The sequence below is a fragment of the Anopheles moucheti genome, chromosome 3 (assembly GCF_943734755.1).
Source record: "Anopheles moucheti chromosome 3, idAnoMoucSN_F20_07, whole genome shotgun sequence".
Classification (NCBI taxonomy): Eukaryota; Metazoa; Arthropoda; class Insecta; order Diptera; family Culicidae; genus Anopheles; species Anopheles moucheti.
In genome coordinates this window covers 33,831,843-33,976,021 of record NC_069141.1, presented here as the reverse complement: position 1 = coordinate 33,976,021, position 144,179 = coordinate 33,831,843, and the positions used below count along the sequence as shown (strand labels likewise).

At 42.5% G+C, this 144,179-nt stretch overlaps 2 protein-coding genes across 2 annotated transcripts; both read right to left on the bottom strand.

The window, feature by feature from the left end:
- Window positions 1-35,349: 35,349 nt before the first annotated feature.
- Window positions 35,350-45,377, bottom strand: LOC128303224 (cytochrome P450 4C1-like). Its single transcript, XM_053040102.1, has 9 exons — window positions 45,353-45,377; window positions 38,059-38,202; window positions 37,761-37,958; window positions 37,460-37,648; window positions 37,108-37,180; window positions 36,900-37,026; window positions 36,645-36,833; window positions 35,827-36,134; window positions 35,350-35,743 (listed from the first exon to the last, which is right to left on the bottom strand). Exons 1-9 carry the CDS (start codon window positions 45,375-45,377, stop codon window positions 35,464-35,466), a joined length of 1,533 nt encoding a protein of 510 aa, XP_052896062.1. The 3' UTR covers window positions 35,350-35,463.
- Window positions 45,378-79,656: 34,279 nt separating this feature from the next.
- Window positions 79,657-122,954, bottom strand: LOC128303284 (zwei Ig domain protein zig-8-like). Its single transcript, XM_053040185.1, has 8 exons — window positions 122,003-122,954; window positions 92,406-92,474; window positions 83,069-83,394; window positions 82,666-82,782; window positions 82,277-82,370; window positions 81,948-82,075; window positions 80,853-81,021; window positions 79,657-80,753 (listed from the first exon to the last, which is right to left on the bottom strand). Exons 2-8 carry the CDS (start codon window positions 92,470-92,472, stop codon window positions 80,650-80,652), a joined length of 1,005 nt encoding a protein of 334 aa, XP_052896145.1. The 5' UTR covers window positions 92,473-92,474; window positions 122,003-122,954; the 3' UTR covers window positions 79,657-80,649.
- Window positions 122,955-144,179: the final 21,225 nt, after the last annotated feature.

The following is a 144,179-nucleotide window of genomic DNA, read 5'->3' as shown; positions in this document are numbered from 1 at the left end:
CTAGATCAACACGGAAAAAGCATCCTCCTGCGTTGGATGCTCTCCTTGTATCAAGCTTGACAAACAGGTCATTTTTGGTGAGTTCTCTGTCTTAATCAACACGGAAAAAGCATCCTCCTGCGTTGGATGCTCTCCTGGTATCAGAGCTTGACAAACTGGTCATTTTTGGTGAGTTCTCTGTCTCGATCAACGCGGAAAAAGCATCCTCCCGCAATGGATGCTCTCCTGGTATCAGAGCTTGAAAAACTGGTCATTTTTGGAAAGTTTCCTGCCTTGAAAAACACGGAAAAAGCATCCTCCCGCGTTGGATACTCTCATGGTAACAGAGCTTGACAAATTGGTCATTTTTGGTGAGTTCTCTGTCTCGACCAACACGGAAAAAGCATCCTCCTGCGTTGGATGCTCTCCTGGTATTAGAGCTTGACAAACTGGTCATTTTTGGTGAGTTCTCTGTGCTCTCCTGGTATCAGAGTTTGACAAAGTGATCATTTTTGGTGAGTTCTCTGTCTCGATCAACACGGAAAAAGCATCCTCCTGCGTTGGATGCTCTCCTGGTATCAGAGCTTGAAAAACTGGTCATTTTTGGTGAGTTCTCTGTCTCGATCAACACGGAAAAAGCATCCTCTTGCGTTGGATGCTCTCCTGGTATCAGAGCTTGACAAACTGGTAATTTTTGGTGAGTTCTCTGTCTCGATCAACACGGAAAAAGCATCCTCCTGCGTTGGATGCTCTCCTGGTATCAGAGCTTGACAAATTGGTCATTTTTGGTGAGTTCTCTGTCTCGATCAACACGGAAAAAGCATCCTCCTGCGTTGGATGCTCTCCTGGCATCAAAGCTTGACAAATTGGTCATTTTTGGTGAGTTCTCTGTCTCGATCAACACGGAAAAAGCATCCTCCTGCGTTGAATACTCTCCTGGTATCAGAGCTTGACAAACTGGTCATTTTTGGTGAGTTCTCTGTCTCGACCAACACGGAAAAAGCATCCTCCTGCGTTGGATGCTCTCCTGGTATCAGATCTTGACAAACTGGTCATTTTTGGTGAGTTCTCTGTCTCGATCAACACGGAAAAAGCATCCTCCTGCGTTGGATGCTCTCCTGGTATCAGAACTTGACAAATTGGTCATTTTTGGTGAGTTCTCTGTCTCGGTCAACACGGAAAAAGCATTCTCCTGCGTTGGATGCTCTCCTGGTAGCAGAGCTTGAGAAATTGGTCATTTTTGGCGAGTTCTCTGTCTCGGTCAACACGGAATGCTCTCCTGGTATCAGAGCTTGAAAAACTGGTCATTTTTGGCGAGTTTTCTGCCTCGAAAAACACGGAAAAAGCATCCTCCTGCGTTGGATGCTCTCCTGGTATCAGAGCTTGACAAACTGGTCATTTTTGGCGAGTTTTCTGCCTTGAAAAACACGGAAAAAGCATGTTCCTGCGTTGGATGCTCTCCTGGCATCAAAGCTTGACAAATTGGTCATTTTTGGTGAGTTCTCTGTCTCAATCAACACGGAAAAAGCATCCTCCCGCGTTGGATGCTCTCCTGGTATCAGAGCTTGACAAACTGGTCATTTTTGGCGAGTTTTCTGCCTTGAAAAACACGGAAAAAGCATGTTCCTGCGTTGGATGCTCTCCTGGCATCAAAGCTTGACAAATTGGTCATTTTTGGTGAGTTCTCTGTCTCGATCAACACGGAAAAAGCATCCTCCTGCGTTGAATACTCTCCTGGTATCAGAGCTTGACAAACTGGTCATTTTTGGTGAGTTCTCTGTCTCGACCAACACGGAAAAAGCATCCTCCTGCGTTGGATGCTCTCCTGGTATCAGATCTTGACAAACTGGTCATTTTTGGTGAGTTCTCTGTCTCGATCAACACGGAAAAAGCATCCTCCTGCGTTGGATGCTCTCCTGGTATCAGAACTTGACAAATTGGTCATTTTTGGTGAGTTCTCTGTCTCGGTCAACACGGAAAAAGCATTCTCCTGCGTTGGATGCTCTCCTGGTAGCAGAGCTTGACAAACTGGTCATTTTTGGTGAGTTCTCTGTCTCGGTCAACACGGAATGCTCTCCTGGTATCAGAGCTTGAAAAACTGGTCATTTTTGGCGAGTTTTCTGCCTCGAAAAACACGGAAAAAGCATCCTCCTGCGTTGGATGCTCTCCTGGTATCAGAGCTTGACAAACTGGTCATTTTTGGTGAGTTCTCTGTCTCGATCAACACGGAAAAAGCATCCTCCTGCGTTGGATGCTCTCCTGGCATCAAAGCTTGACAAATTGGTCATTTTTGGTGAGTTCTCTGTCTCGATCAACACGGAAAAAGCATCCTCCCGCGTTGGATGCTCTCCTGGTATCAGAGTTTGACAAATTGGTCATTTTTGGTGAGTTCTCTGTCTCAATCAACGCGGAAAAAAGCATCCTCCTGCGTTGGATGCTCTCCTGGCATCAAAGCTTGACAAATTGGTCATTTTTGGTGAGTTATCTGTCTCAATCAACACGGAAAAAGCATCCTCCTGCGTTGGATGCTCTCCTGGTATTAGAGCTTGACAAACTGGTCATTTTTGGTGAGTTCTCTGTGCTCTCCTGGTATCAGAGTTTGACAAAGTGATCATTTTTGGTGAGTTCTCTGTCTCGATCAACACGGAAAAAGCATCCTCCTGCGTTGGAAGCTCTCCTGGTATCAGAGCTTGACAAACTGGTCATTTTTGGCGAGTTCTCTGTTTCGAAAACACGGAAAAAAGCATCCTCCTACGTTAGATGTTCTCCTGGTATCAGAGCTTGACAAATTGGTCTCTTTTGGTGAGTTCTCTGTCTCGATCAACACGGAAAAAGCATCCTCCCGCGTTGGATGCTCTCCTGGTATCAAAGCTTGACAAACTGGTCATTTTTGGTGAGTTCTCTGTCTCGATCAACACGGAAAAAGCATCCTCCTGCGTTGGATGCTCTCCTGGCATCAAAGCTTGACAAATTGGTCATTTTTGGTGAGTTCTCTGTCTCGATCAACACGGAAAAAGCATCCTCCCGCGTTGGATGCTCACCTTGTATCAGAGCTTGAAAAACTGGTCATTTTTGGTGAGTTATCTGTCTCAATCAACACGGAAAAAGCATCCTCCTGCGTTGGATGCTCTCCTGGTATTAGAGCTTGACAAATTGGTCATGTTTGGCGAGTTCTCTGTCTCGATCAACACGGAAAAAGCATCCTCCCGCGTTAGATGCTCTCCTGGTATCAGAGTTTGACAAATTGGTCATTTTTGGTGAGTTCTCTGTCTCGACCAACACGGAAAAAGCATCCTCCTGCGTTGGATGCTCACCTTGTATCAGAGCTTGACAAACTGGTCATTTTTGGTGAGTTCTCTGTCTCGGTCAACGCGGAAAAAGCATCCTCCTGCGTTGGATGCTCTCCTGGCATCAAAGCTTGACAAATTGGTCATTTTTGGTGAGTTCTCTGTCTCGATCAACACGGAAAAAGCATCCTCCCGCGTTGGATGCCTTCCTGGTATCAGAGTTTGACAAATTGGTCATTTTTGGTGAGTTCTCTGTCTCGATCAACACGGAAAAAGCATCCTCCTGCGTTGGATGCTCACCTTGTATCAGAGCTTGACAAACTGGTCATTTTTGGTGAGTTCTCTGTCTCGGTCAACGCGGAAAAAGCATCCTCCTGCGTTGGATGCTCTCCTGGCATCAGAGCTTGACAAACTGGTCATTTTTGGTGAGTTCTCTGTCTCGATCAACGCGGAAAAAGCATCCTCCTGCGTTGGATGCTCTCCTGGTATCAGAGCTTGACAAACTGGTCATTTTTGGTGAGTTCTCTGTCTCGGTCAACGCGGAAAAAGCATCCTCCTGCGTTGGATGCTCTCCTGGCATCAAAGCTTGACAAATTGGTCATTTTTGGTGAGTTATCTGTCTCAATCAACACGGAAAAAGCATCCTCCTGCGTTGGATGCTCTCCTGGTATTAGAGCTTGACAAATTGGTCATGTTTGGCGAGTTCTCTGTCTCGATCAACACGGAAAAAGCATCCTCCCGCGTTAGATGCTCTCCTGGTATCAGAGTTTGACAAATTGGTCATTTTTGGTGAGTTCTCTGTCTCGACCAACACGGAAAAAGCATCCTCCTGCGTTGGATGCTCTCCTGGTATCAGAGCTTGACAAACTGGTCATTTTTGGTGAGTTCTCTGTCTCGGTCAACGCGGAAAAAGCATCCTCCTGCGTTGGATGCTCTCCTGGCATCAAAGCTTGACCAATTGGTCATTTTTGGTGAGTTATCTGTCTCAATCAACACGGAAAAAGCATCCTCCTGCGTTGGATGCTCTCCTGGTATTAGAGCTTGACAAATTGGACATGTTTGGCGAGTTCTCTGTCTCGATCAACACGGAAAAAGCATCCTCCCGCGTTGGATGCTCTCCTGGTATCAGAGCTTTACAAATTGGTCATTTTTGGTGAGTTCTCTGTCTCGACCAACACGGATAAAGCATCCTCCTGCGTTGGATGCTCACCTTGTATAAGAGCTTGACAAACTTGTCATTTCTGGTGAGTTCTCTGTCTCGATCAACACGGAAAAAGCATCCTCCTGCGATGGATGCTCTCCTGGTATCAGAGCTTGACAAATTGGTCATTTTTGGTGAGTTCTCTGTCTCAATCAACACGGAAAAAGCATCCTCCTGCGTTGGATGCTCTCCTGGTATCAGAGCTTGAAAAATTGGTCATTTTTGGTGAGTTCTCTGCCTCAATCAACACGGAAAAAAGCATCCTCCCGCGTTGGATGCTCTCCTGGTAACAGAGCTTGACAAATTGGTCAGTTTTGGCGAGTTCTCGCTCTCGATCAACACGGAAAAAGCATCCTCCTGCGTTGGATGCTCTCCTTGTATCAGAGCTTGACAAACTGGTCAGTTTTGGTGAGTTCTCTGTCTCAATCAACACGGAAAAAGCATCCTCCCGCGTTGGATGCTTTCATTGTATCAGAGCTTGACAAATTGGTCATTTTTGGTGAGTTCTCTGTCTCGACCAACACGGAAAAAGCATCCTCCTGCGTTGGATGCTCACCTTGTATAAGAGCTTGACAAACTGGTCATTTCTGGTGTGTTCTCTGTCTCGGTCAACACGGAAAAAGCATCCTTCTGCGTTGGATGCTCTCCTGGCATCAAAGCTTGACAAATTGGTCATTTTTGGTGAGTTCTCTGTCTCGATCAACACGGAAAAAGCATCCTCCTGCGTTGGATGCTCTCCTGGTATCAGAGCTTGACAAACTAGTCATTTTTGGTGAGTTCTCTGCCTCAATCAACACGGAAAAAGCATCCTCCTGCGTTGGATGCTCTCCTGGTATCAGAGCTTGACAAATTGGTCATTTTTGGTGAGTTCTCTGCCTCAATCAACACGGAAAAAAGCATCCTCCCGCGTTGGATGCTCTCCTGGTATCCGAGCTTGACAAACTGGTCATTTTTGGTGAGTTCTCTGTTTCAATCAACGAGGAAAAAGCATCCTCCTGCGTTGGATGCTCTCCTGGTATCAGAGCTTGACAAACTGGTCAGTTTTGGTGAGTTCTCTGTCTCAATCAACACGGAAAAAGCATCCTCCCGCGTTGGATGCTCTCCTGGTATCAGAGCTTGACAAATTAGTCATTTTTGGTGAGTTATCTGTCTCGGTCAACGCGGAAAAAGCATCCTCCTGCGTTGGATGCTCACCTTGTATCAGAGCTTGACAAACTGGTCATTTCTGGTGAGTTCTCTGTCTCGGTCAACGCGGAAAAAGCATCCTTCTGCGTTGGATGCTCTCCTGGCATCAAAGCTTGACAAATTGGTCATTTTTGGTGAGTTCTCTGTCTCGACCAACACGGAAAAAGCATCCTCCTGCGTTGGATGCTCACCTTGTATAAGAGCTTGACAAACTGGTCATTTCTGGTGAGTTCTCTGTCTCGATCAACACGGAAAAAGCTTCCTCCTGCGTTGGATGCTCTCCTGGTATCAGAGCTTGACAAACTGGTCATTTTTGGTGAGTTCTCTGTCTCAATCAACACGGAAAAAAGCATCCTCCCGCGTTGGATGCTCTCCTGGTAACAGAGCTTGACAAATTGGTCATTTTTGGCGAGTTCTCTGTCTCGATCAACACGGAAAAAGCATCCTCCCGCGTTGGATGCTCACCTTGTATAAGAGCTTGACAAAATGGTCATTTTTGGTGAGTTCTCGGTCTCGATCAACACGGAAAAAGCATCCTCCCGCGTTGGATGCTCTCCTGGTATCAGAGCTTGACAAACTGGTCATTTTTGGTGAGTTCTCTGTCTCGATCAACACGGAAAAAACATCCTCCTGCGTTGGATGCTCTCCTGGTATCAGAGCTTGACAAACTGTCCATTTTGGTGAGTTCTCTGTCTCAATCAACGAGGAAAAAGCATCCTCCCGCGTTGGATGCTCTCCTGGTATCAGAGCTTGACAAACTAGTCATTTTTGGCGAGTTCTCTGTCTCGGTCAACGCGGAAAAAAGCATCCTCCTGCGTTGGATGCTCTCCTGGCATCAAAGCTTGACAAACTGCTCAGTTTTGGTGAGTTCTCTGTCTCGATTGACACGGAAAAAGCATCCTCCTGCGTTGGATGCTCTCCTGGTAACAAAGCTTGACAAACTGGTCATTTTTGGTGAGTTCTCTGTCTCGATCAACAGGGAAAAAACATCCTCCTGCGTTGGATGCTCTCCTGGTATCAGAGCTTGACAAACTGGTCATTTTTGGTGAGTTCTCTGTCTCGGTCAACGCGGAAAAAAGCATCCTCCTGCGTTGGATGCTCTCCTGGTATCAGAGCTTGACAAACCGGTCAGTTTTGGTGAGTTCTCTGTCTCGATTGACACGGAAAAAAGCATCCTCCCGCGTTGGATGCTCACCTTGTATAAGAGCTTGACAAAATGGTCATTTTTGGTGAGTTCTCGGTCTCGATCAACACGGAAAAAGCATCCTCCCGCGTTGGATGCTCTCCTGGTATCAGAGCTTGACAAACTGGTCATTTTTGGTGAGTTCTCTGTCTCGATCAACACGGAAAAAACATCCTCCTGCGTTGGATGCTCTCCTGGTATCAGAGCTTGAAAAACTGGTCATTTTTGGTGAGTTCTCTGTCTAGATCAACACGGAAAAAGCATCCTCCTGCGTTGGATGCTCTCCTTGTATCAAGCTTGACAAACAGGTCATTTTTGGTGAGTTCTCTGTCTTAATCAACACGGAAAAAGCATCCTCCTGCGTTGGATGCTCTCCTGGTATCAGAGCTTGACAAACTGGTCATTTTTGGTGAGTTCTCTGTCTCGATCAACGCGGAAAAAGCATCCTCCCGCAATGGATGCTCTCCTGGTATCAGAGCTTGAAAAACTGGTCATTTTTGGAAAGTTTCCTGCCTTGAAAAACACGGAAAAAGCATCCTCCCGCGTTGGATACTCTCATGGTAACAGAGCTTGACAAATTGGTCATTTTTGGTGAGTTCTCTGTCTCGACCAACACGGAAAAAGCATCCTCCTGCGTTGGATGCTCTCCTGGTATTAGAGCTTGACAAACTGGTCATTTTTGGTGAGTTCTCTGTGCTCTCCTGGTATCAGAGTTTGACAAAGTGATCATTTTTGGTGAGTTCTCTGTCTCGATCAACACGGAAAAAGCATCCTCCTGCGTTGGATGCTCTCCTGGTATCAGAGCTTGAAAAACTGGTCATTTTTGGTGAGTTCTCTGTCTCGATCAACACGGAAAAAGCATCCTCTTGCGTTGGATGCTCTCCTGGTATCAGAGCTTGACAAACTGGTAATTTTTGGTGAGTTCTCTGTCTCGATCAACACGGAAAAAGCATCCTCCTGCGTTGGATGCTCTCCTGGTATCAGAGCTTGACAAATTGGTCATTTTTGGTGAGTTCTCGGTCTCGATCAACACGGAAAAAGCATCCTCCTGCGTTGGATGCTCTCCTGGCATCAAAGCTTGACAAATTGGTCATTTTTGGTGAGTTCTCTGTCTCGATCAACACGGAAAAAGCATCCTCCTGCGTTGAATACTCTCCTGGTATCAGAGCTTGACAAACTGGTCATTTTTGGTGAGTTCTCTGTCTCGACCAACACGGAAAAAGCATCCTCCTGCGTTGGATGCTCTCCTGGTATCAGATCTTGACAAACTGGTCATTTTTGGTGAGTTCTCTGTCTCGATCAACACGGAAAAAGCATCCTCCTGCGTTGGATGCTCTCCTGGTATCAGAACTTGACAAATTGGTCATTTTTGGTGAGTTCTCTGTCTCGGTCAACACGGAAAAAGCATTCTCCTGCGTTGGATGCTCTCCTGGTAGCAGAGCTTGAGAAATTGGTCATTTTTGGCGAGTTCTCTGTCTCGGTCAACACGGAATGCTCTCCTGGTATCAGAGCTTGAAAAACTGGTCATTTTTGGCGAGTTTTCTGCCTCGAAAAACACGGAAAAAGCATCCTCCTGCGTTGGATGCTCTCCTGGTATCAGAGCTTGACAAACTGGTCATTTTTGGCGAGTTTTCTGCCTTGAAAAACACGGAAAAAGCATGTTCCTGCGTTGGATGCTCTCCTGGCATCAAAGCTTGACAAATTGGTCATTTTTGGTGAGTTCTCTGTCTCAATCAACACGGAAAAAGCATCCTTCCGCGTTGGATGCTCTCCTGGTATCAGAGCTTGACAAACTGGTCATTTTTGGCGAGTTTTCTGCCTTGAAAAACACGGAAAAAGCATGTTCCTGCGTTGGATGCTCTCCTGGCATCAAAGCTTGACAAATTGGTCATTTTTGGTGAGTTCTCTGTCTCGATCAACACGGAAAAAGCATCCTCCTGCGTTGAATACTCTCCTGGTATCAGAGCTTGACAAACTGGTCATTTTTGGTGAGTTCTCTCTCTCGACCAACACGGAAAAAGCATCCTCCTGCGTTGGATGCTCTCCTGGTATCAGATCTTGACAAACTGGTCATTTTTGGTGAGTTCTCTGTCTCGATCAACACGGAAAAAGCATCCTCCTGCGTTGGATGCTCTCCTGGTATTAGAACTTGACAAATTGGTCATTTTTGGTGAGTTCTCTGTCTCGGTCAACACGGAAAAAGCATTCTCCTGCGTTGGATGCTCTCCTGGTAGCAGAGCTTGACAAACTGGTCATTTTTGGTGAGTTCTCTGTCTCGGTCAACACGGAATGCTCTCCTGGTATCAGAGCTTGAAAAACTGGTCATTTTTGGCGAGTTTTCTGCCTCGAAAAACACGGAAAAAGCATCCTCCTGCGTTGGATGCTCTCCTGGTATCAAAGCTTGACAAACTGGTCATTTTTGGTGAGTTCTCTGTCTCGATCAACACGGAAAAAGCATCCTCCTGCGTTGGATGCTCTCCTGGCATCAAAGCTTGACAAATTGGTCATTTTTGGTGAGTTCTCTGTCTCGATCAACACGGAAAAAGCATCCTCCCGCGTTGGATGCTCTCCTGGTATCAGAGTTTGACAAATTGGTCATTTTTGGTGAGTTCTCTGTCTCAATCAACGCGGAAAAAAGCATCCTCCTGCGTTGGATGCTCTCCTGGCATCAAAGCTTGACAAATTGGTCATTTTTGGTGAGTTATCTGTCTCAATCAACACGGAAAAAGCATCCTCCTGCGTTGGATGCTCTCCTGGTATTAGAGCTTGACAAACTGGTCATTTTTGGTGAGTTCTCTGTGCTCTCCTGGTATCAGAGCTTGAAAAACTGGTCATTTTTGGTGAGTTCTCTGTCTCGATCAACACGGAAAAAGCATCCTCCTGCGTTGGAAGCTCTCCTGGTATCAGAGCTTGACAAACTGGTCATTTTTGGCGAGTTCTCTGTTTCGAAAACACGGAAAAAAGCATCCTCCTACGTTAGATGTTCTCCTGGTATCAGAGCTTGACAAATTGGTCTCTTTTGGTGAGTTCTCTGTCTCGATCAACACGGAAAAAGCATCCTCCCGCGTTGGATGCTCTCCTGGTATCAAAGCTTGACAAACTGGTCATTTTTGGTGAGTTCTCTGTCTCGATCAACACGGAAAAAGCATCCTCCTGCGTTGGATGCTCTCCTGGCATCAAAGCTTGACAAACTGGTCAATTTTGGTGAGTTCTCTGTCTCGATCAACACGGAAAAAGCATCCTCCCGCGTTGGATGCTCACCTTGTATCAGAGCTTGACAAACTGGTCATTTTTGGTGAGTTCTCTGTCTCGGTCAACGCGGAAAAAGCATCCTCCTGCGTTGGATGCTCTCCTGGCATCAAAGCTTGACAAATTGGTCATTTTTGGTGAGTTATCTGTCTCAATCAACACGGAAAAAGCATCCTCCTGCGTTGGATGCTCTCCTGGTATTAGAGCTTGACAAACTGGTCATTTTTGGTGAGTTCTCTGTGCTCTCCTGGTATCAGAGTTTGACAAAGTGATCATTTTTGGTGAGTTCTCTGTCTCGATCAACACGGAAAAAGCATCCTCCTGCGTTGGAAGCTCTCCTGGTATCAGAGCTTGACAAACTGGTCATTTTTGGCGAGTTCTCTGTTTCGAAGACACGGAAAAAAGCATCCTCCTACGTTAGATGTTCTCCTGGTATCAGAGCTTGACAAATTGGTCTCTTTTGGTGAGTTCTCTGTCTCGATCAACACGGAAAAAGCATCCTCCCGCGTTGGATGCTCTCCTGGTATCAGAGTTTGACAAAGTGATCATTTTTGGCGAGTTCTCTGTCTCGATCAACACGGAAAAAGCATCCTCCTGCGTTGGAAGCTCTCCTGGTATCAGAGCTTTACAAACTGGTCATTTTTGGCGAGTTCTCTGTCTCGATGGACACGGAAAAAAGCATCCTCCTACGTTAGATGTTCTCCTGGTATCAGAGCTTGACAAACTGGTCATTGTGGTGAGGGCAACTCTCGTGGCTCGCAAATATTAATGTGAATTCCAATCGTTTGCTTGATTTTCGCGTATTAAGTTTGATGCTTCAAGTGGAGATCGGTTGTCCGTGCGTCAAGAAATCCAAGAATTTCTTGGCCGATCCCTTCGGTCATTGTGAAGACACTTGCGTACATTTCGTCACATTTACATCAGTATCAAATACACTACGTGCTCCTCATGCACATTTTGATAGTCAGTAGCAAATTATAGGTTTACAACACCACAAAGCACTCACTAATTTTTCTCAAATAATCTGAGTTTTCAATGCAAAAAATCGAGATCGCTTTCAGCACGCACGATATCGCCAACAATGTTTTAGCAAGACTGCTATGATACTGAATACATTGCTTTTATATCAATGCATACTTGATTTCTTTAAGTATCTTTTTTCGTGTTTTTTTATATAGATTAACGATTTCGCGAAGATGATCTTCAACCATATGGATTTAGAATTGGAAATTTTAGAACAATTCCAGTCTAACAACGATGCAAGTGTTACCGAGATTACAACATTGTAGTTTGAACAGTATTCTACACGTGGATATGATGAAGTGCTTGGACAGTTTGGGATGGGTAAAAAAAAAGAAATGGTATTCCAAGAACCATGAGGTATGAATAATCAAACGGAAAAGAGAGTTCTAATGATTGCAATATGATTTTATTCATATTCTATGACAATGGTAGCTATGTCGTAGTACACTGACAGATTGTGTCGGATATAACATCATTACCGGCTTGCAAACTTGCAGAAATTGTGACAATCGAAATACTAAACACAATACTCCACCACAATACTGTTCAGAAACACGTAGGCTGGACATTTTTACGGTTCAATCGGTGAGAGAAAACAATACCACACCACCAGTATCGCAATGGCAATAGCTGACGAAAACTGCACAAATCAATCGGCACAAACTGTTTGGGGCCCCCAATACGGCGAGGTCCTAGGCAACTGCCAACTGCTCGATCCGCCGCTGCTTGTCTCATTTCAAGTCCCTCAATGTCCCTCTTGCATCGTTTTTAAAATTAGAGGCCTCAACTATAATTCCGCCCTGGGCCTCCAAGGGGTTTGATCCTCCACTGCTCGAACAAGACAACAAAGACCACACGACAAGAACAAACCCGTGTAATTATATGGAGGTGCGCTGTCAACTTGTATCGAACATCCCTCACAAACAAGCCACAAAACAAGCCCGCTTGGTTTTGTCTAGGATGTTTTTGTCATATCCAGAGACTATCTATAACTTGGCAATCCGCATGAAATAGGCACAGTGGGCAAAGCCTTTACAAATATTTAAAAAACAGGTAAAAATTAGATGCCCTTAAACTTTAATGGGATCGTTCGTAAAATGGTTTTAAATCATATAAAAACTAATATAAACGTTTAATTACTATTTTTCGTGTCGATCGAGACAGAAAACTCGCCAAAAATGACCAGTTTGTCAAGTTCTGATACCAGGAGAGCATCCAACGCAGGAGGATGCTTTTTCCGTGTTGATCGAGACAGAGAACTCACCAAAAATGACCAGGTTTTCAAGCTCTGATACCAGGAGAACATCTAACGCAGGAGGATGCTTTTTCCGTGTTTTTCGAAGCAGAAAACTCGCCAAAAATGATAAATTTTTCAAGCTCCGATACCAGGATAGCATCCAACACAGGAGGATGCTTTTTCCGTGTTGATCGAGGCAGAAAACGCACCAAAAATGACCAGTTTGTCAAGCTCTGATACCAGGAGAGCATCCAACGCAGGAGGATGCTTTTTCCGAGTTTATCAAGGCAGAAAACTCGCCAAAAATGACCAGTTTGTCAAGCTCTGATACCAGGAGAGCATCCAACGCAGGAGGATGCTTTTTCCGTGTTTTTCGAGGCAGAAAACTCGCTAAAAATGACCAGTTTTTCAAGCTCTGATACCAGGAGAGCATCCAACGCAGAAGGATGCTTTTCCGTGTTGTTCGAGGCAGAAAACTCGCCAAAAATGACCAATTTGTCAAGCTCTGATACCAGGAGAGCATCCAACGCAGGAACATGCTTTTTCCGTGTTTTTCGAGGCAGAAAACTCGCCAAAAATGACCAGTTTGTCAAGCTCTGATACCAGGAGAGCATCCAACGCAGGAGGATGCTTTTTCCGTGTTTTTCGAGGCAGAAAACTCGCCAAAAATGACCAGTTTTTCAAGCTCTGATACCAGGAGAGCATCCAACGCAGGAGGATGCTTTTTCCTCGTTGATCGAGGCAGAAAACTCACCAAAAATGACCAGTTTGTCATGCTCTGATACCAGGAGAACATTCAGTGCAGGAGGATGCTTTTTCCGTGTTGATCGAGGCAGAAAACTCGCTAAAAATGGCCAGATTGTCAAGCTCTGATACCAGGAGAGCATCCAACGCAAGAGGATGCTTTTTCGTGTCGATCGAGAAAGAAACGCACCAAAAATGACCAGTTTGTCAAGCTCTGATACCAGGAGAGCATCCAACGCAGAAGGATGCTTTTTCCGTTGTGTTCGAGGCAGAAAACTCGCCAAAAATGACCAGTTTGTCAAACTCTGATACCAGGAGAGCATCCAACGCAGGAGGATGCTTTTTCCGTGTTGATCGAGGCAGAAAACTCACCAAAAATGACCAGTTTGTCAAGCTCTGATACCAGGAGAACATTCAGTGCAGGAGGATGCTTTTTCCGTGTTGATCGAGGCAGAAAACTCGCTAAAAATGGCCAGATTGTCAAGCTCTGATACCAGGAGAGCATCCAACGCAAGAGGATGCTTTTTCCGTGTCGATCGAGACAGAGAACTCGCCAAAAATGACCAGTTTGTCAAACTCTGATACCAGGAGAGCATCCAACGCAGGAACATGCTTTTTCCGTGTTTTTCGAGGCAGAGAACTCACCAGAAATGACCAGTTTGTCAAGCTCTGATACCAGGAGAGCATCCAACGCCGGAGGATGCTTTTTCCGTGTTGATCGAGGCAGAAAACTCACCAAAAATGACCAGTTTGTCAAGCTCTGATACCAGGAGAACATTCAGTGCAGGAGGATGCTTTTTCCGTGTTGATCGAGGCAGAAAACTCGCTAAAAATGGCCAGATTGTCAAGCTCTGAGACCAGGAGAGCATCCAACGCAAGAGGATGCTTTTTCCGTGTCGATCGAGACAGAGAACTCTCAAAAAATGACCAGTTTGTCAAGCTCTGATACCAGGAGAGCATCCAACGCAGAAGGATGCTTTTTCCGTTGTGTTCGAGGCAGAAAACTCGCCAAAAATGACCAGTTTGTCAAACTCTGATACCAGGAGAGCATCCAACGCAAGAGGATGCTTTTTCCGTGTCGATCGAGACAGAGAACTCTCCAAAAATGACCAGTTTGTCAAGCTCTGATACCAGGAGAGCATCCAACGCAGAAGGATGCTTTTTCCGTTGTGTTCGAGGCAGAAAACTCGCCAAAAATGACCAGTTTGTCAAACTCTGATACCAGGAGAGCATCCAACGCAGGAGGATGCTTTTTCCGTGTTGATCGAGGCAGAAAACTCACCAAAAATGACCAGTTTGTCAAGCTCTGATACCAGGAGAGCATCCAACGCAAGAGGATGCTTTTTCCGTGTCGATCGAGACAGAGAACTCTCCAAAAATGACCAGTTTTTCAAGCTCTGATACCAGGAGAGCATCCAACGCAGAAGGATGTTTTTTCGTGTTTTTCGAGGCGGAAAACTCGCCGAAAATTACCAGTTTTTCAAGCTCTGATACCAGGAGAGCATCCAACGCAGAAGGATGCTTTTTCCGTGTTGTTCGAGGCAGAAAACTCGCCAAAAATGACCAATTTGTCAAGCTCTAATACCAGGCGAGCATCCAACGCAGAAAGATGCTTTTTCCGTGTTTTTCGAGGCAGAAAACTCGCCAAAAATGACCAGTTTTTCAAGCTCTGATACCAGGAGAGCATTCAACGCAAGAAGATGCTTTTTCCGTTTCGATCGAGGCAGAAAACTCGCCAAAAATGACCAGTTTGTCAAGCTCTGATACCAGGAGAGCATCCAACGCAGGAGGATGCTTTTTCCGTGTTGATCGAGACAGAGAACTCACCAGAAATGACCAGTTTGTCAAGCTCTGATACCAGGAGAGCATCCAACGCAAGAGGATGCTTTTTCTGTGTTTTTCGAGGCAGAAAACTCGCCAAAAATGACCAGGTTTTCAAGCTCTGATACCAGGAGAGCATCCAACGCAGGAGGATGCTTTTTCCGTGTCGATCGAGAAAGAAACGCACCAAAAATGACCAGTTTTTCAAGCTCTGATACCAGGAGAGCATCCAACGCAGAAGGATGTTTTTTCGTGTTTTTCGAGGCGGAAAACTCGCCGAAAATTACCAGTTTTTCAAGCTCTGATACCAGGAGAGCATCCAACGCAAAAGGATGCTTTTTCCGTGTTGATCGAGGCAGAAAACTCACCAAAAATGACCAGTTTGTCAAGCTCTGATACCAGGAGAACATTCAGTGCAGGAGGATGCTTTTTCCGTGTTGATCGAGGCAGAAAACTCGCTAAAAATGACCAGATTGTCAAGCTCTGATACCAGGAGAGCATCCAACGCAAGAAGATGCTTTTTCCGTGTCGATCGAGACAGAGAACTCGAAAAAAAATGACCAGTTTGTCAAACTCTGATACCAGGAGAGCATCCAACGCAGGAACATGCTTTTTCCGTGTTTTTCGAGGCAGAAAACTCGCCAAAAATGACCAGTTTGTCAAGCTCTGATACCAGGAGAGCATCCAACGCAGGAGGATGCTTTTTCCGTGTTGATCGAGGCAGAAAACTCACCAAAAATGACCAGTTTGTCAAGCTCTGATACCAGGAGAACATTCAGTGCAGGAGGATGCTTTTTCCGTGTTGATCGAGGCAGAAAACTCGCTAAAAATGGCCAGATTGTCAAGCTCTGATACCAGGAGAGCATCCAACGCAAGAGGATGCTTTTTCCGTGTCGATCGAGACAGAGAACTCACCAAAAATGACCAGTTTGTCAAGCTCTGATACCAGGAGAGCATCCAACGCAGAAGGATGCTTTTTCCGTGTTTATCAAGGCAGAAAACTCGCCAAAAATGACCAGTTTGTCAAACTCTGATACCAGGAGAGCATCCAACACAGGAGGATGCTTTTTCCATGTTTAACGAGCCAGAAAACTCGCCAAAAATGACCAGTTTGTCAAGCTCTGATACTAGGAGAACATCCTGTGCAGGAGGATGCTTTTTCCGTGTTTTTCGAAGCAGAAAACTTGCTAAAAATGGCCAGATTGTCAAGCTCTGATACCAGGAGAGCATCCAACGCAAGAAGATGCTTTTTCCGTGTCGATCGAGCCGGAAACACACCAAAAATGACCAGTTTTTCAAGCTCTGGTACCAGGAGAGCATCCAACGCAAGAGGATGCTTTTTTCGTGTTTTTCGAGGCAGGAAACCCGACAAAAATGACCAGTTTTTCAAGCTCTGATACCAGGAGAGCATCCAACGCGGGAGGATGCTTTTTCCATGCTCTACGAGCCAGAAAACTCGCCAAAAATGACCAGTTTGTCAAGCTCTGATACCAGGCGAGCATCCAACGCAGGAGGATGCTTTTTCCGTGTCGATCGAGCCAGAAACGCACCAAAAATGACCAGTTTTTCAAGCTCTGATACCAGGAGAGCATCCAACGCAGAAGGATGTTTTTTCGTGTTTTTCGAGGCGGAAAACTCGCCGAAAATTACCAGTTTTTCAAGCTCTGATACCAGGAGAGCATCCAACGCAGAAGGATGCTTTTTCCGTGTTGTTCGAGGCAGAAAACTCGCCAAAAATGACCAATTTGTCAAGCTCTGATACCAGGCGAGCATCCAACGCAGAAAGATGCTTTTTCCGTGTTTTTCGAGGCAGAAAACTCGCCAAAAATGACCAGTTTTTCAAGCTCTGATACCAGGAGAGCATCCAACGCAAGAAGATGCTTTTTCCGTGTCGATTGAGGCAGAAAACTCGCCAAAAATGACCAGTTTGTCAAGCTCTGATACCAGGAGAGCATCCAACGCAGGAGGATGCTTTTTCCGTGTTGATCGAGACAGAGAACTCACCAGAAATGACCAGTTTGTCAAGCTCTGATACCAGGAGAGCATCCAACGCAAGAGGATGCTTTTTCCGTGTTTTTCGAGGCAGAAAACTCGCCAAAAATGACCAGGTTTTCAAGCTCTGATACCAGGAGAGCATCCAACGCAGGAGGATGCTTTTTCCGTGTTTTTTGAGACAGAAAACTCGCCAAAAATGACCAGTTTGTCAAGCTCTGATACCAGGAGAGCATCCAACGCAAGAGGATGCTTTTTCCGTGTCGATCGAGACAGAGAACTCACCAAAAATGACCAGTTTGTCAAGCTCTGATACCAGGAGAGCATCCAACGCAGAAGGATGCTTTTTCCGTTGTGTTCGAGGCAGAAAACTCGCCAAAAATGACCAGTTTGTCAAACTCTGATACCAGGAGAGCATCCAACGCAGGAGGATGCTTTTTCCGTGTTGATCGAGGCAGAAAACTCACCAAAAATGACCAGTTTGTCAAGCTCTGATACCAGGAGAGCATCCAACGCAAGAGGATGCTATTTCCGTGTCGATCGAGACAGAGAACTCTCCAAAAATGACCAGTTTTTCAAGCTCTGATACCAGGAGAGCATCCAACGCAGAAGGATGTTTTTTCGTGTTTTTCGAGGCGGAAAACTCGCCGAAAATTACCAGTTTTTCAAGCTCTGATACCAGGAGAGCATCCAACGCAGAAGGATGCTTTTTCCGAGTTGTTCGAGGCAGAAAACTCGCCAAAAATGACCAATTTGTCAAGCTCTGATACCAGGCGAGCATCCAACGCAGAAAGATGCTTTTTCCGTGTTTTTCGAGGCAGAAAACTCGCCAAAAATGACCAGTTTTTCAAGCTCTGATACCACGAGAGCATTCAACGCAAGAAGATGCTTTTTCCGTTTCGATCGAGGCAGAAAACTCGCCAAAAATGACCAGTTTGTCAAGCTCTGATACCAGGAGAGCATCCAACGCAGGAGGATGCTTTTTCCGTGTTGATCGAGACAGAGAACTCACCAGAAATGACCAGTTTGTCAAGCTCTGATACCAGGAGAGCATCCAACGCAAGAGGATGCTTTTTCTGTGTTTTTCGAGGCAGAAAACTCGCCAAAAATGACCAGGTTTTCAAGCTCTGATACCAGGAGAGCATCCAACGCAGGAGGATGCTTTTTCCGTGTCGATCGAGAAAGAAACGCACCAAAAATGACCAGTTTTTCAAGCTCTGATACCAGGAGAGCATCCAACGCAGAAGGATGTTTTTTCGTGTTTTTCGAGGCGGAAAACTCGCCAAAAATTACCAGTTTTTCAAGCTCTGATACCAGGAGAGCATCCAACGCAAAAGGATGCTTTTTCCGTGTTGATCGAGGCAGAAAACGCACCAAAAATGACCAGTTTGTCAAGCTCTGATACCAGGAGAACATTCAGTGCAGGAGGATGCTTTTTCCGTGTTGATCGAGGCAGAAAACTCGCTAAAAATGACCAGATTGTCAAGCTCTGATACCAGGAGAGCATCCAACGCAAGAAGATGCTTTTTCCGTGTCGATCGAGACAGAGAACTCGAAAAAAAATGACCAGTTTGTCAAACTCTGATACCAGGAGAGCATCCAACGCAGGAACATGCTTTTTCCGTGTTTTTCGAGGCAGAAAACTCGCCAAAAATGACCAGTTTGTCAAGCTCTGATACCAGGAGAGCATCCAACGCAGGAGGATGCTTTTTCCGTGTTGATCGAGGCAGAAAACTCACCAAAACTGACCAGGTTTTCAAGCTCTGATACCAGGAGAACATTCAGTGCAGGAGGATGCTTTTTCCGTGTTGATCGAGGCAGAAAACTCGCTAAAAATGGCCAGATTGTCAAGCTCTGATACCAGGAGAGCATCCAACGCAAGAGGATGCTTTTTCCGTGTCGATCGAGAGAGAGAACTCTCCAAAAATGACCAGTTTGTCAAGCTCTGATACCAGGAGAGCATCCAACGCAGAAAGATGCTTTTTCCGTTGTGTTCGAGGCAGAAAACTCGCCAAAAATGACCAGTTTGTCAAACTCTGATACCAGGAGAGCATCCAACGCAAGAGGATGCTTTTTCCGTGTCGATCGAGACAGAGAACTCTCCAAAAATGACCAGTTTGTCAAGCTCTGATACCAGGAGAGCATCCAACGCAGAAGGATGCTTTTTTCGTTGTGTTCGAGGCAGAAAACTCGCCAAAAATGACCAGTTTGTCAAACTCTGATACCAGGAGAGCATCCAACGCAGGAGGATGCTTTTTCCGTGTTGATCAAGGCAGAAAACTCACCAAAAATGACCAGTTTGTCAAGCTCTGATACCAGGAGAGCATCCAACGCAAGAGGATGCTTTTTCCGTGTTTTTTGAGGCAGAAAACTCGCCAAAAATGACCAGTTTGTCAAGCTCTGATACCAGGAGAGCATCCAACGCAGAAGGATGCTTTTTCCGTGTTGTTCGAGGCAGAAAACTCGCCAAAAATGACCAGTTTGTCAAACTCTGATACCAGGAGAGCATCCAACGCAGGAACATGCTTTTTCCGTGTTTTTCGAGGCAGAAAACTCGCCAAAAATGACCAGTTTTTCAAGCTCTGATACCAAGAGAGCATCCAACGCCGGAGGATGCTTTTTCCGTGTTTTTCGAGGCAGAAAACTCGCCAAAAATGACCAGGTTTTCAAGCTCTGATACCAGGAGAGCATCCAACGCAGGAGGATGCTTTTTCCGTTTTGGTAGTGACAGAGAACTCGCCAAAAATGACCAGTTTGTCAAGCTCTGATACCAGGAGAGCATCCAACGCAGGAGGATGCTTTTTCCGTGTTTTTCGAGGCAGAAAACTCGCCAAAACTGACCAGTTTGTCAAGCTCTGATACCAGGAGAGCATCCAACGCAGGAGGATGCTTTTTCCGAGTTTATAAAGGCAGAAAACTCGCCAAAAATGACCAGTTTGTCAAGCTCTGATACCAGGAGAGCATCCAACGCAGGAGGATGCTTTTTCCGTGTTGTTCGAGGCAGAAAACTCGCCAAAAATGACCAGTTTGTCAAGCTCTGATACCAGGAGAGCATCCAACGCAAGAGGATGCTTTCTCCGTGTCGATCGAGACAGAGAACTCTCCAAAAATGACCAGTTTGTCAAGCTCTGATACCAGGAGAGCATCCAACGCAGAAGGATGCTTTTTTCGTTGTGTTTGAGGCAGAAAACTCGCCAAAAATGACCAGTTTGTCAAACTCTGATACCAGGAGAGCATCCAACGCAGAAGGATGCTTTTTCCGTGTTGGTCGAGACAGAGAACTCACCAAAAATGACCAATTTGTCAAGCTCTGATACCAGGCGAGCATCCAACGCAGAAAGATGCTTTTTCCGTGTTTTTCGAGGCAGAAAACTCGCCAAAAATGACCAGTTTTTCAAGCTCTGATACCAGGAGAGCATCCAACGCAAGAAGATGCTTTTTCCGTGTCGATTGAGGCAGAAAACTCGCCAAAAATGACCAGTTTGTCAAGCTCTGATACCAGGAGAGCATCCAACGCAGGAGGATGCTTTTTCCGTGTTGATCGAGACAGAGAACTCACCAGAAATGACCAGTTTGTCAAGCTCTGATACCAGGAGAGCATCCAACGCAAGAGGATGCTTTTTCCGTGTTTTTCGAGGCAGAAAACTCGCCAAAAATGACCAGGTTTTCAAGCTCTGATACCAGGAGAGCATCCAACGCAGGAGGATGCTTTTTCCGTTTTGGTAGTGACAGAGAACTCGCCAAAAATGACCAGTTTGTCAAGCTCTGATACCAGGAGAGCATCCAACGCAGGAGGATGCTTTTTCCGTGTTTTTCGAGGCAGAAAACTCGCCAAAACTGACCAGTTTGTCAAGCTCTGATACCAGGAGAGCATCCAACGCAGGAGGATGCTTTTTCCGAGTTTATAAAGGCAGAAAACTCGCCAAAAATGACCAGTTTGTCAAGCTCTGATACCAGGAGAGCATCCAACGCAGGAGGATGCTTTTTCCGTGATTTACGAGGCAGAAAACTCGCCAAAAATGACCAGGTTTTCAAGTTCTGATACCAGGAGAGCATCCAACGCAGGAGGATGCTTTTTCCGTGTTTTTCTAGGCAGAAAACTCGCCAAAAATGACCAGTTTGTCAAGCTCTGATACCAGGAGAGCATCCAACGCAGGAGGATGCTTTTTCCGTGTTTTTCGAGGCAGAAAACTCGCCAAAAATGACCAGTTTGTCAAGCTCTGATACCAGGAGAGCATCAAACGCAGGAGGATGCTTTTTCCGTGTTTTTCGAGGCAGAAAACTCTCCAAAAATGACCAGTTTGTCAAGCTCTGATACCAGGAGAGCATCCAACGCAGGAGGATGCTTTTTCCGTTTTGGTAGTGACAGAGAACTCGCCAAAAATGACCAGTTTGTCAAGCTCTGATACCAGGAGAGCATAAAACGCAGGAGGATGCTTTTTCCGTGATGATCGAGGCAGAAAACTCGCTCAAAATGGCCAGATTGTCAAGCTCTGATACCAGGAGAGCATCCAACGCAGGAGGATGCTTTTTCAGAGTTTATCAAGGCAGAAAACTCGCCAAAAATGACCAGTTTGTCAAGCTCTGATACCAGGAGAGCATCCAACGCAGGAGGATGCTTTTTCCGTGTTTTTTGAGGCAGAAAACTCGCCAAAAATGACCAGTTTGTCAAGCTCTGATACCAGGAGAGCATCCAACGCAGGAGGATGCTTTTTCCGTTTTAATAGTAACAGAGAACTCGCCAAAAATGACCAATTTGTCAAGCTCTGATACCAGGAGAGCATCAAACGCAGGAGGATGCTTTTTCCGTGTTTTTCGAGGCAGAAAACTCGCCAAAACTGGCTAGGTTTTCAATCTCTGATACCAGGAGAGCATCCAACGCAGGAGGATGCTTTTTCCGAGTTTATCAAGGCAGAAAACTCGCCAAAAATGACCAGTTTGTCAAGCTCTGATACCAGGAGGGCATCCAACGCAAGAGGATGCTTTCTCCGTGTTTTTCGAGGCAGAAAACTCGCCAAAACTGACCAGGTTTTCAAGCTCTGATACCAGGAGAGCATCCAACGCAGGAGGATGCTTTTTCCGTGTTTATCAAGGCAGAAAACTCGCCAAAAATGACCAGTTTGTCAAACTCTGATACCAGGAGAGCATCCAACGCAAGAGGATGCTTTTTCCGTGTTTTTCGAGGCAGAAAACTCGCCAAAACTGGCTAGGTTTTCAATCTCTGATACCAGGAGAGCATCCAACGCAGGAGGATGCTTTTTCCGAGTTTATCAAGGCAGAAAACTCGACAAAAATGACCAGTTTGTCAAGCTCTGATACCAGGAGAGCATCCAACGCGGGAGGATGCTTTTTCCGTGTTTTTTGAGGCAGAAAACTCGCCAAAAATGACCAGGTTTTCAAGCTCTGATACCAGGAGAGCATCCAACGCAGGAGGATGCTTTTTCCGAGTTTATCAAGGCAGAAAACTCGCCAAAAATGATAAGTTTGTCAAACTCTGATACCAGGAGAGCATCCAACGCAAGAGGATGCTTTCTCCGTGTTTTTCGAGGCAGAAAACTCGCCAAAAATGACCAGTTTGTCAAGCTCTGATACCAGGAGAGCATCCAACGCAAGAGGATGCTTTCTCCGTGTCGATCGAGACAGAGAACTCTCCAAAAATGACCAGTTTGTCAAGCTCTGATACCAGGAGAGCATCCAACGCAGAAGGATGCTTTTTTCGTTGTGTTTGAGGCAGAAAACTCGCCAAAAATGACCAGTTTGTCAAACTCTGATACCAGGAGAGCATCCAACGCAGGAACATGCTTTTTCCGTGTTGTTCGAGGCAGAAAACTCGCCAAAAATGACCAATTTGTCAAGCTCTGATACCAGGCGAGCATCCAACGCAGAAAGATGCTTTTTCCGTGTTTTTCGAGGCAGAAAACTCGCCAAAAATGACCAGTTTTTCAAGCTCTGATACCAGGAGAGCATCCAACGCAAGAAGATGCTTTTTCCGTGTCGATTGAGGCAGAAAACTCGCCAAAAATGACCAGTTTGTCAAGCTCTGATACCAGGAGAGCATCCAACGCAGGAGGATGCTTTTTCCGTGTTGATCGAGACAGAGAACTCACCAGAAATGACCAGTTTGTCAAGCTCTGATACCAGGAGAGCATCCAACGCAAGAGGATGCTTTTTCCGTGTTTTTCGAGGCAGAAAACTCGCCAAAAATGACCAGGTTTTCAAGCTCTGATACCAGGAGAGCATCCAACGCAGGAGGATGCTTTTTCCGAGTTTATCAAGGCAGAAAACTCGCCAAAAATGACCAGTTTGTCAAGCTCTGATACCAGGAGAGCATCCAACGCAGGAGGATGCTTTTTCCGTGTTTTTCGAGGCAGAAAACTCGCCAAAACTGGCTAGGTTTTCAATCTCTGATACCAGGAGAGCATCCAACGCAGGAGGATGCTTTTTCCGAGTTTATAAAGGCAGAAAACTCGCCAAAAATGACCAGTTTGTCAAGCTCTGATACCAGGAGAGCATCCAACGCAGGAGGATGCTTTTTCCGTGTTGATCGAGGCAGAAAACTCGCCAAAAATGACCAGGTTTTCAAGTTCTGATACCAGGAGAGCATCCAACGCAGGAGGATGCTTTTTCCGTGTTTTTCTAGGCAGAAAACTCGCCAAAAATGACCAGTTTGTCAAGCTCTGATACCAGGAGAGCATCCAACGCAGGAGGATGCTTTTTCCGTGTTTTTCGAGGCAGAAAACTCGCCAAAAATGACCAGTTTGTCAAGCTCTGATACCAGGAGAGCATCAAACGCAGGAGGATGCTTTTTCCGTGTTTTTCGAGGCAGAAAACTCGCCAAAAATGACCAGTTTGTCAAGCTCTGATACCAGGAGAGCATCCAGCGCAGGAGGATGCTTTTTCCGTTTTGGTAGTGACAGAGAACTCGCCAAAAATGACCAGTTTGTCAAGCTCTGATACCAGGAGAGCATAAAACGCAGGAGGATGCTTTTTCCGTGTTGATCGAGGCAGAAAACTCGCTCAAAATGGCCAGATTGTCAAGCTCTGATACCAGGAGAGCATCCAACGCAGGAGGATGCTTTTTCAGAGTTTATCAAGGCAGAAAACTCGCCAAAAATGACCAGTTTGTCAAGCTCTGATATTAGGAGAGCATCCAACGCAGGAGGATGCTTTTTCCGTGTTTTTTGAGGCAGAAAACTCGCCAAAAATGACCAGTTTGTCAAGCTCTGATACCAGGAGAGCATCCAACGCAGGAGGATGCTTTTTCCGTTTTAATAGTAACAGAGAACTCGCCAAAAATGACCAATTTGTCAAGCTCTGATACCAGGAGAGCATCAAACGCAGGAGGATGCTTTTTCCGTGTTTTTCGAGGCAGAAAACTCGCCAAAACTGGCTAGGTTTTCAATCTCTGATACCAGGAGAGCATCCAACGCAGGAGGATGCTTTTTCCGAGTTTATCAAGGCAGAAAACTCGCCAAAAATGACCAGTTTGTCAAGCTCTGATACCAGGAGGGCATCCAACGCAAGAGGATGCTTTCTCCGTGTTTTTCGAGGCAGAAAACTCGCCAAAACTGACCAGGTTTTCAAGCTCTGATACCAGGAGAGCATCCAACGCAGGAGGATGCTTTTTCCGTGTTTATCAAGGCAGAAAACTCGCCAAAAATGACCAGTTTGTCAAACTCTGATACCAGGAGAGCATCCAACGCAAGAGGATGCTTTTTCCGTGTTTTTCGAGGCAGAAAACTCGCCAAAACTGGCTAGGTTTTCAATCTCTGATACCAGGAGAGCATCCAACGCAGGAGGATGCTTTTTCCGAGTTTATCAAGGCAGAAAACTCGACAAAAATGACCAGTTTGTCAAGCTCTGATACCAGGAGAGCATCCAACGCGGGAGGATGCTTTTTCCGTGTTTTTTGAGGCAGAAAACTCGCCAAAAATGACCAGGTTTTCAAGCTCTGATACCAGGAGAGCATCTAACGCAGGAGGATGCTTTTTCCGTGTTTATCAAGGCAGAAAACTCGCTAAAAATGATAAGTTTGTCAAACTCTGATACCAGGAGAGTATCCAACGCAAGAGGATGCTTTCTCCGTGTTTTTCGAGGCAGAAAACTCGCCAAAAATGACCAGTTTTTCAAGCTCTGATACCAGGAGAGCATCCAACGCAGGAGGATGCTTTTTCCGAGTTTATCAAGGCAGAAAACTCGCCAAAAATGATAAGTTTGTCAAACTCTGATACCAGGAGAGCATCCAACGCAAGAGGATGCTTTCTCCGTGTTTTTCGAGGCAGAAAACTCGCCAAAACTGACCAGGTTTTCAAGCTCTGATACCAGGAGAGCATCCAACGCAGGAGGATGCTTTTTCCGTGTTTATCAAGGCAGAAAACTCGCCAAAAATGATAAGTTTGTCAAACTCTGATACCAGGAGAGCATCCAACGCAAGAGGATGCTTTTTCCGTGTTTTTCGAGGCAGAAAACTCGCCAAAACTGACCAGGTTTTCAAGCTCTGGTACCAGGAGAGCATCCAACGCAGGAGGATGCTTTTTCCGAGTTTATCAAGGCAGAAAACTCGCCAAAAATGACCAGTTTGTCAAGCTCTGATACCAGGAGAGCATCCAACGCAAGAGGATGCTTTTTCCGTGTTTTTTGAGGCAGAAAACTCGCCAAAAATGACCAGGTTTTCAAGCTCTGATACCAGGAGAGCATCCAACGCAGGAGGATGCTTTTTCAGAGTTTATCAAGGCAGAAAACTCGCCAAAAATGACCAGTTTGTCAAGCTCTGATACCAGGAGAGCATCCAACGCAAGAGGATGCTTTTTCCGTGTTTTTCGAGGCAGAAAACTCGCCAAAACTGACCAGTTTGTCAAGCTCTGATACCAGGAAAGCATCCAACGCAGGAGGATGCTTTTTCCGTGTTTTTTGAGGCAGAAAACTCGCCAAAAATGACCAGTTTGTCAAGCTCTGATACCAGGAGAGCATCCAACGCAGGAGGATGCTTTTTCCGTGTTTTTTGAGGCAGAAAACTCGCCAAAAATGACCAGTTTTTCAAGCTCTGATACCAGGAGAGCATGCAACGCAGGAGGATGCTTTTTCCGAGTTTATCAAGGCAGAAAACTCGCCAAAACTGACCAGGTTTTCAATCTCTGATACCAGGAGAGCATCCAACGCAGGAGGATGTTTTTTCCGTGTCAATCGAGACAGAGAACTCGCCAAAAATGATCAGGTTTTCAAGCTCTGATACCAGGAGAGCATCTAACGCAGGAGGATGCTTTTTCCGAGTTTATTAAGGCAGAAAACTCACCAAAAATGACCAGTTTGTCAAGCTCTGATACCAGGAGAGCATCCAACGCAGGAGGATGCTTTTTCCGTGTTTTTTGAGGCAGAAAACTCGCCAAAAATGACCAGGTTTTCAAGCTCTGATACCAGGAGAACATCCAACGCAGGAGGATGCTTTTTCAGAGTTTATCAAGGCAGAAAACTCGCCAAAAATGACCAGTTTGTCAAGCTCTGATACCAGGAGAGCATCCAACGCAAGAAGATGCTTTTTCCGTGTTTTTCGAGGCAGAAAACTCACCAAAACTGACCAATTTGTCAAGCTCTGATACCAGGAGAGCATCCAACGCAGGAGGATGCTTTTTCCGTAATTGTCGAGGCAGAGAACTCACCAAAAATGACCAGTTTGTCAAGCTCTAATACCAGGAGAGCATCAAACACAGGAGGATGCTTTTTCCGTGTTTTACGAGGCAGAAAACTCGCCAAAACTGACAAGGTTTTTAAGCTCTGATACCAGGAGAGCATCCAACGCAGGAGGATGTTTTTTCCGTGTCAATCGAGACAGAGAACTCGCCAAAAATGACCAGTTTGTCAAGCTCTGATACCAGGAGAGCATCTAACGCAGGAGGATGCTTTTTCCGAGTTTATCAAGGCAGAAAACTCGCCAAAAATGACCAGTTTGTCAAGCTCTGATACCAGGAGAGCATCCAACGCAAGAGGATGCTTTTTCCGTGTTTTTCGAGGCAGAAAACTCGCTAAAACTGACCAGGTTTTCAAGCTCTGATACCAGGAGAGCATCTAACGCAGGAGGATGCTTTTTCCGAGTTTATCAAGGCAGAAAACTCGCCAAAAATGACCAGTTTGTCAAGCTCTGATACCAGGAGAGCATCCAACGCAGGAGGATGCTTTTTCCGTGTTTTTCGAGACAGAGAACTCACCAAAAATGACCAGTTTGTCAAGCTCTGATACCAGGAGAGCATCCAACGCAGGAGGATGCTTTTTCCGTGTTTTTCGAGGCAGAAAACTCGCCAAAAATGATCAGGTTTTCAAGCTCTGATACCAGGAGAGCATCTAACGCAGGAGGATGCTTTTTCCGAGTTTATCAAGGCAGAAAACTCGCCAAAAATGACCAGTTTGTCAAGCTCTGATACCAGGAGAGCATCCAACGCAAGAGGATGCTTTTTCCGTGTTTTTCGAGGCAGAAAACTCGCCAAAACTGACCAGGTTTTCAAGCTCTGATACCAGGAGAGCATCTAACGCAGGAGGATGCTTTTTCCGAGTTTATCAAGGCAGAAAACTCGCCAAAAATGACCAGTTTGTCAAGCTCTGATACCAGGAGAGCATCCAACGCAGGAGGATGCTTTTTCCGTGTTGGTCGAGACAGAGAACTCGCCAAAAATGACCAATTTGTCAAACTCTGATACCAGGAGAGCATCCAACGCGGGAGGATGCTTTTTCCGCGTTGATCGAGACAGAGAACTCACCGGTGATAAACATGATGAAGTTGGTTTGAAAAATTATAGTGATGGACAAAGCATTACAAGCTTGCATGTACAAGCATCCTCTTTGACATAAACATACTGAGAGTATCGATATCTAAAAAATAGAAAACTTAACCCGGTTTTCGTCCACTGTGGTCTGTTTGGTAGAGTGACAGTTCGGCAGGACTGATGAGAGTGCACCTGTCGAACAGTGTCGCGTTTGTTGTGTTTGTTTGGCTCTTTGCAGCGCGCTGCCTTAGGCAATTGAGCCTGAAAGTATGCAATATGCATTTCATGAGTTCATAAAATTTGGTTTGAAGCATCTTGTAATGTTTTAACAACAAAATCAATTATTTCAGTTGTTTTTCTACTAGAACTTATCAAAACTCATGTTTTAAATTTCAATAAATTCCGTCGTTGGGAACCGTGCGTAGTTTTGCTACTTCGCGCTGGCCGTGTATGAAAATTCCGTTCTTTTCTACCCAACTAGCTCCATTAACAGTCGCTTAGTATGCATAGGCCAATGCATAGAAAACACAAAACCTGCTTATCGCAAATATGATGGAAATGGATATGCTTTCGACGGTCTTCATTGTTGGTATTTGTTCTCTCTCGCTTTACGTTTGCTTATTTTCATATAAATTGTTTCGGGGAAAAATGCAGCGAATAATGCAAATTGGTACTATTTCCTGGTGGTTCCCGAACCAATCGTGGTTTCATTGACGTCTATGAGTGTGATGCTTAATGCAATTTATGTTACTGAGCAGTGGAAATAATGAAAAAAGAAGCATCTTCTATTGTCTTGCATATCTTTCATTATAATATTTTCCTTACTGTTCGGAAAAAAATGTTAACGGATAATAAACGCCCCACAGCTTAGTTGAAAGAGAACAGCATAAGACGATTAAAAGATTTATTCTTGTTGTATAAAATAGCCCAAAAATAAATCGCAATAAATCACAATCAAGCTTTCTCTATCAATTGTGCTCATGCCTGCGGTCGTCACTCATCTTTCGCTTCATCTTCATTTCAATCTTTATCTGATCTATATCCATCACAAGCCTCGAGGGAAATATATCATCCGATCTGCCCACAATGCTGCTTCACGTGTAAATGCAAAATTACCACAAAATAATTCCTTTATTCACTGATTGCATAAGAATAGGAGCGATTGGGATCAATGATACAGGAACCGAATTGATTCACAATGGAAGCTTTTTTTTCGCCACTCGGATGATGAATGTCTTCGTGCATCCCTGCGGGAATGAAGGCAGATATTTTGTTATTCATATTACAAATTATGTAATGCTGTTGATTGCTTAGACTCTCGGAAACCCACACCAAACAAGCTTGATGAAGGCAATCACGTGTTTAAGGTTTCATTCTTAATTGTGTTGGGGTCTGTTGGGGTATGAAGTGGGACTTATCATCTTCAATTGCAATTGCTGAATGTTAGTGAACCGGGGTTTAATATTAGGAAAAACCTCAAATTCAACATTCTGGAGCATTACATTACATGCACGAAAAAAAATGGACAAACACATCGTACGAAAAAAACCATACATTTCAAAGTAAAATATAAACGCACAATGAAATAATTTCTTCGACAAGTTTTCCCATGACACTGGAAATCGGAACCGTGCAATGCTTCATCCTATCGCATTAGCACAAACTAACTTAAGCATAGGCCCCTCGAAAAGTTTTCCACCAAGACCGGCAAGAAGGAAGGAAAGCCAAAACATCATCATTCGCACTGACTCGTACGGATGCACTTGTAAAACCGAACGATGCTCACTCCAACCTGCAGAGCTAGCTGCTTCCGAAAGATTTTCACAAGATTCCCTAGAATTTTTCACCTCTAAAACTACCGCCCATTCCGTGCAGCTCTTGGACATTGTCGTGTGCGAAAAACACCGAGCAACCTCTGCGTCTTGCGCTCTCTTTAAGCTTTTGTTTTCTACCCCGTTTCAATTGCAGCATCGGTCACACCGGACAAAAAACCACTACCATGACGATGTCCCGGCAAGTACAAAAGCATTATCTTCTACCCTTAGAAATGGAATCTTACTGTAAAGGGGGAGGAATTGTCCCAAACATACGATTCCATTCGCAGCAGGGTTTGCTGTTACGGGCGAGACTGCCGTAGTCATGCTGCTCGGGAAGAGGTGTGAAACTTTGTTCGAGTACAATGGGACAAATCACACACTCGCACACATTTCCTAGATTCCAGCGAACTGGCGGTTTCGGTCGTTTTCTGCAACCGAGGCAGCTGCTTGAAAATGGCAAAGAAAGTTAGCGCTTCCCGTGTCCCTTGACGCCGGAAGGTGGACTTTGAAGAAGAATTTTTTCTTTGTACTTGGAAGGAATTATCAGCTGGATACGTATACGAACGCTGTACGGTTTCATGAGTGGTATAGTCATTTTTTGTTCTAACTGTGCAGGTGATAAGACCGATTGTTGTGGTGCTGCTAGAGAGCACACTTGGAGAAAGGTTAGCCGGTGGCTTAGATGAGTGGAAAACAGTTTTGATAGCAGCTGGAAAAGTCATTGAATAATTTTATGCTTTTAGTAAAACATATAGAACGACAAGAAAATGTTCAACGCTTTACCACGATTAATTTTTTAACATTAAATGATTGCTTCAACAAAAACTTTAATAGCATGAAGCAATACTTCTCTGTCCTAAGAAAAACAATTACAATATTAAAAGTACCTCATTAGTGCAAAGAGCCACACTTTTCGAAGTTGAGATTTAAATTTACAAATCCTAAAAGTAGGCCGTGAAAGTGGCATTTGATGGTTTTGTTTTTCTTTTACTGCAAATCTTGCATTAGCATACCTTCAGGCGCTTAAAACGTGTTTCTTTCTGGTTTGACATTTACCCTTATTACTCCAAATATTATCATAAAAATAGATGTCAATACCCTTTTTGAAGCTGTACTCCTTCTTTTAATTAACTTTCTTACGTCTATTACACTTCTGAGTAAACCATTTTATTCTGTGAACGGTCACTCACCAAAGACACCCATTATGCTGTGCTGTTCTATCACTGGTCTATCACAGCGACATTTTACGTTGCATCGGTTAACTTCGTATGTATATAATCATTTTTAGCATAAATAAACATCTCAACAACACCAATCGATTTCTTCACAAATTCCCAATTTTCATTCGAACCGTTACCAACTTCGTTCTTGCATCTTCAATACGCAATAAAAGAAGTACAAGCTTGCACATCTATCGCTCCACAAAACCATGCCTTTTTGTAGCAAAACTATACTTGAAGCGGAATTTCACCCTCACAAATGACGAGAAAATGCTTCTCAGTCAGCTGGTGGAAAATTCAAAAGTGACACACCCCACCAGAACCACTCTCGCACGGAGTGGCTCAACGAGTGTCTTTCGAAAGTAGGAAAAAGCTTATATCGTTTGGTGGAAAAAGCACCCACAAATACACCACCTAGAAAACTCGAGCGAGTATTATTTCATGTGTAGTGTTTTGCTATCTGTTTCCATTCGTGTTTCCAATGGAGGAAAAACTAACCCACCCTCGCTTCTCGCCTAGCCCCTTCTTTCCCCGTTTCATTCATCACAATGGACACTGATGATCCCTGGCGATGGTTTATCTCGAGCGTGTTGTGTTTTTCGGTTCCGTTCCTTTTGCTCGCACTCGTTGTAAGCGAGAGATGAGGGTGCAATGTTGTGTTTTTGTTATTTATTTACTCGTGCTCGCACCATGCGCCTCCATTGCCACACCGCTGCAATCCATCCGCATCGGTTCAGGGAGTACCCTTTAAATTGAATTTACTCTCAAGCACACAACACACATTTGCCATGGTTTATACTGTACACGCGAAACCAACCCTGTGTCCCAGCGTGATGTTTGTGATCCCGAAGACACCTGTCCCCGGTTTGCGTCCGGAATGCTTTCGGACGCAAGTGCAACATTTGTAATCATTGCAGTTGCTGTGTTGCTTTGTTATGCAGCCATCGTCTGCAGTGCTGCATCGTGCCGCCCAGAAGGTTGCTTTATAGTTCACTTTTTCTTATCAACACAGGCCCCCGGTATGAGATGTCCGTTTGCATAGTTTTCAGGTGCCCTAGGTGCTGGTGGTCACGGATGGTCGGCGCTGCCAGACCGATGAGTTGTTGGTGTTGTGTGTTTGTTTTGGTATGCAGCTGGCCGGGTACAGCTTATTCTTCAAATATTTCTCTAGTAAGCTCTTCATTTTCGGAATGAGCTTCTGTTGGGCGCGAGGTCTTTGGTGGAGCATTATCGCTTAAGCACACCGCACGTGCCGGGCATGATGTTAAACGATAGCTGTGTACTTAATTAAAAGCCTCATTAAATAAAGTGACGGCGAAGTTCTCGGTAATTCTTTACAATATCTGGTGTCCTCAATAAAAAAGCGATGGTTCAATGTTGTCTAAGAACAGTTTATGTTACGATAGTTCGTGTATACAAGAACAGAAACAGTTTTGCTTTGTTAGCAATTGTTTTATCTCATAAAGTGCGTTTAATCCGCTTTTCCGTACTATTAATGAATTTGATCGATTCGACCATAATTTATCAATTTCCATCCAGCATCCAGCAAAGCATTCATGCCTACCATATAACCGTACAATCATCAACCACCAGCGCACGAAATGATAAAAGTTTTGCACAGTCTCATTTGAAATCTATTTGCCTAATGGAACGAAACACCTCACCAAACAGATTTGCGCGAGGAGGTAGTGCGTGGGGTGCAAAAAGTTTTCGAGAAAAATGGGCACAATTTTTCCTTCCCATCGGGAATGGAACGGTTCAATAGGGCACGGGACCCGGGGCGGGCAGAAAAATTGTTTCGAATCTTTTGTAAAATCTGGTGTCAATTGAGTGGAATTGAGCGCACAATGATAAATGGAGTTTGTTTCGTTTGTAAGTGCGCTGGAAGCGGGAAGCCGAACCATTGGTTGATATTCAATCGATGCTGTAATTTAATGTTTCCAAATAAGTTGCAAACATTGCGGCAATGTATTGCCCACAGGGTATTGCTATCAAAGCAAGCACTGCATACATAAACAGCGTAAAGGGAAAAGTAATGTAAACATGTAAATTTTAACAAAACTAATTTAAAGCGTAAGTAACAAAAATAAAAAAAAACGTGGAGTAGATAGTTATTCTAGGTAAATCACGTACATTTTAAGGATTAGAAAAATGTTCATAAAAACCATCTAAACAATTAGACAAAACTGAAACAATAGGAAACTTTGTAAGAGGTAGCATGATTAGATACGTTACTGGTCTCTTATACAGGTGAATGGGTTTGTTTCAATCAAAATGATCTACTGATGTAGAATGAATCATTAAGTAAAACCTTATTAAGTACATTAGATTGCGATACATTTATTAAAAAATAACCTAACAATGAAAATAACAAAATGAAGATTCTCTTTAATTTATACTCTTTAATAGCTGCTGAATGATTATCGTAACCTTCACATACAGCTTATAAAAGCTCCGATATAACAAAAATAAAATATGTATGCTTTATTTCTGCCAAACCGTCCATCCTGTAACGCATGATACACTTGAATGCCCTACAATGTCCAAAACATAACTGTGTCCTGACGTTTGGTCAAGGTTGCACAATGGAAGGGATTTAGTTCGTTCTGAACCTGTGTAGTAGCTGGCTGGTTGCCACCGGTTGGAAAAATCGACTCAATTTCCTGGTGCATTTGTTCCCGAACGTCCGGATGGAAGGATAACATGAAACAACACCCGACTGAAGTAACCTGTCGTTGTGTCGTGTTCCTGTCGAAGGGAACAAATTGAGTACGAAATAACTCTCATGCCGATCGATGGTCTCAGGTAAGGTATGCCAGAACCATGGTTTATGATAGCAGACCCGCTGGGGTGTGGTTTAGATACGGGAGAAAAAGCTCCTAGATTTCGATGAAAACTTGGAAAATAAATGGATTGTGGCTTCATAGTGTGATTGACAAATTTTCAAAATAAACAACAGGCTTTAGAGGTATTTAATTTGTTGCCTGAAACGCTAATATTCAAACACATGATCGAACCTAAAATCTAAGAACGTTTAGCCTAGCGTTCTCAGAAGAAACCCAATATATTGAAACAATCCTTGTGCCTTTCATTTCATCTCAAAGTACGAGTAATTCGCATGATACTACACCAGAGCTAACAAAATTCCTTGGAATTATTTGAAATCCCTTCGCTCGCTATATTTCAAATAAAATTTACAAAGGAACCAAGTGCTGCTCTTCTGTTCATAGAAGCTGATTTGAGACAATTTTTCGATGCTTCCTTCACTTCTGTGCACCATCAGCATTCGTTTCGTGGCAAAGATTCATGTCATCTATTTTGAGCTCGAAATTGTGTTCCAATTCCGCGTAAAAACCCTTGCCAGTGATGATATTGCTGTGGGGCAAGCAATACCCGTCCAGTAGGGCAAGAATTTAGATTCTCTTACTCGTCCCAGCTCTTTATCTATTGCTATGTTTCTGCTTCAATGCTGAGTGCTGCCTTCCTGTTCCGAATGACCTGTATTTTTTTTTTTTTTGCAATCTCCAGAGAAGGTGAGGTACAAAGCGAAAAATAAAATTAGATGTCATAGAAGCTGCACGAAGGATGACACTGTCAATAGAGGCACGGCCAGTGGCGAGTGAGCGAATTGTCAGCAAAGCGGGAGTTATGTACAGGAAGCGAACGAAAAGCTGCGAAAAGTGTAGGGTGTACGGGGGGTGGTTACTACCGCACGGTTGTTGTGACATGGCCATTGTCCGAACAAATCGGCCGGGAGAATCGTGCAGAATCGTTTGCACCGGAAGTGAACAGTGGAACCTACCGGCAATTGCGATTGAAACGGAAGTGAGAAACAGCTCGGTGGGGAGAGAGAGCGAGAGACAAGCTTGCAAGCAGTCCGTAGCAGCACTCTTGAAGGACATCTCTGACCATCCGACGTGCCATTCCCGGGCAACAAAAGACAGCCCGCCAGGAGGGGATGGGTGGGCAGGAAGCTGATTGCAATCTGGTAGCAAGGTGCTTTCGGTAATTGATGGCATTACAGTGATTGCATGCTTCAGAATCGACGACACAGACCGCCAAGCCCGGCTTCTTGTGTCGGAACCGTCGGAACACTCGCGGTAAAGGGCGGCGTACGGTGCTGGCATCCGTTGCAGGATGCTCGGTGCAAGAATGTTGACTGACAATTAATGTGGTTGCACACCAGCTGAGACCCTCGGTGGGCTGTACCGATAAGGACCCGGCTCCCCGGCTCCCCGGCGGCTGTTTCGGTAAAGATGGGACAGGGGATGGATTATTTGCCACCTGCTGCCAGCCAGCGTTCGGTCGGTTCGTGGTTTAGCAGACCGGCACAATTCCAGCAATTAGACGCTACAAAACGGTACCGGACAAAGTCCTTTAATTTCCTCTCTACCGGTCCGGGTGCATCCGGTGGGCCGGGCACCACTAATCGTGGTCCGTCCGTCGATCGATAAGATAACACATCTCGCCAACAGGGCAGGGTGTCAATTATGGCTTGGTTGATTTGAGACACGCCAAAACTGTCATTATTTGACGATCCAGGTTAGTTATAGAGCATCACCGTACAGGGTGCACTTTGACACACAATCCATTGTCGTTTCGATATCGCTCTCTGGAATTCATAAGTTGATAAAGGAACTGCAATTAAGAGTTTAGTACAAAAATGTGATTTATTATTCAATTCCTTCTGTTATTTTCCTAAATTCCCGTGTAATGTTTCCAAACAAAATAAATCAACCAAACATCATTCCCCAACTGAAAAAACCCCTATTTAACCCTGTTTACGAGTCTCCAGATAAAGCAGAATGCCATCCCTTGGACGCGTAATGAGTTCGTGCATGATCGTCTGCTCCTCGCGCGTACGCACAGATCGCAACCGGAAGCGGCGCAGTACGGTCGACACAATGCTTTTCTCCTCCAGCAGTGCAAACTTTTGGCCGATGCAATTTCTTGGCCCAGCACTGAACGGGATGTACGCGTACGGGTGACGGTTTTCGGTGTTTTCCGGCAGAAACCGGTCCGGATCGAACTTCTCCGGGTCGGGGTAGAACCTGTGTGTGCACGAACAAAAAAAAAACCATCAACATGAAGGACGGGTGCGATGCCAATGGCAACGGTTCAATGCTGTACCAACCTTTCATCCCGATGCACATGGTACGCATGAATTCCCACGATGGTTTCGGCCGGCACCTGGTATCCCCCGAGCTGGATGTCCTCGCTGAGCGTTCGACCGAAAAAGGACACGGACGGATACAGCCGCAGTGCCTCCTTGATGCACCGTTCCAGCAGCTTCAGCTCGTTCAGATCCTGCATCGTCGCTGGGCGGTTGTCACCGGGCGGAAAAATCGACTCAATTTCCTCGTACACACGCTGCTGAATGTCCGGATGGAGGGCTAGCAGAAACAGCACCCAGCTGATACCAGCTGTCGTTGTGTCGTGTCCCTGTCGAAAAGGGGAGCAAATTGAGTTCGGTGCATGGTCGTCGAATCGATCAATGGTCAGCGGTAAGGTAACAGAAAATGAAAAAAAAAACACGACCGTGCCCTGCGATATGATCGAGAGCCGCTGAGGTGTAATTTAGCGTACCAGGGTTAACCCCCGTAGCAAAACGAATTCCTTGAATGGGGCATTTGGTTGGAAAATTGAACAACAAATGACGGTATTGGATGATGTGCTTTCCGAACAACAACTGGCCATAATACACAAAATTCCTACCTTTTTGCACCAGATTATACCGCAAGAATCAATATCAAGAATGGTATTATTAATAGTTCATATTTCATTAACTTTTTCCAACTATTTTGCGGAAGCTTCTGAGAAGACTTAATAAAAACAACATTTTGCAATAAATTGCCTGATAATATACAATTTGAGTGACAATTTTTTTTTCTTTAAAGCTATCCACCATCCATTCCACCAAAACATTGTGCCGAAAAGCTTCATTTAACTTACCTCAAACATGAATGTGTCCACCTCTTCACGCACGTCCTCGTCGTTCATGATGTTGTGCGCCTGGTTGGCTTGCAGCAGCAGATCAAGGAACGCCATTCGCTTTCTAGCACCGAACGTTTCACCATCGCGCGTTTCGGGATGGACATTTGGCTGGGCCGATTCTAATGCCGCTTTCCTGTCCCGAATGACCTGTGCATTCATTGTGCCATGATGAATTACTCAATCCATTAGCAAAGTCGTGCCGTGCAACCTTACCTCCCGAGAATAGGTATGCACGGTGTCCAGTGCATTCGTGTAGCGTGCGGCAAAGCGTGATCGTAGCCAAATAAAGTCCAAGTGCAACCAGGGACGCACCATACGCTCAACAAACAGTCTGCTAAGCCTGCAACAGATAACACGAAAACGTACAGTTGCAGTGCGTTTCGAGCACATCACGCAACGACAACCCAGAATCGGTTCTTACTCGCAGACAGCCTTGACGTAGTCGTTCTCTTCTCCTTCGCTCTGAGCATTTACCTTTACACCCATGGCGGTTTCTTCCGTGCATTAAGCAACATGTAGAACCGAAACGGATGGAGAAAGAAAGAGAGAAAGAGAGATAACAAATAGCACAAACAATCCATTAAAGGGCATGCTAACAATGGACGCATCACGCGAAACAATCCCCCGAAAATCCCGCACTCGTACATCAAACCCGGGGGGTTCGGGCCGATCTTGGTGAATTCGCAATTGGAACGCTGCCAAGCCGATTGATCCGTGCTGTAGTCCGCTGTCATCCCCTTTTGCTGCCATAATCACTTACGTGCGACACTTACCGCAAATGATGTCCAGTGCCGCCTTCGTGATAAACGGATACATGTTGACCGGTTTGCCGGTGTCGGCGTGCGGCTGCAAGTGCTCCACCAGCTCCTGGCTGTTCTCCGCGAACACGTCACAGAACCCGTCGAGGATGTTAAAGTGGAAGGTCGGTGTGATGAGCTTACGGTGCTGATGCCAACGCTCACCTGTTGCATACCGGTTTTGTGGGGAATTTGGGAACGTGTTGAAGCCGCAAGACAGTGCGAAAGAAAATGACATTGTCAATCAATGGATATCGTTGACGACGGGTTCGCGTACCTTTGGAGGTGAGCAGTCCATTCCCGAGCCAATCGTGCAGGAAGCGATACATGGTGGCCTTTTCGATGTTTTTGCTGGAACCGATGACCTGCTCAACGTATTCGGCCTTACTGATGCGCACCTCAGGAGTCATGCCCGTCCATACACGATGAATGTTGGGGTAGGTGCGAGTCCTTTCATCCAGCAGATAGAAAATCTCTGCAATAAATCATTCACGAATGTATTTTAATCAAATTATTAAAATTGAAACATGTTTTTATACGCCAAAATAAATAGCAATTAAACCTTAACAGCTTACCATGTCGCTTTTTGCCGAAAAATGAGTACATCGTGCCTATTATCGGGTAAGCTTTCGGGCCCGGTATTTTTTCGAATATCTGGCTCAGCTGCCATCGCTTCATCAACCACTGTAGATACGCGGCAAACAAAACAAACACGAGCACTCCGTGAAAGATCGTGGTGAGTTCCGACATGACGATCAAGACGCAACCACGCAACAGCTCGCACAACGAAACAGGTTCTCGACGCGCAACAATGACCTAATTATCCACTGCTGTGAAGCCGCAGCTTCAACATCACACTATCGTTCGTTGCGATTGAACCGGTGGACACGATGGCTCGTCCGAACTTGTCTAATGAACACGTTTTATGAATTACACCGTATAACTTACGCACTTGAACTGTGAACGTGGGAGTTCTTTTTTATAAGCAAGCGCCCCGAGAAACCGCGGGCCGCAACGCGTATTGCCGATCGAGAAGCGAATGAGCTACTGCTGCCAGATTAAACCGTTGGCTGTACTAAATACAGTTGAATTGAAGCGAACACGCGGGAGATTCGCGTAAGAAAACAAACGCGTTATAGTCACTCACGGTGTCTAGACCCCCATCTAGGCAGGCTGTGGTGGCTGTACGCAGTGAAGCGTGCTTTAACGCTTCACCCCATTTGGCACTATGGGTTAAGCCTCGAAAAAAGAAGGTGAGAAATGAAATTTCCCTCGTTTTACTGGAATCTTTTCTTGCTCACCTGAATTGGAGATATTTTAATTAATTGAAGTTTTAATTAATCAACCATAATGTTTTTAATACTTGTTATTCAATAAATCTTTTTATTATGTACCTCTATCTATAGGCTCTAAATCGATGTAAACTTCCATTTTGAGAAAACTCCATTTTGAGCAAAAATACTTTAATTTTTTTAAAATATTCTTTGCTTTTTTTATATAACGGACATGGTCATTACATCAACACATATAAAGACTAGTTCTATATTATAATCAGAGTTCGATTACAGCGCCACCATCCATCTACTGTAACTCATTCTCCCACAGACTGCGACGTACGTAAGCAGCCTCATTAACTCCCCACCTCAAGCCAGTTGTCGATTCACGCACGCATCCACTGAGCGGCCTTGCTCTACCTGTTGCATTGTTGTTGTTTTGTTTTATATGTTTGTATTAACCGATCGGCAACACACGCATTGGCATTGCAAAAACACAAGATCGTCTTACTTCTAGCATACGCCACGTTCTAGGCATGCATCGCTCGTTTCTAATCGATTGGTGCGATCGGTATCTTTGCTTATGGTGCTAAATTTAGCTTCAACGTCCAAAATAGCAAGTGCAAACAAAACCTTACTCATGTGGAAACGTACAAACAAAAATAGATCACTTATGCAAGCGGCAACCATCGACACCGGAACGTAAATACCTTCCCCGTCATTGCTGTGTGTTTTCACTGACAAATTGTTTCATAGCAATGCACGTTATGGCAGGGGTTTGCTTATCATTGTTGTTGGATGGCCACGATGTATACAATACACATAATTCCAAGAATTTCACTTATCTGCTAGACGGAAGCGTGATCAGAGTAGCTGGTGTGAACAGGTTCTAATCTACGATGCAATTTTGCCGCAACCAGGTATGATCCTGTTCCGTACTAGATTTCTTTTCCTTATCAATACACTCGTGACTAAGATCTAACGGCGTCTAGAGCACTCCAGATTATGTGATTATTGCTAAAGATTCTGAAGCATCATGAATCATAAGGTTGGAATTGTATACGACAATAATTAAAATCGACTCCTAGCATGAATACTTGCATTAAAACCATTTTAGCGAAAGCTCTGCAAGGTATACTATTTGAGCTTTTGCGAAAGCTGATAGTGATCTACGTGGTTTTTATAATTTTTTCATTGAAATTATGCTGAAACACCATTCTGAAACACATCTGACAATGTATAGACCCCCAAGAAGGCACTGAAAACCTGAGGAGGATCTTGGTTTTTGAGTGGAATATGTCGAAAAGATTCCTGGAAAACTAAAATTAAAACTATTTTCAATCAGTAATGCAGCCAAACTGCCATAATTAGAAGCTTTCTTAACTAAATCTTCACTGCGTAACTTCTATTGCTTGTTTTTAAAAATAGAATCGCGTGTATGTACAGGAACTCAAAGTGACCATCGATTAAATCCGCTCCAAATAATCGCCAGCATTTCAGTATCCTTTTCTCGTGGAATAAGAATTAAAACTACTCACATAATGTGATGATATTGAGGTCTAATAATAGTTCGACAAAAAGATCACAAGCAGAAAAACAAACATAAAGTTAATCACGAGCATCCCCGTAGCAAAACTCCAATCCAATGAATCGTTACTATACAAACACTGTGAAAAGTTACATTATACACTCCTCATTAACCAGTCGACGTTTGCAATATCTCTTAGAGTTGGATTTCTACTCAAACCCGTTGTAAAAATCGCCCCAAAAACGTTATCAAATCAGTCAGACATATTTCTGCTTCTTTAAGGGTGCAAGCGGCAACCTGAAGGTTTTGCCAAATGTGACCTAAACCCTTGCACTTCTTCTCAAAGAGAAAATTTATGATTATTTCGCCCGAAAACTTCTCGCTCAATCTTGTTTTGGTGCGGGACACACTATGCGGGTGACAAAAATCACCCATCGCATCGTACTTCATGTTAGTTTGCTGGGTAAAATGTTTTGAAGTTAGGATAAACATGAAAAAAGGATACACGAAAGTCTTTTTTTTATGGTCGAGAACGAGGTGGTGGAATTACAAATGTGTTGGTCAAGGTTTTTTTTTTTCATGCGACAGCTAACCGAGAACTGAAACCGACTTTCCCTTTTTGCGCACGCAAACAGCACGTACATGGCCCGATATTGTACGGTTGAGTGACGAGAAATGGTTTCCTAGTGGCTCAACCGTACGTGAGGAAACCTTTTCATGGTCAATATTTTGCGTTTTTTGGTTTTTCCTGTGGCCGGGGCCCAGTGTGAGATGCTGGAGCAAAAGTCAAAATTCATCCGTCGTTAGGATGGGGGAGATTTTTTTTGTGCCCTGTATTTGTTTGTAACTACGATTTGCTGGGTTCGTGTTCGGATGGGGAGCAGGAAAAACTAACCGTAAACACTACACCTCGCCTCGCCATCACATGTGTTGCGATGACTGATGAAGTTTGTGCTTTCCAACTAAAACATTCCGACAAATAAACGGGTCGGTAAAATCAGAGTTGTTTTAATGAAATCGCTTGAAATGAAATCCTATTACAGCAGGCTATGGTCAGACTCATGCCGTCCCGTCCCGGCTATGGTCTACACCCACAAAGACTACCGTGCCGAAAAAAGGGCGCTGGTAAAACTCACCGTGAAGCAAATGGTTTTGCCGAAGCGCTGGTTTATTAAATTCATACTTCAATGCTTCCGGTTTTCGTTAACATTGGGCTTCATTTATCATGGTGGCCACCCACACCTAGCTGATAGATGAATGATGGAAACCAGTAAGGTGTGTGGACTTGCTCTGACACTCGGGAAGCTACACTACGAACGTTCTCGTGCGTCACGATGCTTGAGGGACCGAAATGGATCGTATGCAGTTCCTGCTACTATTTGCTCCTTTTTATGGTGTCCCGGTTTGAGTAGTCGTATCGTTGATGGATACGAACCGAAACTAACAAGTGTGCTTGCGTGTGTGTGTGTGTGTGTGTGTGTGTGTGTGTGTGTGTGTGTGTGTGTGTGTGTGTGTGTGTGTGTGTGTGTGCGCCTTTACACACCATTCAGTAAATTTCGTTACAAATACCACATTCGTGGTAAACGAACCGCGTGTACTTCGTCAAATCAGCCCCCGTTTTCAGCCGTGCGGTGGATCCACCGTGCGGCAAAAGAAAAGCTCGTGAAGGAGCATCATCAACGGTGACGGCGTAAAATGGTGGCTCATAAAAAAGGTTCCAATTTTCTCGCTTTTCAATGAGGGCAAGAAGACCTCCCCCAACTGCCTTTATGCGGCAGGTGTTGTGAAGCCATACACGGCACACTTCAGCATCATCACGGTCCGCTTTAGCCGCGCAAACGAAGGTGCAAAACGCCAACAACACCACGCGGCTTGGGCGCCCCGAGAATGGTTGATGTACAGCCTGCTCTCGTTAGCTGCAACATTCTGCTCCTGCATGCAATATCGCAGGATGAGGTAGAGCGATAAAACCGAAAGAAAGCGCCCATAATGGTATTTTGCAGTGCGCTTCAATCTACACCGGCACACCTCTTCACTTTAAAGCATCCATTGCGTTCCGCTGCCGCTGCGGAAAATGAACCATTTTACTACCATTCCGTATCGTTATTCTTCTGCCACCCAGCCCACAGCCATTACGCTGCAGCAGCGGAGAGTGGTGGAATGGAACGAACGGAGAAAAAAACACACTTTCCAATCTGAAGAAAATCTCACGTGGCGATTTATCCGCTTTCACCATCCTTCCACCGTAGTTAGTTCGTTGGAGGTCCACCCCGGGGAATTTATGGAGGCCTTTATGGGGCTACAGTTGTGTGAACCTTGGCTGGCTTCATAAATGTACCAATCTAAATGCAGTCTCACGTACAATCAATGTTTAATTAGCGTAAGCTAATTGTCCGCCACTGCATGAAGGTGTCGCAGAAGGATTCCGTCCCGTGTCGTTCGAATGTGTTCGTCGGACTTATCGGATGAATCCGTGCATGTCGCTTCGGCTACTCATCGCTCATCCAAGGAAGGTTCTTTGATTGTGCTTCTTAGCATTCTTAGGTTGTGTGTGTGTGAGAGAGAGAAAGAATTACACTTAAACTCGCACTCGTGAATCTCTGCACTTCCGCTCGTTATAAATAACTAAACGGTGTTGTGATAACGTGTACCAGATCCGTTCAACGATACGGTCATGCCGGATGTAATGTCACGTTCCTTACTGTGCAGAGTTTATGCGGTTTACAATTTTAGATACTTTCAATGCAATAGAAGGCGCGATCCGGTCGTGTATCGTTAGCGATGGCGGTCTTCACATGACAGGACCGAAATAAAATCCCATCCCGACCAAACTTCCGTAGCAATGATTGACAGTGGAGGAACAATCCTCTTGGAGGCCCAGGACGGAATTTTTAAAGGGGTGGCCTATAATTTTGCTACGGCATTATCGGTGTTAGGGAAGTATACTTCAAACATTATTTAACAACACCAGCAAAGTCTCGGAAAGAAAGCTACCTTGCGTACACCTCAGAGTTCTGTTGCGTAGCCCTGTAAACGGGCCGTTAAGCTAGTCTATATATAACCGTTTGTATGCGCAACGGAGAACCATAACGCCACTACTTGGATCACATTTTCTACGATTTACGTACATTTATGATTCCTGATTAGTCCAACGCCTTCTACGATTTTTTCGCCCAAGGTACAGTTTTCAATCGGTTTACTTTACGGTAACAATCAGAGAAATTTCTTAGAAACCTGTTTCGCTCATGTTGATGGTTTAGGCGATGAACAACACAATTGTTTTCAGATTTGCGATACCAGGAAAGCATGTTTTTCAAAAGGTGAATAAATTTGCCCATCACTATTGCATTGCATACTATCAAATCCGTGAGAACGATCGCTAGTGTAAGGAAGATGAATGAAACGAAAGCATTCTTCATCTCGCTCAAACTTCCCGTCGGCTGGTACGAAATTCCATACAAAACCAGCTGTTTTCAGATTGCCGGTACCAAGAAAGCATCCACGGAAGAGGTAGCACCTCTAAAGCAATTTTGCTCGAAAACCGCCGAAAGGTATGCAATGTTTAAACACTAACTTTCCTGTTGGTGGAGAAAAAATTCTTCGAAAACTACCATTTTCCGAATGTACAGTACCAGGAGAGCATCCACGGAAGAGGTAGCTCCTGGTACTGCACCGTAAGGTATGCAATGTTTATACACTAACTTTCCATACAAACCAGCTCTTTTCAGATTTTTCGATACCAGGAGAGCATGTTTTTCAAGAGGTAACACCTGGTACCAGCCGAGCAAGCACAATTCACGCGCTTCCCGGTAGTTGCAATCCCAAGTTGTTGCATGTAAGATGTTGCATGCTAGATGTTGCGCAACATATGTTGCGCGACATATGTTGCATGTCAGGTGTTGTGCAACATATGTTGCGCAACATGTGTAGTGCAACATGTGTTGTGCAACATCCTGGTACTCGGCTGGTACCTCTTATAAAACATGCTCTCCTGGTATCGGAAATCTGAAAACAGCTGGTTTGTATGGAAAGTTAGTGTATAAACATTGCATACCTTACGGCGCATTGCATTGCAAGTTGGTTGCAAAGTTAGTGTATAAACATTGCATACCTTACGGCGCAGTACCAGGAGCTACCTCTTCCGTGGATGCTCTCCTGGTACTATACATTCGAAAACTGGTAGTTTTCGAAGAAATTTTTCACGACCAACGGGAAAGTTAGTGTTTAAACATTGCATACCTTTCGGCGGTTTTCGAGCAAAATTGCTGTTCTAGGTGCTACCTCTTCCGTGGATGCTCTCCTGGTACTATACATTCGAAAATCCTGGTGCAATTTCGTTTATACTTTAAAGTCACAAAGTCGATATTCTTCTTTGCATTTAATTTATCACATAGAAACAAATGTTTTATATAGCCAAGGAAGATATTTTTGATCAAGTTTTTACCTTTTCAATTAATTTCTTCACTATGAATTAACTCTGCTGTTAAATTTCCAAAAATCGCACAAGCGGCACAAATTTTTTGGGGCCTGGCAAGGCCCTAGGCGACCGCCTACTCCGCCTACCGTTTGATCCGCCGCTGAGGATTGACTATCCGGCTTCGTGGTAAAAATAAGTCGATACGACCTGGCCTTTCTAATGAGAACAAAATAAAATTACACAACATTTGTAATTTTATTGGTGTTCTGTGCTAAATAAATGTGTTTTACTTGCACCTAGATAGATGCAAGCTCTTAAACATTTAAGGCTCTTATTTATGCAAGCTCTTAAACAGGTGCTTTTCTCGTTAAGGACAATCGCGTCCTTTAATGCGTATTTGTTATTTCATCATTTGTATCCTTTAAACTCAATTAAGCAAAAAAAAATAAAATCCGGAAAATATTTGATTAATAAGACCTTCAATCACACAAAAAGTTAATTATAAATACAATCACACTTGAACGTTCAGCAGTGCCATTCTTCGCCAGTAAATTTGATTACAATCGTTACATCGTTCCATAGCTAATTTAAATACTCCCAACCCAACAGCAATGCTGTTGCAGCTCGCTGTGGGGAAAGAAAACGGGAACAAATTAAAAACAACATCGTACACATGACTGCATTGCACTCAAGACTCAATTCTCGTCCAAAAACACACCCGGGCCCACAGGGCAAATCGGTTCGGTGCAGTTGTGGACCAACGTTTCGACTGGTGGTGGACGTAATTCAATTTGTTACGACCAATCGAGCACATGCACTTCCATCTCCCGGGTGGCGCTCCGTCTGGATCTCTACCTCCACCATTTCCACGCCAGTTCCCGTCGTCTTCGATCAGCAGTCGATCGGACGGAAGCGGAAGAACATACATTATTCATTTGAGGTCCTTTCGCTTGCTCTTTTTCCCATTTTTCGCTTACGGCTTCATCGAGGCCGTGGGACTGGTGAAAAACAGTACATCGAAGCTTCTGCCGGTTCTGTACACTTTTGTCTGTTTGATCAAAGTTTGTTTCTTTCAACGGTTTCGTACGAATCGGTAATTCATGGAGATCGTCCCAAAACCAAGTTCCAATTGTATCAAGTTGTTGAGGGCAAACGGGGCGGAAACGTGGACTGAGTTTTCCAACTTTTCGCCCCCTGTCCGGATTGCACGTGTGGTAAGGGAAGTAGGATGCTGCAATGATTGTTATTTATTTTATTAACTTCCATTTGATTTTCACATTCATTTCTATTTCCCAACTGAGAACCCGTGGACGTGAAGAGTCAGCTGAGGGGAAAAGTGCAGCTAATGCATTGTCCTACAGCTTTACCTTTCGAGCTTTGTTCGTTTGTGTGTGTGTGTGTGTCCTTCGAAAGGCAGTTGGTTTATCCGTTTCTTCCCATATCCGGTCAAGATAAATAAATAAGCTTCAACATATGGAGGGTAGAAAGGTACTGTCCTAACCGACCAGCTGCCACAGTGAAACTAGATCGTGGCTCCACGTACGGGGCTGAATCCTTCGAGACGGAACCATCCCACCAGTAAGCGTTTCGATGTGAGAAAACACTTTGAATTACGAACACTAAATACAATCGCCTCTTGTTCTCGTTTCCTAACCGGTACGGAGAGGTGGGATAGAGTTTCGATTTCCGAGCTCCCCCGCATACACTCACACGGACTCCTGAGACCACCGCGAAAGCAACAACATCGAAGTAGCTTACGAACGGTGCTTCAGCGTTAGATGGTCGGTTTCAGGAAGCTTTTGAGATTTAATTTTATTACACCACCGCACCGCTACAGCTTCACAAAAAACCTGTAACGCGGGAATGCTCCACACTGACAGTGGTCGTCAGCTTGCGTCAGGAGTTTATTGTGTTTGATTTATTGTTTTTAGTCTTACGATTCTGTTTGGGGGTTTGTAAATATCTTGCTGTTAGATGACTACAAGAATTTTTAATTGAATATTATGCAGCACCCACACTTAAGGTTAAGACAGAATTGTTTATCCAAAATTCATTGGGCACAAGTGATACCTTGTATAGCAGAAGGAAAAACTAACTGATTTGGATCAACTCTACTGATTTGTAATAATATATAATTAGCACATAACTTTATTTACGTATTAAGTAAGCTTAAAAATGAAAAATTTATCTTTTATTTTAAACGTGTTTTTAAAATACAATCCTATTGATAAAATTGTTCATGAGAATTATCATAATACTATTATTACAAAAATCCATTTAATTATTGTTATTTATCCACCAGCAGGAAGTTGCCTTTTTGCTTGCTTTACCAGAATTAATTTTCATTGTGATTACCATCATCCAATTCCTTGAAGGCACGCTTTACCTAACCAGTTGTTCCCGCTAACGATGCCACCAACGGTAGTGATTGATTTCCGGAAGAAAGTTAACCGTTGGCCAACCTTCACTTCCGCTCACTGTTCCGCTGCATATTCGCTCGACTGTAGCGATGATGTGATGACTGTCCGTCGGATCCACTGTGTACCTGTGCCGATCAGACCCCGTTGGACGGCGGATTGTGGTATATCGTCGTTTGCTCGCCGGATGGGTTAAAGAATGCGAGAAATAAATTAAATATTGCTAAAGTTCACATCACTGCATTTGCGATGCGATGCTATGAACATAAATTTTACCGCATTTGGTCTTCCGCTTTCGTGGTTGGGAAAATGGCAGCATATCCGGCATCACACGAGCTGACGCACGGTTTGAACGGCGGTCATAACGTATCTATCCGTGTGTCTGTGTCTGCGTGCTGGTACGTGGTTAACCTTTCCACGATGTTAGAGATACTGCCACCCAGGTGAAGGTAGTTCAAGGTGCATGTCCATGCTCCAATGCTGATGCTGCAGCTCTGACGACCATATGGCGGTACGCAGTGTGGAGAACGCTTGAACTCTGTCGGTGTATGGAAGAGGAGTTTTTTTTCTGATCTACAAATCGCATGAAAGAGCATGCATGATGAAGGTATTACACTGCACAGCTTGAGCATCGTTGAAGCACACATGTTTTATCATATTTTCGATACTGTTGAACAAGTTGGAAAAGAATCAAATAAATCTCCTTACAATAGTTACAATTGTTGTTCGTTAACTTAATAAGCGTGAGGTGCAGCTTTTATTATGTGCGTGACTGTAGATCCAGTACAGGTCCAAGCAGGCCATGCCCAGGAGCTTAGCGTTTGTTCTCACTCCTGCATGTTGCTCACCCTCTTTCCATTCATTAATATTTGAAGGATTAAGCTTTTGCTCTTTTGCTATTTCCTGCCCCGTAAATGGTTCAGGTACGACGTACGATATGATGAGCGCACGACAGAGCATAGCTCGGCAAGGAAACTATCATGGGGAGCAAAGAAAACTGAATTTATATGCAAACTGATTGTTAGAGTCAAGAGATTGTGGGTAATTTTTGTATTGATGCTATAGAAAGCTGCAGTGAAATGATTAAATTGATTAAGTGCGGAGAGAACTATAGGCAAATACAAGGAATTTTGCAAGTTGTCAATAGAAATATGTGATAAATTACTGAAATTTAAATTATTCACCAATAATGCAGTGATAAACAATAATGCTTTTACGAGAATAGACACCCAATTAATGGAATGTGCTCCCACGCTTTTACGATATTTAATTTTTTATAACAAATTTCCAATTATATTAATTATTGATATGCGTTTTTTTATTCTATTTGAAACCATAGGATTGCAATCATATCGATGCAGTGTTTTGCAGATGAAACGGGAACCTTACAATCTATATTTCATGTCATTGTTGGTAATAGATTTAGTTTTACTACACCCAAATCCAATAATAATATAAAAGCATGGAACTATTTGATGTTCTGAATGGTAAAACTGAATAGTCAATGTCGATTGAACATTAAAAAACTGTTGAAAAGGGAAAATAATACAAAAAGCTGTTTCCAACTCATAACGCGCTTTGACACACAACACAATGCAAAAAAAACAAACAAACTAAGTTATCGAAGCAATAGTTCACACAGAGATGCATCACATTTAACGAACTGACGCATTGTACAATGATAGATAAAGTGCATCCCTGCAATGCTTTTCTGTTCTCGCACGATACTCTTTGATGGTATTAAATGGTTTTGTTTTTTTGCTCCTTACACGCTTATAACCGTTGGAAGATTCTATTTTTTTTATTGGTTCGGGCATTCCTGTTACATCGTTCCGGGGATTCGAAAATCCGAAACGGACAGGGATGTAAAATCTGGGATCTGTGTAAAAAGTGCATTTTTTCTGTCCATGCATTGGTGATACCTCCATAAGTTCGTTTGAAACACTACGTCGCAGTTCCGTGCTGTGTGTGTGTGGCACTCCATCTATCAATCATGTCCGAACGGTTATCCCCTTTGGCCAACGCAAGCCTGTAAGTGACGGGTTGCTTGAGTTGTCTGGATGAGCAACACACACGTGTCACACGTGTCAGTGGCAGTGGTGTACGGCTAGCATTGGGTTTAGAATGTATGAAGCTCTGCTTGATCGACCAGCGGAACACCTTCCAGGCTTCCACTTCGCACACACTTTCGATCTTTTGTTCAATAAAGTTTACGCTATAAATAAATCATACAAATATGCTAGCCCTTTGCACAACACAATCTGACTTTCCGAGGGTACTTTATTTTAAAACTGCATCACCACTTCTAAAGCGGTTACTTCCCATCTAGGGCTTGTGACAGCTGCACTTTATTGCATCACTTGCCCGATCGCTTTCCCGTTGGTGTAAGTGTCTCGCAGAAATAAATAAAACCGCATGACTAACGCTTTCTCCACCCTGACAACGCTGAGTTCGAAAAAGAAATTGCGAAAAGCCACACTTTGATGCTCGCATGTAAAGGATCTCGTTCACTTACGTGACGTGTGTTACAGTGCCACTAGCCCGGGATTAAAACCACGAGCTGATCCAGCATCACCCCATTCATTGAACGAGTGCTTCGAGTGCATTGATTTCCTTCCACTATTGTTCTGGTGCGGAATTTTTCGAAAACCCGCCCCGAACAGCCCCGGATTAGATGACGGAGCATTAAAACAAAAAAACAGAACATCCACAACCACGGGCCTGGTTTCCCGTATGCGTGTGTTTCCTCTATTCCTGTGAACGTGTTGTGTGTGACGCTGCTGGCGTTGGATAGCACACGCCTCTTTCGCGCATCGGCAAGGAGAGAAACGTGCCGCTAAAAATGAAACAATAATACACCGATGCCGTTGTGTCAATCATTGCACCGCTTTTCGGAAATGCATTTGTACGGTGGGTTTTATCTTTTGAATGGAATTTACATTTTCCTGTGGTACGTTTTGTCCGGTATGGTGGTTTCGGGGTTTATACTGCAAAATAAAGCAAGAAACGAGAGAAATTCGTTGTGGTATAGCACAGCCCATATTCTAGACGAGATAATAGTAAATTTAAATGTTTCATTTTATTCATTCAAGTAGACATTTGAATTTGTTTCAAATCAATTCCCAAACAAAATCAGCTGAAAAAAATGGAATAAATTTTGTCCAAATTTAAACGAAACGAAGTGAATGTAAAAAATATGATCATTACATATTTGTTCCCCCTTCACCATTAACAATTTCGCAAACATATTTCCATTTTCCATAACTTCTTTAATCAATCCGACAATTACCATTCTTCATTCTATTCTTTCCATTTTCCCATACAGTTCCTTCCCCCGAATGATACGAATCTTTTCTCGCAGTATGAAAATGTTACCGTAAAAGTTAAACGTTGCGGTATTTGCATAAATTTCCACCCCGCTACCCCGTGCTAGTGGATGCGAACTAAAACTACGGAACCCGAAAAGGCAAAACCAGCAAAAACAAAACCAAACCGATAGCATTAACAACAAAATGGACAATAAAAACAAAACAAAAAAAAAACGGGACGGTATAAAACGTGCTTCGTCACTGGAAAAGTTGCACAACATAATAAAAACAAATTCTCACCCTTACCAAGCGGGGGAAGGACAGTTCTTCTTGGTATGCTTTGCGTTGCACTTTCACAAGTGGCAATACATTTTTTTGTGTGTTTGAATTCGTGATGGAACTGTCGAACATAAAATTTTTAACAAAATCACACGCAACGCACATCGACATCGTCATCCGTCCAGGCATCATTGACACCATCGCCATTTTTATCATCATCGTTTTTTTAAGGGAGTGTGCCCCGAAAAGCATCTGGATCCGATGGTCCCCATGTCCTGTCACACTGTCCCAGAAGTGGAATGGTGGTGAAGAGAGAGAGAGAGGGGGAATGATGGGTACGAATAAATTGTGACAAGCGCGAAAAAGATGAAACACGATAAATATTCAAATTAGCCGTGACGAAATTACCGAGCCGAGAAATAATATATGCATTCTACAAGTGAACAAACTGGGGTCGGTTTTTTTTTTGTTTTATATTTTCATACTTCTCCCCTTCTATTCAGTTGTTCACTTATTCGTCAGCGCCGCAGCTAAAAAGGGTGTCACATTTTATCCGCTTACCTTTGCGCAAAATGGTTTAAAACATTGCATCAATCCCCCTCCAATGCGTTTGTCGTTGCTCGTTGCGTACTGCATGTGTTCATTGCTGGAAAATTATTCCGTCCATGTACGAGTGCCCCTTCGTGTGCTCTCCTGCTGTCACCTTTCTCTATCTATTTTTGTCTATCGCGTGCACGAAAGCGGAAGCATTTAAAAAATGTTAATTTTTTCGCGGTCGAATGGCCAGTTCGGTTGATGGATCGATGGTTGATTCGCGTTTGCCTGTGTGCACGAGGTGCAACACATTTATGCGTGATGATTGCGTTACCATCGCAAACACCGCAGTTCGTGACACGTTTTCGGGGGAGTTTGTGTGGCATGTTAACGTTTTTTGTTGTTGTTGTTGAGGCGGAGGTTGATCCATTGAGTGTGATCACGAGCAAGGGGGTTAACGCATGCCAACGATCAATTTTTCAACGTCAACAAATTAAGTATTTCCCGGGGTTGTCAAGGTGGCATGGGTATAATGGAGAATGGAAAATTAATGGTGCTCACGGCGTAGGAAAAAAAGGTACGATGCTGTAACATCAACGATTATATTCAGAATTCATCAGAATAAGGCTCACCTTTGCAGCCCCCCTGCACTACCTTTTTTCTAGCTGCCAATAAACCTATTGACCACGAACTTTCCTCTAAACGCCACACCTTTACCTCGAAACACCATTAAGAGGTCGACTGTTGCTGTTTCACATTAGATAACGCGAATAGTAATCGACTGCAGACACACTGGCACCCGCATCAAAAACACCATCACAACCAAGCTGTAGTTGATTTTTAACCAACAAAGAGCAAAGATCGACCAGCATTGCCCTGCCCTGCAACCGCCGCCAAACTAATGCTCTCCAGACCACTAACAAACCGGGCACATTTTCCAATTTTCCTTCGCCGAGCAAATCGGGCAGACCAATAAAACCAAGCAGCACCATCGTCAACTTTTCCCCGATCGAGAAGCAATCGCGAAAGGTAAAAACCAGTAGACAAGAAAACCATTAAAGGGGGCAAAAAATAAATAAATAAACCGCACACATAATCTTCTTTCCGTCCAGTGTGGCGGAAAATCTTAAGAAGGCATCCGCTTAGCGCGGACCACAAAGCGGGAGAAAAACAAACATTAAAAAAAGGTTACCCCGATGGGAAAAGGATACTACATCGCCTGTTTTGCTCGTGGCTTGCTCGAGCTGCAGTCAACGTTGCAGAAAGAAGTTTCACTTGCGTTTTGCTTTGAACGGTATTGGGGTTGCAATTGGCTTAAAGGTGAAGTCGTTTTCCTTCGAAATGCAGTAAATTATGGGCATTGCTGATAATTGTAAATTTATAGCGCACTGGCGACTGGTAGGATGGGGCTTGATCTTCCAACTTTAGTGTTTTAGTTGGTTGTTTATAGCCATTTAGAAAATTTCATTACGGAAAGATCGGAAATCACTCGGAATTTGTAGCTGATTTAAAATATTTAAAGAAATATAGGAAATATAGAAAAAAACATATCTGACATTATAGAAAAACCAAGGTCTGTGTAGGATAGAGGTCGAATAATATAGGACGATTTGACAAGTAGCCAAAAGTTCGTTACATGTGATTTGACGTTTGGACGCCCTTTTCCATTCAAATGTTTTGTGTGTAGTTGTGTTGATTAAGCGGGCCGGTCATAGCAACAAGATTTTTACTGTTTTAGATTTGGTTGGAAATTTGTGTCGCTGTTTTTCGATTTTAGGCCGGAAAAAGATCTACAGATCTTATCGGCGATTGGTGTTAGGTATGATTGGTGTTCAAGGCAGGTGAAAAGGCAGAGAATCGGATTTTGTAAAGCGATCATTTGGCAACGAGTAGGTGAGGCTCTTCACATATGAGGAAGAGGATGAGGCTCATCATATCGCCCGGTGCACAGTACGGCGTGAAAGTCCGGTACCGTGTGATCAACCCTTGGTTCAGAACACTAATAGGTGATGACACACACCACTTTATAACACCATCAACACTTTCCTGTTTGAACTAAAGGCAATCAAAACGAAAGAAAACTTTAACGATCAAGCTAATTTTGAAGCTTCGCGATATAGTAAACAAGTAGGCTAGGCGCAAAGAAAAAGTGTCACTAATACCACGATAAGAGAGTGTGAGTGAGCATAGTATGCATCTTACACAGGCGACCAAACGTCAAATGAAATCCAAAATGGCGAACCCCTATCTTGGCTATTATTTTACCCCGTTCCTACACAGACCTTGAGAAAAACATATCAAATAGAGCTGTTTTATGAGTTCTCGACAAATACTGTGACAATGCAAATCTAGAAAATCGTCCAGAAAAAACTATTTTTTGTGTATTTTTATTAGTGAGTTGAAAATGCGAGAGTACCCAAAAAAAATGTCATTCACATGTCATGGCTAACTTATCTAGGTTTACAGAATTGAATTGAATGGGATCAAGTACGTGTCTGATATTTGAAGTTCGAGGATCTTTCTTGGATAGTCGACCGAGGTAGCTGCTGATTAGGCGCAACACTACCTCTTTAGTAATTTGTGCATTATGCCAGTGCGACAGTTCCTGAGCCTTTCAGTCTGCTAACCCGGGTTTTATGCCACCCCCCGGTGCCTTATGCATACTTCAACGTTAATAAAAAATAATGTAATGCACCGTGCAGAAGTGATATGGGTTTGTATTTAATAATTCAATAAAGTAATGTTTATGCATCACTCCAACAGAACTTTACCGATACTTGTTCCATAAAATTTCATTCATGATAATTTTCCTTCCAGCTTGTTAGCCATTATTTTTCTCCAGCTCTGTCGGAGCTCAGTTGTAAAAAAATGCTGCTTTCTTTCCAAAATATGCGAGGCAATACGTTTATTTCAGCCATTTAAGATCCCCTCCTTTAGCGCCCCGGTTCAAATTTGACTATTTGCTGAAGCTGTTCCCCATCATTGGCGCTCAGCTTCATCGCTTAAGTTCGTTGGCGCGCAATGCTTTCCTCTCCATAAAAGCACTCGCTTGCTGCACTGCTTTATGTGTCAGGCACATTGCCCAACGCTAGTAAAACGTGGTAGCCCAGAGTGCTTAAATTTCGGTTGATTAACAGCGCAGCCCGATGCCGGCTGCACATTTTCACGACTATTCGGCTCTGTCTGCTGCCGGTTTTTTTTTCTTCTTCTGAAACAACTCTAACGAGAAAGCTCATTGAACTGCTTGGTCGGCAGAGATTGAAGCAAACTGTGTTCACCCCTAAACACGACCCAGCCGGAGGCACTTGCCGAACGGTTTTACTATTATTTTGTGCGCGGCACGATAATCGGCCGTGAAGCCAAACGACGAAAGAGGTTGAGAGTAAGTGTATTCTTCGTTCCAATTACGCGAAAAGTACGATGTTATTATTCTACTTTCCAGGCGAAATCACGACTGCTGCACGGTACGACTCAGCCGGCCGAGGCAAAGCGCTCTTCTTTATTTTGGACATCTGTTTCGGATGCTGTCGAGGCGGAAACTTTGGCAGGCAGTCTGCAGTCAGCGATTCCTGCCGGACGCCTAACTTTGCTCATTATATTCGATGCATTTGCGATGAAAATGGACGATTCCGTTGCCAAAACCAGGCCCCGAATAAAGTGCATCGAACGTAAAGCGAACAATAAAGTGTTTCACTTGAATTGATTTTCGTTTCACGGTTGAAGGGCTTTTACTTCTCGCCTTGTAATGATTTGGAATGAATGCTGTGATGTTATTATTTCTTCATGCGCATCGATAGTGCTTGTGTGTTACCATATCGTTAAACGATTTGAGATACCAAACTAAATAAAATGGCTAATTTAAGCAAAAACGGAAAGCCATCCCAACCCATTTCAACGAATGCAATTTACTGCACTCCGCACACCACCGTGCGATAAGCGATAGCACATCGATATGGTAGCATATTTCTTGTGCTTAAAACCATCCAAGCAACCGTGTCACATTCACCACAGGCCAATGGGTGAGAATCGTACGAGAACAGCAATGCAGAAAGGTAATAAAAATCGTTCGATAAAGCAAGTGAGTCAGACAAGCTCACCGATGGTGTGCTGGCACTGTTTCACGCCCACTGCCACCGGGAAAATGGGTAAAAGATAGCTTTTGCGAACTAGTAAACCACACACACCGATTCATACCGATCCGTTGCTAGCATCCGGTGGTTCCAGTGTGATCGAGTGCAAACCTCGCGTAATGCGACAAACTAATATATCTCACCTTCCTGCCAAAACCTTTCCCAATGTCCTACGAACCTATTCGTCGGGCAATTTTACGATTTTTTTTCCGATTTACTACGAAAAGTGTCGTTTCTCCGAAAAAGTGGGAAAATGACCCAAGCGCTGGGGTAAAACAATTTTAAACCCAAGTGAAAAATAATGGCAAGGGAGCGTAAAGCTAAAATTACACACCTCACAGAGAGCTGCCCACAAAAGTAAGGAGAATGTGTATGTGTGTTTTTTTGTTTCCTTTGTTCGGTGAAAATGATATTGGATTAGAGAACTGCAATCGCTTTGAAATAATAGTTTTTCTTCATCTACAAAAAAGGGTTTGTGTCGTAAGTGGTCAGTCGATGTTGGATGGAATGCCTGCGGGTGGTCCAGCACCGGAATAGATTCAAGTAATGCCAGTGTCCTATTACAAAACATCCTTCCAGTCCGTCTCGGCAAGCAGACATTTCTTTGCCGGCAGCTTGTTTGGGGAAAAAAAACTTTCCAGTAACTACTAACGGAGTGGACTACCGCCCATTCCATGGAATTGATAGGAATTGTTGAACCACAGACTTAGAAGGACGTGGAGCTTGTGAACGATTTCATAACACTACTAGAAAAGAAATAACTGGCATCAGCTCTGGAACGGACACCAGTGCCCGACAGAGATGATCATGCATTTGTCGGGATGGGAGCAAAAACCGAAATATGTCTGTGATATTACCAACTCAGTACCAACACTTCCCCCCAATGGCTGACGGCAAGCAATTGAGAGTTGAGATTTTTCTTTTTTGTAGAACTGAAGAATTGAAAATTAAAATGAGGAAAACTTTCGCAATGATAGACGCTTGCGGTTTTACACACAGTCCTGTAGTAAACAAGGTGCGATCATTGGCAGATCCTTGTCGACAGCGACAACTTCCAGCACCCTGTTACTGAGCACCCACTGGACGCGCAGGACCGTAGGGTGAGAACGGTTTGCAAAAGTTTCGACGAACGGTTTTCTTCTAGCAGCTCTGAAGAAAGTGGAAAATCTGAACACCCGGGTCGGTCGGTCGGGATGCGCCTGGCCGGAAGTGAAAGTTAGTAGTGCAAGTGGGTGAAAAGCGAGCGAATAACTAGCCATTCCCCACAAATGATCAGTTCATTAAACTGTCACACGAACAACGGGGTTGAACATGGGCACTGGAAGCATGTGATGTCGAAGGATGATCGGTTGGGTATAAGGGGGTTGGTTTTTTTTCGTTCGGGTTTTGGAGAAATTACTTTCCAAACAGTGCAGTGCTGAAGAAATAGCTGGAAAAGGAAAATGTTCAGTGTTCATTATAATGCAAATTATAAAGCAAAACTTTCAAGACTCAAAAATCAAGAGACAGATAAAGTTTACGATGAAGTTTCGACCGTACTTGATTGCTTGGATTGCTGAGTGAGCTCAAGTCGAGATGTCGGAAAGGTTTAACATTAGAAATTTAAATTGTAACAACAAAATCATTCGCAAGTTAGAAGAAAATTTAAAATACTACAAACCTCATCGTTTATAACCAATTATATTTTACCTGCAACCCGTCGTACTAGAGTACTGATTTCGCACTAAATTGTCCCAATTACTGCGAGGAATGTCATTCGTGCGTTTCTAGTCACCAATTTTCACCCACTGGTTTAAAAGCCCTCCAAATGACCCTTCACGGCATTCGTTCTTTCACAGGTGCCCATTAGGTAACCGACCGCCCAAAAGCACTTGACCTACCCTCGGGAGAAAAATGTTCACCCAGCCCGCCCAACGGCACAGAAGCTTGTCCACGCAAAATAGGTAACGCGGCCAAAAGGTCACTTGTGCTGCAGTGAAATTCCCCAACGGTACACCCGTTCGGGGCTGGGTTCGAGCGTTTCGAGCTAAATTGATACGAACCATGTCGCAACATTTGCCCACTGGTCGACCTGTACGCTCTACCACGCCGGGGACGCGCCTGTCGTTCCTAGGTCAGAAATTTCATGAACGATCGCTCCCCAACTGCTGCCTTTTCCCTTTGGCCAACGTGCACGTCTAAAGTCATTGAAAATGTAAATTAAATTCACTCGCACTCGAACGGCGACTCGAAGGGCGAGAAAGATCAGGCGGGAACGTTTAAGCGTGCAAATATTTCGATTCTGTCCTTGGCCCGATGGAAACATTTAGATACGTACGGTGCGGTGAGCAAGGCGAATGGAGTCGCACCGAGTGCAACTAGTAGTGCGGGAATTGTGACTCCTGCCCACGGCGTTGTTCTGCTCGTTTTCTCGCCGAATTCGTTACAATTTCATCAAAATTCCACCGAACGAGTTGACAAGTGTTTGATGGATGAAGAAACCGCTTCACGCCTGTTCGGCGGGTGCAAGCGATGAAATGGTGGGCTTGTTTTTGTCCTTGGCAGTAACTGTTCGGTACATTCGACGCATGAGAGTTTCTGACGGGTGCTCGATGACAGAGTTTACAACGTTACACGATCGAGCACATCCCACCAGCGCTTGGCGGTACATTCAGTTAATCAAACGTGGAAGATTAATACACCACTGGTACGAATGGAACGAACCCGGAATATGTGAGTGTGTGTGTGTGGAAGAACTATCAAACAATTATTGCGGCATCCAGGGAAAACACACTGGGAGCGCACGTTGATGGGTCGGCCACATTCTAGCATACTATTCTCGAGCTATGTTTGAAGGATTTGCTTGAGTGCCCATCAAACATTCTCTGTACATATATCCATACACTTGCACGAGTGACGGTGAATTCCGTGACACCGGGTAGCTCGGGCCAAAGGACAAATGTTCAAATATTTGACCAAATAACTCGAGCATTCATCAGCTGATTGGAGATAAGGCAGGGAATTTATAAAGTTTGTGAAGCGGTCATGCATACACCGAGCGTTGTATAGAGGCATTCAACACGGATGAAATTTTCACAACGTGTTAATTGAATTTATGGTCGAGAATAGTTTAGAAGATGAACTGTACTACCGCATATGGGACATTGCCTACAAATGTGCCTCATACCAGTAGTGAATGTGCTCAATTAAACACAAATCCTTTCTAAGCTTTGAAAATGAAAAAATCCTCCCATGCCCTTATATCATAATCTCATACATTTGGAATCGAATTTCAGCAACCAAGGACCCAAACAATTCTATTATTGTACGATCATAACATCATACTTCAAGATGAAGTTTATGATTCCACTCTTCCCGAAATGCTCCAAAAGTTGTCCAATATGGTGAATTCATTACATTGCAAATCACTCAATTACAGCGTCACCGACTGTTTTACCCACCGAGAATAAAAAAAACCCCGAACTCACATCTCACAAGAATTATTCAAAAGCATCAGCAAAATTCATAGCTACTTCTGGCCCCCCCGCTGCGCCAGAAGTTACATCAAACGAAGTTTAATAGTTTCCCAGTCCGATGGATCCATCAATTCTGCTCAAGCATATTCTCGGCCCGTCGCGACGGGAGTGCACTTTTCCTTAGCTTATTCGTGTTTTTTTTTCCATCACTTTTGCTCGGTTGCTTGGATGTGTGCGAAAACTGTTCCAACCACGGGTCCGGTTTTCCACTGGATGCATTTCAATCGCTCCTTCTTTCTCGTTTTGCACAAATGTTCATCCTGCCGACTCGCTCGCACTCGCACGCATTCCTTGGTCAGTGCTGGTGATGAGTGATTACTTCGGCACCACTATTCAGGGCTAAAAGAATGAAGCGGCTGGATCAAAAGTAAAATGAAAAAAGTTTTTCCGTGCGCTTCATCACCACTGAGGGAGCTTTTGTAACAGAACGAGCAAGCAAGCAAAACAAAAAAACACGCTCCGAAATGTCTTTGTCCAGCGTGAGCAAAAGTTTAGCAATTTTTTTTTTGTTGTTGCCGTGCTCCGTTTTGCCCATGTTCTGTTTGCTTTCTGTGTAAAAAAAATGCAAAGTAATACCTAAAACGGTATTCAAAAACTGGGAAAAGAATAGCGATCGCCATTTGTCTGGAAGAAGGAAGCAAGCGGTTGTATGTGTTTGCATGTTTGTGCGCACAGCGCAAGGCTAACGAATTACTTTGCTTATTTTTATTCCGATGAAGCGGTGTCGGATGAGTGAAAGATAAATTTTTATTATGCCACCACTAAGAAGCTGCCGAACCGTTACTAAGTTTAAGATGTTTTATTCTATCATTTTTCCCTCTTGCCTCTTGTGCGCTCATCCGCTTGAAGCTCGACTGTTGGACGGGTGTTAGACAAGGTAGAGAGTAGGAAAAAACTTTTCTGGAAAAAGAATGCAAAGGAATTGCGCTGAAGTAGAATTTTGTAAAGTTGCTTTTTCATTCCTTGTCGTACAATTTGAATGCCGCATTTGAAATAATGTTTCTCCTCACTTATTTTGCCGAATAAAAGCAGTAAGCCATGAAGAAACATTTTGAGAGTAAAAACAAGATCGCCTTTAAAGAACGACCCGCTGGTGATGAAACAATATCATATTATTGTAACGATGACGAACAGAAAATTGTATTGCTTTTCATCTTTCCTGTATTAGAAGTTCGGAATCTCTACTTCTTTCAACACTTCCGGTTTAGAAAAAAATAATTGTATCACCCCGAGAGCAACTGCATCGATGCACGATGTTTGTTGTGTGGTTCACAATCGATCGTCGAAACCAATCAGCAATTTGTCGCCTGTAGTAAGTAACGACCACAAAGGGAGAAAAAACCTTGAAAAGCTATCCAATAATATTGTGCTAGGCTTGATGGTGTTGGGCTGGACAAAAGACGCCCTCTGCCATTCTGCAGTGGCAACTTGCAGGATTAAAAGTGCTTCACCTCACAGGAAACCGACAGAAAGACGTGATACGAATAATAGCACCAGAGGTATATGAGTGAGACGGGAAAACAACCAAACGATAATGTTTTCTCACCATGTCTCTCTCACGCTCTCCCATCGGTTCATCGGCCAAAGGACGTTCGAAAACAAGGAAGCAACCCATGACCCATCGTGCAGAAAGCTTTCCCCGGACACGATAAGCCACATTATGCTGGTATCTGAAACCCAAAGCCCCACCTTGCTTTACGCTTTTCCAATCATTGACCTCTCATAAAGAGAATTTACTTCACCATCGAACACCGACGGCTTCATTTCACCCTCGATGCATCCAACCCAACCTCCAACACGCCCAACAGTGAATCTAATGAAGCAACTTCAACCAGTTCTTTCTTGCCTGCCCATTTAGTTGCAGCCAGTGCCGGGTAAAGGGGGTTGAATGGTGATTGGAAATAAAAGGAATTTGCGGTTTGAAGGAAAGAACACCCCCATTTCGCTCACCCTGAGAACAAAGCTTTTTTTCGTTAGCTTATTTTTTGCTTACTCCGGCCCTCTCACGCTCTTGGGCTTCTGCTCCATTAGCAACGTCCCGTCGGTTATCGTTGCTTGGCGCGTTTCTCATCAGTTCCGATGCCTTTCTAGGTTGATCCTTTTTTTCTCTTGTTTTGTTTTAAGGAATTTTAGGATACGACGGAGGGAAGGTGTGAAATAGCTCACATATTGCAAGGGAAACCGCCTAACCCTCGGATGTGAAACATATAAACGAAACGGGCTGTTTGTTGAAGGTTTTCCATCCCATTGAGCAGATACAAAGCACCACTCATGGGTGAGGTTTTATATTTATGGGGTGAGAAATTTCGTTTTTCTGAATGAAAAACTTCGTCCGCACTGTGACATTGTACGCGACGTTTTCATAAACATAAATGACTAATTATTTGGCGAGCATTAATTTAAAATAAAAAATAGTTTGTTGGGGTAAAAAAGGAAGTACAGTAGTGCAGATTGCATAACCTTAGGCGCTTACTTGCGGACCTTGAACCCGGAAATGGCTTTACCCGAGAGAGTGTCGAGCAACCAAATCGTTCTTCAATTGTACTGCCCGATTCACACTCGTATTATGCGGATTCACCCGCAAGAGGAGTAGAGCGCGATGGTTGATTTGTCGTACTGGTTTAAACCAGTGTATCTATTCCCTTGATTTATGTTATAGGGGTTGTAGTTTTGTAGGGTTATGTGATTATTATCTCGTTATTTTTTATTCACGGATGAACGGCCGGGCCGTATAACTTAATTATAGATACCTTATTCCGTATAGTAGATACCATGTTTTGCTTTTTAGTTTTCTTTAGATTCTGACCGCAGAAAAATCCAAATATTTTTCTGTTAAATAATTGTTGTGATTTAAGGCCAATTTAAAGGCTAAGTTGTATTCTTAAAGTTAAAAATTACAAAATACTATTTTTTATTTTAATCATTGCAAGCATGCAAAGAGTAACTAGCGTACTATTTTCTCATTTGTTCTGAGTTCTCTAGCACATCTCAGTTTTGATGTTTGTTAGCACAAGTTTGATGTTTGTTGACAAACAATTAAAAAATAATTTAGTTATACAATCCATTAAAAACATCATGTTTAATAAAGTACTTCTTCCGGTAGATCAATTAAGGTATTTACGGTAACCGATTCAAATTTCTCAACGCCACTGTTGGATTGACGATGCCGAATTGTAGGTTTAATGGGCGAAAAGTGACTGTTAATGATGACTTTTAGTGAATTTATTATAACCGAATGACTAGGTAAACCCTGTAAATGAGTAACAAATTTAGAAGTGAAAGCTTAAATTTGACACAACGGTCACAGAGTTCAAAAGGGCCAGCTAGATTTAAGATCAATTTTTATGATCAGCTAAAGAGATTAGATTTGATCACAATTTTGGCTTCTTCAAATGAGTATCTTACAGTCATGGACATTAAGCCATTCGTTCTACGGAAAAGGAACAACACTCAAAGTATTGCTATTTGTTTACTATTCCTTTAATAACAATTGTCTACTTGTTCATAAATTGGTGTAATAAAGAACATCATAATCAATCATTCAAACAATGTGAGTCTTATTCATAAAATTAATTTGCCCTCACAGGTCACACCACAAGACTCCTTGAAATGTTTAGACTACACAAAAACACGTACAAACAAGAATAGCTCCGATGTACCTTGGAACTTGAGCTCGAGTGTCTAATAAAAATTACCCAGAAGAGCGTAACAAATGTTATTGTATAAACCTTTTAGCGATTCAACCAGATCTAGCCGACCAGTTGCCAAGTGTTTGCTACGTGAAGTTGCTACAAGTTGGTTAGAGAAGCACCGGAGAAGTGTGGCTTATTAAATATCTTACCTTTTTTTTCTCGAGTGGCAAACACTGGTTCCGGAGGAAAAGAATCCAACCCGGGCGCGCTTACACAAGTTTTAATCCTTTATATATCTCATTAAAAGTTTACAATCTGTTGTTCAATCTTCCGTCAAGATCGTGTTACGCCGATAACGAACATGCGCTCGCCGTAGTTGCGGTTACTGTCCATCCCCGCGACCCCCGTGTCTCGCTTCCTTCCCAGTTGGGTGAAATGTTCCACCAGCCAAACCAGCTGCACTAGATGATCCCATTAGCAATCCATCCGATAACCTCGGGTTAGTGCGGAAATGCCTCAACCGGGACCGGTTGGTTCGGTGGACGGTCGCTTGTGCCTGCAATCGGCTGTAATCCATGCCGGGTCGACCATGTCCTACTGGGCTGAAGGGATATTTCGAACGAGGTGTAGGCTTTCTCTACCGACCTCCCCGAAAAATAGCAAGTTTACGAGTGTCAACCATAATCCACACTATCAGAGCAGATCCAGCATCGACCTCTGGCCTCCGGCGGTTCCTGCCAAATGCTTTCCGATCATCTTCAACCGGTCCTCGTCGTCGTCGTCGTCGGCGTCGTTCAGCGGTTGTCGGTCGCTTTTCGTCGAGTTACACCACCAAGTGCCAGAGCGTACGTACCAGCAATTCCCCATTTACACTGTATCAGCGCTCAAACCGTTCGTTTAGCGTTCGTTTCTTGCGAGGCTTCCGAGGCCCGTGGGTGCTGGGCTGTGAAGTGCCGGACCGGGGAATTTTAAAAGCCAACACCAAAGCCTCCATGGGTCTTCAAATCCAGCGGCTCGCCAGCGACTCGTACCGTAGTGCCGTAGGCAAACACGGCAACAAACATCGGGACCCTCGGCATTGAAACGGCGTGTACGAGTGGAATCCCTCCTGGGACGATCGCATCGAGCGTGTGGAGGTGTGGAGAGTGCCGAGCCCGGAGCCTGTAATCGCACGTATAAATTCGAACCGAATGACACACGCGGCATTCGGATAATACGACAGTTATAAATGTAAACTTTATTTCGTTTTCATCCCTGCGCCGGTTTGTGCCTTACGGTGCTGTTGCGTTCGGTACCGATTGGGATGTTCCGGTCGGGCCGACACGCGGCAGGGAAACGGTACATGAGGCTAAGCGTATGCTGGTTTGAGGAGGGCGTAGCAGGGTTGTGGGTTTTTTTGTGTGTTTGGAAATCGACCGGGTTAAGGGATAAATCCGATGGTATTCTTGGAATTTTATTTAGAGAGGCTGCAGTGCATTTTAGCCAGCCGGTTTTGCAATCCAATAAAATTACGTTGCATAATTCTTCGAATAAGAAATGATATGCATATCGGTGAGAAAAACGGTTTGGAATTTCGTTTGTTGCAAAAGTTAATTATAGAGTACTAGTTAAGTGAACTTTATAAAATACGTGCTAATAGATAATAAAAAGCCGTTGGTATTAGTTGTTGCAAAGTTTCGGATATTCTCTGTAGATCTTTAACAGCCTCATTTTTAATCAGAGACGTTCAAAATTTATTACTGGTCTTTCTCGATTGCAACTGAAATAGGACGCGATCCTCGAAATGCAATCCTTGTTATTGCATTGCTAGTGGCGCCCTCTCCCGTCATTTGTTCCAAGCTCTGATCCTCCAGATGGGCAGGTTGTGTCAAATACTTTGACACTAGGCAGGTTGTGTCAAATACTTTGACACTAGTATTAAAATTAGACATACGGTTACAGTAGATAGAAAGTTGCTAATTATTCACGTTAATATATTCAACCGGGTGGCCCAGTGCCATGATGGTAGCGGCGTAGGTCTTCACAAGAATGGACGGGACCAAAATCCTATTCGGACGAACCTCGCGTACGCAGAACTACTATCCAGCTGCGGGTAAATAAAGTAATAAAAAGCTACAAATTATCGGCCTAGACCGTCTTGAAGTTGTTGTGCCAATAAAGATAAGAAATATATATTCAGGTATGACTCCATTCATGAAAAGCAAACAAAATTGACATCTCATTTCATTAAAAATGGCGATTTACTGTATACCATACAGAAATTTAAGATTTTTAAAAACTTCAAAAACAATACTAAAACGTTTCAACTAAATGTACCATTATTTAACTCAGTAAAAATGCAACAACATTTTTGGTTTTTCAACCACATAAAAGCAGCTTACGTAAATGTGTGTTTTGTAACAGCTTCATACTGCAACATTGCATGGCATTCTTCACCCTGTCCGTTACAAGCAGTGACCATACACGACAAGAACACGATACCATCGATTCGAGCGAACCGTTGCCTGTCACGGTGCGTTAGCAGATAAAAGAACAAATGGAACGTGCAGAAGAAAGCGAACCCGTTCTACAAAATGGAGAAGCGCACGAAAGAAACACAAAAAATTAGCTGACGCAGTGGAGCTCGAGCCAAACTAGTGCATATTCCGCCAATCGGTGCAGAAAGAATGGAAGTGCTACTATCGGTAGACGGTGTGGTGGTCTGCTCGAGCGGAAAACATGTCAAACACAGGCTACCCACACGACAGAACTGTCCAGAAGGGATATTCCACCAGGAACTTTCCACTTTCCATCGTCCAGCTACGCAGAGAGCAAAACTTTTTCCCAGGCCTGTCGTTTTCTCTTTTTTTTTGTTTGGTTCCGGCACTATCCTCTGTCCTTTGACTCAATATTGTTAGTTATCGGGCAGGCGGCGGTACGGCGTAGAGAGGTTTAGTTATGTTAAGCTATTTAAAGCATGGAAGAGGTATTACACATTCTGCTGGTAAGGGAAGTTATTTTCACAATGATAACTCTTGCACAGTAGGCCTTGCCGCTCCGCTTTTGCTCGGTCCACTCTAGAAGCGACTGTGCTGGCTTATGATCTGTAGGGTAATTAAATTTATGGCATCCCACAAACACATTCCAGACGGTTGCTGTATCCGGCAAACTGTCACTCCACAACCGCCCTTTGATGAAGTCAGCCGGATTCTGTGCTTTCCATGACTATTTTTGTTTTTTGCTGATTATTTGTCAAAACCATCGCTTCGTACAATAAACCACTGCACAGCCTCTGGGAATTCATTAATCGAGCGTCACATCTCTCACAGGTCGCATTACCCATTCTTGCAAAAGTACGCACTGCCCTGTATCGATACTGGCACACTCCGAGCCCAACCACTATCATATAAAAAAAGAGACACTACTCCTTCACATTCTGGAATCGTTTCCACGTGGCCGCCTTAATTGCTAGTTATTCGATTCAATTAGCAAGCAACGTACGATGAGTGCCGAGACCAACTTATGGACTGCTGCACATTAAACGTCATCGTATGTCGTTCATGCTTGGGAACTTCTATTCGGACCTGTCAGGCACGGATACGGCTGACTGATTTGCGAGTCGGAGTTGTCTTTTCTCGGTACGGAGAACAATTATGCGATTGGAAAGTATCCGAGTTGGTAAGAAGATTAGATATTTCCGTTGCTAAGAAAACAAATTCCGAAGAAAGGTTTTGGTAGGAGGAGAGCGGTAGGTTGGGGGAAGACGTTTTCATTCCAGGTGATAAGATTGCGGTTAAGAATTGTAATGCAGCTTTAGGATTATTACCAACTATACCAATTGGAATGGCCATGTTGTGCTTAAGGGTTTATGCTTGAAGGACATATGAAATATGCTGACAATATTCCTGTTGCTATGGAAATGCAGTAGCTAAAAACCTCAAAGGTACCCAACCCGGTCCCGACTGGATAAACCTTCGATCCAAGGATGTAATCCAATTCTGTAATGCAAACACAAGGTCGGCTTGGGATGTGAGTATTATCCCACCGGCCAATTTTAATGCACAAGGATTATTGTCTCTTATTTTGCTTGTTAAACCTTCACGATGTTAAAATGCCCTTCATGATTACATTTTTATATTTACCTTCTGAGATCTCGTCCCCTTGTTCAACCTAGTGCCCCAAATCGGGAGCAGAAACGCACACACGTACACCAAGTCCTTGCGAAAGGTCAACGCCAATTGGTTGGGGGAATTAGTTTGATAACTTATCTCATTAAAACACAGGGTCAGCAGGGTTAGCCGAAGGTAAACTTCTGATGTCCACTGATTTCACACCATGCTCAAACCATATCAGCTATTGGCGTTGAAGGGCTTTCACGCTGTGAGCCTTTACACGTGTAAAGGTTGACCTAATTTAAGATTGTTTTTTTTGTGTTCTGCAACATCATGAAAATGGTAGTAGCTTTCCTTACCGAATACGATACGTGAAGATTTTAGTGAAATATTGCTAAAATCATTTTATATTTTATCATTCTGGAAGACAATACATTATGGAGCTGTTTTAAACAATTTCACAACTTGTTTCTTGGACAGATTTTTTCACTTTCTTGAAAGAGTCCTGTGATACCGAATTCTGTGTTATGAAATTTTGAAGAAACATAAGTTTCTTGCTGAATCGATTATAAAATAAAGACATTACCCACCACGCCGCGTCCAACGACACGCTCGTCTCGCGTGACTGATGGTTTTGCGATGGCTCAATAGCGCACCAATAGTGGTCCGATATTAAATGAAGGCTTCAGAACAGCTGGCGGTCCCGAGCGGAACGACTTTATTGAAACACTGGGCTGCTACCCGCGTGTATCAAACAATCTCCATCTAGCTAGCCCACGAGAAAACGCTAGAAACTAGATCAAATCTTCCATTGTGCGTTCGGTACGGTCACGAGAAGATTCATGAAAGTGCGTAGAAAACCTCGAACTATAAAAAAATGGAGGCGTTCTATGCCATTCGTAGGAACAATCAAGTGTGTCATCGTTTCGCTTTATTTTTCTCCATCTCTCTCTCTTTCTCTCTCTCTCTCTCTCTATTTCCCTTCATCCCTTACAAGTCTCAATCAACAACACAATAGCAACGGGCCGATCCGGGGGGTGCCTCCTCATCAGCTCCCAAACGCTTCTTCCTATTCGTTGGGGTAGATTATTTGTCAAAAGCTGGCTATCATCGCTTCGCCCCTTACCAACAGCAGACAGGGGCGGTCCGCGAAATATTCTCTGCTGCTTCCCCTTAACCTCCTGCTCTCCTTCCACCGGCCTACTCCTCCCACTCCCACGACAACGACGTGGACGAAGGAGCGTGAAATGGAAGCGTGCACGGGAGCGTCGAACATCCACCCGCAGCGCGCTCGGACGCCATGCTGGGGCAATAAAATAAAAGAGTGATAAAAATGTGTCCACATCAGAATATCGAATGATCACATCGGTTGATCATCGCGCGGCGTGCGGGAAGAGGGGACCGGGATGGGTCGCGAACGGACCGCATCCCGTGAGATGGAAAATCCCCCAAAAAGTACTCCAAAAACGTTTTCCCATGGCATGCTAAAATGAAAATGAAAATGGTTTGCCTGTTTACTATGGGTTGCTGCTAGGGGTTCGGTGCGATGTGGCTGGGGTGGGGTCGTAAGTTTTGCGATTGAACCACGCCAGCGATCTATTTGTTTCGCCGTACGGAGAATATTTTGCCATGGCCAGCCAGAGATGAACAGTACAGCGCTCGGTTGGTCGGAGCCCCAGTGACCAGTGGGGCTATAAAACGTAACCAGTGAAGCGAAATTGAGTTGAGCCTGATATAAATAAATAAATAAATATACGAAAGTAAACGTCAACCGTGCCGTCGTGCTGTGTACGAGGGTAGGTTGGCCAAAATTGAACAAAGAATGGCCCGATGGTGAAGGAAGGCAAGGATGAGAGGGCTTGAAGGGGGCCTGTACAGTATAAAAATGCCACCTCCACCGAAAGCTACACGGTGCTTTGTAACGCATGCACGTTTCATAAGCTCGTCAAGGATGACAATGCAACCGATTTGTTATGGCGCAACGATGGTTACAGAATGTATCACAATTCCGCGAATGGTGCTGCACAAAATGGGAACGAAAATAATGTTTCACGAGACAAAAACAGAACCCTTCCACACAGGAGCGTCAACAAACGCCCCAACCGTGGAGGGAAAGTGATTGAAGCGGAAGGTTGAACCTTACAAGCAAGTGTCTCACTGCGTCTAAAACACTGAGGCGCACTCTGTGCATTCTGCCTGTGCAACACCATCTCCCTTACCTCGCCCGGAATAGACACGATACTGCATTATGCAAGGGAGCAGTGCAACAAATGCAGCGGATGGTTTGTAGCGAATGGCGTAACAATGTTTGCTGGAACATCGGGATTAAGTTCCCTGCTCACGTCGACTGCTGCACTGGCTAGTGGTTGACATAGCAGGCTTTGGTTGAATTTTTCCTTGGTTTTTTGGGGGCGGTGGGTGGCCAAAGCTCAATCATTTTTTCAAACACAAATCAAACCCCAAAACAAATAGGCTCGTGGTGGTTCAACTGTTCCACAAATTGTGATTGGATCCCAGCGAATTGATCGATGGAGTGGAGGGGAGTTTATTTTTAAAATATATTTGGCTTTATTTTAGTCCAATTCAAAGAATTTTAATAGCAAATTAAAGTTTTATTCGTTAACGTATTTTTCCACCGGTGTTCTTGTTATTGGCGATCAATTATTTTTCTGTTTCGTATTTACATTTCTATCTCAACTAGTAGCGATTTTTCTGTGCAATACATTTTGCAATAAATTAGCATTTGCCAATTTTCCGACATTATGTGGCATTATACATTAACTCTGTACAAGTTTTAATTTTCTATAGTACAACCAATAATCAGTTTTGTGTTAAAAATACCTTCTTCTGTCCGTATATCCTGTAAAAACAACTACAAATCTGTAATGAACTTTAATGTTAATACTAATTCAAAACGAAATAATTTTATGTGCAAGTAATATTTTTATTCAAAACACCATTTTGATAGAATTGGTTATAAGACGATTATAACCTAGTCCGATTGCTAACAGCCTACAAACATAAAAGTTCCGAAGTGCTAACAATTGTTTATAAACCGATGTTTGCTTGCAATAGATTACCGCTATTATCCGCTGCAAACAGCAAAGTTATCAGGCTTAGGATTAGCCTGAAAATGGTTTGCCTTCAGGTAACTATATCAATTAGCAACATGATGCTGATACGATCGGCAATGGATGATGTTTGTAAATCAGGTAAAAAAAAATCAGCAGCAATCTAAATTTAGCCAGTCAGAAATTGATGGTCAGTCAGTCTGTCAACCCTCAAATGAGTGCTTTATGTGATAAACATCGATCATGTTGCTAATTAATCCAATTTATACGATTCAATTCAGTTTCAAATTTGATAAAAAAAAAATCCCAGCACTAGAGCACATGCTCAATATTTACTTTCGACGCAATGTTTGCAATGGTGCTATTTTAGTAGTGATGTGTGAAGAGAGTAGCGTAACACGAATAATTTAAGAGCATTCATTAGTTATAAATTTATTGCTTTTGATGATATCGATTTATCAACAATGAAGCAACATGAACTTGATTTGACATTGAAACCTGAAGTTTATGATTTTTTTTATGATTCTTTTTTCTTTTTCTTTACATGCAGACTTTTATTTGTAAAATGTGTTAATTAATATTTTTAAGGTTAGTTAAATATTTAATATCAATTATTTAAATTGCTACAACACGTAATAATTTGACCGAGTATACCCGCGATAAGGTGACCTATCACGGTTTAGAGAAGGAAATGTCTTCAGACGAATGTGAATTGTATTGCAGACTAAGCTACCCTTAGTTGCAAGCAATACGTCCTGGTAGTTCTTCTTGAATAAAAATCACGTAAAGCTTTCTAAAATACGATGTGAGAAGTATGCGAACAAACAAAAATTCTTACATACCCAAAACAAGCAAATCCTCACAATTCTACCGTGCAAAAATCTTCTCCTCAGCAACTACAACGCCACCTGGCGGAAAGTAGCAAAAGCTTACAATTAAACGTACGACATAAATAAATATGTTTCACCTGTCTGTGTTTCCCCCGGTACTCGCGAAGCGTATCGGCACGGTGTATCTGTGTGGCAGTTCTAGATGTGATAAATGGGTATGTCAGCTGAAGTTATACCAGTAGGGTGGCTTGTGCTGTTGTAAGTAATCGTCGATGAACGTTATCAATAACGCAAAATGAATCAATTTGAGGAAAATTGTATGGTAAACTATTTTAATTACATGATTGAAGCTGAGCTCATTCGCAAACAGTTTTGAGTACTCTTGCTTTTATGGAACTTACCGTTGCGTGCAGATTATCGGGTGCATAAAGTTATTGGTTTCGAAAATTTTCATATAACAGTGAAAATGATAATGATGTGATAAAAAGAATTTTTCTCATATTTGATGGAGACGCCTGGTACTTTGTACTGGAATACACAAATTTCCTTTATGCAGACAATTTTGCGATTACAGCAGCTGTTAAAATCCTAGATATATCAAAAGCTCGCTTAACAGAGCACTAAAAGCGTATGAGAAGTTTTGTCATACTTGGAAACTTTAACAAAACTGCATTAAATCGCAAACAGTATACTTCACGAGATACACCAGCTTTCTCAGCTTTTCGTTTTGAAAATGAAAGTCTCCTTTAAATGAGTTTAGTTCTACGACAGACAAATGCGACGGTTTATTGTTTGTTTGCTACTCGACAAACAGTACAATAAAGGATTTTTTCCCTTTAAACGTTAGCAAGCACCAATAACAACACGCATCCATCCAGACAGCAATTCTGTTCTTAACTAAACCACTTCTGCAATTGTGATTTCAATTGTTTTCTTTTTGCAATTGTATCTATCGTTGGCTGTTTAAATTTTAATTTACCTGCTATCCAATTTAACTTTCCTCAATTTCATTTCGAATTCTATTGCAAACTTTCCCCTTTTTACATGTTCTCTTTCATCCTTACATCAATGTTTGTGGTGCTATCGTTGAATGCAAGAGATGGAGATATGGAAAACTGTTTCCATTATCGAGGTTCACCTGAGAAAAAGCCCTACGGAGCAGTAACTATGATGGTGTCTGTGCGACACTGGACAACTGGAACACGATCTAAACGAATTTAGATGCGTGCTTTTCGTGTAGCGTATGGCGTCGATTGGGAAAAGTGCAGAAAAACACTTTTATTTTTTATCGAAGTTGGGATGCATGAGGCAAGTGAAATAGAAAAGGAAACGGGTTAAGTTGCTTACAAGGATGGGTTTTGCTATAGTCAGATGTTTTACCACGATTTAATCTCAATTCGCTGGAAATTCATCTGAAATGTCTACAAAATATGCTTTACCTCTAGCGGCTAATAAAACCACACACATTCTGCCACATCATAAGCCGGCGCAGGAAATCACGATCGTCAAATCGATGGTTTCTCCTGTTCAACGGAAGGAAGGATTGATGCCGTATCCCGGCGATTCCATTGCCACGGACGTTATGGTCCAATTTCAAACTTCCTCAAGGCTCATTGCTCCATAAAACGCGGTAATAGCCCAACCCATTCCGAGCGGTTCCTCTCGAAACCACAAATTTCGTACCATTTCACCAATCCGGAAGAATTGAACCCGCAACCAGTTGCTTGCCGGGCCGGACGAACAGTACGAACGATCGTACAAAGGGTGTGTGTATGCATGCAGCGGACGGATATACAGCACCTATTCGCGGGCCCCGGATCATTACTCGATGTGCGGTAAAATTTTATCGCCTGAACCATCCTAAAACTTCAACCGTTCCATTTTCACGTGCTGCTACCAATTTAAATCCATGCCTGTGGGATGGCTATGGTATGCAGCGCCCAGCTGCCCGACTGCACCGGAATGGAATGGCGTTTAAATCAGCAACGCTTGTAAAGCAACACGCGAAACGCGACTCTGTTTGCATTCGCCGAGCAAGGGCATAAAATGTAACGCACTGACGAAGGGAACGAGCTATGAACTATGGATTTTATGAGTTAATCAACTTTGCCGAGTGACAAATTTGGAATTTGTTGATCTGTTTTCAAGTGTCACACAAATAGCTCGTTTAAATTGTGCAAATGGTACTTTGAGTAAAGTTATTAACTCGCGCAGGAAGCCGAGAGCTGAGTTTTATGATTGAGAAAACTCACACCGTTGCGCTTAACGATGCTATTTTCATATGCGCATCGAATAAAGTCCAATTTCATTACCTTAATTTCCACATCAATCATAAATTATGCCCCTAAGAAGAAAAAAACATCCTTTGATCCACCACGTCGATGATATTTTACTGTACACGCACCCACTTGTTAATATTAACTATCTTTGTAACTTAATTGCATATTTTTTCCATTCGACTCTCATCACAGCTCAACCTTGCTCTTCCCACACTGCAGCAAGCGTGGTTCCTTCCATGATGGCAAATATTTTATTAGTGCTTGTTTGATTTCATTTTACCAATCCACTCCACACTGAATATCAACACGCAAAAAAACAGCGAGCTGCATATTAAAATGTTTATTCGCATCGAATTAATTTCCGCAAATTGATAATTAACACCAACTCATTACATGTGTGAGGAAAGCGGGATTGCAGCAGAGGGAAAAATATCGCTCGACCAACCATCGGGCGCCGAAAGCCATACACTAAATCAATCCATTATTCGGTTCCTGCGTGGTGGTTCTGTTTGTCCACAAAATGTTTGCCCAACAATCCAAACTTTGGGACATTTTACTGCTTGCTGCAAGCACAACAACAACGAAAAAAAAACCCCGAATAAACAGCAACAAACCATTCGACAAATCGACTCCAGCAAAGGTAGACAGCAATGAGATAAATGAAATATAAAAAAACCCCTACTCACACATAAAGTTCCCATACAACCCTGTATGCCACAGTGGCTGCAAGCGCTGTGCATCGGGAAGAATCCGCGGCAACAACACCAACAATTCACCTGACACTGAGTTCAACGGTTGAACCGCATGGTTGGCGCAAATGATGGCTTCATAAAAATGCGTGCCAGACACCGGTGGCTAGCTGGACGGTTTTGCCGGAGCCAACAATAAAACGGTCAACTTTATGTTTGACCGAAGCATAAAATAAATATGTTTCACCTGTCTGTGTTTCCCCCGGTACTCGCGAAGCGTAACGGCACGGTGTATCTGTGTGGCAGTTCTAGATGTGATAAATGGGTATGTCAGCTGAAGTTATACCAGTAGGGTGGCTTGTGCTGTTGTAAGCATTCGTCGATGAACGTTATCAATTACGCAAAATGAATCAATTTGAGGAAAATTGTATGGTAAACTATTTTAATTAAATAATTGAGGCTGAGCTCATTCGCAAACAGTTTTGAATACTCTTGCTTTTATGGTATTAACCACTGCGTGCAGATTGGTTTCACAAGTCTTCATATGAGAGTGAAAATGACAATGATGTGATTAAAAGAATTTATTTCATATTTGATGGAGACGCCTGGTACTTTGTATGAATTCACAAATTTCCTTTATGCAGACAATTTTGCGATTACAGCAGCTGTGAAAAATCCTAGATATATCAAAAGCTCGCTTAACAGGGCACTGAAAGCGTATAAAAAGTTTTGTCATACTTAAAAAAACTTAACTTAAAAACTTTAAAAAAACTGCACTAAATCGCAAACAGTATACTTCACTAGAAATATCCGCTTTCGCAGATTACATCAAAGTGAGCTATGATTTCGAAAAGAAAATCTCCCATGGAAAGAAAAAAATATCTAAATGTTTATCTTGTAAAACGAATGACTTTTGGCAATCATGTTGAAAATGTATTAACGAAAACGAAGAAATTGTTAAACATACCTCATCCATTTAGTAGTAGTAGTATAAACTGAACTTATAGGTAGTAGTAGTATAAACTGAACCTAACAAACAGTTATAATTGAATATATATACGCAGAAAGTAATAGCATAAGGTTGTTTCATTCCTTCCTTAGTTTTAGTTAGTTTAGTTAGATTAGATAAAATTTTCTGCTTTTTCCCATATTAAGCTCTATCTACCCAATACGGAATTCTAACCCAATGTTCGCTTAATCGGAAAATGTTTACAATTAATGCGGAAAGCAATAAGCGAACCCATTAGGCGAACGTAACTATATGTTAATCTTGGAAATAAATTATATTTCTCTTAAATTATATATGTACTACTACTGTGGTCAATACAACGCGTCACTGTAGTGGAGCGTACGCTGTGACAGCAAAGCATTACTGCAGATTATTGTTAGAGGAAACGTCAAAAGAAATAAGGTCAGGACGGAACAGTGAGCGAATCGACATAGGAGAAAAAGGATGGCCGTTAAGTGAGCGGAAAATCATACAAATAGGGGGTGAAAGGGACACTTTTCCTCTCTTTTACAAATATATACGGCAATAAAAGACCAATTTGTCGAGGCTAACGTTCTAGCACAACCTACAAAACCTTTCGCCGTTTCCTTTTACAAATATATACTACCATACTTGTACTGGAATATTATTTAAAATCAATTAAATACGAGGACACTTTGATTTGACGGTCTTACTCGTTTACTGTCTTTTTTCATTCTGTTCTTTTTTAAATGACAGCTGTCAAAATTGTGGTCATCGCTCTATGCGCGTTTACACGTATATACATCTTTTTTTTTAACTTCTACAATTATAAATTTTTTTTTGCTTTGATCAGTTACACATAGTTATAGTTTCTATGGTTTAAGGTTTATTCAATTGAACGATTTCATTCTAATTCACTATAGTTAGGCACAAGCTTAAGCGCCTTTTTTAGTACGAAAAAGTAATCAATTTTAATGGAGGCGCCTAGTACTTTGTACCACGATTCGTTTCACACGATTATTTTGCAAACAAGAAGTTGCTTAGCGTGCGACTAAACCACCACTGCTACCATAACCAATAGATAGCGCAATGCAAAATATCACAAAATTCAAATCGTATGCATATCTGCATCGAACACATCTCGCCAACCCCACAATGTGTTGTCCCAGTCCCAGCTGTACTGGTGCGGCTTTCGATTATTTCCCTGCGATAATAATCGCCTGTAAGTAATAGTGACAACGGTATACCCCCTTATCCCGGTAAGATCCCATTTTGCGATGGGTGGTGCTAAAATAAACCGTACGGGGAAAATCGTAAGCACTAAGCACCTCGTACAACTGCAGCATAGAACAATGGCTCATATTCTTATGCTGACGTGAGCGTGATCTTATTTCCTCGTGCCGTGTTGTGTTGTTTTCGGTTTCTTCGGTCATTGAGCGCAAACAATCTAACGGAATGGCCGTCAGCGCAAACGACCGAACGACAGGGCGAACCGGGACCGAGAGCGACCGTTTCAACACCCTGCCAGCAAAACGTGTCGTTTCCCGGGAGTTGCCGTTGCCTGCCATGGTCATTTCTATTCCATCGTTCCGCTTTCCGGAATGATCCCGATAACACTTCACAGCCGATAATCTGCAACAGAATGTGGTAAAATCGGAACGAATGTCCTGCCCTGATGCCTGGCCCGATGCAGGGAAGCGTATTTTTTAAGCCGTCCATGCTTTGCTGGTTGTGACGGCTGTGTTTTACAAACAGCGCTCGGTGGTTCTAAAGTTTAGCCGTGCTTGTTTAGAAACGGTACCGTGGCAACAATCCACACGGCTTCTTGAAAGCTGAAAAATACAGCACCACCATTCTGTGCGCCTGTTACCGATTCACGCTAATGCTTCGCACGTGCTGATGACCCGGAAACAAAACGGTGGTACACCTTAAGTGAGAATTCACTGCAATCGGATGTCGTTTTTAAAGCTCACGGTAACAAAAAAAAAGTACAATAATAGTGTAAAAGTCCTTTAATTAATTGAATCCGAAACAAAGACTCAATTAGATTGAGTTGTTGAGAAAGAAATTAAGTAAATATTCCCAGAAAGAATCCTTCATAGCGCATTTAGTACTAAAACGACTGAACGTACAACGTACGTCGTATAAATGAATAGTTTTGTAATAATCTTTCTTTATTAGTTTGAACTTGAAGTCTCAATAAAGTAAAATCTCGTGAAGTCTCAATAAGTCTCAATAAAGTAAAAGCATTCTCTTGAGCAATAGGCGGTTGGCTAGTTACAACAAAACTTACACAACGAAAGAGAGTATTCTTTTGTGAGAGGCACGCTTAGAACAATGTTGAGCATATCGAGCTTTCTTGTATGCATAGGTTTCAGATCAAGGAAAAGCTCTGAAAGCTTTCCACGATGTTGCTTGCGATTTATGCTCTTAAAAGCACGTTTATAGTAAGAGTATGGCTGATTGAATAATAAAGTTCGCACTAAGCTACACAGTTTGGTGGAGCTTTTTTAAACCGTTTGTCGTTTTGAAGCAAGCGACCGACTAAAATTATTCATATATTTTAGCAGCTGTATGTAAAATCTGATGCCGTTTTTACCGCTCAAGTTTTCCATAGTCAAGTATTGAATAAACAAAATAAAACTTGGTTAACGAAACGGCTGTATTCTTATACTGATTAGGGCGAAAATAAGAAATGAAAGAAGATCTCCTGACGCACATGTGTTTCAAGCGAATCGCGTAGTTCAATTTACAGCAAATGTCCTCATTTGAAAGTGTTGGCGAGGTTATTTTAAAACATTGTGACACTAGCAACTGCTCAATCGAATCAGCAAATCTCATCTTGCAGCAGTGAAATTTGCATGTCCAATTTCATCACAAATTTGGCTCTCTTTTGCGTTTCGATGTCAGCATAAATTACTCTCAGCACTGCACGCCAACCGGCGTCAGCCGATTGGAACGCTGTACCAAACGGATCATGAAATTACAAAACTGGCTTGAGCCAGTCATGTCAAAGCTCACAATTTGTCTGTATCGAAGAAATGCTGATGCGTATCTTGGAGCAAGAGATTTCATGCATAGAGAAAAGAATTTCTCCATCCCAGTCCCAGCCCAAACACATTCGATCGATCAATTCCAGCACACAGGTGGCAGTCGCTGTATGTGGACTCTGTGTCATTCATGCTTCTCTACACAAAGTCCTTAGATTTTAAAAATGTAATGAACTGGAAAATTAGTTGCCTCGTTTACTTCAAGCCTCGTGTACTAATGGATCAATAAAACAGACACACACACACTAAAAAAAATGGAAAAAACAGAGGTCGCTGGCAGGCTTGGGAGGATCGAAACCCAAAACAATCCCACTGAAAAGAAAGTTTTCTTTCAATTTCAATAGTATGTGTGTCAAGGAACAGCTGCCACCACCTAGGAAAAGCTCCATCTGTGTTTGTTTGTTTGTTTCTGTGGAATGAAGGCATGGGGATTGGCTAACAACAACAGGTTACCAATTTTCCTCGGAACAATACTGCGGATTTTCGTTCACGAACGGTGGACATGTATACAAATAGCATCCCGTATCGCAATATCGTCTCCCCATCGGAGAGACAATTTTCTACATTTTCGTTATCTTATTTTCGTCGGTTCGGTTCGTTCTTTGGACTGCTTTCCACGACGCTCTGCATCCCCGCGTACCCGATCGATGGTGACAATCTTAATTAAGCCATGTAACCACGATCCACCACAGGAAGGTGACGTCCTCTCCACTACAAACTCACTCGCACAATCGCACACACCCAAAAGGAGGTACTTTCTCCATTTTTCCCTTGTTAGCGCCCACCCTTCCTATGCCTGTCACCTCCGCGACCCAATATCGTTTGCCATCTCATTCCGTTTACGAACAACGAACCGGAACGGACCCCAAAAGCACACACGTCGTCCATAGATCCTTGCGCAAATCCTTCTTATCCTTCGCCCATGCCCGCATTGTACGGATTGCTCATACACATATATATATTTTTCTTTGACACCCTTCACCACGTTACACGCGGCCACAATCGCAAAACCGCTACAGCGACCATGGCGTGGCGGTGAATAAAAGGTGCAGAAATGAAAGCATAACACGATGCGATGCTCAACATCCAACCGCAGTCGGTGGCAGAAGGGTGGGGATGGGGGTATCGTACCGACGGGTAAGGTTAATTTCAACCAACCGGAAAACATCGAAATTACTTCCGAACCATTACAACGGCTAAGTGCTTGTATTGTGTGTATGTGGATGGTCGGGTAGAGTGAATTCGTCTTGCAGGCTAAGGTGCGCTGGATGGTTCGTCAGGGTTGGAATTTCACACGATCGTAAAGTGTTTTCGACACGTCGTTTCTAACCGTTGAAACGAGAAAGGAGTGTCGCTTAATCGTGAAAAATGTGCCTCGATTTCAAGGCTGCTTTTATGCGGTTTGCTAAGAGTCTGTACGAGCTATTTGTTGCTAGAAAAAAAACAGGCTTTAAAGAATTAATGATGTTTTTATTTTTTGTGATCATATACATAAATTATGGCACAAAACAACAGGCCTTGGTTTTGATGTTTTTCCCTTCCAAAAAAGTCATATCAAAAAGATTGCAATTTTATGTTCAAGAATATATTTCATCAATATTTTTTATATGTTATTCCTGGTTTTGAGCTTTAGGAATAATCGTCCCCGTGCAAGAATAGTCCTTTGTCCTTTGGGGAAGTATGTATGCTCTGTCCAAAGTTGTGAGACATTCAAGCGAATTGGACAACAATAATCAACAATAATCTCAAAACTCAGATGACAATCGAATGTAATCGTTCGTGTCTATGCTGGATCTTATGGTAATCCTTCGACTAAATTTGTATCTAAGAAGAACAAGCTGGATTCTGTAGCTCCTCTAGCCTAGTATCTGTCACTGCAATGATAAGTGTCATGGCGAGGATATAGCCATGACAGACAGAGTTGAGTAACTTTCTTTCAATATATGGTTTACTGGTGAAACCATTTAATTCATCTGAATAAAATAAAAGCAAACAGGAATTCTGGGAAAATGTACGCCAAACTGTGTGCAAGTTTTGATTTAATTACATTCGACAATTGATTATGTTTGCATTTACATTGAATTGCATTTCTTTCGATGCGAATAAAATATAGCGAAAGGAAATAAAATTGAAAATATGATACCATTGGTTTTCCTCTTTATTATTCATTTACCTAAAACACGCAAATGCCCATTTTATCGACTGACGTGTCGGTTCGCTTACATTTGATGTTGAAATTTCCGAAAACATTTATCAAACAGCTCTCCTCGGTACTAGCCACATGTGAGCATGTTCACAACTTTCTGTGTATTAAAACCATTTCAAACAAAGGTAATCCGTTTTACAAAACTAAACAAAGGAATTCATACAATTTTATAGCGAATACTGGAACATAGGCTGTGTTGTTGTGTCAATGATTTTTTTTTTATTCAAAAGCTAATGACTTCTAGAACCTATTAACATTTTAGTATTGCATTCATTTAATTTTTCAGCAATTTAAACAATATGACAAAACAAATGCCTTATAATCTGTGTGCTTAACACTTTTCAGTATTATTTTCTTAGCTGATCTAAACATAAAATCAATCAATCACACGAGTATGCAAGTATGCAAATAGAACAACCTTGAGCGGCACAAAACCACACGCGCACCAGTATTTCAAATTAAAAAAAAAAACCCCATTTAACGCTTTGGACTAATTATGATGCTGCCAACCATCGTCGAAATCGATCATTGGCATGATTAGTAACTGCTCATTTCGTCATTTAGCGCCAATCAGTGCACGCGTCTGTGTCCGCGTGTGTGTGTGTGTGTTTACGCGGACAATATTTTCCCGCAATCGTTTGGCCATTTGAAAACCGCAAATTAATTTATCCTACATCCAGTCACATCCCATTGTTTTGTCCTGCACCTGCACCAACATTGGTCAACTGGCACATTTAATCTAATTAGCTCTAATTTGCGTGGCACACTTTGATGTGCCTGCACACTGTGATGCACGGTTGCTTCCTCGCTCTCTCCTTCTCTATCTCTCTGGCTGTATATTTGTGCGTGGGATCCATTTTGTGGCTAAAACACTGGAAGGGTTTTGTTGGAAGGGCTGTGGCCGCGCCGTTCCCGTCCGTGGTTTTTGGCGTTCGGAATTGCACTTTCATCGCCGCCCGAGTAAAAAGCTAATCAGCCAGAGGACGAACACGTGCAGTGGATCTCCTATCCGCAGCTGACCGCCATGCTGCATGGCCGCCGGATGTTCCCCTTTAAGGTGGAAAAGGAAAAAAAAGAAAACACCGAATCATTACAGCACCGTTTCGCAAACAGAGCGACGCCGCGTATTGGAAGTAATGCAGCTGGTACCGTTCAGAATGTGCACGTTGATCGTGGATGGATCGGCATTCGACGGTGAACAGACGTACTTCCCGGTGTCGGTCGTACGGGCGCGCTGTATTAGCAGGTAGGATGTCGTCGTTTCACCCTTCTCCGTTATGACCGACACACCGCCCCGGGGTGAATCGTAGTTGATCTCCTGTGGAAAGAGAACCATCGAGTGGAGGAAAATATTAAACAGAGTAAATAAGAATCAGTGGCGCCGAATCGTTCCATTAGTTCTATTTCTAATTTCATTGATTTTCAACCCACGCTGAAATGGTTCGATAGTGAGATTGAGCTGGAGCGTGACCCGCCGGTGCAATCATTGCACGATGCTTCATTATTCATTATTCCGTGGAGAGACGTGGAGCAAAGCAGAAAGCAAACACAAGCATCACATTTCATTGGAATAATTTGCACAGAAATTCAAGCGTAAGTCCACATTCTTTCGTGCCTTTTTCCGTATCACTGTACCCACCGGGTTCCTTTTTTTTCGTTTCAGTCTCTTTCGTACTTTATCTATTTATTTTATCTGTGGCGCGAACAAAAAAAAGCAACGTAAAGTGATGGAACAACGTGATAGAGCTGAACAAAAAAAATAAAACAAAATATCCAATGAAAATAGCAAAGTAGCTCTTAAGCAAATAATAATGGAGATTTGTTTGCTTGAGCGTTTGAGAAATTTTGAATGGAATTCCATTGTTCGGCAGAGCGATCCTCTCATCACCCTGTCATTGCCTTTCCACATGTTGAAACTGGTTTATTCTTACAGATTCAAACCTTGTGTTTGAAGGTTTAAATTTTAACCAACATTCACACTGCCCGTTCGAATCCAATACAGAGCGGTTGCCCGATAAACCGACCTATTTCTAACAAAGGTATGAAATTTTGACACAAACGCAAATGCCACCATAATGGCACAGCATAAATCACAACGCATTTCGAATAAAATATAAACCCAACAGCACAGAATCGTTGAAGCGAAACATGGCATCATGCGAACCCCATGCCTAAAACATTCCCACCGGCCATTCCGGTATAATCCCGCCGAGTTCCGCACTCCGCTGCTTCCCTTCGCTATACCTGATTGTTGTGTGTCCAAATAATAGTTGAGGGAGGTTCGGGTGAGTTCCGCACTATACAGGTTAAATTTACAGTTGAGCCCGTGTTGATATACAGGTCCGGCACACCAACGATCGTGGTGATTGGTTCTGGTGGAGTAGAGAAATGGGGTGGGTGGAAAGTTTTTTGTTAGTTGAAGTAGAAAGCAAACGAGAGGACACCGAAAGTAGGCGAGAGTGCGTGCTGAATGCATCGTAGACAAGCATTAAACAGATTTGGGCACGGATCTAAAACGCGCGACATAAAAAACGCACCGGCATGTGTCCATTAGAGACACTTGGGATGCTTACCTACTACGGAGAGGAACATCGAATGTCCGACCGGTGGCGTAGTCGAGATCTGGCACTCGTACACGCCCGTGTCTCGCTTCTGTGGGTATCTAATCTGAAAGAACAACGAACGGTACCGCATTAGTTAGTTCCAGGGCACCAAAAGGCAAAAGGTGAAAGAGATACAAAACAAAAAAAAGAAGCCTGGCATGTATCTCCAGTCTCTCTTGACAGTGAAGCTCGTGCCTACGCCCTCCAATGATCGATGGTTTGGGGTAGACCCGGTTATAGTGTCAATATAGCCAGTTCTTTTTTTTTGCCCTCCCCCGAAAGGCATTTCAGCCCATGGGAATGGGACAAAACCAAACAAAAAAAATGAAATAAACCAATGGGGATGGAAAGGAACTTACTTGTAGTGACCAATCGTCTGTTTGGGGATTATGTACAGCTTGGAAACGCTGGTCGGATGTATAGGTGAATCTACCTACGGTTAACAGATGAATGTCACGATGCCGCACCCAGGACACCTACCAGGGACGAACGTTACGCCCGGAGGGTTAACGTGTGTTGATAAATGGACCGCACAGGAAGTCGCACAAAAACAAATGGAACACTGGGTTAGAATTTATCGAACCATACGGTGGCTTATTGGATTGGAACTCTGCGCAACGCAGCGCCGTACGGTACAAACAAACAAACAAAAAAACTAGATGGGAATCATCACTGGAATGAAGCTGGAACCGAAAGGCAATTGGAACCGAAAGAAAAGTCGAAAGGAGTACAGTACAGTGCAGTGCAGTAATTGAAATTTACCGTTTTGTTGCCGATGTTTTTCACCCGGCAGTTGAGATAGGCCGTCTTCCCGACCAGCGCCGTAATGTTCTTCGAGGCGGACAAATCAAAGTGTGGCCCACGGTCGAGCGGCGTCCGGAGCAGATTACTTTCGTCCGAGTCGTAAATTTCGTTCTCACTCGTTTCCGGCGCTGGGTGGTGCGGCTGGTGAAAGCCAAGGTGCAGGTTGCCAAGGTACGGTGGCCGGCTACGTACCGTGGGATGAGTTCCCTGTGAGCTACTCCGATCGTCGCTCAGCTCCAGCAAAAACTGTTCCTCCGAGAAGGTCTGCAGTGACTTTGTGATGCCTGAGTGGGTGGTGTGGGTGCGTTGCAATCGATGGCCGGTGGTAGATCGACAAATGGAACGATTTGGAACGAGAAGCAAAAAAAAAAAAACACGGAAAGATACAAATTACAAATACAAACTGGCAGTTTGAAAGCGTCAAACGGAAATCGGTATGTCGGGTGGGTCGGTTATAAATGAGACACTTTTCCTCATCCAAGTAGTTTGTGAATGGTGTTGCTTGCGCTCGTAAATTGATTTCAGACCCAAGGTCTGTGTAGGCACGAGGTCGAGTAATATAGAGCAATTTGACAAGTAACCAAAAGTTCGTTACACGTGATTTGACGTTTGGACGCCCTTTTCCATTCAAATGTTTTGTGTGTAGTTGTGTTGATTAAACGGGCCGTTTATAGCAACAAGAATTTTATTGTTTTGGATTTATTGTATTTGGAAATTTGTGTCGCCTTTGGCGGTGTTTTATGTTTGAAGTAATATTGTATTTTGTTTGAAAGTAGCACTAAAACATATTTCAGCTCGTATTTAAATCGAACCATCACTGTTTTTCAATTTTAGTCCGGAGTAAGATCTGCAGATCTTATCGGTGATTGGTGTTAGGTATAATTGGTGTTCATCAGCAGCGCCACGAGAAGGCAGAGAATCGAATTTTGTAAAACGATGGCAACGAGTAGGTGAGGTTCTTCACATATGAGGAAGAGAATGAGGCTCATCATATCTCCCGGTTCACAGTACGGCTTGAAAGTTCGGTACCGTGTGATCAACCCTTGGTTTCAGAACACTAATAGGTGATGACCACACACCACTTTATAACACCATCAATACTTTCCTGTTTGAACTAAAGGCAATCAAAACGAAGGAAAACTCTAACGACCAAGCTATCTTCGCGTGAAACTTCGCGATATAGTAAACAAGTAGGCTAGACGCAAGGAAAAAGTGTCACTAATACCACGATAAGCTCACTCACATATTAAGCATCTTACACGGATGGCCAAACGTCAAGTGAAATCCAAAATGGCGAAACCCTATCTTGGCAATTATTGCACCTCGTTCCAACACAGACCTTGTTTCAGACCAATGGTAGAACGATGCGGTGGTTTGAGTGATTGAATGTGGACTTTGGCACGATTATATTTTGCTTGCGTTTTTCAGACATTTATTTGTTTTTTTTTTTATTCATTTGTGTTCTTATAGCTTTTAACTGAGCAATTACCAATCAACGGTCGCTAGAACATCCATCGTACCACTTGTTTCATTTCGAGCTTCTTAGTGTTAACTACCATAATGGACGACTTCTTCCCAGGCAGTATTAAAGAGCTTAACTGTCCAGCTGAACGAATCACTTCATTCACACTGAACTCAGGAAGCTTCTTTTGATTGGGAGTTTCCAGCCACCCACTCCCTTGCCGGTATTGTGGCGTTGCCACCAAGAGCGAGAATTAATTTATCGTTGATATCAATCTTGCCCGCCAGCCAAGTTGCGGTTTTACGAGACTGTATCGGTCGCAGTTAGATAGACGAAAAAGAAAAGTAGAGCAAACACTCCGAACACCAGTGAAAAGTGACATCTCGGCAGTAAGGTGTGAGATGTTATCACGGATAACGAAACATAAATCAACTGTCGCAAGCTAATCGAGAGTGTGTAGCGATAATGCAACCTGATTGTACGGAATTGTAGCTCGGGTACCCAGATGGAAGAGAAGATTAGCGTTAGTTTAAATATTGACGATACATTCCATCCGATGATGTATGGACTTTTGTGTAGCGCTTGATGCACAATCCGCATACACAAATGGAATCAGTGGGAAGAATTGATACAGCTGGAACGAAGGCAATAAACGAACCACCTCGTAAATCACATATTTAAGAATTGAAACAACTCACTCTACGGTTCTTGCATACTTACTACGAAAAGCGTGCCTACGTTTTAATAAAAGTCTTATTTACACTCATCTATAAATTACATTAATCATCATATCGTTATCGTCGCGTTTAGTAGCCTCAAAACTTTTACAGAAGATAACGATGATTTAAGAAGTGCCATAAAGTATGGTACACGATTGTGAAAGAATTCCCTCCTATCACTAGAACCGCACGTTATCGGATCACCTCAGGCCGTTTTCTAATGGAGTAAACATCCTCATCGGCATGGAGTTCCTAATCAGACCCGTAATTTAATTCCAATTGACTGCAAACAGTTAACAAAATTGTGCCGTTAATTGTGTACGATCGTAAAATTGGCACCAAATTGAATCGTTCGTTAAGGGCACGGCCGGGATGGTTTTTGATGCGCTCTAACCCACAGGGAACCCGAACGGCCGAACGTCAAACTCCCAAATTGATTGGTAACGATTATAAGCGTATAATTAAGCTCCCCGTAATTTCGGTTCGGAAAAGCGCCCTCCGGGAAGGTAAACCCCACACACACACACATGCACACTTTCCTATCGATTATCAATTCCGGAAATGGACGATTCCGATCTGGTGTGGTACCATTTGTAGGAAAATCTGGTCGGAAAAAAATCAATCTGATATCGCCATAATACCGGCCTCGGTTGCGAGTGGATTGTTGCAATCTCCACAGTAACCACCGGGGACTGTTGATCTCAAATCTGGAACACATCCCCAGTGGATACGCAGCTGTCGAAGGCCCGTTTGGCAGACGTGTTTGCGATTGCATGGCAACCCTGGAGCCGATTGGAGGGATTGGACAAGCAGGCAACACAGTTAATTAACGGAAAACACTCACCACAGCCAGCCACGGCAAGAGTATCGCAAACAGCTGTGGCCCTTCAATCGATCGAGCGGTAGATTTATTGATGTGGTTTATGTGCTCATTGTGGTGCCAGGCAAGTGGCGTAAATCGTATTGGGATGGATACGATTGGATGTAGTCAAAATTGGCATCAAACAAATTCAATTAAAGGCTCCAATGTTATGCGTCCCCAATTTCGATCGGTGGGATTAGTTGATTGACGAATCAACAAAATGTATTCGTGAGATTCACAACAAACACTTTTCAAAAGTCATTATCTAATTTTTGTATTAACATTATATGAATAGCATTGATTATGTTTTTTTCTGAAACGTAACTTTTAAGATTAGACAACAAAAAGCGAACACAAAATTTCATTAAGTAGCAGCCAAACGAATCAAAACAAAATACTATTAAGCTTATGTTCCATTTTTGTACATGCGAATTGCATACTTTCAGGAAAATAATTAAGCGCTTTACCGTGCTATCGTGCGGTGACAATTGTCTCGGAGAAAAAGTCTCCGTATTTTTTTCCTGCAATTTCGATGAAATGCGATTAAAAGTCAATATATAAAAACTGCTTCCCGTTTTCATCGCGTGTATAAAGTAACTCAATTTTGGCTGTCGTTCTGCCGTCATGTGTTCATAAACACAAGTCATTTTAAGTTGCGTCGAGAAATTATTATTTATTTTATTATCTTATTTATAAAATTTTTTTCTCAGCGGCAGGATACCATCCTGCGGAATGATGAAGATCCCATCGGTGGGAGGATGATGATGACGATGGCTAGTAAATAATATTTTAAAAAAACTTACTTTTATTTTATTTATCACTTACTCTGTTTTAAATTATGAAAAAACACTCACAAACCGGCTTGTAAACAAACAAATGATTTGAAAGCCAAAATGAGCGCAGAAGTATCTCGGAGCAACGTAGCTTTTTTGCAGTATTGAGCTATTTTTATGAAAATTTCGGAGAAATGAACCCGAGACAATTATCACCGTCTGATAGCACGATTATTCGTTACGCAAAATTACATTAAGCAAAAAATGCCTAAACGTTTACACAAGCTGAAGGTTCAAGTGGGTGGATTTATTTTTAAAAAGCGAAAGCTGCTGTCATACAATTAGCAACGAATACTAAAACTGAGCTCCATGTTTCCTGAGTCCCTCGTGGGCTTAGCAGAATAAAAATGTTTTCGTTTCTCGACTGAAACTCGATAAATGGTAAAATGGGTAACGTTAATGGATTCCCATTTATCTTCTTTCGATTGTAATGCCAATTGCTTCGTAGATCATGCATAATTAAGAATAACGTTTATCCCACCTTAAATATTACCCATCTACAGTTCATATAAGGCAATATGTAAATTTACACGCTTACCTAACCAAACTCACGGAAAATTAATTTCCTACGTTTATGTTACCTTCCTCTATGACGTTAAAATACTTATTTATGTGCACAAACTTATGAAAAACGAAGGTAAAATATTCCCGTCAAGCATAACCCATAAAACACGTGCCCATTGTTCGCCACAAACGGGCAAGTGACCCTACACTCTGACGGGTTAAAACCGTAGATTAATATTCATATGTTTTCGCTTCTAGGATGCAAAAACAAAACAAAAAAAAGGTTCCACTTGTTAAGACCATTGTCGAGTAAAAGATTTCATTCTTGCGCGGTTACATCGCTTGCATGTTGTGCCGACATTTAAAAGATGGCTACCTTCGGTGGAATTGCTAAGCTTTTCTTCTGCTGACCCTCGCTGAACATCGCCAGCATTGTATGCCGCTCAGAACGGCGAACGTAAAGCAGATAACAGATAAAAGGATTACATCGGACCCCGTACACCGTGCTGTAGAAACGGCCCGGGTTTGGGCCTTAAATAACCCGCCCGAACCTTTTGTCCCCCGTTAACTGGCAGTGCGGTACGGTTACGGCTAGCGTGTCGGTATTCCATCTCCGGTGATCCTTTTTAAGTTTCTTTCACTTTCCGGAACTTACCGCAATATTTCGACGGGCATGGCCACGGATCCCGAAGGCTCCACAGCGACTCCGAAAGGTCACTGCGAGACAAAATATGTATGCAAGCCTTCTGCTTACACATTGTGGATGGAAACGAACGCAATTCTTAGATTTTGGAGCTCGGGGGGCTCATGAATATTCCCGGTGCCATTGTTCGAGTCTCATTTTTTTTGCTTCACCGAACCTAGATATCTGCACAATGTTCGTTAAAAACAAGACAAATGGTTTTACGATCGTGTGTACCAGTTGTATTCTCAGTTGTTAAAAAAAAAAATAATGTCCGAACGCGGAGTTTCCGATTCGGATTTTGCTTTCTGCTTGCCTTTCCATTAATGCAGGAACTCTTTCGTTTGCGTAATGTGTTTTTGTCTTATTAACTCACGATTTATATACTGCCGGACGATATTTCATGGGCGTGCTACATAACTGCTAGTGAGTCACGTTTCGCCCAGTAATCTTGTTAAGAAGGTTTCTTTGGAAAGTGTACAATAAATTTAAAACAACTTGCAAGCGATGTAGTAATACCCGCACCCGCAAATTTTAAATTGGTTATTTCTGTATTTTTCTCCTTTTTAAATCAACAACTTTTAACATTCCTTCCTTACTCATCCGTTTGAATTTTTTTATACGTATAATTGTAACTCAAACACAGTTCCCACCCACACAAATTGAAAACAAACAGCGATCGTATCAATTACAACTACAAACACGGAACCACCAAATTAATTTCAAATTAATTAGACTTCTCCATCGCATGATCACACACATGAATCTCACGGGAACCGTGAAATTAGTTCCCAGTATCGGATACACACTTCACACGTGTCCTGAAGGGTGTGTTGCCAATGCAAACGTTAGCACGAACGTATCGCTTTACAACACCAACACACGAAAAAAAAATGGTACTGAAAATGGGTGCGACAACAATAAAAAACCCCGGAAGCCCACCATCTTCCTTTAGCCCGAATGCAAAGCAGCTTTGCGTGTACAATGGACGACAAAAGTGAATGTTCATGTGCTTGAACGTTCCTTTCGTTTCGTGCCCGCCAAAGGCAAAACGGAAGCGGAATGAGCCATTATTATTTAAATTACACCCCATTTGTGTGAGTGTGTATATCGTTGCGTGCACGCATGCCGAGTTTTATGGAACTGTGAATTCACGAACCATAACGAGTCAATCGAATGGTGTGAATTACCTCCCTGCCCCAGTTAAATCCCATTCTTGCAGGCGTACGCAAAATGCAAAAGCCATTCACCAAAAAATGCGTCCACTCGTTAGGCACAAATGGCTATTAATAAATCATTCTAGTGACGTTACTGATGAAAGATAACGTAGGCTGCGCTTTGTTTCGGTGTGAATTTTACCCGTTTTCGTTAGCCGTTTGAATAATTTTTAGTACTCTGTTTTCCCATCGGAATCGCCACACGAGATGAGAATAAACACAAACACAAACAAAAACTAATTCCACTCCGAAAATCGTTGCGCCTCAGCGCATCAAGACATTTGATGATGGTTTGACGTGTTTTCAATTTGTTTCCTCGATTCTCAAATGACCATTCCGCGTTGAGCTTTTCGGCAGTTTTTTTTTTCCATTTCATCGCTCGAAAATGTTCACGTTTTGGTTAAATGGAAAAATGATTTCGTATTGTGCGAAACGCAGATTACGGTCCCAGCGTCACACGATCTGAAAATCTCAGCCTGTACGTGTGACACGGAATAACGAAGAAAGCCCACGGTACACACACACACACACACACGGAGTAACAGTAAAGCGCACACAGCGATGCTAACATCAACACGTTGGCTCAGCCTAACGCGGCCAGTAACAGTAAAAACTGATGGTGCACCGTTCTGTTCTGCGATCAAATTCAATTTTGACGCCAGTCGGATGAAAGCCAACCGTATGTTGTGACCGCAGGCAATCCGGGGTTTTTTCTTTCCTTTTCCTGCCATGGATCTAAGCGGCAAAAACGATATTCTAACAGACGCAAACGCATGATAAGTTAGTAGCAAGTTGATGTTTCAGAATTCACACCAACTTTGTTTTATCTTTTCTGGCAGACGTTGTGTAAAAAGACATGCCCACTAGATGGAACGGAATGTGGCATTATTGGGTACAAGTAAACGATAGCTATGGTAACGCTGTGGCGTATTAAATTAGACACTTTATTTTTTCAAGCTTATAAGCTTTCGCTTGCACACCCAAAAGGTGTGTTAGATAGATGTTATAATGCTCAAAAATAGTGCTCACAATAATAAATATCAATCAAACGGAATTAATTCGCACATGCATAGTTTCGAGTAACCCTGCAAAGGGGAGCTAAAACAAACGATACCGTTCTTCTTGACTCAATCACGACAAGGCACAAAAAGCTGTGAGCAGCACCGCAGAAGAAGAAGCAACAACAAAAAAACAATCCATTCTTTTGATGCCGCACCCAGACCATCAAAATCTGATTCCGACTATCTGGCGTTATCACTTCCTGTCATTTCTGTTTGCTACTTGTGGGTTTCGGTGTTCGGGTAACAGGGCGGGAAAAAACTCAGAAAGCTCCATTCCCTCCGAAACACGTTCGCATACCACCAGCTGGAGAGTGGGTTTTTGGATATGTTCTCCCAGTGTTTCCCGAGACTCCCATTCTGTAGCACATATGGAGTGCGTACAAAAAGGGTTGAAATTCCTGGAATCTTTTATTTTCAGCTGTTATTTTTTGTTTCTCGCCCTACAGCGCCAGTAGACATTTCCCATGTTTGGAAGCTGTTTTACTCGCATGTTTCTTGTTGGTACAGAACCGGAAAGAGGTTTAAATGCTGAAATGCATTAGGTAAGTACTTGTTTTGATGATTTTTTTTTGTTTGCCAATTTTAATTTAGATTAAAATAAACGGGTTTCTATAAAAATTATTCTATTGTTTGATTTTTCTCATTCTCTATATGTTTGTTAAAAAAGAAAAAAAGATAAATTTACCCAAAAAGGTTTTTGGTTATTAAATTCTCATCTAACTTAACGAAACATCTTGTGTCTAGTAGCTCTTGCACTTGATGTTCCTCACGACCTGTTTTAATTATACTTAGCAAATCCAGCTGAAAACGAAACAAATACCGATTCCCACCAACCACCAAAGCAAAAGGCTAGAATGATAAAGTACCTACACTTCTCGGCACTCGAATGATGAATAAATTTTCCCTACAGCACCACCAAGCCAAACATACGTACGGAAGAAAAACGAACGCACTACCCTAACCTCACTTAAAACCCATTCTCCCAATGGAGGCACCCGGTCGTTTTGTGCCAAACCGGCACAGTTGACCTTCGCGAATGCTGATGGTTTTTAGCAGATTACAGCAGTATTGCTTCATGCTTCATTTCCAATGCGCTTTCTCTGCAGTGCATCATACTCTCCCTGTTTGTTCGCCTTCACCCCGCACTATCTTCCCGTTTGCCGTTTGCCGCGCGGTCCTCGGCTTCAAACCGACAAACAGCGCGAACAATGCTTCCTGCGTGGTATTTTGTTATTTCGATTTAAAACCACACAAAGATGTAGCCGGGTGGATATAAGGATCGGCAAACATGCCGGTACGTTTATTTGTTTGCTTTCTTTTCATTCTGCTTCATTTCAATAGCTCGAGGGAAAGTGAATGCACCAACCGTGGCAGTACCACCGAACCCGGGTCTTTGGGTACCGAAGGGCAATCGGAGCTAATAAATCAAAATGCGGTACATTTTCGGTAGCGATAGGCTTTGGAGCTCATGTGTCCCCAAGGAGGTGGAAAGTGCCCACTGAAAAGATTGTTCAACATTTCGGCTTTACGCAAATAGTATGGTGACGAATGTCTTTCTGCTTTCGGGACGGTTGCAGTGAGCGTTGTTTTACCAAAATATTGTGTATCATGTGACTAGGGGATATATTTATTTTCGGTATTTTATTTTAGCAGCCCAACAGAGCATTTCGTTCTTGTTAGTAAAAACAACATTTTGTTTCGATATTTGAATTATTACACATTTTAACGCTAAAAACACTTCTATTTCTTAATTATGCGCCTTTAGTAATTGATAGCTAAACAAGGTTTCTGTTATACCAACATTTTATGAGTGAAAAGGTACAAAAACAACTGTGAATTGTAAAGACATTGGTTCACTAATTGCATTTTCAACTATAAAAAAAAAATATTTAAAAATGGTGTTTAACCGAACACCAAACAATCGAAAAAGCTATAAACATTCTTCAATTCCTTACCATGATTCAAATGCACGATAAAAAGAAACAGTATATTTATTCCCTGTTGAGAGCGCCAACCAGCCATAGCTGCAATTAGAAGAAGGGAAACAATTTAGATAATAAATGTACGAAAACACACAGTACCACAGCTACCTCAACGCAGCAACCAATTAAAACACTCAGCTTGTTAGAGCAACACAAAAAAAAACCAACACAACAAAACGTATCATGCAAATTGAATAAGTTAAATAATAAAACCGAACATCTGCTACAAGCCGTCACACAATCACCGTCCGCATTTTTTATTCCTTTTATCGAGCATCCTTCAAGCAACCTGACAATCTATAACACGAATGAAAATTTGTTGAAAACAACACTAGACAACCTGCATCCCTTCCGGCCCCGGTCAACGGCCCCCAGAATTCAATGCAGAACATTTGAATGATTTATTGCATCAGCATGTCCAACGGCTGCCACTCGTGCGACGGCACCGTCAGAATACGGTTTCGCTGATTGTGCAACTGGCTAATGTCACACGCACAGGGATGTCGCCATCAGCGACTGTCGAGAGTGACAACATTCGCCAGCACCGGCACCGTTCGAGTAGCAAATAGAATATCATGCATCATGCATCAAGAGCGCAGACGGAAAATCGGGCAAAAGCGACAAGAAAAACCTAAATCTAGACTAGATGATCATTTTCGAAGCATGCCGGGAGGAACTGACCTCACTCACATGTGTGCCACGCAAACCCAAAATGGCCGGAGGAAGCGGCAGCGTGACAGGCAATACTCAAATACTCCTGTTTCGACGTGCAACGGTTATTATCGTGTTGCGGATGTATTTTTCCCTCTTGCGAATGGAATTTTGCTCATGGTGTAGTGTGACTGTATAGTGGCTCACTGTTATACAACTACTTCCAGCTAGGGATGGTGCCGTACCTTACGTGTGCGGATGCTCACACACTTTGTCAGGTTGGTGGTTCACAGCGTTGCAGAGGTCGTTTTCGATTGAATTTTACATCCACACCGGAAACTCATTAGCGGCTAACGGTTGACCTGCATTCTTTACACACGCTACACAAAACCATTCATAGACGTTTGTCGGTACCTTCCCGAGCTCACGATCGTTCAGCCTAACCGCACATTTCAGGTTTCATAAGAGCGAGCAGGAATTCACCTTCAACCTGGCATGTGGGAAATTGTGTACTCTGCCAGTACATATTTGAGGTTCTGGTTGGTGCCCGTTTCACCTTTTGTGTCGAACAAGTGGATGTATTGTATCGGTAGCGTTTGTCCAACAACTATCCTTACAATTAGGTCATTTACTGAAAGTTATCGTTTGGTTTACCGTTATGGTTATATTTCCGGAATTTATTGAAAGAAAAAAGGTCACTAACAATGCGTGCCACATGACACGCCTTTGCCAACTTGCTGGTTGGAGCGATAGTTGATCACTTAGTATCACTACCCATCCCAAAAAGGCTGGCCAGTTGATACGGAAAGTAAGCCACATCTACTGAAGGAATTCTTTTATTTAACAAAATGCATTCTGATTTCTCGGGTTCAATGAAAAGCGTAGTTCTTTCGTACATATTTTCTCAGTGAATTTCGGTGCTTGCCAAATCAAACCCAACCATTCGGACGAATGAATTCTATGAGGTAAATTGCTATTACCAAGAAGCGTCATACTCCGCACCATAACTCCCCGATTGGTACCCCCATCGATGCAGGTCCGAAAGGGAACACAAATCGAATTAACTTTTGACTGACTTTCAGCATTTCACCATTGTTTTTGTGTCCTTTTTTTTTGTGTGTCCAAGACTCAGTACGGCAAGCTGTATGCAGCTCCATGGACGCAATGGGCAAGTGCACAATGGAAAACAAAGTTACTATTTCGTAGACCTTCTATAAAAGAGTGGTTTTTCGTTTTTTTTTTTTGTTATACCTTTTAACGTTGCACGAATTAAGCAAGCGAGAAGATGAAAGAGTCTTTTGATCAGCTCACGAACATCGACCGAGCTAAAGGTTAATACCGGTTGAGTTGTTATTCCTTCAGAAAAGCCACCTCAAAGTTGCACTTTTTCCCCGTAGCATCAAGAGTGGCCGATCTATGCGCTACGACTGAGCAAGGCTAAAGTGTTTCATTGTTGCTTTACTGATATCGTTTCACTGTTTTTACTATCATCAACCCATTCCCTACGCGCCGAGTGTTTGATGTGTTGCAGAGATCAAATGGAAGGATGATTATCGCACCAGATGCACAGCACATCATGCTCACGATGAATCTGGCTTTCGATAATTCCCCCGCAGGCACTAGGCAGCGTTCCATCGAAGCATCAAAAGGAAAACGTGTGTTCTTACTGGAAGGCGTGCTACTAATTGAATTAAGACAAGCAGAGCATAAGGCTACGGCAGAATTGGAAGCTGAAATTGTACTGCTTAAAATGCTGTCAGCCATCGTGTGAAGTGATGTGTCGGCACGAGCGTTTCTTCTGCATTCGACAGAATAATGTACCTTCCACAACAATATTCTTGACTACAAACAGATTCGGTAAACTATCGAAGCGCGACCAGAAGGGATCCAGCGTGGTAAATGTGGAATATTAATTAGTTGTAGTGTGATTGAGAAACTTACACCAAGCCAGGGGCCGAATTGCTTTCATATCTTCACCAAAGAAAACTCCAGTCGCATGTATTCGATTCGGTGTTGGTCATGAATATTTAACACGGTTAGCAAACACGGGTAAAATCCGTCTGTCAGTCAGTCAGTCAGTCAGTCATCATCATCACAGGCGAGAGCCTTGAGAAATGTGACGCAAACTTTGCTATCGTTTTTTGAGCGTATAACAATACACGTAAAATATGTTAAATTGAAAATTTGGCCCCTCGCAACACATCGGTGTGTTCCTTGGATTAATTGGTAACAAGAGGAATTGAGTTAGAACTTCCACCACTGCAAAATGGGCAAAGAGGTGTAAGAATATTTGAATAACACTACCCTTTTCGGGTAGTAAAATAGAGACATTTTTCTAGACATTTCTTTTTTTACATCGAAAAATATTCTTTACGTCAAGAATTTTACATAAAAAAGATCTTCATCTCCAAAATGTAATCCAGGGTAAGTTGGAAAGTATGAACCGACAAGATAAAAGCGTTTCCATGTTGTCTCTTGAATATTTATCGCTCAAGGGACCGTTTCATCAACTTTCCTTCGTGGGAAGATGATTAGGACGGCGGATTTTTTCTTCTGTTCTATTCAGAATAAATTAACAAATCAGGTGTTTGCGGATCCGTTAATTTTGAAACCCATTCACACGGGTGTCCTTCTCATTCTATATACATTTAATTGCTTTTAAAATATTCTACCTGTAAATGGAGAGCGCCAACAGAAATCACCACAATTGTAACAAGAAATAACAAATCTTTTAGAAAATTTAAAAACAAATTAATTTCATTCATAGCAACTTGTCGAAGCAAATGTAGCTTCCTAGAAAATGCCAAATTCATCCTTCAGGCTATCTGGTTATACTAACAGTTCCAGACAAATCTACTGTTTTGCTGCTCAACTTGAATGCACTTTGTGTAGGAAGGTATAAAAAAGCAAGTTCCTTTAGTGTACTATTTGCAACCAACATCGCACAGTTCCCGAACCCGAACTGTCCATCAGCTTGGATCCTCGCTAGCTACCTCCCGACAACCGTGCTGCCAGCTATCGCCTCAACTGTCACTGAGCACAGGGTGACTCATTCCCTACATTCGCTCATCTTATTTGTTCCCGTCACTGGCAACGAAAGGCTATCCGCGTTGTGTTGGAGAAATACTTCAAATCTTTTATTATTCATTCCATTGGCTCTGACAGTCCATTTCTCGGAGTGCATTCTAGAATGTTTACTGTTTAGAATGTGCAGTACTGCAGCAGCGCAACGGTGCAACGGGAATGGATTGTGATACTGTGCAAATAGTACAGATGCAGCAAACGGTTGCCTTCTCGTTCCTTACGACATTCAACTGCAAACACAAACCCCTTTTTTCACAGGATGTTTGCAAGAACCAAAAAAAAAATAAATGTTTCGACGAACGAGTGAGAAGATTTACCATTCACAACATAAAATACAACTTATTATTTTCGGGCTGAAGTGTACCATAAAGATGAAATGTGTCTAAAAGATTTACAGATGAAGAAAACAATAAAATCCCCTTTCCAGAATGTTCTGTTACTGAACAAGTTCAAACAAAAGAAGCAATAACATCACAAAAGCGAGTCTTAGCTCAGATCTTTCGCACCACACACAATGCTCAACCTCTGCCTCCCATATTTCCGCAATACGTTTTACTGTAATCCGATAAAAATACAGCACCTTAACAGGATCCAGATAAACTCGTCTCAATATTGATTCCAATCGTTTTTCCCATTCCAATCTGCCAGCGTTCACACCGGTACGCAAACCCGGCGACAGGCAAAACCCGTCAGTTCAAACGAAAACGACATATCAAAGAAATACCATTTCAGCGGTAAAATATTGACAATTGAAATGTAGCTTAGATAAATCGATTCACCTTCGTAACGAACCACGCATACGAGCAACCGCTCATAATTCACCACCGGATTTCTTCCACGTGGCGTACCACCGTCAACACGTCCCACAGGTACGATAGGTGTGGGACCAGAGCTCAAATGCTCCGTATGTCTAACGTTTACAGATCGAGGGGCTCCCAGGCAAGGTTGCAGCCAATTTTCTTCGTAAATAAACCGTACTAGTAAGCGTTCTCATATTGCAAAACTGAATCCAACCCATCCACCCTGGTGGATGTCAACGGACGTTATGTTATCTATTTTCCATCATCTACTGCTAGAAGAAAGCTTCCCATGCTGTTTTCCCTGCCGTTGTGAAACTTAATGAAAAGTAACAATCAGGCTCAAACAATCTTTAGGTTGCGCACCTTCCGCCCCTAAAATCCCTGGCGGTAACTTATCGGCGTGCTGGCCTGATGGGTTGAGTTGTTAAGCGACACTCAATCATGCAAATATCGCATATCCACCATCTTACAGCCGTAGAAAACCCCTTCGCCCAAAAACATTCGCTCACTGCGTTGAGTGTTGGAAAAATCATAAATCTAGCTCCCCCCTTCGAGTGTAGCACTTAGATAAATGACCTTCGACAGCCTCCGGGTCCAGTGCGACATAAACCACTCCATCGTTCGCTCCATGTCACTATGTCTGCCCGATAGTGTATCGGCACGAAGGTCGCTGTCAAATCGTTTAGCTTCGCCATCGAAAATGGCCTTCCACGATATATACCCACATGTAAGTACGCATGACCTTCCGAACAATGATTTATGTGCCACCGGAGAAGACAAAGTTGCCGAACCACGGTACCGTATCATCCAACGTAATGGAACGGCTACCGACGGCTAGAGATGATTCGTTGTGACAATGTTGACGGTAAAATCAAGAGAAAGTGAGTAGGAAACGAGAGATAAAGCAAAAAAAGGGGCAAGTTAAAACACACTACTAATGCAACGTATACACTAGAGGAATAACGCGCGGCCAAAACCACCACAGTGTGTGTGTTGTTGGTAAGAACCATCGGAAAGAATAATACGTTTGTGACCGCCTCACTTCACCAACGCAAAAAAAAAGAAATAGGTACCACTCGCGCCAGCATAACGTTTGATTCGTTGGCTTTCTGAAAGACAAACAATGCCAAGGACAAAATACACTTTCTGATAAGTTTTCCGACCGTAAAAAGGGTTGCGTTCAAGCATGGTTTTGTTGACCGAGCTCTTCGTTCCTTCGGTTTTGAGTTGTCTTTGCGAAGGAAGACGATTTTATTTTTGAATCTTCGCAACATTTAATCGGTTAGGGATGGTTTTCCGCATTAGTTGCGGATAGCTATGTTTAGGTGAATTTAACTATTTATTTTACAAATTTTTTAAATCATATTATCCTTATATCAATTTATTTATATATTTATTTATTTATTAACTTAAATTTGTCTGCCACAAGGCTTCACAAATATTAACTGTTGGCATTTCAACAGTTTTGAAAGCAGAGTCAGGTTTGTGAGGAGAAGATTTCGATCCATGTATGTCAACGGATATGGAAAAGATAGGACAAGAAAGATTTTTAATCAAAGCAATCAGGTAGCAATAGAAGAGACAGATAAATCAGTATGTATCTACTGCTCGTGAAGGATAAGTTGTAAGAGATTGACGGCGGCGTTATTGCAATTAAAAACACAGAAGAAATCAACGGAAGGAGTTTGGATTATTTTTTAAAACAAAAGACCTTCCTACCTACCTTAATGGCTAATAATCTAGCAACTAAACTCTATCTTTGGGAAGTAAGCCTAGATCGGATGGAGGCTAATAAGGAATCAAAATCAAAGATGAAACTTAACATTAAAGTAAATAATAGCACCATTTAAAGCGTCGTTACGACCAACCGCGGAGTGCTGAGTCGGAATTGTTAGCGGGGCGCAGGAGCGTCTAGGTGATTGAGGTTAAGGGAAGCTACAAATCCAGAATCCAGACCTGATAACCGACATCTAGAATCATACGGAGATGAAGAACAGAGGCCGATCGACGAACAATTTACGGAAAGCAAACCTGCCGAAAGTCCTCCAAACTTGCTCAATTCGTTTAGTATGGACTATAGCAGTAGGAGTCCAGACCACTGAGCAATACTCCAGCAACAACCTGACCAACGAGCAGAACAAAGCTCTCAGACTTAGAGGATCTGAGAAATCATGAGCCACGCGTTTTAGTACCCCAAGGGTTCTCCAAGCACTGACGAGCATCGCGTCAATGTGATGCGAGAAAGTAAGATCGGAATCGAACCAGACTCCTAGACACGTCCTGAATGACGGAGACTCGATTGACACTAACACCATTCAAAACATAGCAATAGGTGAACGGGAGCGTCTGAACACTTATCAGGTCAACTGGGAAGGGAATTCTTGTAAATTCTAGTAAATCATGGGGAAGAATGCAAACGGACGAGGAAAAACTTGGAATACAAATTTTGAAATTGTCAGCATATCAAAGGAAGCGATTGGGATGCAATACAGAACAAACGTCATTAATAACCAAAACAAACAATAAAGGACTAAGTACACTTCCTTCCGGAACTTCTGATCTGGTTTGGAAACAGAAAGAAAAGATAGAGTTACATTTAACACGGTAGGATCGATCGGATAAAAAATAACGGAGTAAAGAAACGATGTGGACTTTGATACCAAATTTCGACAATTTATCAAGAAGAAGGGAATGAAAAATTGGCGAAATTGTCGGTGTCAATATACACATCGTTTCTTTAATGAGTTCTTTTTTATCCGATCATTCTTACCGCAGTATCTCCGTTAAATTAATATGTTGAATGAAATTAATAATATATTACAAAAATAAATATTCTTATTCATTTAAGGTTATTATTTCAAAATAAAACACCGAAAACAACTTCAAATCGTCATGACCATGACCACCATTGAAAGAACTCCGGACAGCTTGTCTATAAATTTGAAGCTTATAGCTTATAATGCAACACATACTTCATGTTTCATGCTTGCTTGCCTATTGCTTGCCGATAGTCATTCTCCGCAACAGACATACGGACACTCGGTGCGGTCTGGCCAGTCCTTTCCGTGCTGCTTGTCTCGCCATACGTGCAGCAAGGCACCGGAAAAAGAGGCTCAGGAATGAGTTATCTGTTTCCATCGAACAATTAATTTATTTTATGTGGTCATAAACTGCATATAGGGTATACCATTAATACACCAGTAGGTCCTATGCGAACCCGCAATGTGGCCTATCTATCATGATGAAGCACACCACATTCGAGCTGCGGGGAGTGTAGATGTTGATAAGTTTATGTGCGTGTGTCTAATGAGCTTCAAACACGTAATTATTATCAAAAAATACATTAAACTACAAATCGACTGCTAATAGCTAGTAAAGCACTGTAGGTAAAGATCTGTCTAATAAAATTGACGGGACTCCTGGTTACGGTTTTACCGTAAGTGCTGGCAACCCCGTTGGGGCTACTTTCCAATGCAACCATTTTCTTCCACCTTAAGACCGATACTTCATCAAACTCACCTTCATCGTGCACAAGAGCATCTTGAACCACATAAAAATAATACTCCCACCAAGCCACACGCGCCACATTAACGATTCGGGGAAAAACTTATATCCTCCGCTTCGACGTCGTCTCCCCGTTCCACCGTGCCAGGTTGCCGTGTGCAACAGTACGCCAGTGAGTTGCGAATCGCACCAAACGGCAGGAAACGATTCGGCAACAAATCAGCTTTAATGAGCTTTTCCCGACACACGTTGCATAATTTACCTTTACGCAGCACTTGAGCAAACGTTCGGGGATCGGAAGGCAGAAGATGCGATGTGCGAAAAACGATCGAATCCCAGGGTGAACATCGTTACGGTTCCCTGACAGTTTTCGGATGCCGAAGGATGAAGGGACCAGGAAATCAAGCGTGATATATTTGGCGGGCTGGGAAGTGTGGTTCAAGATTCCGCATACACATGAATTATTCCTCGAACGTGAATAATTTACCCAGAAGGAAACTTTGCAGAACAGCAAACATTAAAGATACGGAAGCGGCCGATAGCTAGATGTCGATACAATAATTACTTGGATTTGACGGGAAAGTTGACGTATCGGTGGCGAGTAATCAACGTTCTGTATCGCTAGTTGCAAGGCAAAAAAAAACGAAAGCAATTGCGCCATTTTAGACATCCAAACAAAATGATTACCTACACAAAAACAAATATCTGCTTACATAATGCTGCTCTGTGCCACAGATAATGCATGCAAAACCAGTACACTGCGTATCCAATAAAGTATGATTAGATTCCATTTCAGCCTCCTAGTCTCTTTGTCCATTTCCCCCCCAAAAAAAAAGCATCCTCATGAATGGGATTTCACAAACAGACATTTCCTATTTCCTTTCAAACATGTGTACATTGAATATACGCTCCATGCATGCATTACTTTGCTGACAGTGCCGAACGAAATGAAATCCTGTTAATGCCATTCCAATCATGCTCATACTCGAGCTGACCAAGGGTAGTCACTCCGATGGTCACTCCTTTCAACTATCAAAGCGTGGACAGTGGAGCCGGCTGGTGTTGGTATGTAATATTCTTCTCATGAACTTTCACTGCGAAGGGATCATATTGGGTATTCGTTGAATTGCTGGCCTATTTTTGGTCGGAAAACTTTCACAGTGGGCTGTGACACTCTAGGGACTGTGGAACTAGCACGAAATTATGATTGAATTAAAAAACATCTTTGACCTTGCAAGCGGAGCGACAACTTTGCGTGAAAACTATTCCATTGAACTTTAAATTAAACAAAAGCTTAAATAAAACCACATCAAAAGTGACCACCGTATAAAACGAAATCGGACCAAACGTGCAACGACTTCGCTAGACGACCTAACCAAGTGCGATTATGAATGCATAACACGTTCTTTAGATGTTTCAACGAGCATCGAGTAAAAAAGCATTCGGATTTTCGGAAAGCTTTCAACAAGCTTAAACCTTTAGTTGGTCCAATTTCGTATTCATACATCATTATATCTGTAGTTCTAAAGTAAACTTGGTACAAGAAAGGAAAAACAAACTCATAATCCAGAAGGCCGTACAGGCTGATGTACCGATATAATGGTCGGTACAAATTTCTAAGCACAAAGCAAGCAATGAATTTATTGTTTGTCTTGTGATACAAACATTCATATGCCTGTGTTAACCTTAACACCCACTGCTGTTAAAGAAAATGCGCTACTGAATCATCCTCTGTGGGATGATTGTGTACGTCCACATTTTTCGACGACGGAAAGTTATTCGCGTTCTCATTATTTCGTTTTTAGGCTGATGTGTTTTTTTGCGACAAACATAAATATTGCTCACAGTGGGATAATAAATATTGCGAATTTCATAAAAGTCGCATTACATTTTTTAATTATCTTGGTCGTTTCCATGACTGCTTTGTACCGACGGATCTGATAGCTTCGTTTCGTTAAGTTGAACCATTTGAGGTGATGTTATAAAATAACTTTATCCTGTCTGAATCTTTAAAAGCTTCACAAAAGGCACAAAGGATTCTACCACCAGAAGCTGGAAATATAATTTCACGATTAAACTAAACGATTTGCGAGATACAGAAATTGATGGGAATGTCAACATTTCAATTAAATTGCATCAGTAACTCTCGACGGTTTCATGGGATGTTTCGTAAATTTCGATACGAAATCAGGCTGAATGCGTGTAAAAGCACAGTCACAGTTGATTAAAGATGGCATTTACTATTGAAACCCAAATTGGTTGGCATAATACCAAACAAATACAACAATGCTGTTGATGTACATCACACGCACGGTTATATAGATGAAACCTTTGAATAGGCATAGACAGTAGGATAAACAATCACCATTGAAGCTTTAAACATGAAGATATGAACAATTCAAAATTGATCGTATAATCACTCAAAAGCTGTAAAAGCATCAATCCAATTCGTCTGCTGTAGATGCCAAACATTAAACACGGATGACAACGGCCCATTTATTCCGCCAACTGTCCAGCAATTGCTGCTGTCACATCAACCACAGAACAGTCAACCCTGTCCTCCGACCTGTCCATTCCACTGGTCAGCAATATCAAAATCCACTCAAAGTAAAAATAAATCTAACACGGAAAATAGCACGCCGGAAAGCTCTGTGTAGATTCAACATGTCGCCGGAGGTTTCGTGCCTTCCATTCTCAATACCATCTCCATTTTTCGCCCGTGTGTCTCTATTAAATAACAAATCTTGCTGTCCCAAATCGTGACACTCTCTCTCTCTCTATTCTTCTCTCTTTGTTAAGAAAATCTTTTCTCTCTCCTACAAGGAATGTTTTTTTCCTAAATTCCTTTTCCCATCGCCTCGAATTGGACGACATTTGTGAGGCACACCCCTGTCACCCGAGCACAGCGCCGTCACCAAACTGTGGCTATTCATCTTTCTCGGGCGCATTCGTGTTTGGGACGTAAGCAGAAAACAGCGGCCCAACCGTTGCCTGTGCTGTCATGATTAGCGTCATTTATGGCTGCGAGAGTCTTCAAGGTTTCAAGCCAAGATGCGACGTCTCCTACTCGTGACAGATCATGCACACTGTATGGCGCTTCTGTTTGTGACCGTGAATAAAATTTCCACCAAAATAACTGAAACCTGATACCCATTGGTGGCTTCAATAGCTTCGCCTTTAGACAACGAAACCACATTGTATCAATTACATTGATTTGCTTCTAGTCCATGACAATATTTGTGACAACGTCTTTGCATACATCTCAGCAGCCGGAGAAAAGTTCCGAAACTCTCCAGCAATAACAGTTGGTGCCAGTCAAACCTAGCAAGCCGTGGAAAATCATTATCTTGCACGGAACACCCGGTACGATATTGAGAAATGTTTTCTTGGCGAAAGACATTCCGTCACCATTTCACCGAAGCTACCAAACAGAAGCCTCTCAGCAGTGTCTTCTATTTCGATCAGATCGACATTCTTCTAGCTAAATGTACTCTTCCTCGTGCTTTGTACAGTCGGCGTCAACTGACCTCTTACGTGCGTTTGACCTCGTATTTCAAGTGTTGAAAATCAGAAGCACAAGAAGATTTACGGGGTGCAACACCAGCCCTTCGGACGAATGGGTTCTCCTCGCTCCAATCACACACCTCCCTACGAACGGAGCTTTCTGTTGTAGCACCCAGGAGGACGTACGCTGGAGAAATACTATCAATACCGATGATATTCCCTCCAGCCAAAAGCGTTTAATATCCAACTGCCAGCCAAGGTAGTGAAAGGATTGCGCAGCATGCTGGCTTCTTTCGAATCATTCCTATGGGCCCCTGTAAATCAATACGCCCGGAGGAACACAATAAAATCTCTTACTGGTGCAGTGATTGCTTTGCACTGAAATATGGCCTGAAGCGAGCATCGGTTTAGTCCTTTTTTTCAATTCTTTTTCACCCTTAAATCAGCAGCACAAGGCGCAAATGGGAAAGGGTACAAATCATGTTCCTCAATTCATTGCAGCCCCACCAGTTAGTGTGCTGTCTAGTGTGCTTTTCCCGACGGCTCCAAAACAGACTCACCCGAATTACGCTGTCTAGCAAACTACCATAATAGCTACGTATTGGAAAACTTCTACTCTACCCTTGACGCAAATCAACTCGGAATAATCCTTCGTTTAACGTACGTTTCTAACGATTGCTTGAAATTTGCAGTATAATTTGAGCTGCAGATGCAAGTTGCAGCTGCTAGTTATTGTGCGGTATTTGAGGTTGGCCTGCACAAGGCTACAATTGAATTCTATTTCCGTTCAAATTTCGCTACCAATTTTATTGGAATTATCTACTGGCCGAGAAATGCGGTAGCTCTATGTTTAAATATGTTCAGCGATTGAATAGGAGGATGGTTTCTCGCATATTTGCCCATCAAATTTCATTTATAATCACTATCGAACGCTTTACAGGGCAAACTAAATTCATATTCGATGCGAGAAAGGCACAAAGGTTGTTAATTTAAATTTCTTTTCAACATTTTCATAATCCCTTTGTGCTTCAATCACCCGTTGTTCGCGTCGGAAACGATTTTTCCTTACCCGTCACTGTCACTGTGCGCTTTAATAATATTATGTAGAAAGTTAACAACATTATCCGAGTTCGTCCATTCATCCCCCCTGGAGGAGGCTTGGAACATATTTTCGGAAAGCTGTTCTACTACCGGAAGCGGACCGACAAACGCATTAGCATTACCTGCCATTTTCCATCACGATGACACCGCTGTCCTGACGCAAACCGACAATGCGATGCGGTAGAATCGCCGTGGCCATCGGCTACCCGACTTGGCTGTCAAGGAGGTTGTTTTCGCCTCCATGAGCGCACCGAGATAGCACATTAGTGTAAACAGCATGCTTCCACAGTGCAGCCACAGTTACGCTGCATATTGCACCCGAACTGGACCCATATTGTGCACGGTGATATGCAAATGCACAAAGTGCATCCATTTAAATGGGCATGAATGTGGTTGAAGTGGGCCAGTGGGGTTGCAAGTGTTTTGGGTGCAAGGGGCACGATACTCGGTTGGTTATGTGGAGCTACCGGATGCAGTTGTCGACCGACAGTGCATCTGTTCCGCAACGGTCATTAATAATCTCTTGTACGTTCTGCTTCGTCCCCTTACATCCGGAGCGTTTAGCGTTTGCAATTCGAAAGGGACGCCGCATTTCCGCTCCATTCCTGCTTCTGACCCGTCTCCTCCCTACTTTTGATGGCCAGTAGAAAGGCACATTCTTATACGCTTCGCCGTCGAGTGTAGTGTTACATTTTTTCAATCACTTTCTATGCCTCCATTTTCTTTTTCTTCCTTCCTATTCTCTACTTTCCCTTAATCTTTCTGCCCGTTGTGCTGTGCACAAAAGACCTTCCAGGCACACTAGATCGATAATCTTTTTACAGTAGGAGGAAGCTACGATCAGCGATAGAATAAATTTCAATTTTCAATTCTTTCCCCACTTTTCACCCAACCTGCTGCAACCAAAAGCCCAACCGAGAGCGATTAAGAAAAGGTAGAAAACAGTTGGCCATTTGAATAACATGAGCACTCGGAATGGAATTGAAAAATTCTACAACATTTTTCGCTTTATTTCGCTGAATACAAAAACCCGGATTTGAATTGTAATCATAAATGCAAAACCAAAAAGGAAAAACCAAACCGGATAGAAAAACATACGAACAAAACATGAATTGAAAATAGCCATAAGAGAGGAATGTTACGCACGTTAAGCACCGAACAATAGCGCGGAAAGCGAAAGCGCTTTTGAGGTGCAATAAAATGAATACTAATAATTGTTACCACTTGCCGCCCAAACAGGCAGGGCTGCCCGGGGAAAGCTTGGACCGAGGGGGAAACCTTTTTCGAAATGGGTTTCCGTGTACAGCACCGAACTGGGCGGCTAAAGATAAAAGCTCTTGACCGGGACCGGTTAATGTGCGCCTAAGGGCACATTTTGGGGAAAATTAATTATTCTGCCCCTTTATCCTCACTTGTTACTTCGGCCACTGCTGTTCTGCCCACTTTTGGAACAAATTTAATGAAAATTGCACTGACATACTTAACAGTGTCTGTCGCCGGGTATCGTTTATGTGAAGCTATTACTTTCTTTAGTAATCTCAGACCCGCCAGGAAGAAAAGTGTAATTAAACTGTTATTGCCTGCACACAAACATTTCCTTTGTGCAGGTTGCTTCGTGCACATCGTACCTATCTTAATAAGTAATTTATTTTTCCAGCTGTTTTGAAGACAAAAAATCCTTCTGCGATAAACACGTGGTGCCCCTTCACTCCGAAAAACATACATTGCGCCATCGCTAATGACAACCTAGTAAGCACAGCCGCTCTATTCCAGGATCAAGGTGAATGTCAAACGATTTCCTGCCTCAGAAATGATGTTCTGTTTAGTTTTCATTTCGCGTCGTGCAGTTTTCGTTTGTTTTTGTTACCCCTTTTTAAGGAGATGGTTTAGTTTTCTCGCTTTCATGTATGTCGCCCGGTGGAATTTCCGCGTGTATTTGCTGGAACTACCCCACGGTGTGCCAGAAATAGACACCGGTTTGACGTCATCCGGCTACCGAAATATAGCGTCATCTAGCGTCACTCATTATGTTTCTTCCGTAGAAACTTCACATTCGGCGCCTGCACAACCCACGTGGAACAGCTAAACGGTGGAAAATGTGCTGGTTTAAGGTCAAACGTAGTTACGCTGCTTTGCTCCACCAGCCATTACACGCACGTGCTGTAGATCCCCGGGATAGCAGTGGCCATGCTTAGGGCTCATTCAATTATTACGTAACAAAACGTAACACTGGACGCAACCCCCCTCCATTAATTACGTAACATGTCGCTGACCCCTCCTCCCCCTTTGTGAAAAAAATGAAATTCTTAAGTAAACTATGTAACTCCATCGTATTCCGACTAATGCAAAAAAAACAAACAACAACTAACTAAACCAAGGTTGGATAGGTTCTGGACAGAGATATCAATTTCCGGAAGACGCTTCGCATACAAGTCTTCATCACCACAGATCCCAAACGAAAGATTCATTCGCTATTCGTCCATTTAAAAAGCTTAAGAAGCTCGTTTGAGAGTATACATTACATAGTACCATGACGAATCGATATAATCTATTAAGATAAATAATTCGATCGGGTTTGCTGACGACGTGACGTTCACCCTCGTTGGACGGGACACGCAGGACATCAGCGCCCTTGCTACGAGGAACCTGGAGACGATCGAGCGTTGGATGGGAGGAGTGGGATTGCAGCTGGCCCATCACAAGACCGGCTACATGATCTTCTGCACCCATCACACCCCGCAGATAGGCCAACTACGAGCGGGGACACACACGATCGAATCCACGGAGACGCTCAAGTACCTCGGGGTTGAGCTCTGCCGCAAACAGCACCACGGTCGACATCTAGAGGAGGTTTGCAACAAGGCGACTCGTATCACGAACGTCTTGACCGCCCTGATGCCGAACAAGTGTGGCCCAAAAAGCATTGTCCGCTACGCTGCGCCAGCGTGGGGACGGAAGCTTCTACAGAGGAACACTCACCGCACCACAGTCCAGAGGTCGCATCGCACCGGAGTGCTTCGAGTGGCCAGCGCATTCCAAACGGTTTCATACGACGCCGCCTGCGTGGTTGCAAGCACCATCCCGTTAGTTCTCCTCCTAGAGGAGGACATCCGCTGCCACGACGAAAAGGCAGCGAGGGGAGGTCCAGCACCAGACATACGGAAGCGGCAGCGAGAAGAGACCATGGAGCGCTGGCAACGCCAGTGGACAGCCGGCGCAGAGCAGCAGAGTTCGCCAGGTTTGAAGACAAGGAGGCTGATCCCGAACATCAGTTCATGGGTTGGCCGCAAGCACGGGGAAATAGATTTCTATCTTACCCAAGTCCTAACGGGACACGGGTTCCTGCGGAGCTACTTCGTCAACAAAGGTATCCTGGAGGGCTCGCCTAACTGCGAAGCAGCAGCGGTAGCGACGAGTAACCAGAGCAGCAGCAGGAGCTAGGACCCACCCGAGAGTGGCGGCCACGGACGGGTGGATTCGGAACAACAGCAGCAGCAGCAGACGGAAGACACGAAGCGGCAGCAGCAGCGAGGACAACCAGGAAGGATGACGCAGCAGTGCGCAACAACAAGGGTGCTACGCACACACGACCCCGCATGGAGTACTACGCACATCAGCGCATCGGCAGGGTTCGGATCAGGTCGAGGAGTGGTTTAGTGCGGTCGCATCGGTTGCTTGACTCGCTTCACGGGTCAAGCTTCATGATGAATCCCACATAACCCATCTCGAGGGGCGGTGTCTAGCCGCGATATGCCCCTCTAGGTGGGTACCTTTTGGAAGGTTCCCTCCCCGTTAACAAAAAAAAAAAAAAAAAAAAAAAAAAAAAAAAAAAAAAAAAAAAAAAAAAAAAAAAAAAAAAAAAGATAAATAATTTGTACGTAAATTATTAATCAGTACTATCCCTTTCTTATTTATCTAGAAACTTTTCTTTCGCGTAGCTGTCTTCTGTTAATTTTCATTATTCATTTACTTTTTTGACTAACTTTTTTTTATAAAACACGGATTTAAAGGATCCAAAAAAACTGGCGAAAATTTAAAAACATTTGTTGGTAAAGTAGATTTAGTGAATAATTTTCAGTTAAACGAAGCTGGGTGTATATAGCTCTAGTACTTAAATACACCTGTGAGACATGGACATGGATTGCATTTGATTAGGGAAAAACGGTTACACTGAATTGACATGCATCGTAAAATTCAGCACAATTACAATCAACTAATTTTACTGGTATGCAGACTTCAAACCCGACCCTACAAGTATCGATCATCATGAAGCACGTTATAGTTGAAAGTTGATCATTGTTCCGAGAATGAACTTTCGAGCACTAAATGATATTGAATAATGAACTGATGTATGACGCTGTAATTCTTTGAGATAACGGAATCCTTTAATGCATCACGTGGCAATATTTTTAAATTTTTGAACATTAATTTGGATATGTGTCAGTAGATTTTAAAATTTTTGCTGCATTTGCTTACACGCAAGAGGATTCTGAGACTATTTAGAGCTCTTCCAGCTCAATACTTGTTTTACAAGTCGACGATGCTTGCTATGTGACTACTACTACAAACCGGAATTCTAAATCAGCATCTGAGTGGATATCAGTATCAATGAGTTGGTATCAGAAGATACCAAGAGACTCGACCTTTAAACAATCAACAAGTAGGAATTAGGATATTAGTAGGAATTTGTATAAAAATCCCTTAAATAAGTTAATTTTTGATACATAGACTATGAAGTGGGAATCTTAGTATAATCTTATTGTATGTTACGTAACAAAAAGTGAAACCCTCTCTCCCCCCTATCAGCGTTACGTAATAATTGAATGAGCCCTTATCTCATGTTTTGCAACCAGTTTCCAAATTTAAAGCTCCAATTTGCACTCGCAACTCATGTGTGCTAGAATGCGTTTGGAAATTGCTCGACCCACTTGCAACTTCGATGTTTATCTGTTGTGACTAATAACATTGTAGGGCAATGTAGCGCTTTCACGGAAGCGCTATCGGAACATGTTTTAGCTAAATCTAAGCTCGTACCAACGCCATTGGTATGTAATTTATATCGAGAGCCGTCCGTGTACTTTAGCCTTCACCCGGGAGGAAGTACGAGCGCAGCGTTATAAAACAAAACGCATGTACGGTGTATCCGTTTACATCGTCACCGGCAGTGCAGTGAGTAATCGGAACTCAACGATCTGCACCGTGTGATGGAAATAAATATTGAAGCACCGACACACACATCTGCCCATGCCGTTTCGCAGCGGCCTCTGGCGGGTATCGCGTTCTCAACACGTTCTTTCATTCAACCCTTGTTTTTTTTTTTGCCCAACGACACATCCCGGTGTGAAACTATCCCTTTTGTAAACTAACCTACCTCAGCGCTCAACCGGGTGCACTTGTACCGATGGTTGAAGTTGAACCGCACCCATTCCCTTTTGGCCCCTATCTGGCTTCGTCCTCTTTTTGCACGGCAGGCCAAAACTTCTTTCCACATGATATCGAATAAATAATGTACGGCTATTTATCAGCCACCGGGCAAACCGGGCCCGGCAACACGGCACTCGGTAGAATTATTGCAGCTCAGGTCAACATTACCACCTCGTTCGTTTTCCGTTTTCTAAACACCGGACAAGCTGGATGCAGGGCAAACCAAACCAGGGAAGTAAAAGAATAAAGAAAAAAGCACCCAGTGCAAAAAAGCAACAGCGAAACAGGAAAGCTACAGCTGCACCGGATAAGAATGAACGCTGGGAAAATTCAGCGTACCGGAACAGAAACAGTTGTTTTGTTCGTTGACCGGGACCGCGGCCGGGCGCGGGATTTTTGCTGTCGGATATGGGGTGGACGTGATTTAATGACACTCACGGATGGTTCGTGTTTGCATTCATTACGCGCCTGCTTTGGTAATCGTCCTCGTCTCGAATGGTCACAATACGGGGATGCTCCAGTTGTCGACTTATGGGCGTCTTTCGGTACGGTTAAAAAGCGGGCAGTAGAATTGCTTACGGAACTGCTTTGTTTTGTTTTTCTTGCACAAGAATTTGTGAGCTGATTTATACCGATACCGGTGACCTAGATGATTTTTCTCGTTTGATCGTCTCAGTCTCAAACATTTCACACACCACGAAAATATACCGCTGTTGACCGTTTGTGTCAAGGCCCATTGGATACACCTTCTCGAACTCGAGTTTATTTGCAGATTTATTATTAGTAATATTTATATTAGCACAATACTACGTAAGGTTCAAGTGTTTTAATCCAATCCTGTGAGGTTGTAAAGAATGTGAGTGCAAGTAAGCAAAAGTTTATGCATTTATTCGTTATTGGGTGCTTTCAAGAAGAATGAATGAGACGAATGAGTTATAATTAAAATAAAGCCAAATAAGTAAATTAATAAGTCTTGCACAACAATTCTAACAGGTCGGCTGATAACTGTTTGGCCTAACACATTTATTTAGGCTAGAAGATTTATATCCATATCATCGTTTGTACCAACCTTCAAACGAGTTTTGTCCAAATTTGACAGCACCATAACCTAAAGAGTTAGAGCATTTTGTGTGACGCAACTTTTGTGTTTTGAGTAATCATGGAAAAGAAGGAATTTCGCGTGATGATAAAGTATTGGTTTTTGAAGGGTAAAAATACAGTTGAAGCCAAAAATTAGCTTGATGAAGATTTTTTGGACACTGCTCCACTAAAATCAACCATCAAATATTGGTATGCTAAATGTAAATGTGGTAAAATGAGCCTTGAGGACGATGAACACAGTGGACGCCCAAAAGAGGTGGTTACTGACGAAAACATTAAAAAATCCACAAAATTATTAAAAGCAACCGTAATGTGATAGCTGACACCCTAAAGATGTCTAAGGATCGTGTTGGACATATCGTTCACGAGTATTTGGATACGAGATAGCCCTGCCCTGCCGCGCGTCACATTTGACCAGAAACAACAATGATTTGATGATTCGAAGCTGTGTTTGGAGCTGTTTGAGCGAAATAAATCAAAGTTTTTGCATCGATATGTTATCATGGATGAGACTTGGCTCCACCATTATACTCCAAAGTGCACTGTGACTAGACACGATGAACCTGCTCCAAATCGGGGAAAACGCAACAATCAGATGGCAAGGTTATGGCGTCAGTTTATTGGGATTCGCAAGGAATGATCCTTACCGATTATCTTGAGAAAGGAAAAACCATTAATTGCGACTTCTATATCAAGTTATTGAAACCGCATTTTAAGAAAAAAAGAGGTTTTATTTCATCAAAACAACGCACCGCGCCACAAAGCAGCGAAAACAATGGCAAAATTTCATGAATTAGGCAACGAATTGCTTCCCCACCCAGTGACTATCCCCATTTGGCCCCAGTGACTATTTCCTTTTTTCAGATCTCAAAAGGATGTACTCTGAAAAGAAATTTTCCTCGGATGAAGAGGTGATCGCCGGAACAAAGGACTTTTTTGAGGCAAATGACAAATGCTACTACAAAAATAGTAACCAAAAGTTGAAAACCAGCTATAATCTGTGTAACACCCTAGAAGGGATGTATGTTGAAGAAAAAAAAATAATTTTGCAAAATAAAACAAGTTTTACTGTCTTAGACCAAACAATTATCAGCCCACCTGTTACATTGGCTCCCAGTTATGAATTGATAAATATAAATTGGAAAGTAAAATATTTGGCTGAATTTTCAAATTGCTTATATCTTTATTAAGCTACCCTTTGAATTGTGTGAAGAAAATGATTATTTGCAAGCCAAAGATCAGAAGCAATCTCGTTCCATCGAATACGCACTTAACTAACAAAGAGGTGGTGGTGGACTGTAAAGCTCTATAAGGAAGGGAGGTGGTTGGAAAAGCAGAGAAAGCATTTCATAACAGCATTTTATGAGACATTCCAAGCCGGTCGTTTCGTTGTCGATGGCTTTTGCGTGTTACATGTAATCCTTGCCAACCGCGTAAACGAACCGAACGAACCGACGACGGTTCCCTAACGACGGTTCCGGTTCATTATTCGTCTCGTGCGTGGAATTTGCTACCGCACAGCACCCCAAGCTAATCCTGCCTTCAGCACTGAACTGAGCGCCGCAACAAGCCTGGCGGATGCTTTATGAACGCTACCGCTGAAGGGCTTGCGCCCAGCGTAACGGCATGGTACAGTACGGAATAAAGAAACCCAGTACCAGTGCCCGAATTGCCCGTGGTTCCTCCCCATACGATACCCGGGGGACCTGTTGGGAGGGAGCGAGAGACTGTATCGTAAATTTGACACCTTCTTGCCAGCGTAGCAAAACAGCCGACCGAAACCGGGGACCACTTGTCTCATGCTTTATGAACGCAGACGAGTGTTGCATGCAAATGTTGCTGTTGCTCCCACCGCAAACTTTACCACTATGCGTCCTGCGAGTATTTGTGCGTAGGAGAGGGGGTTGTAGTGAAATTGTTTTCTTCGCACAGTATGCCTGGGCTTTCGTTCTGTTGTTCTTTGTGTGCTGTCACTGTCACCACCCTATCGAAGTAACCAGAGCAATGCTTGCGGTCGAACACAACAATAGGCCTACTAAAATCCTACAACATGTTGAAAACTCTAATGCACAATTTGGGAAATGGAGAAAAACAAACCACCCCAAAATGACTTTCTAACCCCACGCAAGGCTCTAAACACTTAGCCGAGTTTTGTTTCCAAGCAACACGCTTAAGTTCGAGGTTTTAGCGCCGCGTCGAAAAAGCTCTGACACATAACACACAACTCTGGTCGCAGTTGGCATGGGAAGGAAGTAAAAAAAAATGTTACCAAAAAAAAAATAACACCATCTTTCAAAGAAGCAGCAGCGCCACAGTATTCTAAGTGGCACCAGGATAAAAAAAGACGCAAATAAGACGAAGAGAAGCCAGCAATACGAGTAAGCATACATTAGCTTTAATTTATCTCAGATAAAACATTCCATTCCGCAATGCCACCCAGTGCCAATTGAGGAGTTTCTTCTTGTGAATAAGAGACTTCTCCGTCTCAGTCTCATTCGGAGAATGGAGAAAGCAGATAACCCGGTTTGTCTCTGTTGCAAAAGGAATGAAACCGAGTCAAGCGCGCAGAGGCTGAAATAATTTCTTAGGAAAACTTTTAATCGTTTCCTTGCCTTTGAAACGAGGGGAAAACCACGTCTCCCGAGACAATGCGCTTCTGGTGTTTTGTTGAGCTTAAAATGCCGCTCAAAAGGCCACCACTGGAAGGTTCATTAAAGAAAGCTTTAAAATGGAACTGTGCTGCAGGTAAGGCTTAGAGGTCTTCCACTAGCTTCACCGATCGCTTAACATTAATAAATTCGAAAAATTTCGTAAATCGCAAATAGCTTTCAATTTTCCTCCTTTGATAAAGCTGTTAAATGATATGGTCGCCCGTAATGAGCATGTGTGACTTGTACAAACCTCAACTTTTATCAAGCGAAAACAGACAAAATGGTTGATTGTTGGACAAATTGTCCACGAACTGAAGCTTAATGTGGCGATAATGGTGACTTTCTTCCTTTATGTTCATTGTTCCAAAAACCATGTTGAAAAACTTCCTTTCTTTCTTACCACAAAGGAAACTTCTGTTACACATGAACACAGGCGCATTATATCACAAAACTTTTCATTTTACAAACCACTAGCAGTGTAGGAGCTGTAGAGCTACAGAAAAAAAAGCTCCAGCCCCAAAAAGAATGGCAAGCAACGACAGGCTCCAATGTTTTACAAATTCCAGGAACGACATGGCGGCACAAATGTACTTGAGTAGTAAATTTGTTCGCTGTATTTCACGCACCGCTGGGCAGAGGGATTAAGAAGTGATGCGTGCAACGGGCTGGCAAAATACGATCTTGTTTTGAAGTATTTTTATCCCTAGTCTCGAAACCCGGAATGAAAGTGTATTGAAATGAATGAAGTTTCCGTTCAAGCTCGAACCATGTCTTATAAAACAGAATGGAAAAATTAGGCGTCCATCATTTGAACAGCACCTAAGTGTTTTATTAGTTGATTGTACAAAAAACTCATCAACTACTCAAGCCCGTCTAGCAACGCCCAAAAATAATAATAATAATAGTCGTCCAGATGTACTTCCGTTTCGTTTTATTACAGGTCCATCTTTACAGCTCTCTTCGCACTGCTTTGATACTTCCAATCACAGTTTTTCATTTGTGATTTCTTCCTTAAAATTTATTATTTTCATCGCCCGCATTGGTGAAATTATCTTCGCAGACATGGTTTGTAATTTTCCCGACCGATACCGTCTCCAGTCCATTCCGCGTGCTGCCTGTTCTACTCACAATTTTGTGATGGCATAATTTACAGCGTACAAAATATTCGTCAAGTGTTTCATATTTCACTCTGGTCGCATTTCGCTTCACATCTACCAAAGACAAGCTTCCTTACAATGCTCATGCCCGGGTACGGCAAACCGAAAACCCGGTACGAGTTGAGTTCTCAAATTGCATTTCAAGCTTTTGTTCCATTTCTTTTGGCAGAATTGTGTTTTTCCACTTTTAGACAACACTCTGGATGGAAATGTTAATGGCCAAGAGGGATATAGTAATGGCGTAGACACCGAGCATAATGGAAGCATTGTTGCTTACTGCTGGTAGAAAGTTATCTTGCATGTTATGATTAAAAAAGATTGCTCTTGGATTCCAAAATTTACTTCCAATGCTTGCGCGAGCAATGGATGCAGGTGCACAGTATTTCAGAACCATTTCAGTGCTAAACATTCATATAACTTTCGATTGCAAGGGCGAATAGAAAGCAAGCAACGATGGGAAAAATCAATTAAGATTTATATCCAAAAACATTGAAAAACACTTTTGCTGCACATTATTCTGTAACTCAAACGGATTTTTCTTAAACAAACAAAAAAAAGGCACTGGCATCATCCTTGCAATTTACTTCCTTGTGCGATGGGTTGATCATCGCAAAGAAGTTGAAAAAAAAGTTTTATAAAATCACGAAAATTGCTTTTGACCACATTTCCCAGCTGAATGGAAACTTTGCATACCCAACGATTACCTACACAAAACAAAGGCAAAGGATGTTACATTCCAGTTTTCTAGCATCGTCCAAAAATTATTGAAAAAAAACAGCATTTCAAATATTCAGTAAAAAAGGGGACTTTTCTGGCTAACTGAATCCATAACTAAGATTTATTGCTGTAAAAAAAATCCACTGCGCCAGAAAGGAAAACTTTACTTACATCGTGTTTGCCACAGATCAATCTTGATTATACAATTGCTGTTTTTTTTTGTCAAAAGCATTAAATGAGCCATTTTCTTGCTACAATGTACAGCAGCATATAACTGACTGCAAACAGCGCTGCCAAACGCTATTTTTTTGCAGACCAATAAATAGTGGCCAATCTTTTGCAGTTGGCTCGTTGTTCTGATTTGTGCGTAGTGCTTCAGTTTGGCCCTTACATGGTTGCCATATAAAAAGGAATGCAAGAGCCATACACAACTGGCATTGTTGTTTCGTAGACCATGAAAAGGAACAGGCGTGTGCCCCTTTAACAATAAAACGAGCATTGAATTCGTTTGGAAATTCATTCATTAGTGTGTACTGTGCAGTTTGTGGTTGGAAAACAAAAGGATCAAGTGAAGGCTTTTTGTAGAGCTTTTCCATCATCGTGAAGACTGTGAGCGGTTGTGGGCAATCGTATTTCAAATCAAGAAACACAGAAATATTTTCTTTTTTTGTGGTTAGTGGAAAGACTTTAAGCGGTTTTCGTATAAAAAGTTTCAAGAATACTACAAAACAAAGCTTTCCTTCCCTCAACATTTACCTTCTATTTGTCTCGAACAGAGCGGGTTAAATTGCTAGGCAGCTCGATGAAGGGTTTTTTTTATGGCTATCTTTCACTTGGCCCAACTTAACATATCCGAATAATTAATTGTACCGCAAAGCGTACACCGTGTACCGGAAGTTCCGCTCCAGAGGATATTTTATGAGAACAACATAACATCGACGCTAGAAACTGCGCGTTGATGGTTAACTTTTACTGGCACTAAAAAGTGCAATTTGGGTTATACACTTCTGACAGGCATGAAAAAACCATAGTCGGAAAATTGCGCCAAAAAAAAGCGCTGCGGCTCAATAGCCATCGGGTGGAAAAGTGGTGAATTCATCCGATTTCAACTGTGTTTTCATTTCGAAAGTTTGTTGCACTGCCCTGGCAGAATTTTGTTTTTGCCTTTATGGCCACTTGCGCAAACTGGATAAACTTTTTTTATATATATGGTTTTCCCGTTTTTTTTCCTCCTTCAATCCTTCCTTCTACCCCATTTGTAAACACGCGGTAGCTCGCAGCGGTGTAATGGAGTATAAGGAGTGCTTTATACCTTGGGATGGGATAACATTGTTGAGCTCCCTGCCATAACAGGAAAAACTAATTGGTGAAAACGTTTAAACTGGACTACAAAAGAGTGTTTTAATACTTTTTTTAACGCAATAATGTTTAAGCTGCTATGAATTCATTGCGTAACATGCATTGAATATCTACCTAGATAAGAACGGTTTGAAACTCAAATAAATTACCCAATTCGTAAAAATGAGTATGATGTAACTTCTTATCAAACGAAACGAACTATAGACAAACAAAATTTTCATTTTAATGAAGCTTTTCCTAATAAATAATTATGACCCGTTTTACGACTACTGACCTGATTATCGTAACCAGGTGCGGACATTATCATTACTGCCTTAAACTTATCTCCACTATGCCAGAAGATCTCTATTGCTTCCTTGCATTCGCTTAACATACTTTTCACTTTGTGACATTTTTTGTGTGATTTTTTTGGGACCAGTAAAAATCACTCAAACTGATTAACCCAATCTCGATGTTCGAATCTTCTACAGTTGCCCCACCGCGTATCAAGCAGCGTTGAGGCTGCCATACATTTTAATTAGTTCAGCAATCTGCCTAATTAACTGATAAAATTAATAATTTCCCACTGAAATAGCTACTAACCCATAGAAGCGAAGGGTCGAAACAGAATGAAATTATTGTGCCAAAAGGGTTTAAAGACCTTTTTTGGATTGAAATTAACACAGGAATATAAATCAACTCCATGGCATGCTACGCATAGCCATCACTCGTTTACATGCCGCCATCATTAATTAAATAAATTATTATATGAATTTTCAATCTTCATTTCAATATAAACAAAACCATTTTAACTCAATATTATGCGTTTGTTTGGTTTCAAAAGCTTGCTAATAGCTTCGATTTAATGGAGACGCCCAGCTCCTTGTACATGATGGAGACGCCTGGTTGATTGTTTGCGCATGTATGTGAACTGTTAAATGAAAAACTTCAGTTAGATTTGTTTCATTTCTACCCAGTACATAATAAAAATAGATGACATTAAATACCGATGTTTATTATAAAGGTTGAAATTTACAGAACGAAGTGTCTTTAAAGGAAAAAATCATATTAATTTAGCTATTCAAAGGCACGGTCAAAATAGTGTAAACTCTACGCTTCGTCGTTCAAGAACAATGAAGCCCACTCCTCTAAAAGAGTAGTTATGTTAGAAAAACTGCTTTTAAATGTTCTTCAACGACAAGGGTTGTTGAGGTTCGTAGCAAAAAGAGAAACACAGAGCTCTACACTCTCATTCAGGATGTGATTGTAGTATGCTCCACTAGCAGCAGACCTTTCAACAGCATGATGCAAACCCTTTTCGACACTTTTCCGAAACATGATCCCACGGATGAAATGAAAACGAGAAAGGCCCATTTATCGATTTGCACACAACGCGCAGTTTTTTCTCGTATTCTTTACTGCCAGAAAGCGCTTGAGAACGTATTTTGAGTTTTCATATGAAACACCAGTGAACGATGCAAGGCGACCCGTCATGTTAGAGATTGCTGGATATCTTGCTCGATTTCGCCATTTTTTATGGTGCTTTAAAACAATATCAGCATCGAGCCGACCTAGAACAGCCGCAGACCTTCTCGCAGTTGGTGCCACATTTTTGCTCAACTCAACCTGCACGAGGCAACAAAAAATTGCAAAAATTTCATCAACACCGGTTGGAACCGCTAAGCCAACCGCTAATCCCATTGCGAAACGTGTTACCCGGTATTGCGCTACGGTCTGTTTGAAATGCCATTCGTCACCGGGTCGAAAATATGGACACTCGGTATGATGGACTTATCAAATACCGACCAACGGCGCTCAACGCAGTCGAGCGGAAATGTACCGCGAAAACATGAACATATTTCGTTCGACGTGCTTACACAGCTTGTACGACCTGGTTTCACGTTTTTTTCTGCTTTTTGCTGATTGCAACTCGGGCGGAGTACTAAATTTGACGCTTTTCGGCATAACTCAATTTTCGGACGCGCTATTAATATTAACGACAGTCCGCCGAAGGTGCGTCTTGGCATTCGGCTGAGGCGAAAAATGCGACCGTACGTTTAACCACCGATCAGTTTACCCCCGACCGACTCATTACTTATGGTTGTTGAGCTTTCGCTTCTTTCGTCTTTGTTTCGCATCGAAAATGTAGAACAGAAATGGCAACACGACCGTACTCCGTGGTACTTAGCGTGGTGGGTCGGGTGTGAAGGCGGACGCTAAGGATGCCTGAACAAAGTAGGCGAAGAAAAGTACTGTCCTAAAAGCTTTCGATTACGTGAGAAGTCCTTGTTGTGCTTACTTGTTGTGTGGGAAAATTTCATTTTGTTATTCCATGGAATTATCGCTTGCTTCTTTTCCGTTCGGCCTACAGAACATCGGTCCGACCGACCGAATCGAGCAAATGTTTCGTCTCGCTTAGAATAACATTGTGAAAATAAATAACAATATTGCTTCAAGCTCGGAATCCATTGTATGGTGAGGGACTATTCACCACACCTAAGCACAATGCTCGGGCCACACCAGTGTGAAACTGCCATTTGCTTGCAATTTTTCCTTGAAACATAAAACATGAACAGATCGATGATTTGTTAGCACATTTCAAAGAATGTACTCACACCTTACCAATGATTCCGTAATTCGGTTCTGCTGAGAATCATTTCGGCTACTGCATATTGTATGAATTGATAACACGGCGTATGCCGTCATCATTAATTAAATAAATTATTATATGAATTTCCAATCCTCATTTCAATATAAACAAAAATCATGCGTTTTTTTTTATTTTGGTTTCAAAAGCTTGCTAATAGCTTCGATTTAATGGAGCCGCCCAGCTCCTTGTACTTGATGGAGACGCCTGGTGGATTGTTTGCGCATGATGGAGACGCCTGGTTGCTTTCAAAAGCGGAGATACGAATAATTCCCATTATGTGCGCTTTCAAGGCGGAAAATTTGGTTCTCTTGCTAACAGTGAACAAAAAACACACCCGAGGTTGGGGATCAATCACGACAGTAAAAATGAAGAAAATTTGATCAGACTCAACCGCCCTAACTCACATTCGCAGCGTATGGCGGTCCCATCCAACCATGTTTGGGGAGTGGTTTTGCTTTGTCGCAAAGACACACACACACACACCTACCACCAACAGCAAATTGATGACAAGATTTGATGGCGAAAGTCTTCAAGATCATCATTAATGCACAAACAACTTTGTAACAGCGCTTCTGAATATCCGCTTAGCTGTTATTATTAATTCAAGACACATTTTACGTTCCACGATTTCCGTCTTTTCATTATGCGCTGCTAGTCACATGCATGGCTTGCGAAAGATTCGATCAAACAGAAGGCAGAATTTCGTGAAAAAGAATCAGTGCAAAAAAAATGAGAGTCTTTAATGAAATTGATTTCGTAAAGTATTTCAACCTCCGCGGCGCATACAACACACATCAAAGCTTCAAAGGATGTTTTTAATTTTAACAGAAGCACTCGCATAAGCTTTTCGTAGCCCATTGCAACAACTTTTAAGCAGTCCAACGTAAGTAAAACAATATTTCCCTTATTTATTCCCCTTGCTCATTAGAAAAAAACGCATTAAACAGCTAAAACATTTCGCATACTCATCCCACAGCCACACACATACGCCTTTCGCAAACTTTCGCACCGTTTGTGAGAAAGCATTCGAGAGAGGGCACACACATTTTTCAAGCAGCTTATAACTTTATCGTCTCGAACTGTGCTGGCCGCGTGATGCTTGACGATTTCACCGTTTTTTATGCTGCTATATTTTCGCACTCCATCATCGTATGCCGCAGTGCCAGACACGAAGGCACAGGCATTTCAATAAATATTTATGAATCTTTCGAGCTGAGGTTAACCTGCAAAGCCATGAGCCGGAAAAAGATCCCAACGGACTGGCCTGCCGGTTGGGGATGTGGTTTTAACGCTTTCGCGAACCACCACCACCACCACCACCACTAGCAGGTGAAAAATAATACCGTGCATAAACCGCCCGTAGCATGGTCACAGCTTGTACGGTTTAATCGGGGAAAAAATGTGATACAACAACAAACATGTTTAACAGGCCAGGGGGAAGCTCACAATGCGGCCCTTCTTCTTCCTGAGGGCTGGTTCGATGTTATAAACATGAGCATAATTATTATAAAAAAACAAAGAACAAGAAAGATAGCTGCTGTTTTCATCAACAGTGAATATTCATGATATGCATTATTGATACAATCAATTAAAGTCATCAACTGCACTTTGATCCTTTGCTATACGTCAAATATTTCACTTTTGTTGCCATGCTGACTGCAACAAAGGGGTTTAATGGATTCATATTTTTGAAATGGGTGTTTCAATAGAAAGTAGATAATGTTTCAAATAATTTAATTAGTATCGTTAATCTAATCTCTCTCGATAACACGGATGGTGGTAGTTACCATGTAGGTGCTTTATATGATTAAATTTATTTTTGCATTCAGACAATACATTGCTGGTGAAGCATGGATAGTAAAAAGCTCTAATTAATTCCACTACATACCTGCTATTGATGCTTCCTGCTTTGAATGCCTAGCTGTGAACGACGGTAAACTGTAAACTTCTTTTACAACAACATTTTTCAAAATGCAACCAGCTCAAAACCACAAAATCCTTTCCCACCAAGGCACGACCTCACGATGTATCGTTGTTCGCGCTCGCTTCGGTGTGTGGTTTTTGCGATTGGGATTCACATTCGATACACTGCTGACCGCAACACAAATTGTCAATTACCGTAGCAGAATGCTGTCCGTATACCGCGAACAAACCGAACAGCCGCGCTCAGCGTTGAATGCACAAGATAAAAACAAAACACTCGTTTATGCTATCACCTGGTACACGGCCCACTGGCACGGCTACAACGGAAACGAACGGAAACATACATGAACATCGGCGAATCGGCGAGTGAGGCCTGTGCTGGAGATGAACAATTTTGCGCCTCACAACAAGGCCCATGGTACAGTGAGTTGCACAAACACTGTTTCGTACACAAACATACACATCAACGCCCACGTGAAGAATCTACCTTTATCCTTCCGTAAGCCGATAGCCGATAGCTCCCCACCGACGACCACCCCAGGGTGCAGTTGAGGAAGATCCACCGGTACACTTGTTTATTTTTTATTTATTTTTCCTTCTTTTATGGCCATTCGATACAGCTACACGTATGCGCGTATAATCGGATACGGGATTTACTTCACCGCACTAGGGTGTCACATGCAACGCTATACGCTTAAGCCGCGTATCGCCCATCTGCTCAACAGGACCCATCAATATCCACTTTATCGATATGTGTGAAGGAGGGTGAGAAAAAAGGACAGAGGAAAGCACATGTGTACAGCCACTCACAAACACATTTTTCCTTCAGATTCGTGAGCGATGAGCCTGCCTAACATAAAATTCAGGCAAACGAACCCGAAGACATCCATCCGTGTGTGTGTGTGTGTCCCGTCACCATCTCGCCAACCAACCGGTCGTACCGAAACACTGCAGTAAAACTGAACTGCTCAGAAATTGCTTTCTAATCCCATTAAACTGGTCACAACATACACACACTCACACACTCCACATTCCAGTGGCATTGGTTTCCAACAAACCCGGACAGGAATGTTGATCTGCATACGTTTTATTCCACTGCGTTGCGTACATCAGCACCATCATCATCATCGTACACGGATGTGAAGAATTTCAAATCGCTTTTACGATCACACCACAACATTTGCGCACAGGAATGCTCCACTCGATTCCAAGCAATTAACGATTAGCACCACCACCCATGAACCAGGTATTTGTGTGTAAGTAATTTATGTTCCACTAGCCGGTGACTTGACCGGAAAGGAATTCCAACGGCAGGTGTGAAGCACACTCGTTGGTGAGGATTGACTTGAAGTTCACAACCACATCCTTGAAACATTTATTGCTCTTCGCTTCCCTCTACTCACTGTGTGGCACTTTCCAACTTTCTCACCTCATTTTATCTTATTGATGTTTTTTTTTCGCGTTATATTTTTTCTGCGATGATAAGGACCGACCCCTTGCCCAGGTATTGTTTGATCAAAATTCTCACTATTCACTTGACAACTACCCAGATGACGACAAGTAAAAAATGTATCGTTTCACTATGTGGTAACATGATACACTTAATGCTTCTCTTTAAAAAAAAACACTTAAAAAAATGTAAAACTACTCATACCATCAACCTAAAACACGTCTGTTAGTCAGCTCTCAAGCACCACTCGGGCAAGTAATCCGAATTCCAAGATGAATGTCGTTGCTCTACCGGTGACGATTGCAACGATCTTTCTTGTGGTACACCAACACTTTGCCCTCTGCTGCAGTGCGTTCTCAAACGAATTACGATAAAAGTTAGTTTCTGGTCATGTTCACACTTCACTGCACGCCGGAGTTAACGTTTCTATCAACTACTGTGAGCGCTAGTCACCGAGCTACTGAACTGCCGTACTCAGTTGCATTCCATTCGGCAACATTGAGTACACCGCGTTCCGGTGAGCGCTGAGTGACTTCCCCTTTGGGTTGAAATGAGTTACTACGCCTTTTTTGTTGCATAAAATGTCATCCCCAGTTTAGATGTTTCAGTGCTGCACTAACACAACCACTCTGCTGCTCGGTAAAGGGTGGATAAAAGCTGACAACATTTGTTTACGTTTCGTGGTTAGTATTTCGACCCTCTTGCCGTGTCCTGGTATGTTGTTATCAGTCAGAATGAGTTCAATGATTAAATAAGAGCAGACGCGTGAATTGAATCACTTGGCATTATGGTTTATCGTGCTTTTTCAACTATTTCAAGTAGTTGAAATTATTAAAAATAGTTGCTTACAAATAATTCAAAATGTAAAGTTTATTTTTGTGTAACTTTACACAACTAATAAGTATTGCATCGCTAGTGATAGCAAAAAATGGTGCTTCCTATTGGTATTGGCCATATTGCTGCTTCCAGCCATTTAAAGTTCTTTTCCCAACACGTGACGTGTAGTATAACAGATAAGCTGCCGCTATAATGACCTCCGGCTAACTTTTCCAATCTGCTTACCGATAGTTTCTACTGCAGCGACTTATCAAAAACTACCTACCAGCTTTTCCCTCCGCATCGCCATGGCCCTTTCCAGCGCATACATAATCACATAAAATTAGCGATAGTGTCATAAAAAAGTACAAACAGCATTATTAACTTGTATACACATCAACGCTCCACGGCGAAAGATACCATCAACGTCAACTGAGTCAACACATAGAGGCTATAGAGGGCCGAGGGACAACACCGAGGGACGCGAAGAAACGCCATCATCCAAACAGATTATGTTGTGCGCTGCTCATTGAGCGAAATTTTCCACCCTCAAACCAGCAGCGACTCGTTGGCATAATGCCTATCCAATAACTTTTTCATCCCACCACACTCGCCCGGCACTGCTCGCAACTTCGCCGTGAACTGCTGAAAACTTCATACAGCGCACCACCCGTAGCGTGAGTGAGCGTTGATCTGTGCGACCTCCGTCGGGTTTAAACCGCCGGTCCGCCTAGATCGCCTGCATCGCACCGGCTTCGACATTATCCATCACCCCGAATCCCAATCCACTCCCTACCGATCACAGCTGAATCATTCGCACGTGACTGACCCAGTATGGAAAGCTTCCAGCAGGGCAGAAATCCTGCCCCGATCCATTCATGTTCCGACTCGAGTTTTCATCCACCCTCCCCCACACACAAGTGTGGGCCAGCGTTTATCACCATGGAACGGTGCACAATAGTTTTGACGCTGTGAGAGAGAGAGAGAGAGAAATAGAGAGAGTGTGAACCGCAAGATATTCCCATCGGGAAGCTGAAGATAAACCGGACTGACGTTGGCCCTCTCGGTGCCGTCGTGGGGAAATTTTGCGAGCGAACGTTTGATGTCATAAGCCGCTTCTTATACATCGGTTTATGATCTAAACTTGGGCAGGCAGGCAGGGAAAATGCACACATCGCCTTCTTGAAATGATATTGCTTTATCAAGAATTTGATAGAATTTGAAGAATGCTTGAACGATCAATTTTTTCCAACGAAAAATGCAATTCGAAATCATGTATACAAACTATGTTGTTGAAAAGAAAACATATCAAACATTCCTGTAAAGCACTCTGAGAGAGTTTGCAGAAATTTGATAAGTTTTTTCAATTTTATTTATTTATTATTTCAGAATGACTGTATTTTCCGTTGCTGTCGTCATTGTTAATGACAGTTTTAAATGCTCAATTTGATACGCGAAGAGAGTGTTTTTTTTAAATGTTACAATAAAAAATCATCCATTCTATTAAAAAAATACTTTATACAACGCTCCACTTCATGTGCATTTATTTCATCGACCTCAATTCATGGCTTCTGCCATCGCTTCACATGGAAGCACGTCCATCGTTGCTTCAATTTTGTTGATTCTTTTACGGCTTTCACTGATCACGGAAGAAACCGTCGTCGTCGACTCTTTACACAGTGCCCAAGCGTGAAACGTACACCGAACAAAACAAAAACATGTAATCAGTAGATACAGCACACGAAACGACGTCGGCAATCATCGTCAGCAGGGCTTGGCCGTCGTTTCCGTTGCCCTTTTTCCCCGTGCCTCCATAACCATACCTTCAGGTCATAAAGTGGCACGACGTGCAGTGCATGAGCCGGCACTGCTCGGTGCCGCTCGCCAGCGAAGAAGATGTAACCCGATGGCCCATTTTGACTGTGCTTGACGTCTAAGCTACACACCGAGCGTGTGTTTGATGGCCTCCCGCTTGTCGATGGTGAAAACATTCAACACGCCTAAATGTGGTGGGAAAAGCCAAACCATGGGTTTGAATGTCAATTGATCGCGCCACCGAGGGAATACATCTCGCTATTCTTGCGGCGCTGGTAACTTGTTTCAAGCCACGAATCAAACGCTCAGCAGCTCATTTGAAAGCGAAGCTTCCTGCCAAACGTCACGGCCCTGCAGAGTGCAAGTGTATGAAGTACCAGAATTGATTTTCCTCTCATCGGGTCAAGAAGCTTACCGAGAAGAGCTTTGCATCTCGAAAACCGCACCAATCGCGCTTCCGATCACCGCTCGGCAGATGCATAAATGATTGCCGTCAAATAATTAAACCAACTGCTGGTACCCCGGAGAACTGGATGAAGGTGAATGATTGTATCCACTCGGGTTTTGATCAATTATTCAACCAACATCCGACGCCGACAGGCGAGTCTATTTGAACAGTGAATGCCGCATCGGTAGAGAGACAGCTGCAGTTGTAGCATAACGGCACAGTTAACACTAATCAAGCCATATTGATTCGTGATTAGATCAGGTAGATACGGTCGTAGTGATCGTAGTAAAAGATAACACAGAATAGAAAATCATCGATGCTTCATTGGCAAAACGAGAGAAGATTAATTATCTACTCAATTCCAATTGATCCATAACTTTTTTTTATAAACACATTTGAAATCAAAACTCACTATAAAACCCTATTTATAAATTTACGTTTTCCGCATGCATTAAAAAGCACGCAAAAGGAAATAAAATGTGCGTCATAAATTTTCTTCGCAATGCTATAAATTATGCGCTCACCGAACACATAAAATAACCGAATTGCACGAGTGTGCTTCACACAATATCTTTATATTATTGTTATTATTACGCGCTACTCAATTGCGATGGTGGAACGACGGGCGATGACAAATGTCTCACATTTTCAGCTCACTTATTAATCCCGCCAGGGCGGATGGTAACTGTTACCACAGCAACGTGCCGACGTTCCATGGGAAACTCGGCTGCGTAGGCTGCGATATTTTCCACTCACGCTTTGATGTAATTCTTTCATCCTTCTTTCTCTCATTCCACTCTGCCAATTGCCGTGTTTTTCATCAGTTCCGTTTGCATCGTTTCGCAAATATTGACACCCATGAAGAATTCTTACTGTACGAACGGTCCATACATTGCATGTATTGCAGTGTGGTCAAATATTTATGTTGCTGCTTGCTTGCATACAAACAACCAATTTTGGTGGTTGAACATTTCGTATATGTGTATCATACCGTTTGAACAACAGGATAGCACTTGATTGAAATATTAATTTCTCTAAGAAAACGTCAACAAAGAAGGCCCTGATATAATTCCTTTTGGTTGAAAACTTTAATCTGTAATTGGCAATCGTCTTTCTGGTAACAAGAAAAGTCCTTCTTCCCAGAAACCACCATGACACGGATGCAAATAACATTAATTACAGCATTAAAGATTATTTGAATAATGTTAATAATTTATCAACTTTTGTTTTTTTAGGTAAACACTTACGTTCGCTTTTGTCGCACATTCTCTCAAGTTCGAATTTATGTTCCGCCTCTGCGAGTACCTCCGCTACCAGGAAATGATTGTTTCCCACTTCAAAGACAAATTTTAAGCAGCCTGGCGGGCATAAAACCACTGCAACCAAAAACCCGTACTCGACGTCAATCATCAAATCTCGCTGAATCGCTTCAAAAAGCGCTTCGCAGATGATTTCAAACGATACAGAAAGCGTCCGCCCGCTCCGACGGAACGAAATCGGGGCATCGATTCGGCAGTGGAAACCGATCCGGTTCCGGTTGAGCAATCAGCAGAAAATATTGAATTATCATGGCAAACTGTTCAATGAGTGCCACATGGTAAATTGCGCCCACTCAGCAAGGGCACTTTTTCCATAAATGGTGCTCCGTTCGGATTGTTCTGCGGATGTGATTCCGTTTGATGGGAGTAACGTTTGCTTGAAGGACTCATTGAAAAGTAACTGGAAAGTGGTGCATTTTCCAATGTTTTGGTAGTGAAAACAATTACTGCAATTTAGTGATAAATAAAAAAAAAACATAAACAGTATAAAAACAGTATTAAAAAACATATTGTTTCGTGCGGAAGGTACTCAACTGCAAGCAATACCTCTATTACTTCCTGCTGCTCCTTTCCAAGCAGTTAATGCAGTTTAACACTTTCCACAGCTCGTGGTTCCTTCCGGTTCCAAGAACCCGTACAAAAAAAGCTACACAAAACCAAACCATGCTCACTTCCCAGCGGTAGATTGTTGGTTTATCTAATTTTGCTTGCCAGCACTTGCCACAACACGGCATTCCTTCCGTTTGCTGTTGCCGTTCATCAGACGTCAGCGGTGGGTGACGCAAAACTTCCAATGCGTTGCGGTCGACCCCGTTTCCCGAACGGGCTGGTTATTTCCTGGCCGACATTACGGCGCGACTGTGACAGAAAATTTCCATCTGCGCGGAAGAAAATCGTGTACAGCGCCCGTGGTACGGTTACGCGCCTGTGTGCCAGCATTAATTTCCGCGTAACGCGCGCTGGTTTTATTTTTATTCTTTGGGAGGGTTTTTTCTTCCCCTCCCCAAAGTTCCGGCACATAGATACAAACACTTGGTAACCCGGCGGCGGTGGCAGCGTTTATTGCCCTTCCGGGAGGGCGAACAACAAAAACCAGAAAAAGGCACATTTCGGGTGCCAGAAAAGCACATGGCGAAAGTTTTAGTGGCAGCTATTTCGGGGCTGTACACAAATTAGGGAGAGCGTTGTGATGGGAAATTAAATGCACAATGTTTTAATACACCACAAGTATGCTTCCGCATTTGCAACGTGAAAGTATAACAACTTGCTCAGATTTCTTTGTTGTCTGCGCTCGAACATTTCTTCATCCCACGCTAACCTCATGCGCCCAAGCAGCGCAGCAAACGCTACGGCCCAAAGTGAAGCATTAAAAACGCTACAATGGCATGGGACGAAAGGGCCGAAAATTGTAGCAAATAATCAGATTCCTTGAAATCAATTACCATTCATCCGTACGACCACATCCCGGAAGTGTATGGATCGCAGCGAACGTACAAAAGATCGTAACCAACTGTATATCTCATCTCTCACCGCTACGCCCAAATCACAGCAAAACACAGTTCGTGCGTTTCCGTCTTAATCGTGGCTTCGAACAGCAGATTTACTACCAACACATGCTGTCCATTGTGATTTTCGTGGCAAGAACAGCAAAATGCTAGCCCGAAAAGCAGGCGTTGCTTTGCTACTGGAAAGGGAAATGTGTCATTCTCGGGACAAGGTTGTGTTGTGAACAGACGAAAAGACGCAAAAGTAAGCGTGACGATGTTTTTGTGCTAAGACTAAAATTATCAACGCAAATCGGTGGCTTTTTAGAGGAGTTAAGCAGAAAAAATTATTGTAATTTTATTTTTCTTATGATATAGGTAATTTTATTTTTCTTATTTTATATTCTGTATGATATAGCTTTTATGTTTATGTGTAATTCCAAAGAATGAAGTTTCTGTAAAATGTTTCAAAAAGTAAATAAATTTATAAAATTTCTTTCGTATCAATATAAAACAAAATAGTGTGATCCGGTGGTGTATTGGTAGTGGCTCCTCGAAAAGAAAAGAAATTTAAGCTTAGAAACTAAAAGAATTCCCATGCAAAAACACTATCAACGAAGACCCAGCAAAACCATGCCTTCAAGTGAACCCATTACCGCCTAATGGGAATCAAAGGGATCACGAAACCGATTCAAACGCGACCAAAGTTTCCGTACAACGGTACCAGAGCCCGGAAGCGTTATTGCGACGCGGTACCGAGTCGTACCAATTACAGTTAAACATTTAAAAGAGCCGCAACTGCCATCCGACCGGTATACTAAGCAGGCCAATTAATTTTTCGCCTTCTTACCGCAGTAACCCCCCCAACGCTTGCTTGGTGGTTATTGCTACTTCCGTTGAAACTAGCAAAAGTTGCTGCATGGTTGTGGGTGGGCCTACACTGCTGTTTCCCGTTGCGGCTGTGGCGTAATTCAACTGTGATATTATCAACAGTTCCATTTCATTAGCTCTTCTTGTACGCTTGCCACAGTGGAATGTAAGCTTAGCCTATTTTTTTTTATGTAAAGTTGTTCATTAGATCCCAGCTCCAACCATATATTGATGGGAGTTGATAATTATGTCCTCCTTTTTTATCTTCGGTGCAAAGCCAATTAAAATACGTTCCAGATAGGTTGGCTTTAAGTGTTTGATCTTACAAATGTAAATTAAGTTTTGTGTTTGGTTTTGAGGTTAAGGTTACATTTGTGTCATTACCCTTGAGGCGGTGGGTATGTATTTGCCTAAAAGTTGTTAAAGCAATTTCAAACATATAATCCATATCAGTTGGATAATTCGACAAAAAATTGAACAAAATAAGGGTGGAAATCATCACACGATGATTAATTGGAACCAGATTGAATATCCATGATCTTTATACTTAATATCTTTGAATTAACAGCAGTTCAATGACAAATTAAACATAAAGCTGCTTTGTGACATACCATCAGTTCACTTCCATCCCCATAATTAATAAACCCTTCTGGACGTTTCCCATTTCAGTTCCCGTCCGGCATCGCATCTCAATCATTTTTTCACAATTGAACTTTTAAGAGTCATTTACTACTGTTCGAATAATCTACATCTGACGCATTAGGTGTGTATCATATTCTCGCAAGTTGAATGTCACATCATTTTTATGAAAATTTATAACCACTCGCCCGCTTGCTCATTTGTCTTTCATCTGTCAGGTGATATGTTCCTGCAAGCAGCTTCCGGGTGTTATTTAGAACTAAAGCGACATTTCAGTACCTTCTCTTACTTCCCATTCTTACTTACACAGTAAAAGCGTTACCATAAACAGCAGCCCTCTGTTGGTAGTTGTAGAAAAGGAAACTCTTCAAATTATCATTACCATGAAATATTTCACCAAACCGTTGATGGTGATTCAAACATTTGTTTATCTAAAGCACTGTGTACTAAAGCAGGTCATCTATCTACAACTTCAATAAATGTTAACTAACGATAATGAAATCTTCGTCTATCACCTGAATATTACCTCTTACGGCCAAAATGATCCTTCCCTGCGAGCTATGACCTCTTTTAACTATGTTTTTTATCATTTCGATTATAACATCTCGATATCTGCTTTTCGGGCCCGACTCATTAATGGCTCCTTGTAATCCTCTATGTTTAGTTTGTTTCCTCCTCCTCCTCGGACGCGTTATTAGATTTAAGAGTAGACTTTAAGATTCCTTTTGTTAAGCCTTATGGGCGGACAAATTATTTTCTGTAAAAATAATTAAATAAAAAAAAAAAAAATGTCGGGCCAATTTATGGCCCATTGAGGAACTATTTAAACAATATTGCTGGGTCATCGGTAGACGAGGTGATCTACATTTATACGAACATGTTATAGTGTCTTATCAACATATCCAACTGGTAGATACCATACCACACTAGAACTTTGAACCACACATTGAACTAAAATGAAAACAACGACTGAATTATTAATGAAGTTGATTGTTGCTGTGTTGCTACGATTCATGCCATGAAGAATCGTCCAACGATTGTATTTAGAAGCTATTCCAATAACAACTCCTTCACCGTTCAAGCAAACGAACGACCAATTTTCTAAAGCATCAATCGTATCGCTTAGCGTTTGATTAGTACGGCCCGTCAGCACGCACGTTCCACGCTTAAACGTCAGCTGGATTCAACATTTGCACGGTCAAACACAGATAGGGAGATACGCAACCCTGCCGGCCCAAGATGGATGGCAGCGTGTTGTTTTAACGTGCAAAATCCGAAACAACTTTCTCCCGAATCTGTGTTTTCCATTGCCAAGACGTAGTAACTCAGCGTTCAGGGGATAGAAACCGGCCTAACAAATGGTCCATCATGCACCCCATCAACGAACCGTTTGAGGCAAACCCCTAACGGCTATTGATGAACAAGCAAAAGTGATTTTCGCCAGTTCGATGGAAGATGAAAGCTTCTGCACGTAGAATATTAATGTGGGCAATTCGACGGGCTGGTATGAAACCCCGAAACTCCGTATGCTCACTAGTTGATCCTTTTTTGTTCATTTGCGTTTAATCTCTCGTTGAAATATTCATGTGTTTTGTGTTTGTTTTAAATTCGTTCTAAGAAACAAAATTTGCCCATAAAAAAACCGCTGAAGTAAACAACTTAATTGTAGAAAAGATTACCCGATTTTGATGATATTTTAAAATATTTGTAATTCTACAAAAACAACAATATTATTAAAACACATCCAGCAGCAATAATTCAATGACTTAAAGTAGATAAATACTAATAAAGCAAATCATTTAAATATATTTACAACTTAAACAATGTGGAAAACACTGTCACTTGCTCCAATCTTTACCACCAAAATCGTGTAGGAAAGGAAACAGTGCAGGAAACACTAATCAGAGTGCAAATACAAATTAATTTACATCTGTTCCAAAACCGAAAAGACGTGTGGCGCTGGCTGGTGATTAGTGTTTTGGATTGAGCAATTAATTTACACAAATGACTACTACACTGACAGTTTCGGTTCACAGCGCGAGTGTTCCGAATTTACATTTACTCACGATGTTTTCCATTTCAGCACACCAAACGGAGCCAAGTCGAACGTTACACGATTTTAAGTGGTTTCACACCGTCCTCGGTGTACGGAAGGAGATTCTTGGCGCTCAAGAAGATGGAAACGATCCACAGTCATGCCACAGTCATGTGAAGCTAATGCCGGAACAATTCTCCAGACACTGATTGTAGTACAGGTAGCAGCAAAATTGTAATTAAAACTACACATACCTTTGCTGTGCTTTTCGTTGCTGCCTCAGGGTGATAAGCTTCCAACTTCACCAATCTTTTCCACACGAACTCTTGCAGGAATGCTTTGTAGAGTTATAATGTTTGGTAACTTTTCTTTCTCTTAACGGATTCATTTCTTTGCGATAGTGTTATTGGTTGCTTGTTTGTAAGTTTTAGAGGGATGTCATCCTAATTTCCCAAGCGAAATAAGAATTAATTTGAACCGCTTCAATTACAAAGAAGTTTCGATCAGTTATTACACATCTGCAACTTGAGTCTAGCAAGCCATGAATCTGGCATGACAATCTTGAGAGAGATAATTTGAGGCAAGAAAATTCTAAGAGAGCAGCAGTATAAGCCGCTCCCTTCATAGCATGCCATGCCAAAATCAGCATTCCCAATGCATTGTATCATGACAATCAGTTTAAAACAATTTGTTATTAATTAATACAATGCATGTTTCAGTTATTATGGAAACCCGTATAGAGCTAAAAACAGGCATTTATTTCCCTTCAAGTTTTGGCTATAAAACAAATTGAACAACTAGACAATAAGAGATCTTCTTTCACTGCATTTGCAAGCCACTCACTGTTATTTTGTTACTAACACACGGTAAGGTATGAATTAATAATTAGAACCGGCTTTTCGTTGAAACCCATCATATACTTCTATTGCACCACCTCGTCCATTTTCTCTATTATACCACCCAGCAAACAAACGAGACACTCGTTATCATAGTGGTGAAAATTGAATACTTCTCAGCAGTGAGCACTCGTACCGAATGCCCTGGCTCTCCAAGCAAGCCAACATTGTCAAGAGCATGCATACATGCAAACATTTGTATCCCACAGCGACAACGTCACGCCTTTGCCCTCTCTGCCTTGCAGTGCAATCATAAAATGAACTAAAGTTTTCAAATTTAATAAACAAAACAATTAACATCAGCAATCATTGCAGTCGTTGTATGGCTGCGGTTTGTGTCAGCTACGTCCTCTGGCTAAGCTCAGTGTGTGCAAAAGCTGCTTGTTGGTGGAAAGCAACGGTACCATCCCACAGGTTTCTTTTTACAGGTTTTGTCCTTTTTTCGGTCTCTATTCATCGCCTACGTTTTCAACTGTAGGGTTCCATACTTGTATCTAATTTCCGTACCGTAACCGGAGACTAATTCTTGTTGCTTTCTTTACCACTGTACTGAAAATAGAAACTGAATGGAAAGACAGGTCCGTCTGAGAATAAAATAGAAATCATAATTTCATTTCCTTTCATAATCAGACTGAGCCTTATGTCGTCTTTGACGGGGGTTGGCCTGTTTTCAGAGGTAAAGCCGTGCTAGCCATAGTACGCTTACTTGCAGAGCAGTTACCGAGAGGGAGTAGAACTACCGTGTCCGGATATAACAAAAATATTAATAGAAACATATGGAAAACAGTGACAGATGCTACCATGATTTTTGTTTTTAAATTGCAAGTACAATTTAAAAGCCTTTTGTTTTTAAACATACTCATACAACGATTTTATACTCAAAAATTGCCTTTTAACCTGAACTGCAAATAAGTAAATAGGATTGCTGATATGTAAACATTATCTACTCAAACACCATGCCTTTGCACATATTAGATACACAATCAACTAATTGCAACGCTGAATTTCGAAATCGCAACTCTCATTCATGAACCAATTCAAATACCAAGCGAGGTGATTAACAAGTCATTGAGTAAACAAGAAGCTTTCCCAAGCAATGCCTGGCTTAAGAGCCTTCGAACAAACAAACCAAACAAATTAATCGGTTGATAAGATTATGTGTTTAACACCAGTGCAATGGAAACATTAGATTTGAAGTTTTGAAATTTTCCACATGCATTTTCATTAATTAAACATTTCACTTCTTAAACGGTTACGTATTGATGTGTGGAATAAAACAAAATTCTCGGTATATATTCCAATTAGGATATATATTTGCACTCGTATGCACTCCAATGCACTCGTAAACTAGCTGATAAACCCTTCTCGTCCACTAAACGTTGAATGAAACATAACCTTTTGATTACTTCCTGGTACAACCCACTCCTGTTACGAGCGAGTATTTGCCGTTGCGAAGTGTCGAAGTGACAAAATAAAGCCACCCATCGCACGATCATCAATGATCGCGGCTTCTAGGAATAATCAATCGACACACATTTCCATCATCCAATATAAACTACTAGAACTACACTGTTTTTACATGAACATGAATCTTCTGTTGCAACATTTTCGGTTTTATCATTTGTAACTGAAATGGATTCTTAGCTTTCGCAGACAAGCTATCTGCTTTTGCATAACGTTTAGTTACCACTTCTGAACAGCATCGGGCCCAAAGCTATTGAAATGTTGAGAAATGTACTGCTTAAACAGCATACCGTAGCCTAATCGATGCAAATTTTATGACATATTACTCCATCAATTATGTCGAGCAGATCATTTCCTCACATCAAACCGATTAGAAATAGAACGATCGATGTCTTGCTGTAGAAGCGATCCAGCTTTTACATAGCAAACTCAAACGATATCAATTTCAAACATTATTCAAATGCAAACAGTATTATTGGTAGATCCATAACCAGGATCCAATCGATTACTCCCACTGCACAGCAAATACCAAACAAGGTTCACTACGTCCGCTTGCAGAAAATACACACTTGCGGAACAAAAGCTTGCAAACAATCTGTGCTCCATGAACGTTTTACCATACAAGGACTAAAGGCACAGTACGAACTTCATACTTTTCCCAATTGCAAAAATGTACCACAAAATGCTTCAACAATGGGGTATGAGAAGGCCCTCAGTTCCCTTCAACAATCTTACGCCATCAACAACAATGTTTACCGATTTTTCCATCAATGGCGTCTAGCTTTCTCTCGGTCACACCACGCTATCGAGTGCTTTTGTTCTCATCTGCCATCACCACCAAATGCTACAAAGGACTGCCACTTCTTAACGCGTCAGTTCCGGCACAGCAACCTGGAAAGTGGTACATCGAAACTTGCGCCCTGCTCAACCAACCGAAGGCTCATTTTCGGCAGACTGACGCATGAAGTGTGTTATCTCGTAGCACGTTCGACGGTTCAACCTACCGTTGTCGTACGGTGACCAGGTTTACATCGACCCGGAACATGCCAATTCGAAACCCCCTTCGAAACAAGGGACCGATGAGTGTCCCGTCGGTTGATTTCTTCGAGATCAACAACTTTTGGGACACCCAGCGGACCCTTTCAGAAACTTACTCGTCCGTCTGTGCAGGTGATTCACTTCTACGGTATGACTACGACGGTACATCAATTTTGTCACTTGGATCCATCGAAACGAACCATCCTTCATCGGTGGTGTGTCCGGGTTTGATATAGTTTGTGAACACATGAAAATAAGGTACGGTATGAGATGAACGTTTGCTGCAAATGAGCAACCGGTACATGATCCTTTCCGTACAACGCACTGCGTGTTGTGTCGACAAGGATGTTCACAAAACCCGGTTCATAAACACGGCCAACACCCTTTCGATAGCTATTAGGTACCATCGTTTGGTACCATAAAACGGTAATCAATTTGAGCTATATAAAAGGTGTGTATATAACACGTACACGTAGAAGAAAAAAAAACAATTTACGGCTGGCATGAGCCTATCTAAACACATAAATAATACCTTCTTCAATTAAATGTCTGATCAATAACTTAAACAGTCCTTCATTCTAGAAAAAAAGCTGGAAATAAAATATTGATCTGAACAACCATTATGAACCTCAACCTCGTAGCGGTAGTTATAAATTCGAGTTTTAAAAATGGAACTATTTTGTGAAACGTTAAATTATAATGCGTCTTGGTAGTATCTTAATTTGCACATTTTTTCATGACTTAAATATATAAAGTTAATAAAGCGGGAAGGATTTCAAATTTACTCAGCACATTCTAGTTCAACATGAACGGACCTCGGGATACGGGATAAGTTTCACTGGAACTCAAAAACCCTATAAAGGTATGATTACACGAAACAAATCTTCAACTGCAAAATCTTACCCATACCATTACATAGTGCAGCAATGAAAACAGATTCGCTTGTGTTTCGTGCTCAAACGATGCAAATCTTCTATGAGTATGTTCACCTTTTTCTGGCTACTGAGATCAGACATCGTTCCTTCAGTACAGCTCAATTTCTGTGCGGTTGTCAAGCAAAAGATTTGTGTTGTCCATCAAAGTTGGCCTATAAAATGCTTCAATACTGTTGATCCGTTGTCAATCGTTGACCCACAGGTAAAAGCTAGCCATTTTCGTGACAAAAACTTATTTCTAAATTACCAAATTAAAATATATTACCTCTTAAGCCACATCGGGCTTAAGACATCGGGCACACTTAAATCGCACTGTGACCTTGTGAAAAGGAAAAAAACGATGCTCATCGCGTGAAAATACCGTAGACATTCATTACTTTAATAGGCAAACGGCGTGCTGGCACATCATACGGAAACCCAAGCATGCCATTTTTCATTTCCGTTCCAACGGTTTAACGCTGGCGGAAAACCTGTGAGAGTGTAAGCATTGGAACGTAACGAGTTACCTGCAAGATGCAATAGCAAACGCCGCTTCTTTGTGGGCAAGAAGTTCACATCCTCGACGGTTGAGTAAACGGAAACACGCACCACCTGGCCTCCTGGTTTCCGGATCACATTTTCCACACGACGCGCAACGCTACGAAGCAATAAATCATCGCCACGATGAGGGACGGAACCGGGGGGACGGATTCGCTCAGGCAGTACTCGAGGTATAATAAAACTAAAGATCCCGGAAACACACTCGTCCATGCACGATTGCACTTGCAGTCGATCGAGTGAGAGTAAGGGGCCAAATCTAGCTTCACGCTGCCACCATTGCGGAATGCATTCTTTCCAATTCATTTACTTTTATTACGGCGTTTCGGTGGGGCGAGTTGCTAGCTTGGCAATGCCATTTTGTAACCTGTTCGCTTACCAGGTGTGGAATTTGCGCGATAATGCATTCCCAGGACCACGTTTTGTTGCCATTTGTATTCAATGCATATCAACAAGTTGAGCTTAAAAATGTCACATACGGATTGGCACTGGGAAAAGCTACACAAATGGTGGTAGAAGCTAAGTCTAGTGGTTTCGTTACACAATGTTTCACTGAAAGGTGATAAAGTGGAATAAACCATTTTCACAGAACAACCATTGCCACGATTGCATAACAAAATTCTTTCAAACTAAATGAAACTTTTATCCTTTAACAGGATGGTCGTCACTGATAAACTGCACTCGGTACTATCAAAAGCTTCAATTGCGAACAGTTTTTCCAGTGCGAACTTAATTACACTCGACAAAACTTTATATCCCTTAAACATAGCAAAACAAACAACACATTTCTTATGCCCATTTTATTATTTACAACACGAAACGCAAGCTGAATGCTTGCGCTTAACAAAACTAGAACATTCCACTTAGAGGCATCGCATGCACCGAAAATCGGACGATCTCTTTTAATCTCCTCACTTCATAATCGTCTTAACGAAAAACTCAATGCTGTGACATTTGGACGTTTAGAAAAAAAAACCCGAGGACGGAATTTTCTCCGCGTCATGATTTTTCTTTCGCTTCACAAACGACTTACCCGAGTAGTTTGGGTTGTTCAACTAAATCCTCCACAGCTGGTTAAAATTAAGCTCCCGGAGGGTTTTGGCGCACCGTGGGTGTTGGTGCTTAGCAAAAAAGTTTGGAGACTATAGAAGAGAAAAAAAGCGATTTGCGATTGCACAATTTTCTGTTTTCTTCACCATTCTTTTGTCTCGGTCTGTGGTGTACGACGGTGAGTGTGAAGAAAATGTTACACAAACAGAACCCTGATAAGCTAATTACGCTACAAACTGCAATGGCAAAAGGGGAACCAGTTGCATTCCGGATGGGAATGGGAATGCGGTGAAAGTTACAGCTAACTTTTAACAAATTGCTTAATCGTTTCACTTGCTTGCAGAGATTTTTTTATGACACTGAGCATAAGTTCTGTGTTGAAAAGTTTAGCAGGACCGTTGAATAGTAGAACCTTACCATTCGAAGTGCTTTAAAGCGGCTAATGCGTTATTCATCTAAAACGACTGCAAAACAAAACTCAATTGTTGTAGATCTTTTTTAAATAAGTTATAAATTACAAGTTATTACACATTTTAAATTGGCGTTATTATTTTTTTGCATGCCACAATAATTACGCTTTACCGAACGACAGTGTCAAAATCTGGTAACAAAAAGGAAACATTTTTCATGTTCCCTTCATTCAGTTTGGCTTTATTTATTTTTGTTCCCACATGGTGCGAGACCTTGGGTCCCGTGTCAAACGATAAATCAAGAGAGCCATAAAAGTGCAACCGCAACCATACATTCAAGGGACTGCGCGATCGCGCACCCTACACCTGAATGAACGGCCATTACGTCTCTGCCCATCTCTCTTAAAACCGCTTTGTTTAAACGTTTTTTTTTTTGCTTGCCTCAACGAAACAAGAAGGTCACAGTGCTGTTTACTTCGGGGATCGATGCAACGAACGAAGTGCAACATGAACCCATACAAATAAAGGGATGGCCTGATACGTGCGAAGCGTTTCTGTCATCCTGAAAATTGGTATTAAAATCACGTTGATATTGATTTTGTTACCACGAACTCCTGCTTTTACGCTTATCACCTTTCCCGTGTAGTTCGAATCGATCCTTCCGTGACGATTTTATTGAAAATACTTGTGTACTTGTGTGGGACACAACAAAAAAAAACTTCGTTCAGTGCAAAATATGACGAAGGCTGGATTCACAGCAAAACATATTTTTTCTGCTCATGCACACTGAAATGCGAGCTCAAAATGGTATGATTTTTTTTCGAGCTGCTTTCATCATCTACACTTTGATTTTTCTTTGCATAACATATGCTCATACAGCGAGTGCATTATGGTACGGATGAAGTGGCACAAGGGGAAAGATCGACATGTTTGCACCCCAGGCCATTATTTCCATTAACGACGGCCTACCTTTTGCCATTGCGTGAATGGATTCAGCGGATTGGTAATTGAATCACCGAACGGATACATCAGATTTTATCGGGGGGCTTTATACGACATAAAGCACAAACGCGTAGCAGGCGTTGCAAATTAATTTGCTTACGATTGTTCAAGGAAAATGAATCGATTAATTTCAAGGAAAAATGTTGCATGGGTTTGCTTCATTGTTTGCGGCAAATGCGTTGGGATTAAAGATGCTTCTACTAGTCAATCCAATTGACAATGTTTCAAGCAATGTATTCTTGTTTCAAACTTAATAGGATTGGTTGGAATTCACACCAGTGCAGAAATAGAACCGCCATGAAATTTAATATCACCTAACACTACCAAGTCCATTAAATAGTAAAACCATCAACAAAAGCACCATCTACACATCCACGCGCGTGTGAGGTTGAAGAGAGTATCTAATTCCTAATCGAACAACTGAACTAAAACACTATGAAAAAACAGAAAAAACTGCTCCCAAAATTTTAGACAAAAGGGACGGATATGATGTTGACATGCTCGGCTATGTTTTCCACCTAAATGACTCAACGAGAAAAGCAGGCGTTGAGTTGAGTATGGAACGGAATTCACTTGTAGTGACCAATCGTCTGTCTCAGCATTATGTACACCTTTTTTACACCTGACACCAGGAGCTCACAATACCTACCACGGACGAATATTGTCCGACCTCCAGCGGGATAACGCACTTTGATAAATGATAATGGACTGCACATGAAGGTGCACCCAAAACATATGGAACACTAGGTTAGAATTTATCGACCAGACTTATTCGATAGAAATTCTGCGCAAATAAGCAACGCAAATGAAAAATGTCACATGAATGAAATTAGAACGAGAGACATGTAGGGCTCAAAAAGGAACCCCAAACAAGCTGGGGAAAAACAAAACAAATTGAAATTTACCGTTTTGTTGCCGATGTTTTACACCCGACAATTGGGATTGGCTTTCCTCTCAACCACCGCTTGAATGTTCCTAGAGGATGACAATGTAAAGTGTGGCCCACGTTGTACGAAGCTGAATACTTTGGTGCGAATCGTATATTTCTATCTCACTCGTTTGCGGTGATGGAAAAGTGTTTCTCCTGAAAGGTACACGGTGTAGGTTGCCAAGTTACGTTAGCTTTCTTGCACTGTATCACGTTAGCTACTTTGATTGACACTGAACTCCAGGCGGACCTTTCTCTAATGAATTACTAAAACCAACACCTACTACCTTCTGTTCTTCCGAGAAGGTTTTCGGGCGTTTGTAGTGCTTGTGCAAGGTGCGTAGGTGCGTCATTCGATGACCGTCGAAGATCGGGAAATGGAATGGTATGGAATGGGAAAGAAAAAGTTTGGACATAAAGAGTGGCAGTCGGAAGGCGTCATATAGAAATCGATTTGTCAGGAAGTTGACGTTAAATGAGACACTCTTGCTTTAACGACAATTACAACCTAGACTACAACCTTCGTTAAAGCATACTCATAGTTGCATATAGAATTCCTATGAATGCAAGGACAATCCGATACGATCCGGGAAACGATATCAACATTCCACCAGAATCGCTCCAGTTCTAGAAAATACGAGTTCAACTATTACTTTTAGACCGGTTGTCAAATTCCAAATAGAAAATTGCCATTTCACCTGAAGTAGTCAAGCTATTTTCTGATCTTTTAAAATTCCGAGCCGGTCCCGTCGGACGCACCTTATACGTAACAGTCCATTAAAATGTCTACATAATCCTGTGTCAGACGAACAATTTGTTATTGATATTCTCTAATCTCTCGGCTTTACTCCCCTGTTTTACAACACTGCTCCAACACAGCACACTGGGTCAACGTTTGCGTACCGAAAGCTCTACAAAAGACACACGGGCACCTAGTACATCAACCTTTTCAACATTAATTACTGCGAGACCCGAAGCATAATGCGTCAGACGCAAGCTCGAGAACCATAACGGACACCGACTGGGACACATCCTAAGCCCGGTCGGCCCGGGTTGTATCCTTCCTCCGGGCGACATTAAAGTTCTGAAGCAACCCACCATGAAAGAAGACACTTCATTTACCACCCGTGCACACTGGGTGCACGTTCTAGCAATCCGGGTCGGTGTATGCCTTTGGGATGTATTAGTGTCGTCACTGAGAGTGAGAATTAATTTATCGTTCATATCAATCTTCTTTCCCAGCTTCTACCGTTCTGCTGCCCAGGTTTGTGGTTTTTGGTGCTGCTTTTTTCCCTCCGCCCGTCAACCGAAAAAGTCAATGAAATGCGACACCTCGGCGGGAAGGTGTGAGTTGTTATCGCAGATGTGAAAAATAAATCAACTGTCCGAGCTAATCGAGAGTGCCATGATTGCGAGGCATGTGCACAGATAGAGAATTAGCGATAGTTTAAATATTAATGCATGTGGCTGCTGTACGCCACGAGATTGCAGCTTGATATTGCAAACACGTGAACCAGATTTTGTCGAGTGATACGTGATTAAATTCTACAAAGGGGGATTAAAGCATGCATTATGCACAACTTTCATGTTCCTGCTTCGAGTAAAGAATAATTCCATGATTCGAGCAATAAGCTTTTTTAAGCTTTCGTTAAGTGATGTCTTGGAAAATGAGGAAAATTTTAAAAAAGAAAGTTAGTTTGTACCTATTCCCGAAGTTAAAAAGAATTGAATCATATTGAATCATTGAATCATTGAATCATTTGATATTTTAATAGCGAATTTACTAAAATAATACTCATAATAATCATTTGAATGGAAAGCAATATTCAATGGACGGAAAAAAACATTACAGGAAAATAAAATCGAATTTTCTTTACGCACACCGCTAAAACAGCACGCTGCTCCCAATAATGACAAACCTAATCGCACATTGCCTGGCTCATTTCCAATCCAATTGATTCGGTTTTTAAATTGATATTTTATGTTTTCTGCGCTGAGGCGTGTGCGTGTGTATGGCGCAACGGGGGTCGAACGGGCTGAAACGGGCGAAACAAACCCGAATGCGCGGAAAACCCATAACAACACAATCCCAAATTTGTGAGAATTGCCATGGGTAGGCTTAGGTGTTAATAAAAATAGAATCCATTTTCTTTATCTTTCCTGATTGTTGTATAGTATTTTCAGCTTCACGTTTGAATGACGATGGACGACAACCTTAGCAGCGCGGAAAGGCATCAATTCATATTCAAGTAACGTAAGTACGGTTGATTGCTATTGATGAAACAATCCTTTTGTAATTTTTACTTTACAAACAATTTGAAACTCTATTTATGGCAAAGACTTTTCCCTTTGACTTCTTAATTTCGATTATTTTTCAAACAATTCTTACATTATTATAAAACATGTTCAATTATGTTTCAAAAGCTCTTAACGTATTATACTTTCTCCTTGAAATGGAAATTTTGATTGCTTTCCACAAAATTTCGTCAATCACAGAAAATTAAATATTCCATATATAAATTGAATTGTTTCATCCGGCCCAATCCGCTCACAGCCAGCACGTTACATTTCGCCGACCAAAGCAAATAAACGTAACCTCCTTAATCACGCGCCATGAAGCCAAACATTGATTTAAAAATTAATTACAAATTTTTTCCCTTCCCTCGCATCGCATTAATATAAACAGCCGTGCCAAACAAATTGGACGTGAGAGCAGTAAATTGTTAACAATAATAAACATTACGCGTGTGCTTGCAGGCCCATTTCCCATTAAACAACATCAACCACGGGGTTTTGCAAAATCGCTTGCTTCATGGCCCATTGGCACGGTGCATGGGGGCTGGCATTCTCACATGACCACACGCGTGGGTGCTGCTGTGATGCTGGAACCCTGTAAAAGTTCTCCGGCGCAACACCCGGAGGCTATTCACCAGAAACGAACCATTTTTTATTTAAATTACACCTTTTGTGTCAGTTTTCATCGCACGAATTGTGGCACGAGACCAG

Excerpts from the sequence above, each read along its gene's own strand:
- LOC128303284 (XM_053040185.1), bottom strand. The coding sequence starts at position 92,472 with ATGGCTGGTTGGCGCTCTCAACAGGGAATAAATATACTGTTTCTTTTT. Across the intron at positions 82,371-82,665 it reads CAGACGATTGGTCACTACAA|ATTAGATACCCACAGAAGCG; the intron begins GTAAGTTCCTTT and ends TTGTTCTTTCAG. Across the intron at positions 81,022-81,947 it reads TTTGGACACACAACAATCAG|GAGATCAACTACGATTCACC; the intron begins GTATAGCGAAGG and ends CTCTTTCCACAG.
- LOC128303224 (XM_053040102.1), bottom strand. The coding sequence starts at position 45,377 with ATGTGTACGATGTTGTTTTTAATTT. Across the intron at positions 37,959-38,058 it reads TTTCGGCAAAAAGCGACATG|AGATTTTCTATCTGCTGGAT; the intron begins GTAAGCTGTTAA and ends GATTTATTGCAG. Across the intron at positions 36,135-36,644 it reads TGGACACATTCATGTTTGAG|GGACACGACACAACGACAGC; the intron begins GTAAGTTAAATG and ends CCTTTTCGACAG.